We start from the raw sequence: 108887 nt of genomic DNA, 5'->3' as shown, positions 1-108887 counted from the left end.
AAGATGATAGATGAAGATTTGAGACAGAAAGAGAAAAAGAATAAGATTGAGTTAATTAAGTGGGAGAAAGAAAATTTAATGTTTTGTCTCTTACGTTTGAAAATCTTGGAGAGATAATGAAGGTAAAGAACACATGATTTGATACTATTAGTCGGTGGTAATTTCATATTGGATTATAATTAATGTAGAACTTGTGATATACTATAGAATATCTCTATTACTGAAAAGTCTTATATTGTATGATTGAGATTTTGTTTCATATACATTCTTACCTATTACAAACACCAATTAATAGTAGTCTTGTGAAAAAATCAATGCAACATCAAATTGTGCACTGAATCATAAATGCGATGAGATCAGCTGGTACACGTGCCTGAGGTGGACACCAACTGATCATCTTGCCATGATGATATGAGAAGAGATCAGTCGGCAGACCCACGTCCCCACACACTTTCCAAAAGCACTAAAACTTGAGATCATAATCATAGATGGTTGTGGCAGGGACGCTGACTTTGTGTTGCACGGCGATCATGAACCGACTGGTCCTCCCTTGTTTTGGAGCCTTATCTTTGTATTAATTTGCACCAGTCCCGCATGCAAATAAAAAGGTGCAGATGCCAATCTCTTGATGATCATCTTTTTGCTTTTTGGCTTCTTGTTTGAATAGTCTCAGCCACTACTTGCACATTAACATCAGTTATATGTTCTTGAACGAAATTTTTTTGACTGTGATATATTAATAATTTTCCTCATTTATATGCACACACACACACGCACACACTACTCTCCTTTCACACCTTTGAGAATGACCAGAATCATTTGTCTGAACTGGTGCCAACCGGCGATTTGTTCCATTAATTAATGATAAACGATTGCTGTTGAGTGAGCAGATGTGCCTATACTAAAAATCCAGATAGAAGAATATCATTAGTGAACAAGAATCAAACAACTGTACAGCTCTAAGCATATTCGCGGACATGAAAAGTGTTGTTTGAATATATTTTGTGTCTTGAGTATTACAAATTTGAAACGTAAGTAGCGAGATGCGCCTTCACTGTCAAATAATCATCAATCAGATTCATCGTAGCGGGGCCGGCTAGCCAATAAACAATTTGCACATCATTGTCATTGTCTATAGATGCGAAGTTATGTAATTAATTAAGGCACCCTCCCTCTTCTGCCCCTTCTTCTTTGATCTATTACCCACTTTCTTCCTTCATAGTTAATAAAATACCCATATACCCTCCTCAAACACAACTTTTATATGCAATTTCTTTTAAATGAGGAAAAAATTACTTACTTATTGTTTATTCTTTTTTTTTTTTTTTTAGAATATGCTGTTTGAGGGCCAAGATAGTGAAGAAGATAAAAATTATGCTTGAGAGGGTTACATATATATTTTTCAAATATGGGAGGAAAAAGTGGGTAATGGATCAAATATGATCAGTGGGGAAGAGGGAGGTTTCCCATTAATTAACAAGCTTATAGAATTTGAGTTTTCATTCAAATTTTATGCGTGAAAGGAATAGAGACAAGCACATAAGTCACAACCCAAACATAAGTATCTCTTGTAATCAGTTACATTGTCATTGCATCAATTAAGAGTCAGCACTATAGTGACAACTTTTGTTGTTTTTTAAAGAATGCGAATATGTATAATCTCATTCATAATTAGAAATCAATCTCTTTAGTTAGCTAGATAGTTGGGCAATACATATCTTGATCAAAAGTGCCTTTAAAGATAATTTCGATGTATAAACGACAACAAATTAACCAAATCGATCGAAAATCTACATCCAAAACTATAGTGGATAAATGGAACTACTGTTATATGTGTGGGTTTGATTGGATGGAAACCTCGATTTGACTTGGCTCCAAAGTGATGAATGACTAATTACGAACGCCATAAATATTATCTTGACCCGTGATTATTCGTTACATAGATGATAGCTCAGCTTACTAGCAAGATTAACGTGCATATATGGTAATTCAAACAAAATTTCTAGAGGATAGAGGTTGAGATTCTTTTTAAAGGTTTGGAAAAATAAATTATAGGCTTGTCGATACTTGGAAGTTTATGAAAGGGTCTTTATAAGTTACAGTTACCCACTTCTAAAGGTATCCCATCTTGTTATTTATATTTAGACAAATTGTAAATCCATAACTTAAGCTTTGCCTTAAAGAAATTAAAGAAATTAAATTTCTTTCTTGTGGGTAGAGTATTGAAAATAGTGCTGACTCTTAATTCTTAGAACCACTGACTAGAGTATTGAAAAAGAAAGAAAAAAAGACAAGCTATGCCTCTAGTTAGCTCCGCCGAGCATCAAAACAATTATAAGCCTAGCTAGCTATAATGTTTCGTAGACCTGAAAAGAGTCCACTTTTGACTACACAAAATCGCAGGCAACTTCTAAATTACATTTTAACGTAACAAAGGGGTGGCCAAAGGATGGTATATTGTTGCTTATCGCTTTACAATACGCAACTGTGATACCTGTCTTTTAGTTCTAATTTCAAAATCGCGTGGGGCACTTTTAATTATTTTATGTAAGCTTCCAAAACCACAGGCTGAACCATGGCCAGCAAGTAATTGAACATGATCCAAAGATGTAAAGAAGATGTCACGTCGCTGTTAATTTCAACGAACTTAATGCATCATTTGTTGTTACCCGTCACATGCAACGCCACTGAGAGTGAGTAAACGAGTGGAAAACGTCTTTCAAAAGCTGAAGCTAATTTAATGAGAAACGAAGAAGCCCGGCTCTTCTTGTTCCTTTCAGACCACTGGAGCAAAGGGTTTGTTGTAATTGATGAACCTATTCGTAACATATTTTATAAAGTTAATTAGTTCGTTGGATAGGTCCTTTTTTATATGAATCGATTAATATATCGTAACTAAACATGGTTATTTAGCTAGTTTGGGGAAGATTTGCTCTACTAATCATACACACACGCGCGAGCAATGCTCTTAGTTGCGTTTGTTATCTCAATTGATTAGTATTTATGTGACTCTCAAATAATTTATTATAAGATAAATTTTGGATTAACTCACTCCCTCATAAATTTATGGGAATAGGATCCTCTCCTGATATGAGTATTATTGAACTTTTAATGATTTTTTTTCACGTGTCTTTTAGTGGTAGTGTATGAGTAAGATTTAACTTCCTTTACTTTTTTATTTATTAACAATCAATCAGTGATTGAGTTATTTGCTCAGGACATTATCTGATCATGATAGAATTTTGATCCAAATTTATGATCTTCAAACTACTCTTTATTTTTTCAAACTTTAAGTTACTTCAATTTTTTGAAAAAAAAAAAGAAGAAAAAAGTGAAGTTATTATTTAAATATAGTCAAGTCACGGGTGAATAATCCAAACTGAACTCTTTATTATATAATAATGAAATGATAATAATTTAAAACATAACATTTTATAATTAATGTGAACTGGATACAACTTTGTATCCAAATTTTATCAATGTGACATTATTGTTCATATATTCAGGACAAAAAAAATAGTAAGGATAATATTCGTCTTAAAAGAGCACATTTAAACTGTGTCAATTATATGGTCAATACCTGGATCACAAGAAGAGAAGGATGCCAAGTTGATTTTGGACTAATATTAATAGCTTACACTCGCCAATATGGAACTACTCAATATTCTTGTAATCCCACATTTCCCACTTATGATATAGCTCTTATGACCATGAATACAGAATTAGTAATAACGATACAGGTAGAAGCAGTTGGCACCAATAAGTGTATACAGAGCAATATAGCATAAAAAGATCTTGGATAAAAAAAATCGTAGAACCCACACAATTATTTTCATTTGATTAATTCATGACACATCACTTTATACATGCGTTGTATGTATAAAAAGTGTTTTGTGGCTACATAATTTTATTTTTGTAAATATATTTTTTTCCTCAACCTCATACGTCGATGGGAGATCGAAACCCAAATAGAATAATAATTATAATATCCAATTATGAATAGAACTCCCTATACTCTTGCTTACGTGGCACATCGTGGAGGTATTCCAAATACCACATGAACTCTGCAAGTCACTTTAATAAAAGGACTCCTACTCAAAGGATATAATAAAAGTAGAGTAATGCTACACATTCTAAATTTTTTATTTTAAAAAGTTATCCCAAATGATGTATCATTAATTGAGTGGTTGGTGAGATAATACAATTAATTCACTTGGATCTTATAAAGAATTATCAACCACTCAATTAATGACACATCATTTGAGATGTGTAGCACTACTGATAAAAGTATTCTGCCCACAGGACAAGTATTTTGATTCACAAATAAAAAGAAAATGGAAAAATCTCTTTTCATCCCTAAGATTTAATGCAATAGCTCATTTCATCCTTACTTTTCAAACAACAGTCTAAAATATTCTCCCATTAACTCACCATTAGTGTAAAGCCGTTAACTAATAATTTATTGAGAGCAAAATATGATTTTTCATTAAAGTGATACAAACTATTTTAAAATAATTTTGTTTACACAATTAAATAACACTACAAAGTATGCAAAATTCATTAACTTTTTCTTAAATGAAATCAACGATGATATAGTTTGATATAACCATTAAATAATTGTCATAATTCTTTATCTTCAACTTAATTAAAGCAATTTTACAGTGCAATTAGAGAGTATACTTATATGAATAAGCAAATTATAATATTTTTGGTACTTAGATTTAGGGTTTATAGGGCTTTCATGCCGGCAAAATAGAAAAAAAGTGAAAAAAGAATTGATTGAAATAAAAGTTTTTTATCTTTTTCGGTATTTCCTATTTAGTGGGATTAGATAAAATCATTTTTAGTTATATGTCAACTTTTATTTATTTTTCTAATTTTCTCTTTGATAGAAATCCTTTTTTACCCCTAATGAATTACTAACAAACGATATTCAACTAATGGTAAGTTAACGGAAGAATGTTTTAGGCTATTATTTAAAAAAGTAAGGATGAAATAAGTTATTGTATGAAACCTTAGGGATGAGAAGAGCTTTTTCTCAAAAGAAAACTATAACTTTTTATGTCCCTTGACTCTGTTTTCCTTTAATTGTTATCGACAATGCTCTAGATTTATGACTTAATCATCGGAGGGTCTTCGTCAATATTAACACCGTTACCCTTACGATTTTCCTGACTTGCATATTAAAGCACCTAGATTCGAAAGTCATACAGTATTATGCCAAGAAGGTTTCACAGCCCGAACCTCCTAAAACCGGATCGCATCGTCGAGCTAAATTTGGTATATACACATATCACTCATGTACCATCAAATAGTATTTGATTCTCAACAGATTTATTTTTTAATTTGATATTATTTTATCATCACCGAAACATATTTTAAACTGTTAGACATTGTCGAAGGAAAAAGAAAACAACACAACGAAGTACGAATTCAAAACATTGTACGAGAGAGCAGCCGAAACGGTGTAGAACAACAGTAGGAGCATTTTATCACTTGATAAATTGCGGATATTCGTAATTAAGTATTTTCTTATTGAAATGAAAAATTATTTGATTTCAAAATGGACTTCACAATTTCATAGCCCAAATATCTGAAACTGGACCGAACTCTGTCTGGTAGCCTACTTTTCATTTCGTTCATGCAACAGCAACACAAAAGGACATATGTGAAAAAAATGGAACAAATATGTACTCATTGGGAAAATTACATAAAGTAGCAGTCCACATGTTATCACGACGAGGCGCCACCTAATCACTAATCGGATTCGCGTGAATATGACGTCATCATTCCTCATGGTCTCCGAGGCCCAAGGACGAAGGCCAACCCCAGAAGAATGAGCGATTCCACGTGTACAACAGAAAAAGCCGCTAAAAGTACCCTCGACCTTTTGAAAACTGAAAAACGAACCAGGTCACTGTTCACTCCCTCCAATAGAACACTCACGTATAAAATCCCAAACAGAAAGAAGCTAGGGTTTCATTTTCACGCTAATGGCAATGGATCCGTCTTCAACGTCATCTCTACAGCTTGCCATGGCCGCCCTCGTCGGGGCCTCGTTGATGGCCATTTCCGCTTTCTACATTCACAAGCGCGCCGTCGACCAAGTCCTCGATCGCCTCGTCGAGATTCGCCGCAAACTCCCGCAAAAATCTGACACTCACTTCGAGGAAGAAGAAGGAGAAGAAGAGGACGGCGACACTGAAGAAGGGGATTTCGAGGAAGATTTCGGTTCTGATGGCTATGCGATTATGCGGCAGCAGAGCCAGAGTCGTTTGTCGAGGTCGTTGGAGGATAGCACGCTTCGGCGGTACGGGATTTCATCTTCGTTGCCGAATGTTTCTGTGAGAAATGATTGGTTGGAAGAGGATGCGAAATTTGATGAAGCCATTAGGGTTAGGGCGCAGAATTGTTCCGCTTCTTCACTTGATAAGCTCAATTTCATTCCCACTGGACTTCCATCTCTTCAAACGCCACGAAGACTTGGTATTTTACTTGTTGTATGTATTATCACTCTGCGGAGTTATATTTTCTAAAGTTATCTGAAGTTTGTAATTGCATGATGAACTCGGATAACTTAGTCTCTGATTGACTGTTACAAGTTAGTTGTTCATTTTGGGAGTGGAAACACTACAACTCAAGTAACTTCATATTTTTAAAAGGAAAAGGAAGGAAAGAAAAATCTTGTGGAGTTTAATGTCATATGTTTTCCCCTATCAGCTTTCTTGAGATTTCTGGCTGAAAAGTTCCTTTAGGTGAATTGTGATGGCAGTACCTTAGTACTGGGATAATTATGGGCTTTGAGCGCCAGAACTGAATTTCTTGTAGGGATTTGTTACGGAGATTCTTTCATCGATTGAGTGGTGTTCTTTCTTTCCATTATGAAAGTTTTATTGCATTTCGTATGTGGAGGCATTTTGGCGGATAATAATGCTGTTTTCTGTTTTTGCAGAAGAGGGTCAATCCATTAATCGCAGTGGTTCTGGTACAAGACTAGCGTCTCTTGGTAGACTTCCAAGGACCCCTGTTGGCAATGCCTTTGAAAGTGCTGAGGATTCTGATGAGGATGGAACAGAGCATGCAAATGAAGATGACATCACTTATAGCAATGAGAATGTAGATGCTTTTGCTTATATGATAAGTGTATGTTTATACGTAGTTTCAGCTTCTTATTTCAAGATGTGTGTGCTCTCAGTTTGTTCTGGTACATTTGAGATACAGAATGTGTAGGCCTCTGATGTGGTGCAGAGTTTTGGATTCTCTTTTGGTTTTTCTTGTATGAGTGGTGATAATATAGGGAGATATGATGTAGTTTAATTTCTGCTTTAGTATTAAATGAGATAGTAATACCGACGAATTAGTACCACAATAATTATTTTAGTTGTTACATGGCTAACTGGTGCTAATACATCTTACTAGTGTTTAAGAGCATTAGTTTACTGGCTATTTAATACCTTGTGATGGATTTGCAGGGTGCCGACTCTAAAGTTCAATCTTCTTCTGCTCTTCCATTTAGAGGTGATGGTATGAACTATGTTCAAGATAAAAATTATAGGGCTACAATAAATGATGCGAAACCTGCTCTTGATCTGCATGACAATGGAAAGGTGGATAAAACTTCGAGAAATGCAGTGGGGACTGAAACTATTTTGTACAGCACTATATCACAACTGAGAACCACTGTGCATGGTATTCCTATCCTTCTAATCCTGAAGAGTTTCTGTGGAGACCTCTGTCTAGTCTTTATTCCTTTCAAATTTTCTTGACGTTGAGTTGCTGAATTTGAATTGAAGGAAAGAAATTTTACATGATTCTTTTTATATTTTATTTTTTATAAAATATTACTTTCAGAGCCAACAAATATAGAAGAGGAAGAAGTTTGGAAGATGATTCAGGAATGTTTGGATTTGCGAAAAAGATATGTTTTTACTGAAAAGGTTGCCCCATGGATGAAGGAAGCTGAGCCAGAGACTAATATATCAGAGATGAGATCTGATCCTTTTCACTTTGTACCCGTTGAAGCAAGTAAAGTGAGTTATTTCCCAATTATTAATTGTACATAGAAATGAGAAGTGATTTATTCTGTTTTGAACATGATACTGTGGGACCAATGGCTTGTTTCACTTTCATTTCCTAATATACCCTTGGAAACTAATTTTCTTTACATGCAGCACCACTTTAGGATGGAGGATGGAGTTGTACATGTTTATGCAAGTGAAAGTGGTATGCAGTGCCCAGTAATTTGTATTGCTCTATTTTGAAGTTTCTTATTTTTTATAAACTGAGACCAGGTTATGCATTCACTGGCACACAATTTGATATATTATTCACTTTTCATAGGGCCCTATTACATCATTTTTAATTTAATCAACTGAAAATTATAGAAATTCAATATTCATTAATGTTAGGCATGGAGACAATCAGGGATAAAAAATGTTGTTTTGCCTGATTGTATAAAATGGCATTCCCTTTATGTCATTTTAAAAATATCTTAGACTCTCGCTGGAGCTGATTTTATAACAAAGTATTATTGACTTATGTAAAAGATTTGTTTCTCCAGAATTCTAATCTTACTGAAGTGGCATAAGGGTAAGTGCTAGTAAATAGTTTAACATTATTTTATTTGTTTTTATTTTTATATCTTTTGTGCTAAATATACATCATTGATCCTGAGATCAGTAAATCTCTCTGCGTTCCATTCAGACACAACAGAACTTTTTCCTGTTGCCAGTGCAACTGAATTTTTTACCGATATGCATCACATTCTGAGAATTATGTCTATTGGAAATGTTCGTACTGCTTGCCATCACAGACTACGATTCCTTGAGGAGGTATTTCCTCTCTATCTTTTTTTTTTTTTAAACCTTTCCCCATTGGACTGTCTCATAACACATACCTGAAAACCATACAGAAGTTTCGCCTTCATCTGTTAGTAAATGCTGATGGGGAGTTTCTGGCTCAAAAGAGTGCACCTCATCGTGATTTCTACAATATTAGAAAAGTGGATACACATGTGCATCATTCTGCTTGCATGAACCAGAAGCATCTTCTGCGTTTCATCAAGTCAAAACTAAGAAAAGAACCTGATGAGGTATGTTTCAAATTCTTTTAGACTAGTATTCACGTTAAGTTTTTTAGCTCAGAAAATGAAAGGCTCTTCTGTTGGTTGGTACTTCTCCTTGATTGATGAAAAACATATTTGCAGGTTGTTATATTTAGAGATGGAAAGTATATGACACTGAAGGAGGTTTTTGAGAGTTTGGACTTGACTGGGTATGGGTTTTCTTATGCTTATTGATTTCTATTTACAGAAACTGCATAGTTTCTGCTTTCTTATTCTATTAGTTGTTTTAATCTGTTGGGAGTTTTTTAGGTATGATCTGAATGTGGATTTGTTGGATGTTCATGCTGACAAGAGTACCTTTCATCGATTCGACAAATTCAATCTCAAATACAATCCCTGTGGGCAGAGCAGACTCAGGGAAATTTTCTTAAAGCAGGATAATCTTATTCAAGGTTTGACTCAACTGTGATCTTATAACTCTATTTTTCAGTAGATTGTAAACTCATCCCATTATTTTTTTCACTTATTTCTTTGGTTTGTGATCTCTAGCAATTAGTTTCTTCCTACTGTTGTATTTTTGGCTTTTCGAGTGCAGTTCAAAGAGCATACTGAAAAAGTTTTTCAAAATGTTTTATTTAACTGAGTTAGCAAACAATTTACAAATGTTGACTGTTAAGTTTGAATATTATAGGACGGTTTTTGGCGGAACTAACAAAGCAAGTTTTATTGGATCTTGAAGCTAGCAAATACCAGGTACCCAACCACAATGAAGAGAGAGAAATATGGTAGATTTGAATTCTTGGTCATGTTTGTGTCTAAAATTCCAGTAATCTTGAAAGCTATTTTTTAAAAAAAATTTTTGGGTACTAAATGATCTTAATGTACATAGTCCACCAGTTTTTCATTATTAAAGGAAGCATCTCAGATTACATTTTTGATCATTTCAGATGGCAGAATACAGGGTGTCTATATATGGTAGGAAACAAAGTGAATGGGACCAGCTGGCAAGCTGGTTCATCAACAATGAAATTTACAGTGAGAATGCTATTTGGTTAATCCAGGTATCTATAATGCTGATGCTTTCTTCTTTTCAGTGGCCTCCATAGTTTGTGCAGTTAACTTTCTTTCTGACTGATTTTGACAGCATGCTTCTATGAAAGATTGTATAGGGTAATATCTGTACATCTGTTGCACCCCTTTGGTACCTGCTTAATTAGGTTTTTCACTTACATTAACTGGAGGAGCTGCAGGTACAAGAAAGCTCCTTGGTTGAGAGAGAGAGGCATGGAATTCCAATTAGAATCTAAGAATAGCTTCCCTTGGGACGTCAAAAAAAAAAAAAAAAAGTTACCTCCTTTTGCCCATATTTTGTGTGGAATTCTGAGACTACTACGTGTTAATGTTGTGTTTCTAACACATGCCTTTTATTTCGAATTCAATTTGCAGCTACCACGACTATACAATGTATACAAGCAAATGGGCATTGTTAAATCTTTTCAAAATATTATTGATAATGTGTTCATTCCCCTATTTGAAGTCACGATTGATCCAAGCTCCCATCCTCAACTTCATGTGTTCCTGTTGATGGTAAGTATTGTCTGTCTTCTATTCTGCACATATCGTCTAAATAATGAATGTTTGATTGTGTCATTCAGAACTGAGATGATCCGCGTGCTTTGTCACTGTCAATTTTATAGTGGTGTTGTGTTTACTTGTGTAAACTTTCTTTGGTTTCTTCTTCTCCTTTATTTCTATTTGTTGCGTGGTCATGCTTTTGTTTGACAATGTCAATATTGTGTTTGTTTATTGCATGCATGCTTGTCTACAGTGGTCCTGTCCAAATGCCAGATTGTTTGTGTAACTATATAAAGAATTGCAGCTGTAATTATTGCTATTTTCAAATGTTTAATATGTGGCTTTTCATATGGGAATTCTGAGTTTGACTACATTCTGGCAGAAGTGGTTTGCGTTTTTGCCCTTTTTACAATTGACTTGTGAACATTATGGTGTTGACTCTCAGCTTTTCCTACCACATTAGTTATAAAGGTGGTGGCTTTAGAAGACTAAAAGAATGTTCTTATTTTATTTAAATTGGATTTGATCTTTCAACATTTTTGTTGTCGAATAAACAATCTAAGTTTGGTAAGTTAATGTGGTGGCACTTGATAGTGGAATTTTAGCATGTTATTTTAACAATATTGTTAGTGTGAAGTTTACATACTTTTAGCCATGTGATATTTTATTTGCTGAATTTGAGTCATATTACAGCCGAAGGCACTGTGACTATATAACTTGAGTAAAATCAATAATGCTTGAGTTTGAGCACTTGGGGTTGGTTATTTCCTTAATTTTCACCATTCTCTCTGTCTTTCGCTCTAACTTTTGTCATTTCCTCGGCAATGATATCATTTCTCTCTATGTCCACGAACATCTTTTTGCCTTCTTTACTTGTTAATGTCATTAGTCAATGTAGAGTGTACCCTTGTATTGATGCACATTCACGGGCCTTTGTTGACTGCGGGCAAACTATCTTGATAGCTTCCGTCTATTTGATTATCCATTATCTTTGATTACTGCAACCTCTCATTATTGAACCTTTTTCCTTGTACTTTTTTACTCATCCATTCTCGATCTTTTTGTTCCGTGACTGATACTGATAATTGAAATTATGAGCAGAGTCACCTGTCTGTTGTATGTGCAAATCCTTAGTTGCTTATTTTCCCAATTTCTGAACATTGAGCTTCTAGGTTTCTGTTATAGGCTTATATGCTTTGCGAAAGTTGCCTGAAGTGGTTATTTAGTTCCTCTCTTTGACTGCCGAAAGTTAAAACTAAATCAACAATTGAAGCAGCAAGTGATACTATTGTTTCATTGTCAACACAGGTTGTGGGTTTTGACCTTGTAGATGATGAAAGTAAACCAGAAAGACGTCCAACAAAGCACATGCCCAAACCGGCTGAATGGACCAATGAGTTCAATCCGGCTTACTCGTATTATACTTATTACTTCTATGCAAACTTGTATACTCTCAACAAGGTTTGTATCGTATTTGTTTCTTCCATGAAAATGATGCATATAGTTTGACTGGTCGACCAATTGTTTACTATTGTTGGTGTTATGTTGGAAACAGTATAAAAATGATGACTAATGGTAAATCATTTTCGTGACACGAAGATGTTTATCAAGTGTCTCTTGCAGTACATCTGGTTCTTATTAAAATTTGAAATTCTGTCTGATGCTCATTTGAAAATGTGATGAGTTGAAATTAAGTAAAAGAAAGTGATGTTGAAACTGGGCAGCTTTAATCTCTTAAAGACTGAGAATGTAACTTAAAACTTTGATTTGAAACAGTACACAAGGTTTCAACTGTTAATGTGTCTTGAACTTGTGGTTTAGAGTGTGGATTAATTGAAGAAACTATACGTTATTTATTTCTCGAACTCAGGAACTCCTTAAACTAACAGGTTGTAATATAGTGTGGTTACAAGTTTTTGTTTGTAAGTGAAAGATTCGATCAAGCACTTGGAGGAATATGAGAGATACTGTCTTTAATCTGGATCATGTTGGTATTAATTCTTTGCATTTCATTTCTCTTTTTTCAGCTTCGTGAATCAAAGGGAATGCCAACAATTAAACTGCGGCCTCATTGTGGGGAGGTTATTGTCTCTGTCTTAAGTTTTCTCTCTCTTTGTCTCGCTTTCTGTTTTTCCGGTTGTGAAAATGGTTAAGATATTAATGTTATGTGCAGGCTGGTGAAATTGACCATTTGGCTGCTGCATTCCTTTTATGTAATAACATATCACATGGTATTAATTTGCGGAAATCCCCAGTTTTGCAGTACTTGTATTACCTCGCTCAGGTTGGCTACACTTGCATTGGCTTGTTCCTTTTTGAGGATTTGGCTTTGGTTCTGTAGGCTATATAACTCCTAGTGTATCATTCATGACATTGGAAATTAGGCATGTACATAGAAATTGCATTGAGAAATATTTTTATCTTACACTTCTACTTGGAAACTGCTTCTAAGCTTGCATATATTGTAATTTGGTAATTCTTGGTTGATAGGTGGGAACTAATGCTCATGTCCCAAAATTAAATCAACCATGGGCTTTTGGATTATCTTTAATCAAGTGAATTTTGGAATGAGGTCCCATTTTGTTGGAAATTGTAGAGTAGAATCCATTACCCGAATTAGGTTGGCAGTAAGCTTATTTTTCTAAAACTGTTCTATCATCTGTTGGCAGCTGAAAAGTTTTGCAATTTGTTCTCTTATTTATTTATTTATTTGTTTCCTTTTTTGGTGGTATCAGATTGGATTGGCAATGTCACCACTGAGCAATAATTCTCTTTTCCTGGATTATCATCGAAATCCGTTTCCTATGTTCTTCCAGCGCGGCCTGAATGTTTCACTCTCGTCTGATGATCCTTTGCAAATCCACTTAACAAAAGAAGCACTTGTGGAAGAGTATAGTGTTGCGGCAAAGGTATACTTGTTTCTACATATTGCTCTTGGTCATAGCTATATAGCTTATGGAAGTCATAATTTACAGGTGTGGAAGCTCAGTTCTTGTGACCTATGTGAGATAGCAAGAAATTCTGTTTATCAATCAGGATTTTCGCATATGGCAAAGGTAGGGGCTTTGCTTTTAAAAACCATGCACTTATTCTCTTAAAAGGTTGGGGTGAAGGGATTCTATCAGTCATCATTAGGAAATGTAATTTCCATTGAAACAAAAGATTTCTTATGTAGAAAGTTAATGAAATCAATATGTGCCAGGCTGTAAATTTTTTGTTCTTCTAGTTTTGAGTTGATAAGAGTTCAGAATTGGGCCACAGTGCAAAGTCTATATGCTTATTGTGTGTTTTTCTCCCTTTTTTTCCCTTTCCTTGTTTTTCCGGTCCTCCTTACAGTCACACTGGCTTGGTAATAAATACTTCATCAGAGGCCCAGGAGGAAATGATATTCATAAGACGAATGTACCGAATATAAGAATTGAGTTTCGACATGAGGTAAGTTTCAGTTTCTTCCGTGCACTTGCCTTAAATTGTATATTCTTCTGTTGCCATCTAATAGAGAGTTTTTTGGCAGACATGGAAGGAAGAGATGCAGTATGTCTACTTGGGAAGGGCCATTATTCCTGTAGAAATAGACACCTGATGGAATTGAAATGGGAGAATAAAGCATTTTTGAGCTTAGCGGGGACTTACTCCTACTGAATGGTCAGATCTACTAATAACCCTCAATAATTTAGTAACTTCAATCAGTGGGTAGAGCTCATTAGGAACCGGCAGTTTGCTTTTCAGTAGCATATGGGGGAAGAACTAGCCCTTTTAGATTTATTTTGTGTATTTTAATTCCAATTATGGTCGAGCTGAATGGGGGTATTAGTATATTTTCTTTTGGAAATGGAATCTGAAGCGTTAAGTTGCAGCAAGGCGGCCTAGTGAATATAAGCTCTTTGTAGTGCTGCTAGCACTGTGCTAGTATTTATTAATAGTCTAAATTTTTATACAATTAGTACGCGATCTGGCTTGTAACCGTGCTTACCTCCTGCCGTTTTTTTATATTTGTTTGTCAAAGAATGATGAAAGGTGGCAAGGCTCTGTCATGCTTGGCCCTTCTACGCTGGGATAGGGGCGCTAATTCTGCTTTTTCTAATTGTCATTGTCCAGTTCACGAGTTGGGTAATTCATGAAACTGTTAAATTTCACTATGAAAATCTCCAAATTGAACGGTTTGATTGAAATCCTTGAAGTATACGGCAAATGTAGTACATTAGTCAGTCCCTCGTGCTTTCACTGCAGGACTAAATTCTTCAACCGTTTTGTTTTTTTCGACAGCAGATCACATTGTTTTGATTTCAGTGCTGATCAATTGATTTTACAGAAACGGTGTCGTTTAGTTTAGAAAATTATTTTTTTCAAATGAATTATAGAAATAACCTAAGGATTTTAAACGGCTAAACCAACAGATTATTAGGTATCATTATCACATGTGATGGGATAAGAATAATAATAATAATAATACCAGAGACGGAGTTAAGTTGATTTTTTTAATTCGAGCTAACAGCAGGTCAAAACCAACTCCGGAGTCCACCCTTAGTTTATCCCCATTAAAAAATCCTTGTAAAATAATCAAATTATGAATTATGGAATCCATTCATCAGTTTCACACGGTACACAACAAAAATGAAAACAAAAATAGAAAATCCAAAACGGCCCAAATGAAACAAGTGTCTCTAGCTGACAACATAATAAGCACGAGTTATAAAAGCAGAGCTTAAACCCCGAAACGCACCACAAATTTTACGCACAGACGGTCCAGACCTTCTCGAGTGCAGTCTTTTTACTATAATAATACGCAATCCAATCTCCCAAACCCAAAGCCCAGCACAGCGCCCGCCGCACCAAATCCAGTCCCAACCCGCAATCCCGTTACCACCGTCGTATCCGGCGGTGCTTCACTTCTCCAATCAAACCCTAAACCGACATACAATAATGGCGTTCAACACAGCTACTGCTGCTCCTGCATCCGACATGTCGGACGGCCCCGTCCTCAGCGTCATCAACAAACGCCTCCGCGCCCTCCGCAAAAAATACAACCGAATCGTCCAGATGGAAGAGTCAGTCTCTCAGGGAAAAACCCTAAACAAGGAACAAGAAGAGGTCTTCCGCTCTAAGCCCATCGTCACAGCGCTTATCGATGAACTCGACAAGCTCCGCAGCCCCCTCTGCTCCGCTCTCTCCGAGGAACTCTCCCTCCACCAACGCCAATCAGCTCCCCCCACCCCAGACAACCAACCTAATCATGTGGCCAACAGCACCAAAGACGACAACGACGACAACGACGACGACGACTCGTCTTCCGTATCGGATCTGTTGAATTTGTTGTATTTCGGGTCCTTGTTTGACGTCAAGTCTCAGAGTGATTTCACCGCCACCATGCTGACCCGGACCCACGAGAGAGGCTGTTGCCTCACCTACGATTACGTTACCGACGACGCTACTGATCTGCTCGGCGAGAAAGATTTGGATTTGATTTCCATGCTCAGTGGATTGTTGATTTCCCGACCCATTGATTCCAGTTGGTCTCATAAGAGCGCCTTGCACCGATGTATTGAGCATGCCAAGCTCTGGCTTGCAAATTCTGACCAACCTATTGATCCTAATGCTAATGTTACTTGTAAAGTTTTTTAAGCCCCCTCTTTTTTTTTTGTTTAATTTCTTTTCGTCAATTTTGTCGGTTTAACTGATTTTTGTTTTTGTGTTTTCTACTAGATGCTGGATTGAGAGAGAGGCTGGACAAGATTATGAGTTCTGATTATTTTACGACCACACCGGAGATGAAAGCTCCTGTGGAAATGGCTGCCGCAGCCAGTTATGGTTCTTTTCAGGTGCCTGTACACGGTTCTGTTCCGGTGCAGGTGGAAGGTGCAGCAGTACAGTATCAGGAAAAGGTATAACTCAGGCCTTATTTTGTTTACATTTAATAACTCAAGCCTCATTTCATTTTCATCTAATATAATAATTAAAGTTTAGATTTGTTTTTTGCCTTGTGAAAGATAATAACTTTGTTTTGTTCAGTGTTGTGGCTATGCAATGTGTAATTTTTTTTGTTCAGTTCTATATGTTCTTGTGATTGGAAGAGGTGTACTCTTTTTCCGGCGGATTCTGTCCTGTCCTTAGTGGATGAAATTTTTATTCCAAAATTATATTTAGGCCTACAACAGTCATCATTCAAGGCAACGGAGTAAATATGACAAAGTTAATTTTTAAAAGAAATTACTGGTGTTTTAAGCAATTACATTTTCCCATATATTGACGTCTGTTACACATTTGCTACTGCTGGCAATGATCTTAGCTGGATTTTGCTTTGTCACGTTTAACGATGGCATAGAAATGGCTCTGGAAGACTACCCTTTTTGTAAAGACTTAGACATTTTGTCATGATAGATGGCTGCCTAGTAGAGTCATATGAAGTGGTTTGATACTATTTCAAATCTTTCGTTTTGTAATCGGATTTAAGAATTTCAGTAGTTCCTTCAATAGATTGGAGATCTCAGTTTTATGAAACTATAGATGAAGGATCAAAGTTTGGTGTGTGTACTTCTGCTAGGTCTGATTGATCATGCTATATCTATTAACTTCATTGTGACTTTGAATTTTCTTCAAGTGTGTGTGTGGGTTGTTTATTTATTTATTTCTTTGGGTGGGGCGGGGTTTGGGTTGTGGGGGTGGGTACTTGTGTATATGTGCCATTGTAAAATGAACAATTTTGATAATTGATGTCACTTGAAACTATATATTACTTGTAGTTGTGGTAAAAAAGCCTTCTAAAATTTGTCTAACGAGTAATTGGACTAGGAAATTAAATTATGACAACAATTTCAAATTTAGTAACCTGCATATTGTTCTTTCTTGCATCTAGTCCGGCTGTTGTGTACTTTTGGGTCTGGAATTTTCTGCTTTGCTGATGTTGCATGAGGATTCTGTATTGCTGTTGTGCTGCATTGTTAGCACGATGTTCTGGTTCTTTGTAAAATATGGTCAAAGTGTTATCTTCTTGTAAGTGTCTTCACAATTAGATTCAGGTCCCTATGAAAATCTGTAGCTGTGAAAATATTGGAAATCCTGTATCTTTCTCCCAAAATGGTACTTACTGATTTGACTTGAGTAGTTTTTTTTTTTCAAAATTATTGGTCAGCACCCTATTGATATTTTCCTATTCTCAATATATGTGTAGATAGGCTTTTATATATGCGTAGATAGGCTTTTGCCCTTCTGGTAATGGACACTGATAAATTTAGGGCTGTTTGTTCCTTAAACTGAACTTAGTACAGCTAATTAGTTTGTTGATGTATATATATGCTCTCTCTATCTCTCTCTCTTTTAATTTCGCAAGTTAATGTGTACTAACTCGGTCTTAGCGTTCCTGTGGTATAGCAATGTGACAGTACATTCTGGGGGCCTTGTAAATAGAATCCTAAAGAGATTTTATGCCGGTACTTGATGAATACTTACATCACGTCTTATACTAAAAAGTCAGATCAATATGTAATAAAGTGGAGTTGAAGGATGGTGTTAGGCTTTTGGAGTAAATGGCAATTTACTTAACAGATTTTGCAGTAAGAACATGTAGGGATTTAGAGAGAGTGGGCTTGAGAACCTTCAACTATTTAAGAGGGCTTCTTATTCTTGTTTTAGAAACTCCCATCTTTGTTTTGTTGGGGACCATGTAATGAATTGATGTGAAAAGGTAGGCCCATCCTTCTGTTTTCTATGGGAATTGGGACAATAAAGTTGATTATGGGACAATAAATAATTTTCTTTTTCTTGTTCTGTTAGCTTGTTCTTCATTTTGTTACTTCAAGAACCTATTGGTAGAAGTTTCAAAAAGAGAAGAAGGCGGGGGAGGAAGGGGGAGAACACTATTGGTGGGTTGTAATTTGGTTTGCTTGATCCGGTCGGACATTAAGATCATCACTCTCTTCCTTTTAGTGCTCTTGGGGCATTTGTCTAGGTGTTGAAGCTAAGCTAGTTTATAAGTTAGTAGTGACGTCATTCATGGTACTGAAAATTTGAAGTTATTCATGGCATCACATCATTTGGATGCTTTTCTAATAAAACTACAGTATGTAGATACTGATTTTAAAATACTACCACCATTCTTTACTTTCAAAGGATTTTATTTCAATGGATAAATTTTGATTAATGGTTGATAAGTTTTGAGATAGAACAGTTGTTTCTGAATATCTGCTGGATTTTTCCTGGTGGAGACCTTTTTACTCGAGAAGATGTGTGTTTGTCTGTGTGCTAAATAATCTCAGCTGTCACTTGTTTTTACTCAATTGATTAATGTTACTTTTTCCAGGACGAAGATACCGTGAATTTTCAAGAACACGAAACTGGGGATAACCAATTTACTCCTGCACATGAACATCAGCAGGTGCTTCCATTTAGCTCTGACATAACACTTATTCCTTCTGAAATTTTCTTCTACTCTTGTTTTGAATTTGTTTGAATTTGGAGGATTGTGCTTCACAGGATGAATTAGAGACAGAAAATCCCACAGAAGGTGTCTCAGTTCAGGCTGAGCAAGTCAACTCACATGCAGAATTGGAGCATAATCATGGAGATGTGGAGTCCAAGGAACAACAGTACGTTCCCCGAAGACCGTATCAAAATCAAAGAGGTGGTCGCGGTGGTGGTGGAGGCCGCAGGGGTTATTCCAATGGTCGTGGAGGTCGTGGCAGCAGCAGGGGAGGTGGAGCCTACCAGAATGGTCGCAGCCAATACTATGATCAACCTGGGAACTACTACCCAAGGAACTACTATAACAATAGAGGAAGAGGAGGTAGGGGCGGTGGGCACCCTTATAATAATAACAATGGTTCGGCAGTGCAAGGTGGTTATGCCCCAGCTGATGTTGGGGTGAAGTCATAACATTTTATAAGGCATTAATGGGGTGCCTGATTAGTAGCTTTTCTGGTGGGTGGTGAAGTGTTTTTCCGCCTTACATGAAACATGGTTTTAATGTGAGTTGATGTTGTTAAAAGCGCCATCCAGTGGACTCCTTTTGCTTTTTTAATATTTTCTTTAGCTCAGTTAATGAAGGATTTATTTTTTAGATTAAAAAAAAAAATTGGAATGAGTTTAGTAACTTTTAGCATGAAGTTCCTGGAGACACAGACGTGCACCCATAGATAGCCTCCCTTGTTTCGTAGTTCTGTAGCTTGCTAATCATTTTCAGATGGAACTTTCATCTAACACCTCTTGCTGATGATTAAGCATGCGATTGGGGCAGCTGCGATGTTCCCCACCTTTTATTTTAGGGAAATATTCCTTAAAGGGTGCGGAGCAGCTGCGTAGCTGCCCGAAACGCACCGAAGTCAAGTGCTTTTAGAGCGGCATAAGCTATGAGCTGTTTTCATGTTAGCGCAGATTTTTACCTGTTTGGGTATTACCTTTTCTTCCCTTAGTAAGATTCCTGTTGGTTGTGTTAATTGTCAATCATGTCGCAGTCTTAGGTTTGCTTTTAGCTTTGAGAATGAGATGCTTAAATGAGTTTTATAACTTAACTTAAATATTAACTTGGCCACTAGGATGCTGCTTGCTTAGCGTTCAACTCTCTTGTAGAGCAGAATGTCAAAACTACAATTTTGTTGCTGACCTTCAAAAAGGAGAGGGGGGGAAAAAGAAAAATAATAATTTGGCGTCAATAGATTTATTTAATTAGTCATCCCAACTTGAATTTTATGGAGGTTGAAAAGGGAGGGGATACAAAAATGAATTTGATGTTTCCCCATCCTTGTTCTTACCCTGTTGAAAAATAAAATACGAGCCTGGACCATTTTGCTTTCAAGTCACGTTATTAAAAAAAAATGGGTTAATTTCAGCTTATCTCCTCGTGAAGCGATAGTCTTCAAATCGCTCCCTTTACTATTAAAAATATCAAGTTACTTTTTAAAATTTATTATCTCTCTAATATTTTTAACAGCTAAAAGAATAAAATAGTATATGCACGTTTTCCTAACAATCAATTAATAAAAAAAGGTCAAACTTAGGTATATTAATTTTTATGTGTCCAAATCTTTTTAGATTTTTTAAAATACACATAAATATTTCAAATATTTATAGTATGCTCCCTAATTCTTTAAAATATTTTTTATTTTGTGCCTATATGACTAATGTTTTTAATGGATTAAATTTTACGTTTTCGTATTTAAAAAAATTATTTTAAAAAATAAATATAGAAATTAATTAAAAGCTACAAATGGAAAAAGAACAATATTTTACCTTTTCACATTTATTATTATTATTATTATTATTATTCTTTTTACGTTTTGTAAAGGTACTTAGAGAAAATATAGATATAAAAAAAAAAGAAAAATCAAAGAACAAAAGAAAATTATTACTGGAGTTTCACCAAACAAATGAAAGGAGTAAGGATGAAAAAAATGAAAGGAAAGAAAAAAATGCTACTGAAGTCATGTACATAAAAAAAAAATAAAGAAAAAGATGAAGAAGGGGTAAGGATGAGAAAAAAAAAACAAATGAAAGGAAAAGAGGAAGGAGTAAGGATAAGAAAAATGATAGGAAAGAAAAAAAAAGTTACTAGTCATGTACATGAAAGAAAGGAAAAAAAAGATGAAGGAAAAAATGAAGAGAAATGAAAGAAAATGAAAAAAAAAAAGGACAAAGATAACATTATCGTAATTTATATATGATGACGTGTCTTGTAATTTGTTTAACTAACACGTTTAATTTAGGAAAACTATCAATTTATTTAGATTCATTAAGTCATTTCAAACACTTTATATTTTAATTTATTTTTGAATGACTAGTCATATATCAACTATTTTTTTTATTTTCTAATGATTAATCATACATCAACTTTTTTTTTCTAGGCTCACAATGTCGTTACAAAAATATTCTATTAAGGTAATGATGTTTTCATACTTTTTTGAGTTAACGGCAGTCAATATTTAAAGATAACAAATTTTAGAAAAGAACTTAATATTTTCAATAATAAAGAGGACGATTTAAAAATTATCACTTCACGAAGTGGGTAAGCCGAAATTAACCCATAAAAGAACCGTTTGTGTCGGCCATGAAAATTAAAATATAAAAGAACGGTAAGTTTGGCTTTGTTTGGTTGCGGAAAAAGCAGGTGCCTTTTCGGAGAGCATCTCTTTTCTCCAGTAAACTTCTAGAATGAATGTGATATTAGATGACCTTTTTTCCCCCTCACTTTTCAAAATCTCGCCGAAATTCTATTGTTGAAAGAGGGAAAAGAAAAAAAAAATGAAAATGGTCCAATTATGGCCTTTAAAATTTAACATTAACTATTTCAGCAATAAATCCTAGAGAAACCACCAATCAATGTTTTGAAAACATTGTTCTTCATTTTTTTTTTTGAATACTGTTTATATAGGACTGTAGGTATTACAATTAATATTTACACACAGATTCTACAATTGGGACCTTCATCGTGGCATGTACTCCTCTGAAGCGCTGCCCAAATTCTTCAAACCCTCTCAAATATTCGAGGGCTGTCCACTCTACTCACATTTCGTGAGGAATAGACTGGCTCAACTCAATTATGTGATAATTGAGGAAGAATTGTAAATAAGCCCCATAAATGCTTTTATGGAGGCTCGAACCCTTGCACTCATTATTCTAAGTGCAAGGGCTCTTCCACTGAACCAAAGGCCCATTGGTCATTGTTCTTCATTCTTAAATAAATGAATGAATCACCTATAATTTTCACTGTGTATAAGAAAGTATAATATTTAAAGAACGGAGAAATTAGAAACAGAATAGCTAGATCACGTCACTAAGAAGAAGATTATCTTGCCTTTTTTTTATTTTTTATTTTTTTTCCTCCTTTAATATGCAAATGCATTTACTGTAGTAACAATCAATATTCTTCTTCCCGTACTTGAAAGGAATTTAATGGCGCAAGTGGAACTTCATATTTGGATTAAGGACCATTTGGAAAGAAAGATGCTCTCAAACTGAGCCACAATTAAAGGTATGGCTCCAGCATCTCACCATTACAAAATGCTCAAACCAGTTATATAATAATCGTCAACTAGATCATTAGAAATGCTTTCAGAGATTGTTAGTTCCTTTGAAGTATTATTATTTTTTCCTTGTGCTTCTTAAATGCTCAAGAGTTTTGTTACACGACGGCATGTTGCTTTACATTCTATTCCTGAATTTATTTTTATCTTATAGTTCTCCTCCCCCAACCCCTTCCATTACACAGCTATGAGAATCACGAATTAGCTCACTTCTTAATCAATATTAATTTCTAAGACCAATAACAATGCTTTGATTTGCAACGGATGTGATGGGACAGCTAAAACAGAATCCTTTTTTGTTTCTTTTTCATCCCATTTAAATCAAGATAAATTCAAGTTCTGTTGGTTAATTAATTCTGCGGCCTGAAATGTGTGTAGGCCATGTCAAAACAAAGGGAATAGAATCATATACCATTTTATTTATTTATTTCCCCCCCAAAAAAAGAACCCCGTCGTTAATATTGGTACCATATTGTGTCGAACCTTATATAAAGAGGCTAGTAGGTTACCACCGAATGGTGAAATAACAAGGCAAAAAACTTTCCTCTCAAGCCCTTCTATTTTAAGCATTTGTTTCTTCAGATATCTTCAACTTCTTGTGTAACTAGCAAACTCTGAAATATGGGAGCAAACGTGTCCAGTTTAGAAAATCCTCACGGATTCATTCATGCGAAGACGCCTCTGGTCATGGAATTGCAATCCAAGCATCAGTGGAGATCTCAATATGAAGCCTCCAAACAGTCCGACAGATTGGTAATGACTAATGAAACAGGTTTTTGTTTAATATACTGTATAAATGGTTTTGAATATTTACGATGGCGGTAATGTTGTGTTTTGGGTGCTGAAGGTGGTGATCTATTACACGGCTGCATGGTGCGGACCTTGCAAATTTATCGACCCGTATGTTAAAGACTTTGCCGCCATGTACACTGATGTCCAATTCATCAAGATTGATGTTGACTGGTTGCCGGTATTCCCCTGATTCATTCCTGATCTTTCTTCTCTTCTCTCCGAAGCCCGATTCATTCTTGTTTTCTTATGCTTATAACTGAAACATATGAATGAAAACAGGAAGCAGCCAAGGCATTTGATCTGATTGACGTGCTCCCAACGTTCGTTCTGGTTAAAAGAGGCAAAGAAATTGATAGGGTGGTGGGAGCCAAGAAGGATGAACTACAGATGAAGACGGAGAAGCGCCGCAACTGACAGGAATATTGAAGCATCACGGTGTCCCGATCAAGATTCTTGTCATCATTAAGATTTAAGACGCACAATCACCAGTGTGTTGTAAATAAGATTGCGATCTCTATGTCAAGCAATTGTTTGCTTTGTTATGTTATTCCCTCCCCCCCCCCCCCTTTTTTTTCTTAATCATTTCTTTCTGCTTCTTGTTCTTACGCCTTATCTCGGGTGAGGATACTGTATCAGCGCTTTATTTGCAATTTCAATATGGTCAACAGATCACAGTTTACTATTTGCAAGATGAATACAAACAGTTTTTTTTTTCCACCTTAGAACTTGATCAGAGAACTAATACTACACAATTAGTATACATATTAAGAGTTTGAAAGCCAACAAAAACTTGCGTCATATACAGAGATGCAGAAGATTTACCCGTGTCCAGCCGCAAAACACTACAAAGAATGCATTGATTTGAACCGTTAAAGCTTGTCTTTCCCACTAGCAGCGTATGCACAATCTTCCACTCCAACAGCAGAAAATTTAACATATTTACATCTAATTAACTCTGGTATCAGCATCAATCCAGCTTGAATTTTCAAGCTACATATAGACTCCACCCAGTGCTCTCTTCAAATCAGATTTCTGTTCTGCAGTGAGCCTTGATGGAAACATAATATCAAACTTGATAATAAGATTCCCCTTCTTGCTGGGGTCTTTTGAAATGGGCATTCCTTCGTTTGGGATCACCACTTCACTGCCTGGTTGGATTATATCGGTCACTGGGAGTGTAAGACTCCTGCCATCTAAGGCTGTCAAGTTAAGAGACAGCCCTGTGAGGGCCTCCAGCAGTGAGATTTTGTGATTGACCACCAGATCGTTCCCGTCCCTCTGGAAAACAGCATGAGGTTTCTCTTCCACCACAAAGATAAGATCAGCCGCAGGTAGACCAGGTTCCTGGTTTCCTTTCTCGGGGAAAGTGATCTTGGTTCCTTTCTTCCAGCCAGGTTTAATGTCAATTTTCAGGATCTCCTGGACAGTGATTGGCTTGCTGCAACACAATTAAATCGAAGTCATTGAAACATAAACCTACTTCACATTGATGCTGCCTTTGTACAAGATTATTTGTAAAAACCATTTTAAACAAATTTAAAATCCAGCGATCTACATCCATATTATGATAATAAATGTCCCTGTGGAGCAGCAAAACTGTATGAAGAAACAGGTAATCAAGGGGCAAATGTAAGATTTGCCTATCAAATTCAAAATATTTATAATATTAATAATTAGTTGAGCGCCTACATTACAGATATTAACATTATTCATCATCAATGATTTCCACACAGGCAGACAATTATACAAAAAACCAAAAAAATAATAATAATCAAAGACATAAAAAATGAAAAAGGAAATAGATTTTGGGCATGAATAATAATAATGATACAAAGAAAGAAAGAAAAAGAGAGAGAGAGAGAGAGAGAGAAAACAGGGCAATACCCAAAATGATCAGGAAGAACGCGAGAAATCTTCATCTTTTTTCTAGCACCTTTGTAAAGCTCCTCCAAGGTACACAGCAATTGGGTCTCAATGGGCGTCGGGGTGGGCTTGGGCCCAGCACCCCCAGCTCTATGATTGTTGTTATTATTGTTGCGAGTAGCACAGGGCTTGATGTCGTGGGGATGATGATAGGAGGGCGTGCCGAAGTCGGAGGCCTTCAAACCCTCGGGGCCGTAGAGATCATAGATCTGGCGCTTACGGGGATCACTCAAGACGTCATAGGCCTCGGAGATGAGTTTAAACTTGGCTTCGGCCTGTTGATTGGTGGCGGGATTCTTGTCGGGATGCCACTTCATGGCGAGTCTTTTGTAAGACTTCTTCAAGTCATCTTCAGTAGCGCCGCGGCTCACTTTCAGTATGTTATAATAATCCACTCCCATTCTATTCTAAAATTCTATTCGACCGTGTCGGTGTCGGTGTGAATCAGAATTCAATCATGAGATGTACAAACGAGAGACAGAGACCGAGTAATAATAAGGAAGGTGTTTGTTATAAGAACTGGACCATCAAAGTATTATTATTGTATTGTAGGAGGAGTGGAGACTGGAGAGGGAGGTTAGTTAATCGTTATTCGTTACGATGAATGAATGAATATGTAGAGCGCAGAGACGGACGGAGGAAGCTAAAGAGTTGAATTTGACGGTTATTATATTATGAAGAGAAGAGTGAGTAACGGCGAGTCGGCCGTTATTTGTTTGTTTGTTCATCGATTTTGATTTTGCACTCGCACTCGCGGGGCACGCCTCCTATGCTTTTGCCGCATCTGGTTACGTACGGCTACGGCGTTTCTCTCTACTTTTTTTTTTTCTTTTCTTTTAAAAGAAAATTATAATTACAAGAGGTTCTTGCAGCCACAGCTGTCGCTCGTCATAAGGTCGTGAAAGCCAATACGTTTCGTTTTTTTTTTTTTTCTCTTTTTTCTTTTATTAAGCTATCTTTTATTTACTTGGTTAGTTTCAACTAAACTAAACTGCTTTTCAATTTTTAATTAATTTGTTATCTCATTTAATTTACTTTAATATTACGTTAAGTTCCTTTGATGGTTAAAAAATTTAAAAAGAACAAAAAATCCTCTGCTAATATGATTGACTAGATTTTGAGTTTGAATGTATTTCAGAAGCCGCAGCAGCTAAAGTTACATTAACCCTCGAGTAATCTTTTTAGTTGTTTGATTGACCACAATTGTATTGTTGAACCGTTCGATAACTCACTTACACCATTCCTCCACCAAACAAACAAACAAAACAAATCTCTCAGTGTCGATTAGTTTATTCTAATCGAGTCAACTTTATTTTATTTTACTGTAGGATCATGAATTTAGTGAATTTGATTAGAATTAAAGTTGTAATCTATCTATAACATTTTGGGCATGTGACAAGTGTTGTGATTGTGATCAATAGCAGCAAAAACTTGACATTAATTCTTAAATAATAATTAATCATACAGTCTTTCAGAAGTCAACGGTAATAACAAGCACCTTAGGCTAGCAAAAATGACATTAAAAAACGAACGTGCAGTGCAGTAGTAGGAATTGGGAAATGAGAGGAGTGGTAGTAGTAATACATTAAATTTAATTGTTAGCTGGAATGCACCGCGACGCAGTAGTATCTATGAAGTTGGAAGATTGAAGTTCCATTGTTTTCTGATAACAATATCTTACCTATAATTAATAAGATAGCGTTATTCCTTACTCAGTCCTTACCAATAAGAAAATAATAAGAGGATTATCCCCCTAGTCCCACTTCCACTAATGATTTAATCAATGATAATTACAAATAAAGTGATTATTATTTGCTTTTAAAGTGATTATTACTCAGTCCTTACCAAAGGCCGAGTGGTCAGGGCAGTTGGAGGGCAGCAGTTCGAACCCCCACAAATGCATTGTGGGGATATTTTTTTTCTCAATTAAAATTGAGTGAAGGTAATTTTCTTTCTTATCCAAGAGTGAGAAATAGACATTTATCGAATATTTATGAGGGTTAAAATCTGAGCAGAGCTCCATTAATATTGATGTAAGGCATTGATGTAAGTTGGTCCTAGTAACAATCTAATTTGTAAATATCAATTATAATCTTAGGTAATATGAGTTGTAGTTTGAGCAATAGTCTCATGTAATAAAAAAAATAAATAAATAATGAATTCTCAATCATTACGGCTCGGTCGGGGTGGATGTGTGAAATAAAATATAATGTAATATGAGTTATAATTTGAACAATAATCTCATGTAATAAAATAAATAAATAAATAATGGATTCTCAATCGTTACGTCTCGGTCGGGGTGGGTGGTGAAATAAAATGTAATAAAAATAAATAATAAATAATGGATTCTCAATCATTACGGCTCGGTCGGGGTGGGTGTGTGAAATAAATAATAATATAAAAAGCTCAGTAGCAGTCTGGGTGTTTGTAGGGAATGCCCAGCAGCAGCGGCAGTAGGCAGCAGGCAGCAAGGAGCAGGCATAACTAAGAAAATGGCTGTGGCAATTGTACAAGGGGGCCCACCAACTCCTCAAACACACTCGCACTCTATCTTCAACAACAACAGAAATGAGGGTTCATTTAACAATCACAGCAGTCTTCTCTCTTCCTTAACCGAATGTAAAAGCATGTCACAGCTTAAACAAATTCACGCTCAAGCTCTCCGTACCGCGTTGCCTCAGCAACACAAAACGCTGCTTATTTACAGTAGAATCATTCACTTTGCGTCCTTTGCTGACCTTGACTATGCATTTCGTGTTTTTTATCAAATCGAGAACCCCAATTCCTTTACGTGGAACACTCTCATCAGAGCCTGCGCGCGAAGCGTTGATGCCAAGCCACAAGCTATCGTGCTTTTTCAAAGAATGATAGAGCAGGGAAACGTTTTGCCCGATAAACATACCTTCCCTTTTGCTTTAAAAGCTTGTGCTTACTTGTTTGCTTTCTCTCAAGGAAAACAAGCGCATGCCCACATTTTTAAACGTGGGTTGGCCTCGGATGTGTACATAAATAACAGCTTGATTCATTTTTATGCCACCTGTGGGCACTTGGACTTAGCAAACAAAGTGTTCGACAATATGCTTGAGAGAAGCTTGGTTTCGTGGAATGTCATGATTGATGCCTTTGTTCAGTTTGGTGAGTTTGATTCTGCGTTGAAGCTGTTCCGTCGAATGCAGATTTTGTTTGAGCCTGATGGATATACATTTCAGAGTATTACAAGTGCTTGTGCTGGTTTGGCTACTTTGTCTCTTGGTACGTGGGCACATGCTTATATTTTGAGACACTGTGACCACAGTTTAGTTACCGACGTTTTGGTTAACAATTCTTTAATTGATATGTATTGCAAATGTGGGTCGTTAGATATAGCTCGACAGGTCTTTGAGAGCATGCCTAAACGTGATTTAACTTCATGGAATTCGATAATTCTGGGATTTGCCTTGCACGGGCGAGCAGAGGCAGCTTTGAAATATTTTGATCGCTTGGTCGAAGAGGAGAGTTTTTCGCCCAATTCCATCACGTTTGTCGGTGTTTTAAGTGCTTGTAACCATATGGGGATGGTTAGCGAGGGCCGGGATTATTTTGATGTGATGATAAACGAGTACAATATTACACCTGTACTAGAGCACTACGGCTGTCTGGTTGATCTTCTTGCTCGTGCTGGGAACATCGATGAAGCACTTCATCTTGTGTCAAACATGCCAATGAAGCCCGATGCGGTAATATGGAGGAGTCTTCTCGATGCTTGTTGCAAGAAACATGCAAGTGTCGTGCTAAGTGAAGAAGTGGCTAAGCAGATTATCGAATCTGAAGGAGGCATTTGCAGTGGTGTTTATGTGCTTCTGTCAAGAGTCTATGCGTCGGCTCGGAGGTGGAATGATGTTGGGTTGGTTAGGAAATTGATGACGGATAAAGGCGTAACAAAAGAGCCTGGCTGTAGTTCAATAGAGATAGATGGCATTGCTCATGAATTTTTTGCGGGGGATACCTCTCATCCTCAAACTAAACAAATATATGGGGTTCTGGATTTAATTGATGAAAAACTGAAATCTAGAGGGTATACACCAGATTATTCACAGGCAGCCATGGTTGATGAGCTTGACGATGGCAAACAAAGCTCACTCAGGCTGCACAGTGAGAGGCTTGCCATTGCTTTGGGAATCTTAAACTTGAAACCAGGCATGCCAATTCGTGTTTTTAAGAATCTTCGGGTATGCAAGGACTGTCACGAGGTAACAAAATTGATATCCAGAATCTTCAATGTTGAGATTATTGTGAGAGATCGTGCCAGATTTCATCACTTCAAAGATGGTTCATGCTCGTGCATGGATTATTGGTAATTTGGTGATATGACAGTTGGGTAAAAGAATTCATTGTTCATAATCATGCAAGGCAAGGTATCGTAGTGTTAACAGCTTGTCTACCATCACCTCAAAATCCTACCTGTAAATGCTTCCATAAGCAAACTCAAGTAAGCGAAGACAATCTCTATACCTCTATTTGCAAATTGCTCTCACAAATTGGCAGAATGGAAAGGATCTGTTGTAACTAAATAAGATGTCGGCATAAATATTGTCCTATAGAGAAGCTCGAATAATGCTCACTTTACATGCACATCAAGCAACTACTCTTTATCATTATGAGTTGAATGAAACATGGGCTCCAATTTCTGGCCTACAGGCATTAGGTATCCTTGGGATTTTCCTGTGTGCAATGTTTGCTCCTTCCACATGATGAAAAGACCCTGAATTGAATATCAATCCATACATGAACATTAACCGGGCGCCAACCACCATTATTTATAATTTGTTAAGGCTAACAAGTCAATCAAATTGGAATCTTGATCTGCCACACCAGCCTGTAAAGCGTCCAAAGTTCTACATCATTCTCCTTTAATTATTTATGTTGTTTATAAATATTACATTTTCAATCAAATCATTAGCTCCTCTAATTACTCTCACATGATCCCCTGTTCCAACTCATCTTCTCATTTGCAAAATGCATCGTTCCCCACAGCCGCACCGCTATATCACCTAGAGCATTGATTGCTTTTCCTGGTCGTTATGCCTTGTAAATATTCTATTCTGTTTGAGTTCTGTTCTATCTGCATTTCTATTTCCCACAGAATCGACATAACTCAGCAAACTACCATGCCTGTGATCATTGTGATGCAGGTATTCGCTTATTGCATGCCTTCATTCCATTGACGGTTATATGCGTAAGAAGAAGAAAAGCGAGATATGTCCAGCCAACAAATCATTTATTTACAAGACTGCATGCACCCGGCAACATATATTTTCAAACATCAAAAAGGTTTGACAAAAAATATTTTACAACAAAATTGATTAATGAACCAACAAAGACATGAAACAATTCTTCCAAGCAGAATGAAGTTATGGATATCATAAGGGGCAAAATAGTACTGTAGTGATCCTCAGCCGCCGCAAGAAGACTTCATTCACATATACTTCCCTCCACTGGACCACTGAAATTCAGGCTATATAATCACCATTTGCTAAGGTAACTCCTTTATATTTCATCAACTCTTGAATGCTTTCAAATACCAATAGCATGATTTGGAATATACAGAATTGTGACAATGACTCGATGTGTCTTACTAATCACTTGCAGTCCGTTCTTTCAAAAATTCTCTGGCCACTGATACAACAAGGAAAAGAAGGTAAAAGGTAAGGCATAAGGACAGAGGGAAGCCACAATAGACAATGATAAATGGAAGAAATATCGAGGATATGGGAGTTTACTCAGTGAGCTAATGCTTCAAGTAAAATTATCAATGATTGCAGCATTATCTTATTGTCACCAGCAAACTTTTACGAAAAAGGGACAACTATCATATGCTTAGCATGCATTTCATAACAATACACCAGATTTAATAAGCTCAAACCAGAGATATAACATCAATTGCATCCCAGACAAAAAGGGTGAAATACCAAATAAAAAATTATTAATCAACTTTTGCAGAAGTGAATAATGGGGGCAACCTTCCTTACAGGAGGGAAAAATACCAACTAAATATAAAGAATCTTTGACATGCTCATCTAAGTGATATCTTCTATTAAAAAATGTGTCAGATTTTGGCCCGATGCATAAAACATACATTTCCACCATAGCAACAAGAAACTAGATCCTAAAGCTGTTGGAGAGGATTGAAGGAACAAATATTTAGGCCTATTTTTGTTCTTCTAGTTTTGTTCTACGAGCTTTTCCACAATCTTAAATGCTTTCTGAGAATGTAGACCCAGCACTCTATCATGAGTGAATTGCTGGTGCAAACCAACAACTTATAAACTTGATACACAATACTAGTCCCAGGTACCCACAAATGCACAGCATTCCAACTCCTTCCTAGACCAATTACACATCTAAGAGCCCATAGCCACTTACATTCATGGTTTTTGAAACCCCTACATTATCTACACTTACCTGTAAATCAAATATATTGGCTGGAAAAAAGAAGGCTCATCAAATGAATTTTAAATGCTTTTACACGCTTATTACCACAATGAATTGATTATATGATAACTTAAGAACTCTTGCCGTCTTACATGTGTTTCTCTCAAGTTACTGAACCTATATTAGGCCATAGGCATCATTTGAATTAAAGGAGGCGAAAGGAAGAATGAAAATGGCGGCTAACTTAGATGAAGTAAAAATGAAAAAAAAGAAAATTAATGTCTAAAAGCTAGAAACATTTTCAATGAACTACCTCATACACCATAATATAAACAAAGTTTCTCATGATGAAGTACTGAAACAAGCAAATATAGGACAATACAACTAGCATTCCAATAAGAAAGAAACTACTGAAACCTCAAAAGTTTTGTTTTGAGCCAAAACAGAACACAAAATGAACAATCAACAAAAGTTGTTACCATGAGCATCAGAGTAAGTATAGCATGCACCAAGATGGACACATGTAGCGTTGAGAAAATTAAACTATTAAAAACATTCCACAGAGTTTAGAATATGCAATTTGTAAATAAACTGGATTAAAAGAAAGTATCAAAAGACAATCAAATTTGAATGAAAACGGGGAAAAAAATTACCTTTTGAAGATTGTGGAACTACAATAACATGCATATCTGAATTGTTTGGAGGAAGCTGCAGTCGAAGAGGATAAAGTTTTCCATTCAATGGACTACGAGTACACACGACAATATCCTGTATACCCAACTCTTCTCTCAATTTTTGAGTCAACTCATCAACTCCATTTCCTTTAAAGGTCATAGCAAAGCCCTGCAATGAATCATCATCAACCTCTCCAGTCTCGTCTGCCATATGGTAATATATGGTCCTCCCTTCAGACTTTGGAGGCGAACCTACATAAGAATCATTCGACTGAAAAACAAAAAATCACAAACAAATTAAACAAAATGAAAAGAAAAATTAAAAAAAATAGAATTAATTAGACTATAATATATATTTAAAAAAACAAGAAAGAAAAAAATATAAGGTAAAAATAAAGGATGTCAATTCTCAAACCTCTTGTCTTGAAAATTTGCCCGAATTGATTGGAACAGAGGAAGGTGAGGAGGAGTAAGAGTTTAAAGAATCGGAATGGGAAATAGAGGGTGGAGGCGGAGCTTGTTGTTGACCGGTTGGAGATGGAGATGGAGAGTGAACTTGAATCTCAACAACATCGACATCCCACAAAATCCAATCTTGAGTAGCAGTCCTATGAGGGATATCATGAGTGACAGAGTTTCTCCAAGGTGGCAACCCCCCGTTGGCTCTCAAGAAATGACCGTATCTCGTCTTAAGCTTCACTTGATTGGCTTCCCTGACGGGTTCCCACTCAACAGAAGAATCAAGCCTCCCGGGCACTGACTGAATCACTTTCCGACCAGTCATCCCTAGCAGGAACGGCTGGTTCGAAGCCGTTAAGTACTTCCCGTAACAGCTCTTGAGACGGATTATGTTCTGGGATCCGGGAACGGGCTCCACGGTCCATTTAGCGCTCTTGGAAGATCCGTTACGGTCTTGGGTAACGGACTCTTCATCTTCCTCGGCGATGAGAAACTTGTCGTGGTGGCTACGTAGACGCACGGCTTTTGCGTTGTGAAAGAACTCCATCCCGCCTTGGATTCTGTTGGATTTAGGTTTAGGCACTGTCTGAAAAATTATATACCAAAAGATATTAAAAATCCTTTTTAAGACAAAAAGCGTTGAAAACACACTTGAGATTTGAGAAGTGGTCTTCTATCCAAAAATATGAAAACAGATATTATTAATTAATTAAGAAGGATTTAAGATGTGTGTTTATAGTTTTCTCTCTCTTTCACATGTGCAAGCAAGCAGCTGTTGAGGAGTTGTTGTAATTAATATGAAGACATTTTATTTATATGCGCCATGCTAAGACGATTGCTTCTACTTGTAGAGGCGGTCTTGGTCAGAAAGAGCCAGCCAGCCACCAGCCAGCCAGCCATTAGCCCTCTAAAATCTATAGACTTGAAAAACTTGAAAACAGGAGAGGTGGCACGCGGTGAAATGAAAATATGGACACCGGCCAGTCACCACTCACCAGCGCCAGTTACGTGTGGTTACATTGTTGAATTATTTTATTGACTTTCGCGTCGGCGTTAATTAGTTTCGTGTGAGTTGAGTTTCCTCACTTTTGTCACACATGGGTCTAATGCAATGCTCCGGAGATTTCTTTCGTGCAGCTTAAGAGAAGCTGGGGGGTACTTTCGGACATTCAAGGCCAAACTTATTACAACGTTGAACTGGTCAACGTTTCGACGCCTGAAATAAATTTTACAGGCTACAGGGTAAGGACTTCACAGACTTTATGTTCTTCATATATTTACCGCCTACGTTAGCGCGTATCCATTTTACGATTTTTTTTCCATTTTTTATTTTTTTATTACACTAGAAACATGGGTTGGGTAAAAGTTTGGTTACCTTTTCATTATTACGTAAATTAATTACTGAATTCTGGAGATACTTACTCAAAGTGGCAGCAAAACAAATCTAACTTAATTTGGAGATGAGAAAGGCTAGGATTTTACTTACTTTATTAGATAGATATAACCCTTCAACTGGTTAAGGAGATGCCCAATTTAGAAATTTTGAACCTGAGTTAGCAACAACATACTTCACAAGCAAAAGTTTGTACATCTTATTGTTTCTTTTCGTGTTGGTTATATTTTTCCTGGCCTACATAAAGTTAATAGAGAAATATGTGGAGAGGGTGCTGGTGGTTCGTGACAAAGACAAATACCTTCTACTGCTGACAAAGTGATGACATGATTGGCATGACACGCATAATGGGATATACAGGAGTAAAAACTTGGGCAGGTTCATGTGCTTAATTAAAGTTGTTTGAGTAGTGCGGTTTTGTGCTTTCTAATATTTGTTTAGATTCACTTGTAGTGGAGTGTGAATGAGTGATCCACATAACTCAGAAGTGTCATTTTATAAAAATGACACACAGTGTCTACTGGTGAAACATTTTAATTAATCGTGTTAATATATATGATTTATGACATGCTAAATTAAGTTTCATAACAACAAAGGCACGGCCATATATATGCATAAAGTTCGTTTAGTCTCTATATTTTGAAGTTAGTGTCCGTTTAGTCCCTATATTTTTTAAAATACCTCAAACCATCCATACCAATAAATTATTGACACTCTTGCCATTATCTTTTATTCCTTTTAACTTATTTTTACAATATTACCTTATTATTATAATTTTTTTAGGCATTATTAAAAAGAAAAAAAATAAATTACCAGTTTAACACCAAAAAGTAAAAAAATAATAAAAATATATATTAATTTTTGTGGAACACTCTCTTAAGTTAAAATATTAATTTTTCTACAAAAATTGATAATGTAATTTTTTACAATATTAATTTTTTAGACATATGTGAGCTTCCACAAAAATTACTATATACCTTTTTTTTATATTTTATTTTTGAGTTTAATTTGATAATCTAATTTTGTATTAATATACAAAAATTATTATAAAAGTGTAATATTGTAAAAACAAGTTAAAAAGAATAAAAAATAATAGCATGAGTGTCAATATTTAGCAACATGGACATTTTGAGGTGTTTTTAAAAATATAAAAACTAAATGAACACTAACCTCGTAATATAAGGACTAAACAAGCTTTTACCCTAAATTGTCACTCGTATGTCAATGCATCAAACATGCATACATACGTATATATTATTTAGCACTTGTCCTCTTATCGTAAGATATAATTAACCTTAGATTAAAGTGACCAGCTAAACTATTATTATATGTCTGTGTCAATCATATATAGCAATAGCAACAATAATTTAGTCAATTATTGTATCCGACACTGACTATATGATCATCGTCTTCTAGACAAGAAAATAATGAAGTAATAACGCAGAAGATTAAGCAAATTAATAAATTATCTAACAATTTAAGAAAAAGAAATGAAGAACATACCTTGTTTGGAGATAAAAGTGAGAACCTGGAACGCTTAATCGGAGACACAGCTGACAAGGGAGACCCAGGGGCGGAACCCAGAGCCCCGTCGGACAAGACGTCCAAAACATCATCAGAAACCGAGCTAAAGCTCGAAACGGACGACAAATACTCCAAAAAGGAGCCCGTTTCGGGGAGTTCGACGGACTCAACGTCCCACAAAATCCAATTCTTGGTGGACCCAGTATGAGGCTCGTCATGAGTCAACGAGTTCCTCCACGGTGGCGTGCCGCCGTTTGCACGTAAAAACTTACCGCACCAACTTTTGAGCTTGATTTGAAAGCCGTCTCTGATGGGCTCCCACTGAAATATCCAGTCCATGTTCTTTTCTTCAGGAACAGCTTGGACAACTTTGTTGCCAGTCATGCCCAGCAGAAACGGAATATTAGAAGCCGTCAAGTACTTGCCGTAGCAGCTCCTGAGACGAATAACGTTGCCTTTGTTCTCAACTAACTCGACTATCCATGTTGCTTTTTTGCCGGATGATGCTCCGTTTCTGCTCTGACGCACCCTTTCCTGATCGTCGTCCGCGACTAAGTACTTGTCCAGATGGCTACGTAGCTTGACTGCTTTGCTTTTGGCGAAGACCTCCATGCAATCAAAAGTAGTGCTACTTAAAGTTTGGGCGATCGAGGACGAGGAGGAGAAGGAGAGAGTACAAATCTTATAAATTTAATTTATTTTTTCAATTAATATTTCGTAGTGTAAATTTATGAAAAGGCGAATTTGTTTGATATATTTGTTGTTGGCAATTTCTGATTTCTTAATAGACTAGAATACATTATGATATTATATTATGGAAGCTTCAGAAAGCGACGAAGATGCCAATGAAATTACTTTTAATGAGGTGAAGACCCAAGACTTCACCAGGGGACCGGGTTGACCATGAAAGTTCTGGCCTTCTGGGACCTGGGGCTGGGCTGGGTCGTGATTGACGATTTATTGGATTTCCAGGAAGCAAAGTGTTATGTTCACACGCTGAAAGAGCGTTCGCAAGTCGCAACTGTGTCTTCGAAGCTGAGTGCGTGCGAGGAGAAACCCAATTGGTTGGATAGGCGGATTGGTAGTTGCGCACTTGCGCTTGCTGACATGCACCCGCACCTGCACAGCAGTTTTTGGACACGACGCGTGGGTTATTTGTGTTCTTGTTCTTGTTGGTTGTTTGGTTAACAAGTTTCTTATCGTCTTCCTCTAGAAGCAGAGATTTAAGACTGAGTCCGACTCGTGGATACAAATGAAATTTCGAAGCATGGCAGGATAATCGAAGTCGTCATCAAATTATGTGATTCACGCCGGATAATAAAAGTCATCATATTCACTAATATATATATATTTTTCTCATCGATTTTTATTTTATAGTAACTATAACTTTTTTTCTTATGAGAGATTGATGCAATTTAAAAGTCATAATACCTTAATACCAAAAATGCTTTCAAAAAAATAGCTCCATTTCTATTACTATATATTTTCCTTTTTAAAATTTTTTAATTAAATAATTTCTTTATTAAGCTACAGTAAGCTCCGTAAACGGAAGAACTTTTTGCTCAAATATAAGAATTTCTGAACTGAATCAAGAATCAAAAACTTGATAATTTCGTATTGATTATCAAAGATTCTGAGAATTCTGGCTCGCTTCTAAGAGTGAGCATTTACGCACTGAGCTGGCAACTGCAATTGAACTAAAACTATTGGGCCCTGAAAATGACAATAAGCTCACAGTTACAATGGCGTCTCTACTAATGCCCAAAATTATTTGAACCTACAAACGCTCAAGAATAATCATGAACTAATTACTGCTTAACATGAACAGGAAGGACACTGGTTTTTATTTTATTTATTTAAATATACCCCCAATCCTTTTTGACACTAACAATATACCCAACAAAATCCTGCTAAATGAATATTTCTCAAGGAGGTGAAAATAAAAAAAAAGAGTACTTAGGACATTGATCTTCATACGATGAATCCTTATGTGAGAATATAGACATTAATGATATTAAAAATATGGGTGAATTTATGTCAATAAAAGTCAGATTTACTTACTATTTATATTTGAATCAAGTGTAAATAAATTCATATGACGGAAGTGGAGTATGAAAGAAAATATGCACTATTTTGGGGGGAAATTTGGCGTTGATATGGACTAGTGAGCTCATGACACATGATCAAGAGAAATCAATAGCGTCGAATTGATCAGATAGCAGGATAGCTCAAACGAATTGAAAGATAAGCTTCTTAGAGAATGACGGGTTTGATAAATACATGCAACACAAATGGGCATTCTTAAAATCGAAATTTGATGGATAGAGTTAAGACATAAAGATAGAGGCATGCCATCGTGAAAAATGAATAAAATATCATTCTTTTGGGTTGGGAGGAAGAAACGAATGAGAGTATTATTAGATTCCTTAAGCAAAACAATGATGATAAGCTCATTAACTATCGTCTATTGCTTTTTGAAAAGAGCAAGACCACAGATGTTGAGGAGCCTGCTGCGTGGCCAATTATGTAGGTAAAAAGGCCATTCAGAGCTTCCTTGTCTTCCAAGCTTATGGATGTTACCATCAAAGGAGAGACAAACGAAAGTACTAAAATAACCTCACATGAGGGAAGTCAATCAATGAATATTTGCCAAGTGTCTAAATAGACCAAAATGACTATCGCTGACTTCACCTCTAATCTCAACTTGTTTCGTTTATGCGGATTTTAAAAATCTTTAAGAGCTTGTGGATTTCATATGCATTTTTGTCCAATTTTCATCCTCTTTCAAAATCCAAACTTGCCTAATCATCTTTTCTCATCTTGTAAGAGCACGCCTCAAATCTAATAAGGCACCTTCGCTCCCTTTAAAATAAACACATTTGTCTTAATTAGATGCACAAAAAATTGGTTAAAACATGCACAAATAAACACCACTGCCCACAAATGTTATAATGCTTCTCATCATGTTTTATGTTTAAATTTCGCACAACTTGTAAGTTGTGACGAAACGCACACGCTACACACACACACACCAAAAAAAAGAAAAAGAAAGGTTGAGAAAATGTGAACAAAACGTGGATATTATAAATCCCAGTTTCTAGAACCGAAGCCCAGCAAAGCAAAGATGTGAGATAGTGGGCGTGGTGCTCTAGCCCTATTTCTTTATTAAAATTTTAATATTAGTATAGTTTTCTCGAAGCAAAAGCAGCACACTCCACTCCTCCGCAGCAGCAAGACCTGAAGGAATTAAAATACAATTTTCTTTTATTGGTTTCTGGAAAACAGAAACAAACAATCAATTGAAATTAGGACTCTGCAGCCAAGGCCCAACGGCACCATCTTTAATTAAAAAAAAAAAAAAAAAACTCTCTTTGATAAAATTACTTCAAATAGTGATATAAACACAGTTAAGTTAGCTCAAGAATATTTAAAAAAAAAAGGAATATATATAATTCAATAAGAACATGATCTTTGAACTTTAAAATTGAAATTAGTATGCATAAAAAAAAGATATTAAAAGATTCTACTAATATGGACACGTGCAGCGGTAAATAGTAAGCAAAAGAAAATTAATAACAAAAGAAACTAAAATTCCAAAATAAAAGCAGACAAGGCATCATTAAAAGGAGGACCTTAAGAAAGGGAGCTGACATTAATCCGAAAAAGACGGCTGTGGAAGTGGAAGGTCACCTTCACCTACCGGGGCCTTCTCCGCTGCTTTCAGACTCGCAAAGGGGCAGAGCCAGCCGAGGGATGTAAAATTCAAAAGGAAAAGCCAAGCATTTTGAATATTGAAAAGATTAAAAAAAAAAATTAAAAATTAAAAAAAGCAAGCCAATAAGAAGATTTTTCCACACAAACACAAAGTGGGTCTCTCTCCAGCCTCGACAAACACCCACCCTGCGGCTGGCCCCCCCATGATCTGTTTTCGAGTATTTTTCTTTGTCTTCGCTCACTCCACCTCATTTCACGTGACCCCTCCCTCCTCACCTCTCTTTTTCTCCTCTCCGGCCTCTTCATTCCAAGAACCTAGGCGAGGCAACGGAAACAACACTTGACGATTCACATCAGATTTCTCCATAGCTTTATTTTTGATGTCAACTTGTTGTGTCCCATCTCTTTCTCCCCATGCCTTCCTCATCAAGAAACTTGCGTTTTCCTCTTGTTTCATTCACGTTACCAATATTTATCTGTGTTCTAACAGGAGGTCACTCGTGTTCCACTTCAACAACTACATCAGCTAGATCTTCTTCTTCTTCATGTCCGCCCTTCACTACAGCGGTGCCTCCATTTCCTTTCTCATCGTCACCAGGCTGCGGCCACCCTTCTTTTCAAATCAGATGCTCTTCGCCACACTCCGTCATCTCAATCAACCACCTCAATTTCTCTATCCTTCACTTCGAACCCAACTCCACCTCCCTCATTCTCTCTCCCCATTACCCCAACGCCAACCCCAACCCTAACTGCTCCTCCTCCTCCTCTGACCTTTCAACTCTTCCGAATCACTCAATCAACTTCTCCGGCACGCCCTTTCGAGCCTCCGACAGCTCCTGCTCTCGCCTCTCCCTTCTTCGCCCCTGCTCCCCTCCGAATCTCCCTAACTGTAGCCGCTGTCTCTGGGAATGCAGGCTCATCAAGAACCCAGCTCAGCTCGTTCAAGACTGTGAATCTTCTCACGGACTTTTGTCATCCGAGCAAGGCTGCCAAACTGACGTTTTAGGGTTTCTAGACAGTTTCTTGAAGTTGGGTATTCAAGTTGAGTACGATCAAGTTCAGGACTCTTACTTCACTCGCTGCAAAGACTGTGAAGCCAACAACGGTGGTATTTGCGGATTCAACTCATCCCACCCTAACAAGCCTTTCCTTTGTTTCCATTCCAAATCGAGCTTGTCACCTCCCTGGATCCACCCAACCAAACTCAACCGCATTGCAATCTTAAGCACCGTCTTTTCGTTAACATGTTTGCTGCTTGCGTTTTCAATTGGCATAGCTATTTTCAGGTCCAAAAGGTTCAGGTCGTCGTCGGAGACAGAATTAGAAGATCCAACAACTCTGTTTCTTCATCGCCACCGCTCAGCGAGTCTTCTCCCCCCAGTATTCACCTACGAAGAGCTCGAATCTTCCACTAATAAGTTCGACCCGAAGCGCAAAATCGGCGACGGAGGTTTTGGATCCGTTTACTTGGGCCAACTATTTGACGGCCGAATCGTTGCCGTTAAATACCTTCATAGTAAACACCACAGTTGCAACAAATCCTTCTCCACTAAATCCTTCTGCAACGAAATCTTGATTCTGTCCTCTATTGATCACCCAAATCTTGTTAAGCTTCACGGGTACTGCAGCGATCCTAGAGGTTTGCTTTTGGTCTATGATTACATTCCCAACGGCACACTTGCTGACCATCTCCACGGCTCAAAGAGCTTGTACCGCGAAGGGTCGTTGACGTGGCAGGTCAGGCTTGATATCGCTTTGCAAACAGCTTTAGCCATGGAGTACTTGCATTTCTCTGTCGTGCCTCCGATTGTTCACAGAGATATTACTTCGTCTAACATTTTTGTGGAGAAAGATATGAGGATTAAAGTTGGAGATTTTGGATTGTCCAGGCTCTTGGTTCTTCCCGAAACGTCGTCGTCCGGTTCCGAGTATGTGTGCACTGGGCCTCAGGGTACCCCCGGGTACTTAGACCCGGATTATCATCGCTCGTTTCGGTTGACTGAAAAGAGTGACGTGTACAGTTTTGGTGTGGTGTTGTTGGAGTTGATTTCTGGGTTGAAAGCAGTGGACCAAAGCAGGGAGAAGAGAGAGATGGCATTGGCCGATTTGGTTGTGTCTAAAATCCAGATGGGGTTGTTGCATCAAGTTGTGGACCCCGTTTTGGCGCTTCATGAAGAGGCGATGAACGGTGTTGATGCTCTGGCTGAACTGGCGTTCAGATGCGTCGCCGCTGATAAGGATGATCGTCCGGATGCCAAGGAAATCGTCGAGGAGCTGAAAAGGATCGGGAGCTGCGTACGTGGTGGTGGCGGCGGCGACCTCCGTGGCTCCAATTTCAATGTCATTGACGTGGCAGTGCGCTGACTCAGTTTACTTAATTTTCGTGGGGTGAGATCGGGACCCACCTGCACGTGTGTGGGGTTTGACTGGCTGCAACAAGCAATGGGATATTTATTTATTTATTTATCGCGTATGTCAGAGGAGGGTTCGGTAAGAAAAGAATTTGAATGCAACACTGTCGCCCATTGCTGTTCTAGTTTAGCTTCGCCTTCAATCAATTATGTTATTTGAATTTGTACAGCGAATAAGTAATATTACAACCAAATAATATATTGATAATTTGAGGCGCCATCTCCATCTTTCTTATTGGCATTGGTGAACACTTGTTTATGTTATTAAGTTATTGGACATGATGAAAAATGGATAGTAAACACTACATACATTCAAGCTCGCTGTTATCAATTTCTTTAGGGGACTTGGGGGAAGCACATTTCACCCCCTTGTGTTTGTTAAGGCTGGATGATACAGGCTATTTCAATATGCCCTGCCCTTCTCACCTACAACAGCTGCTTCTTTCTTGCCTGCTTGTCATGGGATAAGCTCTCTGCTGATCCCAATTATAATGCATTAGATATTCTTTGTTAAATGGCACGCAAGTCAAGTTTTATATCAAATTGGCAAACCCAAAAAAATGGCAAATTTTGCGAGGCAGAGCTATACCAGCAGGGGTCACATGAAAGGAAGTCTGTCCCTATTCTTGATCGATCCGCTTCCCCATCACTTCAATTGCAGTGCACTGGGTTAAAAATCCTACCTTTGGCAGCTTGTCCAGTATGCAACAACGGATTGCACCGTACTTTATTGAATACATCTAGCTGTTCATCAGACGCCCTGATCATCTAGCAATTTGCCAGTGAAATGCATATTTTTCAGTCTTCCAGTCTTTCAAAATGATTTTGGTTCCAAACCTTGCCACTTCCATGTCTTGTATTGTTAGGTCCTTGAGGCAAAGGGACACAACAACAGAAAGAACCACTTCTGTTACACCAAATTGTGCAGACAAATTTGTTTTATCATATGTTTTTTGTTTGATGGCACCTTTAATCAGTTTTGACGAACCCAATCCAATGAAACACACATAGTTGTTAAACAACTAGCTTTGATTCGTTAAGGTGTGTGGAAATCTTGCACCTGGAACTTTCACCATTACAATCAGAGATTTTTTTTTTTATAACTTTTTTTTTAAACAAAAGAAAGACTGGAAAGGCTAGACTTCAAAGAGTTTTAAGTGGAACGGAGTCAAGGTTCTACAACTCCCACTAACCTTATCAGAGCCTCTTCGGAATCTCACATCCCCATACCTGATAGGCTGATACTAAACTCCACTCATCTAAAATTCACCGGCCATCCTCGTCATGGACTACAACTCACGAGCTTCGATGGCGTTCCCCGACCCTCTTAAACAAATCTTCATTGTTTTTGCTGGATTAGTGAAAATTTTGGCTAAAACGCCAAAGCAGACTATATAAATCTGCCCAAACACTACTGACACTTTAGAATCTAAAAATTTTCAGTACTTGCAAATTTAGTAACTCCTAAAAGTTAAAATTCTCGCTAAGGAAAGTAAATCTGTAACTTAATGTATGCTCCTTATCCCTTGCATTTCACACCTTCACATTCCCCCCCCACCCAAAAACAATTCCAGTCATTCGCCAAAAAGAAAGGGTTGAAATGGCTCGATTACCCTATGCTTCTCGCTTTCAGAGAAGATGAATGGGTCATCTTTGAGCTCGAAAGTGAGACACATTACATTTAGAAAGAAATCATAAAAGATCTTTTGCCTTGAACGTGGCATGGGGACTATCAAGATCACATATACAACCGTGAAATGAGCCAAGCACACTAACAGCTTCATGAATAGAATTATTCATCAACATATTTCAAAATCTCACCTCTCATCACATGCCTATACATACATAGCAAAGAAAATTCCTCAATTACTTCAACCTATAAAGCACATTTTCCCTTTCAAGGAAATAAATCCTGAATATCAAGGATGTCGGCGAGCACACCAGCTGCTGTTGTATCATTTCCTGCTCCAGCTCCTTGAATAACTAAGGGCTGCTCACTATAACATCGACTATATATTTCCAACTGCATGACAGAAGAAAATAGTCATTTTTCTATGTAGTCTATTTCACACCCCCACACTCCCTCCCCCCAACCCCAGGCACAATAAAAAAAGAACTTAAGAGCGGAGGTCATTGGCCATGTTAACAGACAGAAAGATATTGATGAATGTGAACTGTTCATGAACATATAATTATTCACAATATCTATGATGTTTGGAACTGTATTTTTCAAATGTTGCAACAGTTTACATGTTTCACTAATTAGTTAATAACTAGAGGCGTGTGAAATGAAAGGAAATTTCATCACTGTTTGTATGCTCCTGTCACATGAGGTTGAGAGCATAGGTTTATGGCCCTCTATATTGACCAAAAAGGGTCAATACATCAAATAGGCATAGGGTTGCTTGGCATATTATTATTAAGACATCAAAAATTTTACTCATCTGCTCTTTGCATAATCTCAAAAGACACAGCAGGATGCAGATGAGGTGCAAGGCAACCTTTTGATATTTACTACTAAAATGATAATTCTAAAATGAAAGAGGAAAAAATGAAATCTTATCCTCATTTCTTCTTACTAGACTCATTTAATTTTTCAGTCTTTCTAGTTTATATAAGACAATTAAGCCATTACTTCTCACAAACTTCTAGCTTGTGAGAAGTTATATGAGACATCAGAAGCATTCTTTTCAGATCATGTTTTACGAAGCACTTACATGTTACATTTTCAATCTCTTTGAGTAAGAGAAGTGCTTACCACATTGTCGCTTCCCCTCAATCTTCCCAAAGGAGAATTCTTGGGAAGTTCTTGAATGCCAACAGTACACCTGCCAAGAATGCAACAAGTTAATATCCCAGAACAAGAATGAGAGTTCGAAAAATTTAACCCATATTCTTAAGCTATTTAGTGGAGAGTCCAATTACAGGTTTACTAATGACATGAAATTCTATGCATTACCAATGTGGAATACATATAAACTGGCACCCAAGTGGAAGCTTAATGCAGCACTTAACCAAATGGTTCTTGCGCGACATAGAAACGAAACCCAATGGGATTGACTAAGAACTAGATTTAAACACCATCTTAGACGAATCCAACCCCAAAAGCTTGCAGGTATGGAAATAATAAAATTTAGCACAGATCAAAGATAAAGCCATTATATTCTAGTGAAGAAAAATGCACAATGCAAGTGGAGACATTCTTGAACATAAGAGTCCACGTGATCACAGCTGATTAGATCAAATTCTAATCTAAAATAAATTTCTGTTATCATGATAAGGAATAATGAAATTATTTGTAATTATTGCCTTCCATGTTGAATTTTTTATCAACCATCTAAGTGAGAAATAAGATCTCAAGCTAGAACTAGAAAAGAAGTTGTCATATGGACAAATCAAATGACCAACCAATTCAATTACTCCTCTTGAACCTTCAATAGAAAGGAAGTTATCACATAATTACTTGGCGAACTGAAGGGTAAGGCCCTGGTCTATGGAACCAGAGATTCTAGGTTCAAAACCCAGTGAGATTGATTTTCCTCTTCTGCTCTAATAATGCTGCTTCAGTTATCGGTGATTCAAACCCAAAAAAATTTAAATAAAATTTTTAAAATTGCTGTAATATATCAAATCTCAACAGCGCTTAAGACTTCTTGAAAAAAAAGTCAATATGCTTAAGAATTAACAAATTGTTATATAACTTCCTAGTTATTGAAGGAAAAAGAAAGCGGTTAGACGCTCAATTTATTGTACAAGTGTTTGAAGTGGTGCAGTGTTGTTATAGAGATACGTTGCTGACTTTATGAGTGTCTTGATATGTATTTGATAAAACTGTGTAAAGAATGATTAGAATACCTTGAGCCCTCGATCACACAGACATAACGGAGCACATTCCCATTAAGAGAAGCCTTTCTAACTCTTTCCCCAATGTCATTATCTAGCAATGGAAGCCCAGTGCTCAAGAAGTCTTCCACAGACATTATGTTAGGTCCCATTTCTTCAGGGTACAAACTCTCAATCTGTCAAACAGAAATAAGCACTACATAAGAAATTCAAAAGTAGATGCAGGACTTGGTCATGAATAACTTAGCATTTTGTTAGCCCATAAAGAGAAGAAAGGTTGAATTAGGAATAGTTGAATTTGAGCATAAAGCATATTCATTGGTCCATCAAACATTCATTTAATAAAGGAGAATAATTAAACAACCAACTGCACCTACTTTGATACTGTCAATGTTGATTCGCATTCCAAGAAGTCGAGCAAGGATCAAAGCCTGTTTTAACATCAAGAAAAAATGAATAATGGCATGAAAGCATAGTGCATGAATTTATGTTTGGCCAATTTATCTGATATTCTATGTACTGATTAATAAAATGAATAGCTTGACAACCTTGACTCAGTAAATTGATAAGACTATAAGATGACTATCTTGTCACATCAAAATCAGTTATCCATGAATGTTTTTAATCCAACCTATATAATAGTCATAGCTAAAATCAAGTTCTTGATTTGATTACTTGAACTGATTATGCTTATTCTGTGAAATAAACTCTTTTGCTCATTACAATACTACATATATTTATGATATATATGGCATTTAATTTTATTCAAAAGAAAGAAGGATATGAAAAGGGTAGTGGAGCAGTATTCCATGAAAAGGTAATCAGCATGGCATGAAAAACCAAAAAAGAAATAAATAAATAACACTCCTCTACCAACACCTTCCATGTTTCCTCATAAAAAAGAATGGAATATCATTCAACTCAATTGAAACCTCACCTAAAAGGCATGATTCATAAAGGAAATAAAACTAATAGCAGGGATCATATAAGTTGCACATAATATATGACCATGATACACTGGTGATCATAAATTCATCTGACAGTTGGTAAGTATTTAAGAAATAGTAAAATTAGAGCTCAAAGCATGGGGGCTTAAAATAACAGAAACATAACAAATCAATAAAATTGGGAATGCAAAGATCCAAACCTTCCTGGCAACATCCATCCCACTGAGGTCATCGCGTGGATCTGCATTAATAACCTTAATTAGAAAAAAATTATAAAAAATATACTTGTAAAAATAAGAGTAACAAAAAGCTAAAATTAAACCCATTAAATAACAAGATAATGATACTTTCCACTTGTATGACCAATATCTCGTAGAAATGAGCTTACTCATTTTCTCTTATATATGGAAATCTATCATGTGTGACTATAAAAGTGTGAGCAGTATATCAAAGTTCTTGCTTGGGTTCCATTGTCATCAGTCTGTCACTTTAACAAATTCATAAAGTACTATTAATGATAAAAGAATCTTGTTGTGATGTTTATTTTTTCTTTTTCATTATGTTAAGAAACAGAATTTTTCTAATGCATAAAAAGGAAGTACAAAGGCGAAACAAATGTTGACCGGAGGGGCAAAAGCAACTTCAAAGGGTGAAAAAACCTATAAAATATGCTGCAGACTCATCTAAACTAGCCACCAAAAAAAACTCCAGCCCTCAATACTAAAATGGCTTTATAAACCTAACAAAGAAAGTAACCAAAGCAAACCAGGCTATTCCTGTGTTTTAATAATCTACCAAATTGAAGAAACTTTTGCTTTAAGTTTCCACAGCACTGGTCAATGGTAAACAATGCTGAAAAGAACAATGCTTAATGCATGAGTATTTGGAAAAACAATATTAAGATTTTAAATTGTGTAAATATTTGAATATAAATTTGGAAGCATGAATAAACAAAATTAGAAAATGCAACTGAATATACTTAAAAAAAGGCTATGATCTACTGCAATGTAGAAATTTAAAATCGCAATTAAACCTGGTTCAGTGTATCCCAGGCTTTTAGCAGCCTTAACAACTTGACTAAGTGGCTTCCCATCTTCAACCTCGCTCATTACATACCCCAATGTACCTAATACAAAATATATTATGCAAATGATAGCCAATATTCATATATGAAAGATGGTTGCACAAAAATACAAGCAGACACAGGAAAAGCACGAACTTCATATGTAAAGGAAGAATAAATGTCCCAAAAAAATAAAAAACAATACCACTCAGACTTCCAACAATACGATGGACAGGGTCTCCTGAAGAAAGAATACGATTTAAGGACGCTATGACAGGAAGGCCAGCACCAACCTATGGAGAAACAGACATCAAATGAGACACTTCACCCACAATTTCTATTTATATGACAAAAGCAGGAAACTTCACTTACAGTTGACTCATACCGAATACGGCGTGGACGTGAGACCAATTTGTCATAATCCTCCTACGTTACAGAATAGCATGAGGTTGGTAAAAAAATTCACATGCAATAGCAACAACTTGTTAAGCATGAATAGCGGACAAAACAGTATGGAAAATAAAGGGACAACAAAAAGTTATGATTTTCCTTCAATAGAATTTATATATGCTCTTTCAATTCCAAATGGTAGTTACAAGTGATTTGTAGAGGAAAATTTTCATTATTTTCTCTAGATGAAATTCAAAACATTAATATTGCACTAAATTGCTCCATGAAAATTTGTCACTTTTAATTGTAAAAGAATTAAACACCAAATGTAATTCATCTTAAATGTTAAAAATATAGAATGTTTGAACTGGCTGCAAAAGAAATAGCACTGCAGCATTTAATGACAGCAGGAAGTGTCACCATCTCTAGAATTAAGTCTGTTAGTGGTTGATCACGGAATGGCCATAGGATGACTATACATGTCCAACTAAGTCTATTTACTACCAAATAAGGAAGCCTTGTAAAGTTATTACCATTGTAGATGTAAGAGGCTTCTTGTTTGCCAAGACAATGCAACAACCCAAATCAACTGCTTGAGTTAATATTTCAACAGTCTCAGAACTGGCAGAGCAATCAACAAAGGCCAAACCTGTTGCAAGATTAAGCAAAAGACCAAGCTTGAAATGACCTTACTTGAAGTGAATGAATGATAAGAATCACTAAACTCTAAAAGCAAACATGAAACTTCAATTGATTGAACAACTAATCAGTGTTTCAAACGAAGTATAAAGGCCGGTGAGATAGTAATTGTCACGAAGACGAACCTGTTGATATACCCAGAAGAGATGCAATTTCTAATAACTTTCCTCTCAAATCAGAATCGAGAAACACTTGGCATTCACCTTTGATAAAGAATCAAAAGAAAAGCAAAAGCATGAGAAATAAACAGAATGAGTAATCTATTATATCCTCAACAATACAATACAAGAGGATTACCTCCGAAACCACTAATAAGCATTGAGAGAGAAGAGTGGTCCGCCTTGAGGCGACAAATTTCTGATAAGAGGTTATCGTTGAACTCCTTTGTGAAAACATCCGACGCAACAACCAATGACTTGCTGTCACTTACTCCTACCACTCGCAAATGCACTCCCTGCTGTGCCGACCGATCATCAATCATGAAGTGTTACAGTTAAAACAAATTTACCAGTCTTCTATAGAAACAGAATCATCGACGAGCTTATTAGAAGGCAGGCAAGTGCATACCAAAAGAATACATCTCCGATGTCATATAATAATTAAAGAATATGTAGCTACTAAATAATTGATTAATTAGTTAATTTGTGGAGCGCTAATAAACTTCGGAAAGTGGAGAAGAAGTACCAGATTGGCATGAAGTGATCGGCAGGAAACAATGTTCTGGAGGAGCTGGCGTCCGACGCCTCCGCATCCCATCAGAACCAAAGGGATTTTCTTCAGTGTTGCCATTTTTTATCTCTCTTTTTATTTATTTTTCCTTTAAATGCGGACTGGCGCTGCAGTTTCAGACTCTCAGTGGCTTATTGCAGCTTCTTGTTTAAGTTAAGACGAAGTCAGGACGAATTGGGCCTCAAGATAGGCCCGGGCATACAGACCCGGATTTTACCGGCCGTTTCGGTTACTGAAAATAGTGAAATGTATACAGTTTTGGTGTGGTGGTGTTGTCAAGAATTGATTTCTGGGAAAGAGAATGACAGAACGTCAAATTCTGCACTTCTATCAACACAGGTTCGATGGTCATTTTAATCAGTTTTGATATGATTATTTATTAACAACTACTTTCTCCAGCAATGTAAAGGTTGTGAATATATTATAGCCATATGCCAAAACAGATTTCAATATCTAAGTTCTAACTTAAATTTTAATACCACCTATTACTCATGTACGGAATAATAAATGTAAAATTTCTTTTTTCTTTATTATACTATTCAATTGATAAGTGCATTAGAATTCAGATTGCAACTCAAAAATTTAAGATTCCAGTGGCAAACAGAAGTCTTCTGAGTTTGAAAATCGTTAATTCTTGCAAAATGCCATGCGGGAATTTCACCGTTACATAATACGATAACTTTATAACACCATATATGGCACGTAGCCCAGATGGGTACTGTACGTGGGGAAAAATTCCACAGAGAAAAAACAACACAATAACCTTCATACCTTTACTTGGTATTATACATGAGTATAGATAATGAGCTCTTTCCAGCAAATGACTGAAAGGAATTTCAATTTTATAAGACACGAGACAGGCTGCTGCCGAGTCCGATAACAGAACCCAAATGATACAGGCTTTACCGTTCCAAACGAAACCAAAAACAAAACTACTAACTTTATGGTCGCCATTAATTCTTATTCGAATTTATTTCTGAAAACAACTCTTTTTTTTTTTTTTTGGCCCCTTCAAGCACAGAATTAAGCTTCTTAGTTCCATTGCTAGACTAAAGTCCAGTATTTAGCTTAAATCAGCTGGAAGGAGGAGCAGAAGCTTTGAGTTCGGCAAGCTTATCGGTCTCAGGCATAACATCTTTGACAGCAGCGTCAGCACAGAATCTCTCAGCCCATTTGAACAGTCCAGGAGTTTTGACTTCATCAAGGAGCTTCACCTCATTCATTTTCTCTGTCACTCTCAGCCATCCCAAGTAGCTACCAAATGCAATGTCAAGAAACCCAATTTGGTTTCCACCAAAGAAAGCCTTCCCTTTGCTACACTTAACAAAAGCATCCTCCAGCAAAACCAAGACTTCAATCAATTGCTCAATCGCAGCTTTCTTAGCTTCCGCTCCATTTGCACTACCAATGTCTCTCAAGGCAGAGAACCACTGCAAATCATAATAGATATATCATAATTTGATCAATCAAGGCCAGATTTCAATCACTACCTACCAATTGATTCTTATATGCTTTTTGTCAAGTTGAAGATTCGTTCTTGCTTTCTCTCTAATCTCTATCAGTATCATCTCTTAAGATTCATGTATATTTGTTTCCTTAGATATGTGAGTATACGTCACTTCTACAGATTTACTTCTAGATTGTATTGATTGTTTTCCTTTTGGGCTCTGCTTTCTTAATCTTTCTTTAGTTTTCTTTTCAAGTTCATTTTGCCACCGGAAATAATTCCAACCACGCGCTTTACCTCCTTGATTTACCAAGAGAGACTCTATTAATTTCCGAAAACTGTTTTCAAAACTGAAAAAGATTAAAAAAATTTAGATGCACATAATTCGAATAAAAAACATTGACTTAAAACATTTTTTTCAAAACAAAGAAAGGAAAATATACCTTCTCATCAACGTAAGCGGCCCAGAAACGAGCAACGGCACGGTCATAAGGATCAGAAGGAAGAATAGAGGGACCTGAAGAGGACCAAGCCTCATCCACGTACTCGACAATAATGAGAGATTCGCAAACAGGCTTATCATTGTGAATCAGAACGGGGATTTTCTTGTGAACAGGGTTTGATTTAAGCAGAAGCTCGCTTTTGGATCCCAAATTCTCCTCCAGAAACTCATACTCCACAGACTTGATCTTAAGTGCGATTCTTGCCCTCATCAGAAATGGGCTTGGCCAAAAACCCAAAACCTTCACGTCGCTTTTTACCATTTTTTTTTTCTCTCTAAGCTCTGCTCTTGCAACTGAAATGAAATGTCTTTTGCTTCGTGGGCTGTGTATTTTTTATAATTAGTGCCAGATGAATGTAGGGGATGTGAACTACGCCACTAATGTGAACGTTTGACTGTTAAGAGGGGTACGAAATGGGCAGCTCGGAATCATTTATGTTACGGCTTCTGTAAGTAACAGCAGCCAATGGGGAACTTCTACGGGTGCCAGAGGAGAGAGAAAGAGGTCCCAATGCAAGGTGATGGAAATGGGAAGGTTCGAAGCTGTTACTTGCAGCTTCCGCGCCGTAGCCATGTCCCATTTTCATGGATATTTATTGGTCTTTCCGATGTGAGTCAGCGAGTGTTCACACATTGAAATGACCGAAAACAAATAATGACACAGTTTGTCCTTTCGTCCTTTGACCAAGCAAGTTGTTGTTATTATAAGCTGGCGGCTCGTTGGAATTGGATTGGAAGGCTCAAGGGCGGTAACTGGTAAGAATTAAGAAGTGCGTGGGAGATGCGATTTGTCTGGATGGCTGCACCACATCCACAAGATATGCATGCCGTGGATCTGGAGACAGTCCCAGAGTTTTATGAATTAAAAAAGCTGGTGACTTACGAAGGCACGTGGAGATAGTATTTTCTGACAAATGCCCCAAAAGGCAAAAAGGCCACAAAAATACATGCACCAGCCGGGAATCGAACCCGTGGCAGGGTGCTATTCTACCACTAGACCACTGGTGCGTCTCTCCTCCTCTGCAGCTGTGGAAGTTGTCTTCGTAAAAGCTTAATAATGGAGTTTTCATAACCACAAACTCAGGAATTCCACCATAATTACAAGTACCGATGAGTTGCTTGGGTTCAATTGTCATCAGTCAGTCACTTCAACAAATTCATAAAGTGTAATTAATGATAATAGAATCTTTTTGTGATGTTTGTTTCTTCTTTTTCATTATGTTAAGAAACAAAATTTTTCTAATGCATGAAAAGGAAGTACAAAGGTAAAACAAATGTCAACCGGAGAGCAAAAGCAACTTCACAGGGTGAAAAAACCTATAAAATATGCTGTAGACTCATCTAAACTAGCCACCAACAAAAATTCCAGCCCTTACAACTAAAATACCCCACAGGATTAGATAGCTTTATAAACCTGGCAAAGAAAGTAACCAAAGCAAACCAGGCTATTCCTGTGTTTTAATAATCCAAACCAAATTGAAGAAACTTTTGCTTCAAGTTTCCAAAGCACTGGTCAATGGTAAACAATGCTGAAAAGAACAATGCTTAATGCATGAATATTTGGAAAAACAATATTACAGCCAAAAAAAAAAGTCCATAAACGAAAAATAATAAGAATTAAATTGTGTAAATATTTTAATATAAATTTGTAAGCATGCATAAACAAAATTAGAAGATGCAACTGAATATACTTATAGAAAAGATATGATCTACTGCAATATAGAAATTTAAAATCACAATTAAACCTGGTTCAGTGTATCCCAGGCTTTTAGCAGCTTTAACAACTTGACTAAGTGGCTTCCCATCTTCAACCTCGCTCATTACATACCCCAATGTACCTAATACAAAATATATTATGCAAATGACAGCCAATATTCATATATGAAATATGGTTGCAAAAAAATACAAGCAGATACAGGAAAAGCATGAACTTCATATGTGAAGGAAGAATAAATGTCTAACCCAAAAAAGAAAAGAAAAGAAGAAAACCAATACCACTCAGACTTCCAACAATACCATGGACAGGATCTCCTGAAGAAAGAATACGATTTAAGGATGGTATGACAGGAAGGCCAGCACCAACCTATGGAGAAACAGACATCAAATGAGACACTTCACCCACGATTTCCTTTTATATGACAAAAGCAGGAAACTTCACTTACAGTTGACTCATACCGAATACAGCGTGGACGTGAGACCAATTTGTCATAATCCTCCTACATTACAGAATAGCATGAGGTTGGTTAAAAATTCACATGCAATAGAAACAACTTGTTAAGCATGAATAGCAGACAAAACAGTATGGAAAATAAAGGGACAACAAAAAGTTATCATTTTCCTTCAACAGATTTATATATGCTCTTCCAATTAGTGATTTGTAGAGGAATTTTCATTATCTTCTCTAGATGAAATTCAAAAACATTAATATTGCACTAAATTGCTCAATGAAAATTTGTCATTTTTAATTTTAAAAGAATTAAACACCAAACGTAATTCATCTTAAATGGTAAAAATATAGAATGTTCGAACTGGCCACAAAAGAAATGGCATTGCAGCATTTAATGACAGCAGGAAGTGTCGCCATCTCCAGAATTAAGTCTGTTAGTGGTTGATCACAGAATAGCCATAGGATGACTATACATGTCCAACTAAGTCCATTTACTACCAAATAAGGAAGCCTTGTAAAGTTATTACCATTGTAGATGTAAGAGGCTTCTTGTTTGCCAAGACAATGCAACAACCCAAATCAAATGCTTGAGTTAATATTTCAACAGTCTCAGAACTGGCAGAGCAATCAACAAAGGCCAAACCTGTTGCAAGATTAAGCAAAAGACCAAGCTTGAAATGACCTTACTTGAGGTGAATAAATGATAAGAATCACTAAACTCTAAAAGCAAACATGAAACTTCAATTGATTGAACAACTAATCAGTGTTTCAAAAGAAGTATAAAGGTCGGTGAGATAGTAATTGTCACGAAGACGAACCTGTTGATATACCCAGAAGAGATGCAATTTCTGATAACTTTCCTCTCAAATCAGAATCGAGAAACACTTGGCATTCACCTTTGATAAAGAATCAAAAGAAAAGCAAAAGCATGAGAAATAAACAGAATGAGTAATCTATTATATCCTCAACAATACAATACAAGAGGATTACCTCCGAAATCACCAATAAGAGTTGAGAGAGAAGAGTGGCCCGCCTTGAGGCGACAAATTTCTGATAAGAGGTTATCGTTGAACTCCTTTGTGAAAACATCCGACGCAACAACCAATGACTTGCTGTCACTTACTCCTACCACTCGCAAATGCACTCCCTGCCGTGCCGACCGATCATCAATCATGAAATGTTACAGTTAAAACAAATTTACCAGTCTTCTATAGAAACAGAATCATCGACGAGCTTATTAGAAGGCAGGCAAGTGCATATCAAAAGAATACATCTCCGACATGTAATAATTAATGAATATATAGCTACTAAATAATTAATTAATTAGTTAATTTGTGGGGCGCTAATAAACTTCGGAAAGTGGAGAAGGAGTACCAGATTGGCATGAAGTGATCGGCAGGAAACAATGTGCTGGAGGAGCTGGCGTCCAACTTCTCCGCATCCCATCAGAACCAAAGGGCTTTTCTTCAGTGTTGCCATTTTTTCTCTCTTTTTATTTATTTTAAATGGGGACTGGCGCTGCAGTCTCAGACTCTCGGTGGCTTAGCACAGCTTCTTGTTTAATAACTTTGGTTAGGGTCCGACGAAGTCAGGACGAATTGGGCCTCAGGGTAGGGCCGGATATACAGACCGTATTTTACCGGCCATTTCGGTTGACTGAAACTAGTGAAATGTATACAGTTCTGGTGTGGTGGTGGTGTTAAGAATTGATTTCTGGGAAAGAGAATAACAGAATATCAAATTCTGCACACAATTTATTCAATCAACACATGTTTGATGGTCATTTTAATCAGTTTTGATATGATTATTAATAACCACTTTGTCCAGCAGTGTGCTCGTAGCCAAAGTCTCATTTTAGGATGATAAAGATTATGAATTGATTTTAGCCATATGCCCAAACAGATTTTAATATTTAAATTCTAAATTAAATTTGATACCATGTATTACTCATCTATGGAATGATAAATGCAAAATTATTTATTCCTTGATTGTACTATTCAATTGATAAGTGCAATAGAATTCAGATTGCAACTCAAATATTTAAGATTATTGAGTTCGAAAATCGTTAATTCTTGCTAAATGCCATGCGGGAATTCCACCGTTACATAATACGATAACTTTTATAACAACGAATATGGCACGTAGCCCAGATGTGTACCGTATGTGGGAAAAAAATTCTGCGGAGAAAAACAACACAATAACCTTTATACCTTCACTTGGTATACATGAGTCTACGAGAGAGGCTGCAGCCTAGCCCGATAACAGAACCCAAATGATACAGGCTTTACCGTTCCAAACGAAACCAAAAACAAAACTTAATTCTTATTCGAATTTATTTCTGGAAACAACTCTTTTTTTTTTTTTTTTTTTTTTGGTGCCCCTCCAAGCACAGAATTAAGCTTCTTAATTCCATTTGCCAGAAGCTCTGAGTTTGGCAAGAACCTTAGCAAACTCTGCAAGCTTATCAGTCTCAGGCATAACATCTTTGACAGCGGCATCAGCACAGAATCTCTCAGCCCATTTGAACAGTCCAGGAGTTTTGACTTCATCAAGGAGCTTCACCTCAATCATTTTCTCTGTCACTCTCACCCATCCCAAGTAGCAACCAAATGCAATGTCAAGAAACCCAATTTGGCTTCCACCAAAGAAAGGCTTCCCTTTGCTACACTTAACAAAAGCATCCTCCAGCAAAACCAAGCCTTCAATCAATTGCTCAATCGCAGCTTCCTTAGCTTCCGCTCCATCTGCACTACCAATGCTTTTCAAGGCAGGGAACAACTGCAAATCATAATAGACATATCATAATTTGATCAATCAAGGCCAGATTTCAATCACTACCAATTGATTCTTATATGCTTTATGTCAAGTTAAAGATTCGTTCTTGCTGTCTCTCCAATCTCTATCAGTATCATCTCTTAAGATTCATATATATTTATTTCCTTGGATATGTGAGTATACGTCACTTCTCCAGATTTACTTCTAGATTCTATTGATTGTTTTCCTTTTGGGCTCTGCTACTTATTGGAGTGCTACATACTTAGTATGCCCAAACCCTAAAGAGGCCGGAGCCCGTGAAGAGCGTGAGCCCATACTTGGCACAGTTACCTTCAAAGCTTTTCTTTTAAGGGCTTACCTGCTTTCGGTTCGTCTAGCGTTCGATTTGTCGAACGATAATTTTAAGGACAAGGCTTAGGAGGCTCGGGAGTTGAGAGACTTGAAAGTACTGCTTAGCAATTGATGAGAGAATTGGTTATTGGGGGTCTCTAGAAAGCCCGTTTTATGAAAAATCAAACTTCCAGATTCTATTGATTGTTTTCCTCTTGGGCTCTGCTTTCTTAATCTTTCTTTAGTTTTCTTTTCAAGTTCATTTTTCCACCGGAAATAATTCCAATCACGCACTTTACCTCCTTGATTTACCAAGAGAGACTTTATTAATTTCCGAAAACAGTTTTCAAAACTGAAAAAGATTAAAAATTTTTAGATGCACATAATTCGAATAAAAAGAATTGACTTAAAACATTTTTTTCAAAACAAAGAAAGGAAACTGTACCTTCTCATCAACATAAGCGGCCCAGAAACGAGCAACGGCACGGTCATAAGGATCAGAAGGAAGAATAGAGGGACCTGAAGAGGACCAAGCCTCATCCACGTACTCGACAATGATGAGAGATTCGCAAACAGGCTTATCATTGTGAATCAGAACTGGGATTTTCTTGTGAACAGGGTTTGATTTAAGCAGAAGCTCGCTTTTGGATCCCAAATTCTCCTCCAGAAACTCATACTCCACAGACTTGATCTTAAGTGCGATTCTTGCCCTCATCACAAATGGGCTTGGCCACGCACCCAAAACCTTCACGTCGCTTTTTGCCATTTTCTTTTTTTTTTTTTCTCTAAGCTCTGCTCTCGCAACTGAAATGAAATGACTCTTGCTTCGTGGGGTGCGTATTTATAATTAGGTCCAGATGAATGTAGGGGATGTGAACCACGTCCCTAATGTGAACGTTTGACTGTTAGAGGGGTACGAAATGGGCAGTCGGAATCATTTATGTTACGGCTTCTGTACAGCTGCCAATGGGGAACTTCCACGGGTGCTAGAGGAGAGAGAAAGAGGTCCCAATGCAAGATATGGAAATGGGAAGGTTCGAAGCTGTTACTTGCAGCTTCTGCACCGTAGCCATGTCCCATTTTTAGGAGCTGGCTTAGTTACAGGTTCTGTAACTTACAGATCCAACTGTAGCCAACTCCTATTGCCTGCATTTGCACGGTTTTTTTCTCTCCTGAGGACACGTGTGCTGCTTCTCATTGGGTGTCAATGACCGTAACGTAGATTGGTCCCCATTTTTATGGAGCGAGCCCCATATAACATATACATTCCGCAACAACTGCATAAATTATGTGGGCACATAATATATGTGGTCGTCATCGAGTGTGTTTGTTATATGAAATGATTCATGTAACATAACATTTGCTTTTTTATGGATATTTATTGGTCTTTCCAATGTCATCAGTGAGTGTTCACACATTGAAATGACCGAAAACAATTAATGACAGTTTGTCTTTTCGTCCTTTGACCGACTAAGTTGTTGTTATTATAAGCTGGCGGCTCGTTGGAATTGGATGGGAAGGCTCAAGGGCGGTTACTGGTAAGAATTGAGAAGTGCGTGGAAGATGCGATTTGTATGGATGGCTGGACCACATGCACAAGATATGGATCTGGAGACAGTCCCAAGAGTTTTATGAATTAAAAAAGCTGGTGACTTACGAAGGCACGTGGAGATAGCATTTTCTGACAAATGCCCCAAAAGGCAAAAAGGCAACAAAAATACATGCACCAGCCGGGAATCGAACCCGGGTCTGTACCGTGGCAGGGTGCTCTTCTACCACTAGACCACTGGTTCTTCTCCTCTTCTCTGCAGCTGTGGAAGTTGTCTTCGTAAAAGCTTAATAATGGAGTTTTCATAACTACAAACTCAGGAATTCCACCACAATTACACGTACCGATGAGTTGCACAACATTTTATCTTACCCCTAGCTAAAGTAAGTTTCTAATTCTAGTCGTGGTTTCAAGGAAATAATATTCTTTTGTACTGGGAATAGGGTCTTACTGAGCCGCTGTATCTTTTAACCTTTGTCATAGATAGTAATGTACAATGAAAAAACCATTATAACTAAACCATATGTTCATACCCAATAATTACCCATCATCTTGTTGCAATTATTATATCTGTTTATGCCTTTATGGTTATCTTACATGATGCATGATGAACACTAAATGTCAAAAGCTCCCAGTGTTTATTTCCCACCCCTCATGCTAATTTTTGCAGGGATCTTGGTTGAACCACGATTCAACCTGTTTCTTAAAGGCCAGATGAAGGGAGAATACTAGTGTCTATCTGGTTTCGTGCTGGATGCAGGCTTATTTGAAATATGCAGCTTCTAATGTCCTGGCCTTTTCACTTACAGCTGCCGCTTCTTGCCTGCCCACCATGGAATAAGCTCTCTCCTGAACCAAATAGAGTAAGAAATATTGTCACCTGGCATCCAAGCTGTACAAACAAAAACTGGCATATGCAAGGCAGAGCTATACCAGCAGGCGCCACAAGAAAGGAGCTCCTTCCCTCTTCTTGATCCGCTTGTCAATTACTTCAATTGCTGCAGTTCAAACAAAAATCAGAAAAAGAACCACTTTGAAGATAGAATTTCATGTTTATGAATCATACCCTTGGCAGCTCGTCCAGTATTCAGCAACAAACTGTACCAAACTTCATTGAATACATCTAACTGCTCATCAGATGCCCCTATCATCTGGCATTAAGAAGTAAAAAGTTATATTTTTCTGTCTTAAAAATTCGAAAATGAAGCCAGAATACAAAGGCTAATTATTGCTCATCATTATTACCTTACAAGAATTGGCATCAAAATCTGGACCAAGCAATTCCAATGCTTTCTCATCATTACCCCTTCCGTACGCATAGAGAGCTTCTGCAAGCTGAAAATGACAACAAAACAACATAAGAGAATGCACAGATTTTTCAAGTAAAGAATCCAACTTTTCAAGGACAAAGCAAAATGCAAATGTAGTTTATGAAAATTTAAGGCACAAACATTGGCAATACTCAAAATAAGAGAGGCATGATATTGTGAAAGTTTAAATACAGAGCCTCGGGATGTTTTGCAGCATAAACATTAACAACAAAGGCCCTAGTAGCTTCACCAATAATGCGAATGGTCTCAACCTCTCTACCCCATGTTAAGAGGAACAAGTATCTACTGACCAAGGTGTCTCCCAAGGTGGCTTTATAAATAGGAAAATTTATCACTGAATCGGTAAGACAAGTTCATTATAAATGGCAAATCAAGCAGATATCAGAAGAAACCTGTACTCCTGTCTGCATAAGTTCCTGCTTCTTCTTGATCATCTTGGAGTGTCTAGAAAAGAAAAATAATTGCAATGAACTAAATGCCATTCCCTAGAAATATGCAAGAGAAGATAATTCTTCATACCTTGACTTCAGGCCCTTAAGTAGATCTTCTGCTTTAGAAACTTCTCCGGTATTCGCTAGTGCCCATAATATCAACAAATCAAGATGGCATTCTAAATACCAGTTGGCCTGAACATTGTCGTGCACGCATAGATAACCCGGAACAGTAAGAAAATGCCAACCATAGATAGGAAAAGGCATATACAGATGATTGAGTTTGTGAAAACATGTGATAAACATTACTTCAACAGGTCCACATAGGAAGTAAGTGCCTTCAGATTATCGAAAGTTATATGAATATTGTTTCACATGTCACTACCATGTGAAATTTTGGTTGACAGGAACAGACATAAAAAGCTTTAATTTTCCAAATTGTTTGGTCTATATAAGAAGGCAACTCTAACAAGAAAAAATCAACACACAAGCAGCTGGATGACAAAACAAGCTGACGGATTAATGTCACCACGTCTGCAAACTTCTTGACTAGGTGAACTCCAGCAAGTCATACACTGACTGAAAACAGAGAATTTCACACACTTTGAAGCCACATTAAAAATGTGAATCAAGCTACGTGTACCTTGATTTTAAATGCAAATTAACAATGTAACATGCATTAATATTCATGCCTTCACACTGTTTCTCAGAATGTGAGTTCTGTTCATGCTGTCATTACCTACTTCCCAGAGCAAATGAAATCTGAAACTCGCACACGCTTAACAATAAGGTTTCATAGTAAACTAACCAAGCGGGGAAACAAACAGTAGAGGTCTAAACACAACAATTCTTCGAAAGAAACACCTGCCATTCTCCATTAATACATAAAAAACATGTAGATTTCAGAAAGATCTCATGGCGCCCATTAGGGTGACAGTCTACTAATGTAGACAGAAACAAATCCAAAACATATGTTCTAAAACCAGCATCCTACAAGATCTGTGACTGAAGATTTCAAATTCTTACCAAAAACAGCTTACTGAAATTTTTGAGGGGAAAGAATATGGATGGTATACTCACCTGATCTGCAACACAATCTGCTAAGACCTTCAGACGGTTACCAAAGACGTCAAGTTCACCCCGTACATAAACTCGCAACAACAAGCCCAGAGCATTCAGGTACACCTAAATGCAAGAGGACTTAAGACATGCAATTTGAAAAAAAAAAAATTCAGTCATCCGAAAAGTTTACAAATGGCACACCTCTGGATGCACAGCATCAGGCTTCTCTAACTCCTTCCAGATATGATTATCGTAAATCTCCAGGACTTTTCTCATTGGAGAATGACCTTCCATGTAACAGAGCGCCACGTGCCACCAATTGTGTGTATACCTGGACATTTAAAGTCATGCTCATCTAAAAAATAATAAAAGAAAAGAAAATGAAATTAGAAACCTCTTGAATAGCTTAATATGCATACATGAATGATGAACAAGAACTCCATGTGGACGAGCATTCTTCCATGAACTGTACTGCTTCTTTAAAACAACAATCATGCTGGAGAACATGGCACAGCTGCATAAAGATCCAAACACTAAGAATATCCCTCAAGTTCACGGGGTTTAGATGAAAAAATTCAGGGTATGCTGAAATTATCTTTTGACAAAAAAATGTGATTTGTACTAAATAACTGGGCTAGGTCCATAATTGAATTTGAGCATATTCATGTTCTTTCCATGTTTATTTTCAAACTGACATGACCAGAAATACTAAGATAGCTAACACCAACTTCAAACATTCTAAGAGAAAAGGGATGATGGGTTCAAAATCTAGATATACAGAGAAACAAAATTTACAAATAATTCCATCAAGTATAGACATAAGGTGGATAATGTTTCTTAAAGCAGACCAAAATAGCTGCAACTCACAGCATGTTGAGACCAGCAGTCATGTTTGTTGATTTTAAGTCCCTTTTTAGCAGCTTCCTCAGCATCTGACATCTGTCCAAGCTCTAGCAACGAAAACGCAAGAATGCCAAATATGAAATCTTCTTGTTGATTATAGGGCAGAACCTATAAAATTTTCAAATCATTATAGCACCCAGGAGAGACAGCACCACTGAAGGTCATTCTCATGAAAAACTGAAGTTTCTGAGCTACATATATGAAAAATGTCATATCACTGTGTCTCTGTTCCTTAATCAGTACTTACACAAAACAAGCATGCCAGAAGCTTTCTAATTTATTTAAAGAACCATAAGTGACAATTCATTGAATGGATGACGTCAAACCTGATGAATAATATCGAAACACAGATCAGGGCGGCCCATGTAGAAGCAGAGTATTTGGGTCCTTTTCAGAGAAAGCAGATCTCTTGGAAACTCTTTCAGAAGCTGGAAAAGAAACAAATGTCATATGCAATTAACAAAACTTGTATAAATGCTAAGAACTAAACTGAAAGCAAAATAAAGATCGATGTTAAAGATTAAATGAAATTTTCCCACAACACATGCAATATTCACAATTCAGATATAAAATAAATAGAACGTTAACACCGGACATAGCAGTCAAATTTATAAGCCTTCAAGAACAGACATGATCCGTATTGTTTAAAGTTTATAGGTCACTTTGTTGAGACACAAGCACGATAGCTCTTAACTCCAGAAACATTACATAGTTTGGAAAAGTTATGGTCGCAAGACCTGATCAGATGGATGTTTTGAGGAAAAACAAATTTACAGCATGGGCTTGTAACAAGAAATACAAGCTGAACAGTTACTAGTAGATACAAGGAAATTAAACTAAAATTCAACTAGTTTCTAAAATTACATTTAGAAATGGGAACTTCCTGTGGTCCAGTGCAACCTCAACATGAAAGACAATCAACAAACAGCATGATAGGCTTAAATTCATAGTAAATCCATTAGATTAAGATAAAGGGAAACTTTAATCAAAGTATTGACTGTCTTGGTAATGTATTTCAGGGCCGGGAATTAAGATGAACGATGAACTAATGAATTCAAAAGAAGATATGATTTTAAGTCTTAACAAGAAACTGAATTTAAAACTTTGCCATCCTGGAGTGTGACTCAACGAAATATGTTTTCAAGTCTTAATAAGAAAGTCAATTAAAAAATTTCCCACCTTAGAGTGCGACTCAACGGCCACTTCATCGTCTCTGTCATCAGAAATCAAATAACAGACAGCGTAGAAAACTGCCTTCTCGTATGTGGTAGCTTCATCCTATTTCAAACAAAATTCTATCTTCATTGATTAATCTTTTATGGTAATTTTGGAAGTTTTCCAAAATGGACCCAAAAAAAAAATTACCAGACGAGACTTAGCTGCCCGAATATGCAAAGAAGCTTTAAAAGAATCACTGGACGATAGGAAATGAGCAGCCAAAATATTAGCCAAAACACAATCTTTGTCATGCTCAGCCGCTTCTAATATCACACGCCTCTCTCTCCCATAACTAAGCACCTTCATTCATTCATTGTAAAACAAACCTTATTTACTCATATGAATCAAGTTTCAGATACCCAATAATTTTTTTTTGAAAAAAAAGGAAAAATACCTGGTGATAGTAGGCGTTGATGGCACAGATGCAAGAATCAGAGGAGGTCTTAACTTCGTAACCCCATCTCTCTAATTTCACTCCTTCCATTTTTCTCTGAGTTTTTGCCTCTCCCTCGCTCTATGTAAATGTAACACTAGTCGGTCGCGGCTTCGGCAGGAGATAGTACCATCTGAGTTACGGGGTTTCCGTTAAACTCACAAACAAGGACACTATTTCTAATCTTCTTCACTCGAGTACGCTGCTATTTGGTTTTGTTTTTTTTTTTTTTTTTTGGTTAGAAATCTGAATTTAACTCTTTTTTTCAAATATTTATTTATTTTAAGTTGTTTAGTTTTTTAGCTTATCACTTATTTTCAGATAATTTTATCTAAATAAAAAAAATAAAATTATTTTTATTTGAAGTTTAAATAGAAAATTTTAATTTCAAATCTTAAAAATATCCTTCACAATTCATGTATTTTTAATATTATGTATAAACATAATATTTTTATATTATTCTTGAAATTATTTTTTTAATTAATTTAAATTTTTATTCACATGATAATATTAGCTAAACTGAAATATTAAAAAATCAAATTATGTTCATTGTAATAAATCAAAAATCAAATAGCAATTTTAACTTTATAATAAAATTTGATGTTATAATTACAACTTTTATTAAAAAATTAAATTAAGATCAACAATTATAGTATTTTTTTAATGCTACCAAACTAATCAACATGCGAAAATTATAAATTATGAAAAATAAATATATACATCACTTAAAAAGATATTTATATCAAACTATTAATTTTTAAGTTTTTCTCTTCAAATGTTGAAAAAGAAAAAACAAACATGTCATTCATAGATTTTCATTCAAATATATTCAAATTTATTCATATTTTAAATAAATAAAAAAACAAACGCAACCTACATCTATTAAATTTATTGGGTTCAGAGCAAACGACACACTGCCAAAATAGCTCTTGTGTTTTACTAATAAAAGTTCCATTTAAAAAAATTAACATAAACAACAATATTTTGAAGAATTATTTTTAATTATTATTACACTATCTCTCTTTTGTTTTATGTTCATCTAACTACCACAAAATTCTAACATGATGAAAAAATAATTTTACCTCTAAATAAATTAAAAGACCATTTTTATTTTATAAAAACTTTGAAAATAAAAATTACAATTATAAAAATACCCCTAAATTTAATAAAAATAAATTCTAAAATAAAATTTTTATTTTTTAATAAAAAAGTATAATTATAAAAATAATTACAAAATTTTGGGATTTAATAAAAATCCCCTAAATTATTAAAATTTTGGGATTTATTTTTTAATAAATAAATTCAATTATTTTTATTAAAATTTTGCAAAATTATATTTTTAATGAAAATAATTATTAAAATTTTGTAAAATCTAAATTTAATAAAAATCAACTAAACACCTCTATTTGAGATTTATTTTTAATTAAATTTAGGTGTATTTTTATAATTATAATTTTTTTATTTTTTAAAATTTTTATAAAATAAAATGATATTTTAATTTATTTAGGTGTAAAATTATCATTTTGTTTAAATTATTTAACGATGTAATGCAAAAATGACTAATTAATATAAATTTAAAAGAAAATGTAGTGCATTAAGTTTAATTTTCTTACACAAATTATTAAAATATCTTTATTTAAAACTTTTATTTCTTAAATGTTAATATTATTTATTTATTTGCCTAAGTTAAGCTTACATTCTTAAACTCTCACTATCTAATTAGGAGAATATTACTTTTCTTGGGAAAAAGAATTAAAAAAAAAACGTGAATAGAGGTTGCAATGGCAGTATGGCACTATGAAAAATGAATATTGTAAATGCAAATAATTCCGTTAACGATAACGCCTATTGATAAACAAAATATTACGGCGCTACGATGAGGACGCGTATGAAATTGTTTATCAAATTATACCTATTTATATAATTTTAAAAAAATTAAAGGAGCTGAGTGTTAGGTGGTGTAAAAAGTTCAATCAAATGCGGGAATGATAGGACGGTGTTGATGACACTCAAACATTTGTCGGCTACAATGTGGTCCCTGTCAAATCGTACATCAATTTTCGTCAAGTTATTGTCATACTCCCATCATTAAAGATCGCTCTCGCACCAGATCAATGCTTGATGGTCACGTTGCATAAAGCTTTCGGAAGTATGAACCGGGTTTTATTGTTGCCACCTTCTCGTTAGTTCCTACATCTGAGGGATCAACAGAGACTTAATTAAGCTCCTTTTTTCTATCTTCATCTTTACTTGTTTATGCTTTTAGATTACTATGTTTATTTTCCGCGGTACAGACCGACCTTTCACCCCGGAGAAGCCTATAGCCTTTTGCTCTCATTACAATGGGAGTGGCTATTGCGACCGCCAAAGATTTGCAGCTGCATCAACAGTTTCAAGCCATGCACGAATCTGATCCTGTCTGTGCTTCTCTTTTGAAGTTAATCCTCTATGCGGTGAAACCTTGTCGACTTGCCATAGCACTGAAAAAATTGCTGTTTTATTCATACAATAAGAAATTCTGCGCGTAAAGAAGGGTAGCAACAATTGAATCTCATACTAATAGATATTTGTTATTGCTATTAATAAAAGTGTTTCATATTTCTCTCTGCTATAACACATTAACATCTCTGTATTTGGGTGTATGTGTCCACCGTGTTCATTGCAATATGACTCATGAATAAGCCAGGTAAATATCCAAAACTGGAGAACCCATATGATTAAGATGAAACTGAGGCAACACCTGTATTACAAAGTAAAAAATACTCGGATGCTAATCTGATATTTGATGCACTTGAATAAAAAATCGGTAATTGTTCATCTAAGGTGGTTTTCACTGTCAATGCAGTCCAGATCAACTTTCAATATAATATTCATTCTTGCCATGGCTGGACAGCAATTTTACCCTAGCAGTAACCCAAATATAACCCAAATTTCCTTTTGCAAGGCTTCTACCTGAAATTTTGTTACAAGTGTGCCAATATTGTATCTTCATCTTGCTTGGCACCAAGCTCTTCCAACTTTACCAGAAAATTTGACACCTAGCACCTAAATTGCTACGTCAGTTCAAGTTACTCCATGGTTGAGATTTAGAAACAATTTCAAATTCTTTTTCAATAGCAGCAAATTTTCTTAATATATGAGATACCTATGTCTTTACTTTTGACGGCGATGAGCATACTAGGATACCAATAAAGAAACCACAGTGTCAGCTAGTTCTGTCAGCCTCATATGTCCGGCAAAGCATCCACAAATGCCGACAGCTGAGTATCACTTCCATGTTGGTGACCTGGATATTTGTAGGCATTAATAGCCATAGAAAAAAGCAAGCAATAGATACACTATTTTTGTACGCTTTCAGATACATCACCTGGCTGATGTCTATCCATGCATCTGTGCATTGTTAGTCAAACTTCACTTCGGGATCCATTTCCCATTTCCTAGCATATGAGGCTTGAGTCAACTCAAGTGCAGGTTTTGGTCTTCTGGCCCATGCATTTGTAAAAACAAATTATTCCCTTTATGAAGACATTAGTAGCTCAAGAAAATCATAGGAATCACATCCTCAAGTTCACAAATTAACCACAATATTCAGAAAGCTCCCTCACAAAGATAACTTGCACATCATAAATTCTATACAAAACAATTGATAAACCCATCGCAGACGATAGAAGGTAAAAAGAAACATTACCATGATTCTGAGAAGATGTTGCAAATGTTATAGTAGCCAACGACCAGAAGCCTTTTTGAATTCACGAGACACAAAATCTCCACTGTAATCCTCATCATGGAGGAAATATCCCAGCTATTTGTTCTCGTCTGTTGCCTTTCCCACTAGATAACACTCTATTGCTGCATCACAAAGCTCAAGAGTAATTTCTGTGTTCCCTTCTTCAAAATTGATATCAACAAAAAAGTAGTAAATTTCTCTGTCAGCAACCAGACCCCCTCTTCTCATTTCTTCAAATAGTTCCCTTGCCTCCAAATATTTTTTTCTTTTAAGGAAGCCCTTGATTAAAGCATTGTAGGAAGAAGTTGTGAGGTTAAATCCCTTCTGGACCATTTCTTTATGCAAAAACCAGGCTTCTTTCATATTCCTTGCTTTACAATGCCCTTGTAGTAAAATGTTATAGGTGTTACCATCAGGTGTGATTCCTTGAGCACACATGCCCTTATAAATTTTAGCTGTGGTACGCATATCATTTCTAAGGCAGTGCTGTTTTATCAGAGGATTATAGGTGGCAGCATTGGGCTTTAGACCTTTCTCTAACATCCATTTTAGAAGCTTCTCACCATCTTCAATCATTCCAGACATACAAAACCCGTTCATTAGCACGTTGAATGTGACAACTGAGGGTTGAAGCCCTTTATCCAGCATATCCCTCAGGAGTTCATGAGCCTTAACCATCTCCCCAGATTTACAATAAGCATCCATTATGGTGGTATAAGTAAAAGTATCAGGATGAAACCCTGCCACCTCCATATCTTCCATTAGTTTTACAGCTTGCAGAATATTTCCTGCTTTACAAAGACCATTGACAATTGAGTTGTAAGTGTAAATGTTACAATATGGTTCAGATGAGGCTTACTCCAAATGTTGTCACATACACTGCACTGGCTGATGGACTTTGTAAAAGTGGGGAGATTGTATGTGACAACATTTGGAGTAAGCCTCATCTGAACCATATTGTTGTGTAGAGAAAATGCCTTTTTCATCTCACCTGCCTTGCAATAACCATCAATAAGTGCTGTATAAACAATTTCATCTGGCTCCAACCCTCTACCAAGCATTTCATGGAAGAGTTTTTTGGCTTCCACCATCTTTCCAGTTAGACAAAACCCACAGATAATAGCAGTATATGTTAGCAAATCAGGAATAATATTAAGATCCCGCATTTCATCAAACAATCTATAGGCAGCTGCAACATTGCCCATCTTACAAAACCCATCAATGAGAGTCGTGTAAATCACATTATCAGGAACTATTCCCTGGTTCATCATCTCTCTCAAGATAGTCTCAGCTTCCACAACTTTACTAGTCTTACAAAGAAGGCGTACTATGCTATTGTATGTATATGGGTTTGGTTTCAATCCTTTTATTTGCATCTCTTCTATGAGCTTCAAAACCCTCTGTAGTTCCCCAAGATAACAGTACCCATTGATCATAGTACTAAAACTTACAACATCAGGAGAACAGCCCCGCAACTCCATTTGAAGGAGTAAAAGATGTGCTTCTTTTATTTTTCCGAAATGGCAAAGACAGTGAATCATAATATTGTAAGATGCAGTATTCCAACAGATACCCAGTTCAGGAAATTCAGTAAAACTCTTCACTACCATTCGAAGCCCATCACAGGTGTTTGATAGACGACTAAGATATAAGTTACAAGAATCAACGGAGATAACCAACCCATAATTCAACAATTTTTCGAAAAGTTTTCTGGCTTCATTGAGCTTTCTAGCTTCAACAAGAACCTGGAAGAAAATGTCAAATACATGGGGATCTGAACTCCAGTCCTTGTAAGTATAAATTAGCCGCTCAACAAAATGAGTAAACGCAATGCTGGCATCCAAATTTGGTTTTGCCCAAAAGTCATGAATAAGCCCGTGAGCCGTTTTTAGATCTTTTGCAGCGACAGAGATTTGAACTACAATACAACGGGCTTCCAGATTTGGCTCCCTGCGCAAGCATGCCCAGTCAAAGAAATCCAAAACCAGCCTGTAGTCACTCCTAATGTCCATAAGAACCCAAATTAGATGGTCTGGTCTGAATTTGGATTCAAACGGCTTCAAAGTGTGTCGAAGAGGCTCAGAGCAGCGTAACTTTATCGCAGTTGAAATTTGATGGACGATTTCCGAGTCTCTAATGGTAGGTCTCTTAGGAGAATAATCAGGGAAAGGCCTGGTATTTGTTGAACCCAAGGCAAATGATCTTTGGCTCAAATATCCTCTGAAGAAGAAGAACCGCAAACAATGTGGAAAAATACCCACATTGGAATGATGAGTATTTGGTTGTAAACAATGGTAAAAAGTAAAGATGGTACACCTCTTCATGTTTGTGAGAGAAATCCATCATAAGAGATTGTAAGACCCTGCACTCAGAGATGCAGTGGCTCCCCTCCAAGTGGAAGAGCTGAAGGAAAGAGACTTCTCCATCACTCCATCACCTGTGAAGTAGTACTAATTGTGTCATATCCCAAATCTGCTAGTGTGAAAAGGCAATAGCTTGTATCTTGACACAGCAGACATGATGGATGAGTTAACTGCCTCTCCATCTTATTTTCATTTCCTGTTTCATTGAAACAACCTAATGTTGTTAACAGAAGATATGCTTGCTACATTTCAATCCACCAGTAAGAGATCAAAATGTTTCAGTTCATAAAATAATTCAATACATTCTAGAATAATTATCAAAGCATTAAAAGAATTATGATTTTTTACAGGGGTCACACAAGTTCTATGAGAATCAAAGTTTCATCCTCAAGTTTGGTTTCAAAAACAAGAAATAGAACTTCAACCTAAAGAGAAATTTCAATAAGTTTTCGAGGTTTTGTATGGAGAATCCATGATCTCTATAGGATCATTATCACTCTTGGGTTTATCACATATGAAAAGCAATTAAAAACTTCCTTACAAGCTTTTTGTCAAACACCTGCCACTCCAATATTATTTCTCAGAGGCAACTTATCAAAAAGTAGAGAAAGAGACTTAAGCATTTACACTATGCATTTCACTTTACAGAAGAAAAATGGACACGCAATATCATGACAAGCGAAACAATCTTTCTGTTATTTATTCTACGTATAAATCAATAGAGAAACTAAATTTTTCATTTTTCAGTGACCAGTTTATTATTTTTAAACGGAAACCAAACTTAATGTGCCAGAATCAGATGAGAGAAAACAGAAAACAAACCATTGACATTTGACAAAAAAATAATGGCACCTTTAGCTAGATAGTGATTGGAAGTCCCTTTATTTTACTTCTTCTACTTAGAACAAACTGATACGCGATAGCGAGGCCAAATTACCAAAATCAAGCTGAAACCTCTTTCTCAGGTCTAAACTCAACTGTTTGATAAATTGTATCTGAGAAATAATAGCGAGAGTTGTTAATTGCTCAACGTGTACCGTGTGTACGTTGTCCCGGTGGTCTACTCGACCCAACTTCAACTTCAGCCCATTTTGACCTATCAATGGGTAACAGAGTCTTGGCCCATGGAATTTGGATCATGGGCTATCTTATCTATAATGGGCTTTGACTGCCGAAATTCGGATAAAAAGGGACTAATATTTAACATTAATATTTTTTATTTTTAAAAATTTTTTGAGGGCCTGGGAGGGGATTGCTCATTTCCCATTGCTATCAATTAAAGATGCTTCCTAGTTTTTTTTTCTTTTTTTTAACTGATTACATATCAAATTATTGTATTACACATATATTTACAACTATTATAACAGCATATCATTACATTAATATTTACAATCAAATATATAACTGAAACTTACATTATTATATTAAATTTTATTAAGTAGATGCCCAGACAAATAACTCTCACAGACGGAGGATGTCTCTACTCCACTCGCATTTTACAAGGGAGAAAAACTTATAAATAAACTCTACACAATCATACTTAATTGAGGAAGGTTGAGTTCATGGGAATTCGAACCACTACCCTCATAGTCATGCTTAACTCTAAGGATAATGGTTCACCACTTATCCAAAGGCTAAGTGGCAGTTGCTTCCTAGTTACTGGTGTGTGTGTGTGGGTGGAAAAAAAGGGATTAGTGGTAAAAGTGTGATTCCTTGAATTAATAATCCCCTTAACAATTAAGGGGTCCTTCAGTATTAGTGCCCAATCTTAAAAACCATTTTCCGTGAATCGATGGTACTGAAGCCGTTTCGATCGAAGCAAAGTAAAGTTGAAAAAGGAGCTAACAGCGGCCACATAGAGCTGTCCTACAACAGCAAAAAATACGAATCACTAGTGAATTTTATTTGGAAAGATTGTCTCCACTACAAGAAAAGATTATATTTTCTATTGATGGTAATGCAAGATGCCTCCAGCTGTACTTAATTAAACACACAGACACAGCCGGCCCCTGCTAAACCACCATATGAATCCCAGCTTCCTTAAATTTGCTGAAATGTTGGTAGAATATGAATTGATTCTCTTAAAATTAAGAAGACCTGGAAAAGCAGCACATATATTTAGATATGTGCACTTTGATCTTATATTGATCCAACTCTCTTTTGCCTTTCTTGAGGCCCTTGGGAATAATGATGCACTCATTATCGCTCAAATGATGAACCTTCAATGGCTACCCTTGTTTCCAGGGTGGAGGAGTAGACGTGTACCATATGTTATATTTCGAATACAATGTAATAAACAAGTCCATTTAAAAGACATTGTTTTCAATTTGTTAATTCATACACTGACACTTGGTATATCCACTGTCTAGTAATAATACTTTCTAAAAATTAACTCAAGTAAATGAAACACTTGGTATGCTACCAGTGTCAGATCAACCCTCGACATTCAAGCTTGTTAATGGAACGCGAAGACATAAAAATAAAACCAGGATTAATTAGATCATCAGTCCAACATGCATTCATGAATAAGTCATTCATATCTAAATCAAATAACGCGAAGAACCGAACTGCGATGCACATGTACGTAGCATATTGAAGCATGTCATATGAACTTACTAGAAACCAAACGAACATTAATGTTGAGATTCTCGTATCGTTTATTTAGTTTAATCGTTAATTGTTCTCTCTTTATATTAAATAATTTGACTGCTGTCGATCAATCTTACTTGTTCAGTATTATGTGTATTGTTCTTATTTTGTTTCTTCAAGGCGGCGAAAGAGAGAGAGTGTGTGTGTATGTTCTGTTTACAAGTTGGATTTTGAGATTTGAGCTATTTTGTGCATTCAATTCATATACTAAAGTTTTAATTGATCTTACCAACAGTTGTCTCAGAACTTACAAGGGACTAATTTCTTTCTTGTTAAATTTTTTCTATAGATTATTTTATTTTTTAAATCACTATAGATTATTTTTCTTGATAGTTAAAAAGAAATAGATTTGATCTATTTAATTATACACGAATTAAGAAGTGAAACTGAAACACCGGAGTTCATTCCTCTACCTTTTCATCACTTTTTTTTTTTAATTTTAGTGCGGAAGTCATATGCTTCACAAGTTAGCCAAAAAAAAAAAAAAAAAAACCAAGGCATCTAGTAATGGAGAAATTTAAAGCATCAAAATAAAAGCTAGCCACCTCAACACCGAAAGTAATAAAGTCAATCCCCTATAACACTTGTTTGGTAAGGAGGAAAACAAGAGGGGAAAAAAAAAAAAAAAAAGAGAGAGGATACAATATATTCTAATTCATCATTCAACCAAATGAATTCTTTTAAAAAAGTATACAAATTGAAATTATGAGTAATTTGTATAAACTTATCATACATATGTAGATATTAAAAGAATGCTGTTCTATATAATCAATCTTTTCAAAAGACATCAGTTTGTACAAGACGATCGTTATTCTATCTTTACTCTTTAAAAAAAAAAGAGAGAAAAGAAAAAGGAGCTTACACATCTATCATCTAATTAAAGAGTTTGAGTGTTTGACTAATTGATTTCCAAATAATTTTATTTGGTTTGACACTTGAATATTAGAAATCTCTGGCTAACCTCCTACATAAAAAAAAAAAAAAAAGTGTTATGAGGGGGAAACAACTTCAACTTCACACAATAACAAATAAAAAGTTAAAATATTTTGATAAATATCCTTAAAATTTGAATAAATAATAAAGTTGATAAAAAAATTTACCCAAATAAGAATGAGTTGGGTTAATTAATTAATAGGGTGCATATCATTTTTTTTTTCTAAATAAATGACTGAATACTAGTAATAGCGAAAAACTTTCTCCATTCACTTCTATTTTCTTTTTTTCTACAATATTACTTCCCCGCTTACTCCTGCTTAATTTCTTACTAATTTCCTTTCATCTTAAACAACAAGCTTAGCTATCTTCTTTCACAATGTAATGTATATAAATATACAAACACCCATACACACAAAAGAGTGGCAGTTAGTACACACGCACCACTGATCATCAATCTCTCTTCGCATCTCAATTCTGTCTCCATCTCTCCATATCCACAACATGAAGCCAACACGTTATTGTATAACTCTCTTCCTCTGCATCTCTTCAATCTCTGTTCCCCTTTTAGTGTCATCTCAAGCTTGCCAAAGAACCTGTGGCAAAATACCCCTCAAGTACCCATTTGGCTCCGGCTCCGGCTGTGGAGATGCCCGTTTCCAAAAATACATAACATGCAACGACCAAAAGCTCACCTTCACCACGCACACCGGTTGCTATCCTGTCACCAACATAGACTATTCAAATCAAGTGATGTACGTTACAGATGCTTCCATGTCAACATGTGCGTGCACTCAGCCAAGCAAAGGCTTCGGCCTTGACTGGGACGGCCCCTTCTCTTTTCACGACGATGATGTCTTCACGCTACTCGACTGTTCAATCGACTCGTCGCCTATTTATAAATCAAACAATAATGCTTATGACACCAACACCAGTGCAGTCCCTTTATGTGACAAAAAAGGTGCATCCATATGCAGCTTTTTGTATTCATGCAGAGCAATTAGTATGTTGAACCTCCCGATTTCTACGTGCTGTGTTTACACTCCCGTGGATCTAGGGCCATCGTTTGAGATGGATTTGCAGAAGCTGCAATGCTCCTCGTACTCTGCGTTCTATAGCTTCGATGGGCAGGATTATAATCCTGAAAATTGGAAGTATGGGATAGCGCTTAAATACAAGTTTAATGTGTATAACGACTATCCAGGCTCCTGTGCCCACTGTGAGGAGAGTAACGGAGCTTGTGGGTATTCAGCTGTAGCTTACAATTCCTTTATTTGTAACTGTCCCAGTGGAATCAACACAACAACAGATTGTTACTTTGAAGCAGCTTTCAATAATGCTCTCCCACGGCAGACGGGTACGTGCCTCAATTCATTCTGTATCTTTGATTATTTCTTTCCATGGTTTGTATTATTAATGCTTTTAACTTTTATGGATCAATTTGATCTTGCAGTGACATGGTCGGTCTATCCGTTGGCTTCGATTCTGGCTTTGTTCTTGTTCTTGTTGTAGATTGTAATTTGCGACAGACGGCAAAGGTAAAAATTACATAATGGAAGAACCGTATTAAAAATGTTCCAAAGTTTTTAGTTTATTTTTCTTTTTCGCCTCTTTCATTAAAAAAGAAAAGAAATGGTTTGCTTTGTCTTAGTTTATTATACACAATTTTATTTTTTTTATTTGTTTTTAATATTACAATTAAAAATTTGTCTAAATTCTATTTTATAAATATAAATTAAGATTCAGTATTGAACATTTGAGATAAATAAATTAATGGTCAAAATCATATTAGAAAAAAAGGAGAGGGGGGAGGGGCGGGGCTCCATCCACATTAACCGGGAATATGGCTGTCCACCGATCCCTGCCAAATTTAAAAAGAAATACAAAATCTGGGGGCTGAATTGCTGCTGATGACCTAACTTTCTCGTAAATTATATACACGACACAGAAGAATTAATTTAAGGTGAAGGTGATGCGGGGCGCAACTTGTAAAGAAGGCATCTACAGCCTGCGTGCGCGTGGGAAATAATGAAAGTAATAGAAACGGGATCAAGGAATTGGGTTCCTTCACCATGCCACAGAGAGAATCATTTGTTCTTTCATCACTAATAAAGGTTGCATCTTTATTCCTACTTTCCTCGGCGAGCGACGTAGAATAAACGCTTTATATATATATATATATATATATATATATATATTTATTTATTTATTTATTTATTTATTTATTTATTGGGTTTTATTCTCTTATCTTCAAATATACCCAGCGCACTTCGATGCAGCAGACTCTACCTTTATCCCCGATTCTTCCTAAAAATTGACATGACAAGCTTGGAAGTAGTGATCACGGATAGTGACCGTCGCTAAAAATATATTACGGTTAGAGCTGCTAGAAAAGACAAACCAAAGAGGTCAGCAGAATAACCCAAGTAGGCAAACGAGCTGTAAATTAATCTAGGATTTGGATTCAAGAAATGGTAATGCAAAAGCAAAACGTCTTGGAGACCAGAACTAGTGGTGGCGGTACCCCTTGCCGAGAGAAATCCGGCATTGACCAGACTGAACGACTGAATGACTGGACTCTCTTCTCCCCCACGCATACGCACAAATTTCTAGTTCGAATATCAGAGAGAGACGACTGATTTCATTATTCTCTATTCTTTTCGATTACAATCCACGAGTCATCTACAAATGCACCTTGTATAAAAGTCCAATTCATCTGGGTAAATACATCTTGCTCCTGTGCTTCACTACTCTTTTGATTACAGTCCATATGTTCTCTGTAATCAATCTAACCCACATCCCTCTGGCAGCCCTGTTCTTTTGGCATTATGAAGCCATTTGAGTAACAAGAAGAGAACTACATAGCAAAATTGCCAAATAATGAAATGAATTCCAAAAGAGGGCATAACCAGCCCCCATAAAACTAGTTTGAACGGCCCACTAAATATATACAGAGATATACTATTGACTGCAAAATTGTTTCTCTGTACTTTCTCGAGTTTAACATACTTGATTGAAACTGGATAATATCTTCATTATCATCTCATGTTGCAGCACTGGGGCTTTCCTTGATTTTGCAATTTGTCCCACATACACACCATCTGTCTCGGAGATTGGTAATGAGCAGTGTAATAATCTTCAATGCACCCAAACTGGCAAAACTTCAAGCTATGTACATACTCCACTGGTTTTGAATTGTTGAACTTTTCCACCCACATTCCCATGCTCACATCTTCCATCTTGAACAACTGTACAGACACATTTGTTTAAATGAATCAATAATCCTACACAGACATCTGCTTCAAAAATAATGCACAGAAAGAAAAGGCAGATTCTAATCATCGCCATAAGTTGATCAATGACTTACTCTCAACTTGTGTTTTTCAAAGTCAGCTACTATAAACTGTGCAATGTCAGAAGACACAATGTATCCTGGACCATTGGCGTATGGTGGATATTCTTCCTCCGGCCACTCCTGCAATGCAGCAGAAAAGAATGATGTAAGCATATGTTCATGTCATGGGCAAAATAACGTTCCAGAAGTCAGAGTGAATAAGAGATCATAGTTTGATAATGGTCATGCACGATGAAAATTCACTGGTGTTTTGTTTCCATTCTCCAGTACATATCAAGACAAAAACAGGACAGCAGCATGAAGCATTCCTGAAAGACAGAATTCCTTTCAATTCTACAAGCTATAGGCAAGGGAAAAATCTAAAAATAACAGCAAAAATATTCCAACTTTCCACAGGTAAAATGTGTTTGTCACACCTTTATATGCTACATTCTAAAAGCGCAATAGTAGATGGGTGAGTAATAAAACCAAGAGGAGAGCATTTTCCTTGAGGCTTGAATTCAGGAAGAGAATCCTAAGAATCAAATCAGTATTGTAAGCAGACAGAGGTCAACATGTAATGGCAATAGTTATTCCCTCATCTTAACACGAACTAAATGTACTGTCCACGCATGAGAAGGAGGCCTCGATACTGTGTCAATCTAAAGCATGGATATTCAGTTTGACGGAGATGCATTTTTTTTTTTTGTTGGGTGGGTGGGTGGGTGGGTGGGGGGGGGGGGGGGAGAAGAGAATTTAGATTTTTCGGTATGATTCCCCCCACCACCCATATATTATCAAATACTCACCCTAAGTTTCCCGACATGTCAATTCACTACCAAGGTTTTTTGGTAACCACATTTTATCTTTTCGGCTACTATCATTTTACCACAAAAACCTTAATACTATATCAAAATTGCATAGGTCACAAGGGTATTTAAGGAATTTCAAGCTGAAGTTATTTTCTTATTTTCTTTTTTTTTTACGGTTTTTTATCTTTTTCCCTAGACATCTGATTTATGAGGTTTTTTTTTTCATTTTCTTTATTTCAATTATTAAATTTTTATTATATTAAAATATCCCCAAATTTTTCACGCATCCATAACAAACTAATTCGTGATATTATTTACACATATACATACAAATTTCACCATATTAAGCTCAATTATAATTAAAGCAATTAAGAGTGTGTTTGGAAGTGAGGTACTGTAACTTTTAAACTACAGCTGTTCTGAAGTAAAAGTCATAACTGTGGAGTAGAACTAAGAAAAAATAATTGTTGAGCTATAAAAAATCCAACTGTAAGGTGTTACCAAACACCTTGACAGCTAGGTTTTGGTAGCCTATCTGCTATACATCACTCCCATACGTACCCTAAATATAATAATATAAAATTCTATTATGGGAATATTTTAATACAATAAAATTCTAAGAACAGAAATAAAGATAACAAAAAAAAGGGGGGTTGTAAATCAGATGTCCAAAGAAAATGATAAAAATCGGCAAAATAACTAGAAAAATTACTTCAGCTTAAAGTTCCTCAAATAGCCTTGTGACCTCAGCAATTTTTAACAAAGTTAAGGGTTTGGTGGTAAAATATAACAGCCAGAAATTAGGTGGTAAAATGTAGTTTTTAGGAAACCTTGGTGGTTAATTGATACGTCAGGAAACTTTTGGTGGGTATTTGATAATATACCCCAAAAAAATCAAATAATTCAATATAGAGAATATCAAAATTAATTTATGTAGAAGCAAGTAAACTTAAATCAAGTCAATGCACAAAAATGAAAGCTATATAGAGCAAGAAAAAGTAAATTAAGAAAATGGAACATCTCAAATTTGCAAAACTTAACAAGAATTAGTACCTCGTACGTCACTGCCCATTTACCATGGCGGAGGGGCCTGTGGTAGTAGTTCATGTTCCCAATATATAGGCTCTTGTCTTCACGGACTTTCCTTGCTTCCTTCATTACAGCATCCACCCTAATAAATGTATCATCGTCACACTTCATGATATAATTTGCAGCCACTGTACGAACCTGTAAGCAGAAATAAACATTGGGGAAATTAGGACTTCTATTTTTTCCTTAGGGCAACAAAGAAAACCACTCAAGGAAAAATATTCACAGTTGATAAATACAGCGGCCATGTGTTATATGTACCACAAAAAAAAAAAAAAAGAGTTTGGTTTTGTGCTACCACTCACCCCATATTCACAGATTGCAACAGTCTTTAGTACAACAAGGTCATAAGCATCCATGTAAGGAACTATGACAATATCACCAAAATACTCTGCTTCTTTCTTTAGATCCAAATTTACTTCCTTTCTTCCATGCTGAAAAAATTTTTAAAAAAATGCAAGTGCTTTCAGCTTATACCATATATGGAAAAGATCAATTTGGATGCAAGATATGTATCTAGTATCGACCCTTACCAGTGCAACGAAAAACCGAGCCACTACTTTGGAAGATGTTATTAACTTGTGTTGCATCCACGACTTCCTGACAGCCATCCGCTCAGCAAAATGGTTGCCAGCAGAAAGGATGCCAATGAAAAGCTCCACATGTCCATCAGGAAGAGGTGGCGCACGCCACTTAGTTAACATCTCAAGATGCTTTTGCGGAGCAAAACTTGGATGTGAAGTTGGTAGAGAAGCAGCAAACAAAAAGTGCAAATCAACATTCCCATTCACAGACAGCCCAGTAGCATCCTCAAGAGCAAATCCCTATAAGCACGCATTAACAATTATAAAATGTCCCACATTCATCATAGAAAAAGGAGATATGATAAGGATGCTCACAGTCCGATAGGGAAATGATGTAACATGTCTCCCATCAACAGTGATATGGTAGCCTTCCAGGCCAGCTGCTATGGTAAGAACAAACAAATTGCCCTCTGAAAATGGGTATGGCCACTCTACTGTAACCTTCTTTGTTCGCCCTATGAGCCTGTTCAACCACCACGCTGCCTTTGATTCCTCTGAATGTTCATCATCATCACGTATCCATTTCTCACATTTCACCTTCCCATCAACTGCACAGAGCACAACATCATTAATGAAAATAAATAGAAAAATTTAGAATCATTTAACAAACACTCCAAATTATCAAAATTGAGCTAAGCTAGCATCCAACAAGAAGTTAGATAAATGACAATACTGAAAAAGAATAAACACAGACTACTTTGTACCTCCAGACCATCTACATTAGGACATGTTCTCCAAAGCCCTTGATAAATTCTGATTTCAATTTAAATATTACCACAATTCAGCACAGATATCAGGGAGCCTTATACACACATATTCCACACAAGCAAATGCTAGCTTAATCCATTTCTTAACCACAGCCTCTATTCACTTAAACTACATTCAGTTCAATTCAGTCACATTAATCAACAAGAACAACAACAAATAACAAGAAAAGAACATGCATTAGGAGAAACCAATTTACCAGTTTCTTCATCAGCTCTAGACCTCCAACCTTCACACCTAAGAGCAGAACCCCACTGCATCCTGTAACACGTGTTCATCTCAATCACAGGCCTCCCGCTCCAATCACCCTTCAATCTAGGATTAAAATGCAGAATCCTTGGTGGGTCCTCCCCATCAACGGTCTTTAAACCTTGCAACTCCATCATAAACTGCGACACCAACACAGCCTCCTCCCCTTCTTTCAACGAAGCAATCTTCGGATCATCCTCCGGGTGGGCCCAGTGCGGCTTACCAACGACAGTAACATGTGACCCCAGTGTCAATCCACACGGCAAAACCATGAGATGGCTCCGGTTCACAAAATCGGACCCGGATAATGAAATCGAATGTGGGCAAGATTCGGACTTCGTCTTGTTGGGTTCGATTTGGGTTTTGCTTATAGTCTCCGCCGATTCGAGCTCATCCCAGACTTTCTTGCCGACAGACCACGCGTCCTTCGCGATCTTGTGAAGAACCGAGAACTCATCTATGTTACTTTCGCTGTCATCGAGCGCACTCTCGTTGAAGAACAAACCTGAGACTCTCTTGAACTCGCGCATTCGCCGCTCAGGCGCACGAGAAAATGTCTGATAGGTGGAGGCTGACGTGTCCTTTGAAGGTCGACTCGCTGTGTACAGCTCTTCCGCTTCGTTTTCGAGCAGCACATGCTTGGGCAAAGTGTCGGCGAAGAACCCAACAGACCCGGTGTCGGATTTAAATACAAAAGGGATTTCAAAGCTCATGAAGAGAAGGTAAAGAAACAGGATACCCATCAAGAATTGAATCAGTCTGAGTCGACTCAGTGGCAACACCGACTCCAGCTTCGCTCGCTTCATTGTAAAACCAAATAACAGAAAACAAAAGTCTAACTTGATCTTTGTATTTGGTTTATTTTGAGAAGCTAGCACTCAGAACCAAGGCGCGTTCACAATCACACAATAGCAGCAAGAGACACTAACTTAACTCAGAGAAAGGGGAGAAGATGTTTTGAATTAATTACGATCAAATTCTATAAAATTATTAGAACAAAAACTTTAAAGGGTCAAGCAAAGCAAAATCTCATACTGAATGAGAAACAATTTCTCTTCTCGATCTTCGGCTGTCACGTAGCTGGTGGTTGCCTGAAGAGGAAAAGTTGTTTATGCTTGGAAGTTGAAAACGGCAACGTTTCCTCGTTTGTCGGTGATTGATTAATTAGTTTCCAACATTGCATTGCATGGAAGATTCCAAATAGGCGTGATCAATAAAATGAAACAAACTACAAATTTAATTAATTGAGTTCGGGGGAGAGATTTGGGTTTAGGAAAGGGTAATTTTTAAAAACCTTCCATGAGGTTTAGACTTATTGTAAGTAGATGACGAGAATTCGTTTATTTATAAAAAAATCCTACGTTTTTGTTCCATTTGATTGCCATTTGGGTAGTTGTGGGCATTGTTGACATTTCGCAATAAAACAAATCTTTTGTAACTTTCGTTGTCTTGAGAACAGTAGTTAGTTATTTCAGTTACTAATGTTCTGACACAAATAAAAATCAAACTTGTAAAAAGAAGTTTCGTTTTGTTTCAAACAATGCATCTCTTTGCTATCATTTTTTTAATAATCTTAAAAACTAAAAACTAAAAACTAAAAACAAAAGCAAAAACAAACATGACCACCACCATCATCGTATAAAACCCTGGATACAAAGACGATTTCTGATCATCACAGAGGATTACCGAATTGACGAGCAATAGCTTACAGTGGCAACGAGCAGCAACACCTGCAACGGTGGTGGTAGATAGCTCCAGAAATTATGCTCACTTGATTAATGTAAGAAATTATACTCAAAACTGAACAGTCTGCATTTAACTGATCATAACTTACTGTAGATAGCTCCAAATTTAGATTAGTAAAATTCATTGGAAAGCTAACATAAATATATTTCCAATGATGTATGGCCCGAAAATTAATTCGATCTCATGTAGTACAGTTTAATTCCCAAAGATACCCCTTTTGCACAGAAATTTTGCTCACTTGATTAATGTAAGAACTGTGATGTGATGATGATGAGAAATACTGTGTGTTATCTGTGATGATGATGAGAAATGTTGTGAAGAATGACAACATTTAGAGTATAAGGGAAGAAAAATGACATGTTGAGAAACATAAATTGTTTATGTGTGCTGTGCATAAGACTTTAAATTGCTTTACAATCTTATATATAGCAGGAGACTTGCAATATGACTGTTGGTTTGTAACGGTCATAATGCAACACCCTCTTTATTTTTTTTCAAGTTTTTAATTTTATCTTTCTTGTAGGAACTTTAAGGAAATATCAATAATTTAAAGAGGGTAAAATAATCATAATCCTTACCTATGATATTGTAAATCTTTGGAATTGACAGGGATAAAATTGTCAAAAAATAGGGTTTGTGCTTTTCGCGCCAATAATTTCAGCTTTTTTTTAGTTATGTCAATCTACAAACTGTTGTTAAGGGCAATATTATCTTTGCACAGTCAACTAACGGTCAATGTAAAAATTAACTGACAATAGAAAATTTTTTACAAATAAAAAAATTCTCACTATTTATTTACAATAAATCCAAACCTCGGGGGAGGTTTTTAAAAATTACCCGTTTAGGAAATAAAATTAGTCACCACTTTCCACAACGGTGGTCGCTGGTCAACTTTAAATTCCTTCCTCACGACTCAGGCCGTCATGCGTTTATATTTGTTGACATTTGTCATCTGATTATTATTATTTATTTCTTTTGTTTATACGGAAGCTCCTAGTTCTAGAAATGATTATAGATTTAGAAAATCTTTTATATTTATAAATTTACAAAAAAATGTACCCTACGGCTCTGCACCAGTCTCCTTAAGGCCAATTTGATAGCACTATAGATTCTAAATTAATCATAGTAAGATGTATTGTAAAAATAATTAGTTGTAAAGAGAATTAATTAATTTTTTTATAAAATTTATTTTTAAAAATATTGTAAGTTCATATTGTTTAATAAATTTTATTGTTAAACTGATGTAAAAATGTAAATAATTGAATTAAACATAATATTGAATATAATTTATTTACACGTTTATAAATATGTATATAAAATATATTTTTATTGTGTAAATATAAGAATTGATAACTAAAATAAATATTTTATATTATTAATTTTTTATTTCGATATCCCAATATAATTAGTAGTAATAACAATCGCTTTAAAGCTAATGATTTTATTTCCTAATTGATAAGGACAATATATATATATATATTCTCAAAATCAGATTTTGAAAATTATTTTTTTATACTTTTGCAAAATTTTCTTATATGGTGAGGAGATTTTGCCAAAAGTGACTTTTAAAATAAATTACCAAATATCATTACTGTTGAATCTTCTAACAGCAACCCCAAACAGGCTCTTAATTTATTATAAATCTTCAAAACAGTTAGCGGAGTATTAGAATATCATTCACTCTATTTTGGAGAACAATAGTTTAATTTTAAAAAATTATTAGCCATCTACTTAAAATTTAATACATTTTTTAAGTATTATAAACATTTAATTTTATTCATTTTACACATATTTTATGTAATTTACATCAATCATCCACCAAAAAAATAAAGTTATCCTTACAAAATGACAAAATAAAGGCAATCATAAATTATAATTGTGGTTATTTTATAAGAAAGATTTTATCTTTTTTTTTTTGTGGACAATTGATACACATTGTAAATAATGGGCAAAAAATTAAATAAATTCAAAATTTTTTAATATTTTTATAACACGGAAAATTTTGGGTAAATAACCTTTAATTTTCTGTGAAAAATTCATTTTTCGTGTGAAATATTTTTTTTTTAAGCGTAAACTAGATTAAAAAAATATGACTTTAATAATGAGTATTCATTTTTTAAAAATATTTATCAGTGTAAAACAAATTAAAATCTCCGTATCACTACGTATGAGTAGTTTTGTTTTATATTAGTAGTCGAGTTCGAAAAATGGACGATATGAATGATGTGATAATAATAATTATTATTATTATTTGAATTTTGCACCAACAATTGACGGCATTATATGAAGGGCCCTGGGTGGGGACTCGGACGAAAAGGCTCTTGCTTCTTGGTTGGTGGAGTTTTTAATGGACGAAGTTGTCAGTTTCTGTGGTTTTTGAATTTTAAAGTGCTGGTTTTGCATAACATTTTTTTTTTTAATTTTTTTTTTGGTGATAAATTGCATAACGTGCTCGGGAGAATGTGACTTGTAACAATGAATTTGAAAGGGACTGGGCACCAATTGGAATTTTCTAAAATGCCTAATGATTGGCCACTCACTCAGCCTATTGTGTTTTTGTTGCCACGAACTTTTATAATCCCTTCTGGCGAGATCGTGACTGTGTGAGTAGGATTTGCAAGTTCGTTGTCACATGAGAATATAGGAAGGTCTGGAAAAATTTTATGTGAAGCGGGTCACCACCTCAACAACATTTGAGTAATGATATCGAAATCACAATGTTTTGATATGAAAATGGAAGAATAATAAGAGTTGGAACGATTGGGATTTGGTTTGTAAAATTATGGCTCAGTTTAACATTTAAGTATCGCAGCTTTAAGTCACAATTTTTGTAAAAGATATTGTTAAAAATTGATAATGTATAATAAATATAATTTGTAAATAATATATTTGACAAAATTTATAAAAATATTATTTTTTTTTTTATGAAAAAAATATAGAAACAAATCAACTTAATTTTAAACTCATACAATGATACCGTTGCTATCCTTAATTCCTAACTGTGCTTAAAATGCTGTAGTTACGGAAGTGGTGGGGCACTATTTTCCCCTTCAAATTTCAAATAATCCACAACTCATATTTTAAAATTTTGTGGGCTTACACTACTGATTTGTTGATCTCATTTTTGGGCCCACCAAAACCGCCGAACGACAGGTCTGGATTCTTGATTTGGGAGTTTTAATGATGCAGGAGAGCGGGTGATAAACGAAAAGCTTTTTTTTTTTTTTTTTTTTTTTGTGGACCAAATATTATTATATTATTAACCACGGATTTTTACACCAGGTTGAAATTAGCCGTGTGATATTAATGCATATTGAATTGATTAATACTGCTTTCAAGCGTCGAATTTATCATAAAAACACATATTTAAAATATTACAGAATAAAATGCATTGCTTTAAAATATGTTTTTCTTTTCATTTTTTTTTGTTCATCTCTGATTTTTTTTATGAATGGTTATTCCCGTTATAAAATTATTGTTATTATCATCATCATTACCATCATTATTATTATTATTATTATTATTATTGAAAAAAATTAGTTGATTCATTTAAAAAAAATTAATGAACACAAACACAATATTGCATATTCTTTAGTGTTATATTTGTTTCAATGAGTTGTCCATAAATTTTAAATTTATGCAAAAAAAAAGATGTGATTTAATTGTTCTTGAGAGTTTTATTTTAAAATGTTTTGCATTTATTTAATTGAAAATCTAAGTTTGCCTTTAATAAAATTATACATGAATTATACAATAAACTAACAGTAAATTCACATAAGGATATTTTGAGTTATTATTTGACAAGTATAGATGAAATGAGATGTTGCATTAAACCCTAAAGGTGAAAGAGGCTTTTTATATATTTTAAGTGCAGATTTGTGGATCAAATTCTAATTGAGTGATATAGACATAACATATTTTTGTACAAATAATGTTGCAAACTGATGTGGCAAATTATTAATAGTTGAATTAAAAATATGGTAGGATCCATATGATTTACGTTTATCAACCAATTATATTTATAATATTAGTTTGTACAATCTTTTGAGCGGCTCTTTATATTATTTATAAGAATATTTTAATTGAAAATTAAAATTTTGGTAGTCTTCAATATTAAAATATAAATATTCTTGTAGTGTTTTTTTTTTACTTTAAATACCAAATGTTTTATGTTATTAGAGACGTGGCAATGATAATATATTAATAAACTATCACATTAGTTTGTACGAAAAAAGTTTGATACATATGTTGATATACTCAATATATGTGAAATTAATTTGAGATTAAAGAAACCATTCCTTATATTAGAAAAATCTTGGGTGAAATTGTTGCATATACTCGTTATGAGTATATTTAGTCTCATAATTGGTTGGTTGAAAGATACGTACAGTAAAAATCTAACCAATAAAATGAAAATACATTACTCAAAAATTTTATAAGCGTACATTGGTTCTGCTTCTCGATCATAGCAACAATAACGTTACCAATTTGAAAATATATACTAATGAATAATCATTTGATTTCTGGGCTACTATTCATTATTCAGCATCAACATTCAGTTCCGAGAGATCACTTAAAAGCATTACCACATATCACAAGAGATAAGACAAAGACTAAAGTTAAATTATAAAGAAGTTTTGCCTAATTAGTTGGCGCTTTCCTCCCTCTCTTTCCACCCCTCCAATGTGTGTCATGTCATTCGATTCCAAAATATAAATTGTAATGAATTATTTCCGTGTATCGTTGTGATCTTGGCGTATTTGAATTACGTACCTATCAAGTTTCACACAGCATGCATGCAGGTGTGATTATTACGCCTTAGCAGGAGTTACCATATAGATATAAGCAGCTTAATTTTGCAAAGAGAGAATGCTGCATATTTCATTGCTGAGAGATATCATATTTACTATTTATATTCCTATTAAATTTTTAATTACTTATTTCATTTACTATTTTATTTGTCTTTAAAAGATTTTATGACATTTCTAAGTAAGTCGGTGTCAAAATTAAAGAGAAGATAAAAAGGATTAGTGTTATATAATTATCAAAAGAGCACTTATATTTTTTATTTTTTTTTCTTAGACCCAATGTTACAATGAATTACCCATGTTGTAATTTAAATTTTAAAATATCACACTTTGAATGATTAATTGTTTTGCCTTTATTTTCACAATTACTAATATTATCTCTTAGCAGGGAGGAATAAACCAGATAATTGAAAGTTTAATAGGGATGTAAGTTATAAACATGACATCTATTAAGGATGAAAAATACGTTCTCTCTTTTTGAAACAACAGAATGTTCAGTTGTAAGTATGCTGGTGCAGAGTGAGACTAGGAGAGAAAGACAAAGCAAACATGACAAGCTACGGGCGATGTAAACAAAGCCACTAAATTGTGTACACCAAACATTATCTTACATTTTCCTCTAATAACGAGGGCCCCCAGCCCTCGGTTATACCATATATCTGCATCGATCCCATAGTTCTTCTCATAATTCATTTATAAACCAAACATTAATCTTGTCCCTTAATCCTCTCTTTTGTTACGTAGCTCACCATGCAATTTTGTCTGGCCTTATTACTTATACAGAGCAACAAACATTAATACTTATTTCGAGTCAACTCTATATATAGAGCAATAAACACTAACGCTCATTTCAAATCAACAAATAGGCACATTAATTTTCCTCTCTCAAGCTAGCTAGAATAGTATAAGAAATATATTAAGGCATAGGCCTAGGCGCCTAGCTAATATTAGCCACCCACCATGGCCGTAAGTGGATTCCCAAGTAGTGTTGAGAAATGCTCATCGATAGGCCGGGAAAAACACACGGTGGTTGCTGACATGGATGGAACTTTGCTTAGAGGCCGTAGCTCTTTCCCGTACTTTGCCCTAGTTGCCTTCGAAGCTGGTGGCATTTTGAGGCTGCTGTTCTTGCTCTTAGCCTCGCCAATCGCGGGGCTTTTGTATTACTTGGTCTCGGAATCAGCTGGAATCCAAGTGCTTATCTTTGCATCATTTGTTGGTTTGCGAGTGACTGATATTGAATCAGTGGCCCGCGCCGTGCTGCCAAAATTTTACGCAAGTGATCTCCACCCAGAGTCGTGGCGCGTGTTTTCTTCGTGTGGGAAGCGATGTGTTCTCACTGCGAATCCCAGGATTATGGTAGAAGCATTTTTGAAAGATTTTTTGGCAGCTGATTTGGTTCTGGGCACCGAGATTGCGACTTACAAAGGTAGAGCAACTGGGTTAGTACGTGACCCTGGAGTGCTCGTAGGCAATAAAAAGGCAGATGCCCTTCTTAAGGCTTTCGGTGAGACACAACCAGAGATTGGACTTGGTGATCGCCAAACTGATATTCCTTTCATGGCTCTGTGCAAGGTACGTAATTAACAGTTAGTTAACTAATTATTATATGTTATTGAACTAATTAACTGCATTTCATCTAATTCGCATTCATCATCATCAGGAGGGTTACTTGGTTCCATCAAAGCCAGAAGTAAAGGCAGTAACATGTGACAAGCTCCCAAAACCCATTATTTTCCACGACGGAAGGCTTGTTCGAAAGCCAGCACCTCTCATGGCACTGCTCATCATTCTCTGGACTCCCATCGGCTTTTTCTTGGCTTGCTTACGCATTGCTGCCGGCGCCCTGCTCCCAATGTCGACGGTCTATTACGCTTTCTGGGCACTCGGCGTTCGTGTTATAGTTAAAGGCACTCCACCGCCCGCAGCCAAAAAGTCAACTGGTCAAACTGGGGTCCTCTTTGTTTGCTCACACAGAACTCTACTCGACCCAATTTTCCTCTCAGTCGCTCTTGGCCGTCCGATTCCTACAGTAACCTACTCCGTCTCTCGACTCTCAGAAATCATCTCACCCATCAAAGCTGTTAGACTCAGCCGAGACCGAGCCACTGATGCATCCACGATCAAGAAGCTGCTCGAAGAAGGTGACTTAGCTATGTGCCCTGAGGGGACTACTTGCAGGGAACCATTTCTTTTGAGATTTTCAGCATTGTTCGCTGAATTAACGGACGAGCTTGTGCCAGTAGCAATGGTGAATCGCATGAGCATGTTTCATGGAACGACGGCCAGAGGATGGAAAGGGATGGACCCATTTTACTTCTTCATGAACCCTTGCCCAGCATATGAGGTTACTTTCTTGAACAAGTTGCCAATGGAGCTGACATGCGGTTCAGGGAAGTCTAGCCACGAGGTGGCAAATTACATACAAAGAGTGATCGCCGCAACTCTTTCCTATGAGTCCACCCGCTTTACCAGGAAAGACAAGTACCGGGCTCTTGCTGGAAATGACGGCACTGTGGTTGAGAAGCCTTTTATCAAACCAAACAAAGTTATGGGATGCTAATTTTTTTTTCTTCCAAAATTAACTGCTATACATATCTCAGTTTTATCAAAAAATAGAAATTAGGGATCATTTGGCTAAAGTGTGCCAAGTTTCTGCACTTCTGAAAACAGGAAAGTGAACGACATTTTCTTGTAATCCATGTTTTATTTGCTAGAATTTATTGAATTAATGAAGGGAAACAACCAATATTTATGTTTTGAAAATGAGAGAGTTACACTCACTTTAATATGTACAAGCATATGCATATACAAAATCATGTGACACAAAAAAATTAATTAGAAGGTGTTACCATTTACAAATCCCATATAATTACTTTCACTAGTTGCATTGTTTTCTCATTCAATATTACATGGCATACATGCATGTTGCCATGTTTATTTGTACTTCTATAATTAATCTCATGTTTTACCCATTTTTATGTTTTACTTAAATGGGTAAAGCATTACATCTTTAATTATATCCCTTTTATGTTATATTAATAAATAAAAAACAAAATGAAGGGAATTCTTAAAATATCCCAAATATTACATACGAAGGTTTTAGATTTTGTTGTCTAATAAAATATTTTAAAAAAAGAACATAATGCAATAAAGTGAGAAGTTAATATGAGTTTTCTATCCCAAATTTTTTTATCGCACATTTCATCTCAAATGATGTGTCATCTATTAAATAGTTGATAATTCTTTGTAATATCTAAGTGAATTAATTGTATTATTTCATCAAATAATTGATAAATACAACATCATTTGTAATAGTTTTTTAAAATGAAAATTTTAGGTTGCATAACACTACTCTTCTACACAATATATATAAAATAAACAAGTTCCCCATCCCTCCCACAAAAATTCTTATGGTGTTTTGGGCGTATATATAGTTGTATAAGAATGTAGCATGTAATACACACATTTTAAAACTTATTATAAATTTATAGGGTCAGGCTACAGTGCAACTGTGGTACCGTGTCACAGTTGCACCAACTGTTGGATCCACTCAAATGAGTGGGGTTCACTTGAATAAGTGGGAATCCAACAGTTGGGTGGAATTGTAGCACGGTACCACAGTTGCACCACAGTTTTATCTAAATTTATAACAATAATCTATTGAAATTTTGATATAAAAGCGAAGCTAATAAGAATAAGAGTGGCTCTATTTGCACTCTAAATATTACTCTAAACACCCTATTATTTTGTACACTCATCTTTAATTTAAATAATTGAGTTTTACTCTATACACTCTTTAATTAAAATACCAAAAATGGCTCCATTTGATCTTTAATTGAACTATCTTAATTTACTCTACACACAAATAAAAATATTCAATACATCTATAAATCTACTTTGAAATGACTCAAATTTGAATCATATTTTGCTTATCTAATTGTACATCAATGATGTTCTGTCTTTTATTTATTTATTTTCCTACAACTGTTTTTTCCCCCACTATTCTTTTTGCACTACAAAAATTGAACCAATTTTTTTTTTCAATCATAAATGCAACCTGAATAATTTCCAGTCCAAGCAAATGATTTTTTTTTTTAATACACATGAAGAAGCAAGTTTTAGGATTTAAAATAAAGAAAAATCATAAATAAATGAGTGTATTTGATGGGTGTCCAAAATAATAATCTCATATTTGTCCTTAAATGTAATATACATTATATAAGTATTTTTATAATTAAGAAATTTTTATAATATGAGTGCAAAAGCCCTAAGAATAAATTGAAAAAGCATTTTTTTTTTTTAAAACAACGTGAAAACATGAAAGAACGGAAGATATGTTGAAATAATCATTTACGTGGTATGCTGAGAGGCATGTCGTGTTTGATGATGATTCGAGCTTAACAGAACGTAAAACGAAACAAACCAAGCGAGTCGTACTCGTACGCGTTGTTCATTGCGATCGAGCAAGAAGCAGATCAATTATCAATCGAATCTGTCCCTGAACCGGCTCCATTAATTCCTTCTTTCGTTTTCTTGTCATCTGTAATAGTTATACCAAATACTACTAAAGCTAATACGTACAGTTCTTTGCGATTGATTTGTTGTTAATTCGTAATAGTTCATATAATCAATTTGCTAATAGAAGAAGAAACGCAGCTCGTAGAAAATGTCTATCACGTCAATCGTGACAACTGCACAGCCGAGGACGTCAGTTTCATCAAGTATAGGAGACTCCGCAGAACTCGAAGGCAATCTAACGCTTAGTGATCGCTTGAAGGCTTTCAAAAGCTCTCAATTTGATCCTGACGCCTACGTCACCTCCAAATCCCAGCACATGAATGAGAAGGTCTCTCTTTTCACTTTATATTTCATAAATTAAATTTTTCTATTTGTTTGTTTGCAAGAACATTCTCCATCAATCAAGAACAAATGATAATCATTTTTTTCAAGGTTAATTAAAAAATGAAAGTTTGGATCAACGGCCATGAATGATGCTGTGGCAAAACGTAAAGCCGTCTTGTGTGTGATTGTGATTGACAGGAGATAAGGCACTTGTGCTCTTACCTTGTTGAATTGAAGAAGGCTTCAGCTGAGGAAATGCGTAGATGTGTTTATGCCAATTATGCGGCTTTCATTCGGTGAGCGAATATACTACTTTTAATTTAATAATGTCATCAAGAACAGAAAGATTATGCTATGCTAGTTTAGATATTTGAGTAGAATGTACACCAAATTTGTTCCGTAATTTCAGTTACTAGGAGAATGTTTGTACTAAACAATTAAGAGTCATCATGCCTGTGGAAATTTATTCAACAATCCTGATAAACAAATATATCAAGAATATTTTGTTTGCAGCACGTCGAAAGAGATTTCAGTTCTTGAGGGTCAGCTTCTTTCCATGAGAAATCTCCTGGCCACGCAGTCGGCTCTAGTTCAAGGTCTAGCTGAAGGTGCTCGAATTGATTCCTTGTTTGCCGTTACCGAAGATTCAGATGATGAGGACATTTCTAGCTTAAAAAATGAGGGGCTTTCCAATATGGAAAATTGGTCGGTTGAGTTCTTAGAGACACTAGAAGTTTTGTTGGCCGAGAGGAGAGTAGATGAAGCCCTCGCAGCACTCGAAGAAGGACAAAATACGGTGAGAGAAGCTAAGCACAGGTGTACATTGAGCCGAAGCGCAATCTTCTCCTTGCAGAGTGCTATCTCCGAGCAGAGGCAAAAACTAGCTGATCAACTTGCAGGGACTATTTGCCAACCGTCTACTCGTGGTGTTGAGCTTCGTTCAGCTGTTTTAGCTCTGAAAAAACTTGGAGACGGTCCAAGATCCCATACATTGTTGCTTAAATCTCATCACCAGCGGCTTCAGAGCTATGTGCAGAGTCTTCGCTCATCAAGCAGTTTGAGTGGAGGGGCATTAACCGCTACCGTCTCACAGCTTGTCTTCTCAACAATTGCACAAGCAGCAAGGGATTCCTTGGCAGTTTTTGGTGAGGAGCCTGCATATTCATCTGAGCTTGTCACTTGGGCTGTCAAAGAGACTGAGGATTTTGCTCTTCTCCTCGAGAGGCATATTTTGGCCTCGGCAGCGGCTGCGGGTGGCCTCAGAGTAGTCACTGAAACCATTCAGATATGCTTGGGTCACTGTTCTTTGTTAGAAGCTCGCGGATTGGCTCTTTCTCCTGTCATATTGAGATCCTTTAGGCCTAGTGTTGAACATGCCTTAAGTGCTTACTTAAAAAGAATTGAAAAAAGCAGTGCTGCACTAGCCGCTGCAGATGACTGGTTGCTCGCTTATCCTCCATCCGGTGCACGACCTTTTTCTTCTACTAATTCGCTTAATACTGCAGTCGGATCGCAGCCTAAGCTTTCAACCAGTGCTTACAAATTTAATGCGCTAGTTCAGGTGATTAGATTTTGTTCTCAGATTCCTTTCTTCACAAAAGTGATGCCAATTTTGTCTTTTCTCTATTAAGCAAAGTGCTGTAAGATTTTGAAATTTGAGGCTTTTTTTTTTTGGCTTCTTTGTCTAATAAAATCATTACACCTTCGTTCAGGAGTTACTGGAGGATATTGGGCCCCTTGAAAACCTGAAGTTGGATGGTCCTGCACTAGATGGTGTTTTTCAAGCATTTAACTCTTATGTCAGTTTGTTGATAAATGCACTGCCAGGTTCAACTGAGAATGAAGAAAACTTGGAGGGTTTTACTAACAAAATTGTAAGCATGGCAGAGACTGAATCCCAACAGGTAGCTTTGCTAGCTAATGCTTCGCTGTTAGCAGATGAGCTGCTACCACGTGCTGCATTAAAGCTTTTGCCATTAAGCTCAAATAGAATGGAAATGACTCCAAGAAGAGCTTCAGACAGGCAAAATCGTTTTCCGGAGCAAAGGGAATGGAAGAGGAAGCTTCAACGCTTGGTTGATCGCTTGCGAGATAGCTTCTGCAGAACACACGCCCTTGATATCATCTTCACGGAAGATGGTGAAATCCGTCTAAATGCAGAGATCTACACATGTATGGATGAGAGCATGGAAGAGCCTGAATGGTTTCCATCTCCAATTTTCCAGGTAACTGGCGTCTATTTTTCCCAATATGGGCTGAACTTAGAACATGCAATTCCATCATCATTGATAAGATGCTTTTGTCACAGCATACATATGCTATACTGTGGAATCTTGTGTTTGTCAAAATCCTTTGATTGTTGACCACTTACTAAATTCCATTCAGGAACTTTTTATCAAATTGACCCGTATGGCAAGCATTGCATCTGATATGTTTGTGGGTAGGGAAAGGTTTGCAACTATTCTACTAATGAGACTGACGGAGACAGTGATCCTGTGGCTTGCTGATGATCAAAGCTTTTGGGCTGAGATAGAGGAGGGGCCAAAGCCTTTGGGTCCTCTTGGACTGCAACAGGTACATTTTGAAATAAAAAATGTCCATTTTCGCGTTTACTCTGCTTTTTAACTAATTTATTGAAAATTACTGAAATTTTGCACAATAATTTTGTTGATCATGCAGTTTTATTTGGATATGGAGTTTGTGATGCTTTTCTCATCCCAAGGCCGTTATTTATCTCGCAACTTGCAACAAGTTATTAAAAATATCATTGCTAGAGCTATTGAAGTTGTAGCTGCAACTGGAATTGATCCATACAGGTAAATCCTGTAACAATAAAAGATTATAAACTAAAAAATGTAAAGTTGGTTTTCTTGCTTAGTTATCTTTATTTATTTTTTTAAATGGACCATTGGCAGTGTATTGCCAGAGGATGACTGGTTTGCAGAAATTGCTCAAATAGCAATAAAGATGTTAAGTGGGAAAGCCACCTTTGGAGATGATGAAGAAGATGTTATCAGCCCAACTGCATCTGTATAAGCAAAATCTCTGTCATCGCTCGTATCCCATAGGAGTTAATGAAACACAGCCCTTTGTTACATAGAAGAATGAATAGCTTGACTAACCAGCTGGCTCTAATCGCTTACTAGACTTCTTCTGAGGCTGTGTCATAGAAGTTACCTTTTGTCAATTGAGATAGGGGAGCTTCCAGTCTCTAACGTCCCATGTCAACTGTTAAAAAAAAAAAAAAATTGGCTGTCAATTGAGACGAATTGATTGTGTTTCTTCTTTACAACATGTAAATGGGCGGTCCTTTTTTCTTTCTTTCTTTTCATTTTAATCCTTCTAGACTTCTTGCTCTTGGTTGAGATGGAAACTTTACCTGTTACACAGTTTCATTACATATTTAATTTATTTGATTTGTTCGTTTTGTTTGCTGACATGGTAGTTTTATTTTTTTCGTTACATAGAATCTGTTTCTATTGGTTTTCTAATCAAGATATGTGCTGTAAATTCAACTTCGCACGACCAATTTTCTTCAATTGATTGGTTAGAAACTTATTTTCTGTTTGCTTAACACCGGTAGAAATAACTCAGTAAGAGACTAGATCAACGCGTATAATGTGCTTATAAATCAACGTGTTACAAAAGCAAAAGATGTCAGACTTAAGTGAATAGCAATTCTCAGGTTCCTAGGGCTAAGAAGCATCTTCGACAGTTCAAGTTTCTCGCCTATCACGCCGTTAGTATCTTAATCATTTTGTCTTAAACAATTCTTCGGACAGTTAGACCCTTCTTGAAGTACCAAATTGTAGATTACGGTCGGTTCTTGGATTGCATAAACAAGGGCAGGAACATGGAAGTTCTAAAAATATACTAGGACCATATAGGAATCCAAGAACATGGAAGTTGTCAAACTTTACCTGCTGACATGAGAGAAGCATCTCTAGGTAAGATGTCAGCAAATAGTCACCACTATCAAAGAGAGTATCAAGACACATGATTTTCTATTCGTTTCTGCCACAGGATCAACCAAAAGCGGCAAGTGGATTAGTTACCCCCAGTTTGCCACTACAGCAATATCATTGAACCTTCTCAGGGAAGCTGTCTTGTATCTTTTGAACAACAACTGAAAGTGCAGGGGATTCGTATAGTTTAATCATTTTGAAACTATTGGGTGAAGAGATATTTTCATTTACCTGCAATATTGTAGTGCGAAAAAGTTGTTCTTCATTGACTTGTTTAACCAAGACCCTGGGACATCATGATTTGGACACGCTAATGCTTTTCAGCAAGACATGCTGTAAAGGGAAAAGAAGACCTAAAAAAGAAAAAGCAAAAACAATGTCTTTAACCAAATTCCAGTTTATCTTCATTTCAGCCCGCAAAACTCGTTGTTAATTTGACACCACCACCACATTTCAATTTCAATTTCCTAATTTCGTATTGCCATCTCAGCACACAGCAATACTAGTTTATGGGTTGTCAGTTGCTGTTAATTGTTGCAGTCCTCACCATCATAACGGTTGTGAAGGGAAATGTAAGTGTTGTTGAAGCATGCAACTCCAATGATCTGAAAGCTCTAAAAAGCTTCAAGGCTGGAATTCACATTGACACATCTGGCCGGTTAGCGAATTGGGTTGGGCAGAGTTGTTGCAGATGGGAAGGCATTTCCTGCCATAGCACAACTGGCAGGGTGACGGAAATTCATCTCCCAGGATTCATCTCCACGGAAGATTCGGTGTTTCAGTCGCGGATGAAAGGATCGCTGTCTCCTTCTATATCACTTCTGACCTCCCTTGAAGTTCTTGATCTTGGTGGACTCGTTGATCTCACTGGAATAATCCCACCATCGATTGGTTGCCTTCAAAATCTCAAGAAGCTCTATCTTTATGGCAACAAGCTAAGTGGCCCGGTACCAGAAAGCATCAGTAAGCTGTTGAAGCTTGAAGAACTTCACTTGCATGAGAACAGATTATCTGGGACTCTCTCTTCAAGTCTTGGCAATCTCAAAAATATCAATCAACTGCTGATGCACACAAATCAGTTCACTGGTGTGATACCTGACTCATTCACAAACTTGACAAATGTGGTACGTTTGGATCTCCATTGCAATTATCTGAATGGTTACATTCCAGAAAAGATTGGTGAATTACAGCTATTGGAACAACTTGATTTCTCAAACAATCTCTTAAGAGGAAAACTCCCACCTTCATTGTGTAATTTAACTGTCATTTCAGTCCTATACTTGGATAATAACAAGCTTGAAGGGGCAATACCATTTCCATCTAGTCCTGGTCAAATGCCTTCCCTTGGCTTCCTAAGATTGCAGGATAACAATCTCACTGGAAAGATACCTCCAACATTTGGGTATCTGGCGTCCCTTCGAAGAGTCTCCTTAGCAAACAACAAGCTTGAGGGAGCAATTCCTACAAGCTTAGGCAATCTGCAAGATTTGACAGAGCTATATCTTAATGGCAACCAGTTATCTGGCCAAATACCTAAATCAATTAGTCAACTTTCTCAACTTATTTTCCTAAGCATTTCCCGAAACCAGATTGAAGGACCGTTGCCTTCTGGGATGTTTTCCCTTCAAAATCTTCAAACTCTTGATCTATCATTTAACCTGTTAAATCTGTCCTCCATACCAATGTGGATGGCAGAATTGCCATCTCTTTCTCGAGTATACTTGGCAGGATGTGGAATCAAAGGCAAAATTCCAGAATTCTTTCGTACAACTCCAAGTCCATTACAGGAACTGGACTTATCAGTCAATCATCTCTCTGGAAGCATACCGGCATGGATAGGAAGCCTCACTCAGCTCTACTCTTTGAATCTCTCAAGGAATTCACTAGTTTCCAGCATCCCTGAGACAATAACAAACTTACAGGACTTGGGTCTGCTTGATCTTCACTCAAATAAGCTAACAGGCTCCATAAGCCAGGTTTTCAAGATAGGGCAAAGGTTTCCTGATGGTTCACTCACATATATTGATCTTTCAGACAATGGCTTCTCCAGTGGAATAGAGCTAACAGGTGGAGGAGGACAAACTGGGATCCGGTTTCTCAACTTATCACGTAACGTTCTTGAAGGCCAAATACCGGTTTCTGTGGGAAGACTGAGATCACTAAGAAGTCTAGATTTGAGCTACAATAAGCTAGGTTACGTCTTGCCAGGCTCTCTTGCAAATGAAAGCTCGTTGGAAACACTGAAGCTGCAGAACAACCGATTTACTGGTAGAATACCAAGTGAATATTTGAAATTGAAGAAGCTGAAGGAATTGGATCTATCACATAATCTCCTAGTTGGGGAGATTCCTGCAGGAAAGCCTCTGAGCGACTTCCCCGAGAGCTCTTTCTCCGGAAACAGAGGTTTATGCGGCAAACCTCTCACTGCTTGTAGGGCTTAGCAGTCCGGCAAATTGATGTAATAGCTTCCCATATTATGTATGAGTTACACTATTTCTAATTATTTTTTGCATGCATGTCCTATTATCATCTACAAAACCATCGGTGCCGTATAGAAAAATGCATTCATCCTGAATCATGATATAAGGACTGGGCTTAATACTCTGAGAACACAAAACCAATACAAGAAAGAAGAAACCCAGTACAGTAGAAATATTACCAGCAACAGATTAATTAATCTTTTTGTTAATAACCCCAATTTACAAGCAACGAAAGCCATATAAAAATACAAGAAAATGAAAATAGCATTCATTTACCGAGACAGACGACAAGTATTAGGCCTTTACATTATTCATGACTGCTGCATAAAACTGCCAAAATTTGAAACCGTTTTCTTTCAAAACCGTTTTCTCTCTTGGAGACGTACAATTTCATTACACCGGCATTTATGTTGCCGCAATCCAGGACTATCTTGGTCACCGTAATGTAACAAACTTTTGGAAAATAGTAAATCCCCCAAACAGTAATTTAACAATTTGATTAGGCAAAAGTTGTTTATTGCTGTGAGCATGTGGCTGGTGCACTCATACTCGTCTCTGGTTACAGCAAGGAAACGACCAGAACCATACAACACGGGAAATAAATTTCTTTTAAACATTAGCCTTTTACTAAAACACCGACTTTTGGGCCTTTTACATTGTTTTGAAAACTTATAATCAAAGGGTCTCCTCCTTGTGACCCAGTTGATGATAATTCATGTAGTCAATACCATTTATCCGTATACAACACAATATCTGCTCTGGTAACTCGTCAACTTTGTTTCCCTGGTTTAAAATTCAAATATCAGGTAACATCTACAAACCAGAAAATAGAAATAAATCAAGCTCAAGTATAAAATGTGTAAATCTTGCCTGAATTGTGAGGCCAACATCCAAGATGCAGATCTTCAGTCTGTCCAGGAACGCTTCAAAACCTTTTCTAGAAATGTAACTAAATCTGTGCATATCTATGTCAATCTCCAAGTAGTTTTCTCCCTGTACAAATGCATGGAGGTAAGTTAAGCCTAAGAAGGAATACGTCATCAAACAATTGATTCACTCTGAACAGGTAAATTGAGCTAGAGATAAACTTACCAAGTAAAATTCATGCTGCGGACGCGAAAGAACAGGCTTTTCATTGTAAGCCTGCAAAAGTTTTCTCTCTGCAGCACTCAAATGAAGATCTTCTACATTTACGACACGACCCAATATTTTCAACCTTTCCCGAAAGGGTACAATCGTATCTACAGGAAACCCTTTGACCTTTTCAACTTCATCATCAATTATCCTCTGTTCCAGAACAAGTTGGATTCACAATAATTAGATACCTTGTAAAATCAGCTAAATTGAGAGACATAAATATGAAAGGATCTTTAATAATTAACAATCAAGAACAATTAACCATAGCAAGACTACGTCAGAGTGATATTCTTATTGGTGACTAATGGGATCAGTATCCAGCAGCAGCATTGCAGAAGATTACGTTGGCGCTTAATAGCAATATGAAGCAATGAGACAGAAAAGTTCAACTAGAGAGATTCCAACTTACTCTGATGCTTTCTTGAAAATGAAGGGGAAGTTCTTTAGCGTAACTCTCATTAAGCTTAAAGTACAAAACAATACTAATTCCTTCACCATCAGTTTCGCTCTGAAATATTGCCGTAGGATACAAAGGAATCTGTGGAACCCACAAATATATTTTATATCAAAATACATTATGGTTAAAATAAACTCATGACAAAGAGAAAAGGGGAAAAGGAGGAGGAGAAATCTTTAGTTTGAAATCATCGTGAGGCTCACCGCTGCTGTGGCTGAAGAGAAATTTCATGATACAGCTACAGTAAGAGGTCAACCTCAAAATAAAATAGACAGGCACAAACCAAATTTATGTATGCATTAAGCAAAATGCAAACATGAAAAGGGCATCATTTTTTGCTACAAGATGATGGGAAAGTCAAGGATGATTTAAGATGGTTAGATCAAATTGTATGAGAACTTTTGGTTGTACCAATTAAAACAAGAAAAAGCTCAAATTCAAGGCAATTTAAGGACTCCCCCAGCACTCCCTTCTACAAAAAATCAATAAAAAGAAGAGAAAAAGCTCCAACAAGGATACCTGAACATTTACAACAAGCATTGGTGGAAGCTTTGCATGAGAACTAATAGCAGGAAGTTCCACAAACCGAGCTATGTGATCTATTTTTCGCTGACTTAAGAATACATCGACACCGAAAGGATAATATGCAGCACAATTATGTGCAAACTCCTTCTTCTTGTCCCTGCAATATAGAAATTTATCACCACGTAACGAGAAAACGACTATCGTGATAGGAGAAATCCGCCTATGTAATGATTCAAATAAAAATTTCCAAAAAATTCCCATAAGCTCATGCTAATGCATCAATATGATCATTAGTCTGGCATAAATGGCAGATGCATGTACATCAGCAGAAAGTATATACCAATCCATTTACATTGGGAAATCAATTGAGTACTCTTCTCTTACAGTCTCACCTCAAGTAATTTACCCCTCGAACTTTGAAAGTATTTGGCTCAATTTGTGACCAACTATCAAGCATCTTCTTTTCAATCGGGCAAAAGGGTACTTGAGCACCTGCTATTGGCCTTGACAGAAGCATCTTAGAAGAAACTGAAAAACAGTAGGATTAAGTTAAAAGCAAAATACAGGAAATCATATAATCATATCTCAAGCAATGTAAACATTATCAATACTCACCCAGAGTAGCATTAGCATGTCCTTCCTTCCATTTAAAGGAAAGTTTTGAGGCAGTCTTTTTAAACGGCCTTGGTGGACTAGAGCTCCCCGATCTTCTCTTTTCCACTGAGGGGACAGTAGAAGCAAGACAGGGCAAACAGTTGCTAGGAATAATCCCACAATTGTCCAACAATCCTTCATCCTTGCCAGAGCCTTCATCCACAGAGGAGGAGATCTCGTCAAGGAACACAGGTTGCTTTCCTTCGTAAGAAGGCCCATCAGATTTTGATTGGGAATGAACATTCTCTGAATTTGCAACTCGACTACTTGAATTTTTGCCAACATCACTGACAGAATTGTGAGCAGAATTTCCAGCAGATAAACCCCCTGGTCTCTGCAACTGATCGGTCAAGGAGGTACATTGGATATTGACATTGTGGCCTCGATGATTAGCATCTCTTAGAGATACATTACTAGTTCTGGACACTCCATCAGAGCCATTTAGAGATACCACATCTGCAGATCTCAAAAGTAAAACAAATTTTGAAGAAATATGTGATGCAGTTATCAGTGAGGCAGGAAACTAAAATCATCTACTCAGAAGGCGCCATCTATCTGCAAATTTCTTACCATCCTGAACGCTCACGAAATCGTCATCATCTTCACCATCAGACTCAAATATTGCAACTGAATCAAACCATGAGTCATCAACGCTTCCTGCTGAAGCCATCAAACAGTAACAGAATAAGTCATACAGCCATAAGTAAAACAAAAGAAATGAGCTGAACAAGCAGTAGTGTTCGTGTTGTGAGCAGTGTCAAAAACAAGAATAATAATCAAGACAGCATCAAATAAGTTAAACAACTATATCAAGCAGAACTGTTACGAAAAACATATGTTTCACTAGAACCAAGAACCTAGAAAAAATAATATAACAGTTCATAGACAAAGAGTTATTTCTAATTGAAGATTGTAAGGGGAAAAATTAAGAAAAAAGGACAGAGTAAAATAATTCACAGAAAAGCAAATCATAAGATACTTCCAAAATTGTAGGATAACAGAATTTTCTGTGGTGCCACAGTAGCAGTTCCAACAAGTTAAAAATAAACTGAAGCAAAAAACTCAAAGCAGCAGTGGATAATTCCTGATGATGGTTACCCATCAATAATCTAAAGGAGGTAATTTCATGAGGCAGGACAATGCAATAACATAACAAACTAAAAGTTCTAATAAGTGATTCCCCCATAAGTATCCAATATAAACATATTTATGGTCCTACCAATGACTCATCACTAGAGAAGCCATCACCATAATATAGTTACAATACATTTCTAAAGCCAGGCTAGCCATTTCTCTTTGAAAATGGAAAAAAAATCAATAGTAGAAATACAGTTTCTCATGGCTAAACTATGACTAAACATAATGAAGACATACAATAATGCCAATCAAGGACATTTGAAATGAACTTCCGCAATTAGGAAAACAGCTTGGTTTCAGTCACCAACATGTAACAACAACTCATCTAAGCAGCTGTATCCCAAAACAAACTGCAAACTGACTAATTTCCATCTGCTAAAGATCTGTCCCCATTCTTTAATCATCCCACAAATAAAAATTATATACAAATTATTAAAGACTCTTTAAAATGTCCTGAAAAGAAACAGCGGAAAAGTCCTCTGGTGATTATACTGAAATACAGTCCACCCTCCTTTCATCAACTACATTCTCTTTCCATCACCAGCAAAAATGAAAAATTCAATTTTCAGCTCATATTATCTACACTATAAAAAATTTAACCACACAGAAAAACCCCACATAAACAAAAACTTGCTTTGCACACGGATCAGCTAGAATATTCCAATCAACAAATAAAAGATATCAACCACGTTACTTCAAATGAAGAGTTCCCCTTTATGATCACATTCACCAAAGACAGACTCATTTAAAATATATGTATGTATAATATGAAAGCGCAGTTTCCCAAACACTCCTCATTTCTATGCCACAAGCTTATATTTTCACAAAACCTCTACAACCCAGAATCCAAATCGAAATGACGCACACAAAAAATAAATAAGCTAAGAACAAAGAATCACCAACACCCACCAAACAAATCAATCAAACAATACAACTGCATAATCACATTTCAAACCCAAAAGGTGGGATTGAGGGGGTGGGGTGGTGAGGGGTAGAAGAACTTTCATTTGAAAACCAATAAACATAGAAGGAAAAAGATAAAAATAAATGACCTTGAAGAGCAGGATTTGTGAAAGATGAATGACGATCAACCGGTGGAGGCCTATCAACTTTATCCAATGATCCATCGGTGGGCAAACGAGATGCTACTCTTTTGAAGCTTTTCTTCTTCTTCTTCTTTGAAGAGCTCGATCTCCCACCAACGCACCCCCTTGGCGTTGACACACAAGCTCCCATAATTGTCCCCTCTCTCTCTCTCTCTCTTTCTGTTTTTAAAGATCAATCATCAAATCACCATCTTCTTCTTCTTCGTAAAAGATGTTTTTCGTTTCTTCTTTTGTTTTTTCAAAAGACAGAAAGTGAACAAGAATAAGAACTCTGTAGACACAGATAAAAATTGAGATAGATTTAACGCCAACAAACTACCATTCCTTCACTTCCCTAGTTGTTCCAATAGTTTTTATACTTTATTATTATTTTTATTAACAACTCTTCAAGCAAAATTTTTTTTTTTTTTCAAATTTAATTCTATTATTGTATGCGATGTGCGTATTATTAGTTTTTTTTTTTCCCAGAAGTATAAAAAAACAACAATGAAGAAAGACACAAAGTGACGGCAGTTTGGTCGTTTATTGCCCGCGTAGGGACACGGCTATGATACAGGGACTCAAAGTCCCTGTATCATAGAGGGGGTCAATTTATTGACCCCTTTGTTGTTTGGCTGCCATCTGGCAGCCAAACAACTTTTTTGACTGGCAGCAACCGGTTTTACAGCCGGTTGCTGCCATTAATATATTTTTTTTATTTAAATAAATTAAAATAAAAAATATTTAAAACGAATAATATTTAAAAAATAATAATAATAATAAGTAAAAAATGACAAGTAAAGTAAAAATGAAAAAAATATTTTTTATTATAAATATTTTAAAAAATAAAATAAAATGTGTGTTAACAAAAAGACAAAAATTTTATTCATTTTCTATGAAATTTATCTCATGTTTAACATTTTAAGTTTCATATTTTATGTTTTATGTTTCATGTACTGATTTTTCAAATACCCCAAAATTTTTTTTTTTGCACCCGTTTCATGTTTACGTTCTATATTTCATGTTTGATGTTCTATGTTTCATGTTTTATGTTTCATGTTCACTGTTATGGAGGGACTCATATTTTATGTTTGTTGTTGCATATTTTAAGTGATATGTTTCATGTTGGTTGTGCAATGTTTCATGTACTGATTTTTCAAATACCCCGCAATTTTTTTTTTTGCACCCGTTTCATGTTTACGTTCTATGTTTCATGTTTGATGTTCTATGTTTCATGTTTTATGTTTCATGTTCACTGTTACGGAGGGACTCATATTTTATGTTCGTTGTTGCATATTTTAAGTGATATGTTTCATGTTGGTTGTGCAATGTTTCATGTACTGATTTTTCAAATACCCCGGAATTTTTTTTTTTTCACCCGTTTCACGTTTACGTTCTATGTTTCATGTTTGATGTTCTATGTTTCATGTTTTATGTTTCATGTTCACTGTTACGGAGGGACTCATATTTTATGTTCGTTGTTGCATATTTTAAGTGATATGTTTCATGTTGGTTGTGCAATGTTTCATGTACTGATTTTTTAAATACCCCGAAATTTTTCTTTTTTGCCCCTGTTTCATGTTTACGTTCTCTGTTTCATGTTTGTTGTTCTACGTTTCATGTTTTATGTTTCATGTTCCATGTTACGGAGGGACTCATATTTTATGTTTGTTGTTGCATATTTTAAGTGATATGTTTCATGTTGGTTGTGCAATGTTTCATGTACTGATTTTTCAAATACCCCGAAATTTTTCTTTTTTGCCCCCGTTTCATGTTTACGTTCCACGTTTCATGTTTGCTGTTCTACGTTTCATGTTTGACGTTGTATGTTCACTGTTATGGAGGTACTCATATTTTATGTTCGCTGTTGCATATTTTAAGTAAAATGTTTAATGTTTGTTGTTTAATGTTTGTTGGAATGATGAATGTTGCATCTTGATTTATGTTTTACTACATGGCTTGATATGTTTGTTATTATATGAATTTATGCTTCATGAATTAGATAGCTTGATATACTTGTAATTTTATGATTTTATATTTCATGCATTAAGGGCGCGTTTAGTGCATGGGATTGTGTGGTATTATACCACTATTCACATTAATTTATTACCAAGAAGTTGTTTGGTAAAATTTGAGACCTCACTATACTGCATTATAATACAGCATAATAAGGCATGGGGTCGCATTACGCAAACCCAAGGGAACCTCGGGTTTGCGTAATGCGGAAGCTTTTTGCCTCAATTGAGGCAAATTTATTTTATTAAAATATTATAAAAATAAATTATTTTATTATTAAATACTAATATAATGAATAAAATATAAAAATAAATTATATGATAATATTATTTTATTTATTAATGATTCATATAAAAATAATATATTAATATTATAATATTATTTACATTAATATTAATTTTAAAATTAATATTATTTAAATTTATGCAAATTTCAATATTTATAATTATTTATATTAAATTAAAAATTTATTAATATATTAAAATGTAAAAATAATAATATATTGTAAATTAAAATATAATTTAATATTATTGAATAATAATTTATTAATTTATATTAACAGTTATAATATTAATTATAATCTAAATTTATTATTTACATATAATATTAAATTTTATAAAATTTTTTATCATAATTATAATACAAATTTTAAGATTTCTATATTTATTATTTTTCTAAGTATTAATATATATTATTTTTTAATTATTTAATTTAATTAATCAAACATTCTACAATATTGTTATAATACAATGCTAACGCAATACAACATAATACAATATACCAGCATTAAAATAATACAATACAGCATAATACAATATAGTGTGCCAAACGCACCCTAAATGGCTTATTGAAAGGTTTTAAATCTCAAAATGATTTAAAATTAAGCAATTTTAAAAGGCCAAAAATAAAATGGTGTGTGTAATACAAGTATAAGAGCTTACCCAATTAGAGACAAAAAGATTTCCCAAGTCTAAACCGGTATACCACTTCTTCTCATCCGGAAAACCGTTTTTCTTATTGATTTCTCTCGGGACAAATTCCGGATAACCGGATTGTTCAAATCGGTGAGCCGCATTTTCTTTGGTTGCTCTCGGGTCAATATTCGGATAACCGGATTATCAATCCGGAAAACCGGATTCGCGTATGGCCTTCACTGGATTTAACCGGATAGCCGGTTCTGTAAATCTGGAAATCCGGATTCGAGCTGCACTTTGGCAGCATTCTGGATTCATTCGGCCAACCGGTTAAGGAAACCGGTAAGCCGGTTTTAACGTGCTATCTTCTGGATCCAACCGGCAAGCCGGTTTGTGATATCCGGAAAACCGGATTCGAGTGAAGGACTTGCTGGAACATAACCGGATTTCCGGTTCAAGTCAAACCGGCAAGCCGTTTACGGCTTGTAAGCTTCTGGTCACTTTAATTTCGTGCACTGATTTTAATCTTTCAATAGTCATACCTTATACTACAAGTGTTCGTTTTAAACATTCAATAATATTATTTTGTAAACATTTTTCATCTAATTTTTTATAAATATAATCACTTTCGAAGTATTTGTATTATGAATAAAGGTAACCAACAAAATAATAATATTCCAATCCGAATTTGCTTTTAAGTGTTTTAAATCTTTCGTTTGGTCGGAGAACTATCAAAGCCTCTTAGTGTCTTATATTTAATTTTAATCTTTGAAATATAGCACTCGCTTTTTATTAAAGAAAAGTACAATTGAATATATAAATATTTAATTTTTGGTTGTTAATTATTATATCAATAATCCTAATTGTTTTAATTTTTTGTAATTATGATTGAAATTCTAGTTAAGCAATGTATGCCTTCAATTTGTTGATTAAGGCTTGAAAAAGTAGTAAACCCAATGAATGACTTTCAACTAAGTTATAGTGGAAATTAAAATTTTTCACATTTGAGTGAAATTTGTGAAAGTGAACCATTAAAGTGAAGAAATAAGTGTGCTAAAGCAAAATATGACTTAACTATTAAGTTTGATTAAAAAAAAAACTAAAATGAGTAAAATACTAGTGGTTGCAATAAGTGGCCTCACAAATAAATTCGGAAGAGCTCTTATATTCCACTGGCGCTTTTTATAGCCGAAATCTCCACTATAAATAACCTTGCAACCATTTTTAATTCTATTAATTCCCACACAAATTTATAGGCTTATTTTCCCATCCGCTAAATCAATTTAATCAATTTATTTTATTTTATTTTAACTAATTATAGGAAACACAATTTAATGAAAATAAATCAAATTAACTATTCCTATGTCAAACATAATATTTTCTACATATCATCCTAAAAATCCACCAAAATCTAGTACATTACACCAAGTGCATCATCCAACCTTATTACAAGTACCATCTCCGAAAAAAAAGTGGATTGATATATTGCATAAATTTACGGCAAATAAAAAAAGGAAGAAAGGTAAATAGTTTTAAAGTAAAAGCTCAACACAGCTTATTAACAACGTATTTATTTTTTAGCAATATAACATTTTTTTTTGACATTTTTCAAATAAGTATCTTGTGAAATAAACATCCATGCAAATGAAATATTAAAATAAATAACAGGATAAATAAATAATTAAAACATATGGTTTCATTCAAAAGTCATCAATTGTGATCACCATACCAATTGCAATCATTTTACCATTGAGGGGTAATAACACAACAATTTTCCAGTATCCTGCCTCATGGTCAATACTTATAATTGTTGTATAAAATTGAATGTGTTCTCTCACTTGCTCAGCAACTACAACGAAACCCAGCAATGTAAATGGAAAAAGAAAAATTTTACATAAGCCATATAAAAGTTGCCTTGCAAATATCAACCTATATTTACTGAAGCCAAGCCTAAAATTCTGCAGCCAACAAAATTGCAACAAAGCCGCAGCAAAGTTCATCATCCAACAGATTCTGCCCCCTCCGAATAATTTCCAGGTACGACAAGGTAACTTGATTGGTCTATTCTTCCAGGAAGCAATGACAATCTATTGTTCGGCATTGACATCATTTGAAAATTCTTTCAAAAGCTATATTCATCAAAACAACCTATTGTTCAAAATGAACTTAATATTACTTTCATACCTACACAAATGCTCAAACTTTCACTAAAATAACTAATTATTACTTAAATCCAGCAAGTCAGTTTCAGAGTTGAATACAGAAAATTCCAATCAAAATAATATAACTACAGATATACATACAAGAAACTTACCACCAAAGCATTAATATAGCAAATGAGTTTTCAAAGCAATAAAGTGTTCACACTAGTAGGCAAGCAACCAAGCAAAATCTGGGTAAAAACACTGCCCATGATAATATATTGTTGAACTGCTCATTTTAGGACAAAATTAAACTTTACAACTAGTCAATTGAAATCGTTGTTCATTTCACTATTTCACTCCAAGGAAAGCCCTTTATTCAGATGAGAACCCAACACTTAATATTTACAGAGCTACAAGATTCAACTCAAACAATTAAAAAAAGAAGATTTAAGTCACCATTAACTGATAAACCAGATTGAAAGTGACTAAATATGCGTAAAAGCACGAATTAGGATATAAGAGAGAATTTGCCAGTGAGACAATAGCAATGGAAGTGAGGAATACACCGAGTATAGCAGATAAATCGCCAGGTTGAGGCTAAGGCTGAAGCCGAGGCTGTGCCTGTGTAGCCCTTGCTCTTTGTTGCTGTTGATCCATGCACTGTTGCCCAAAAGCTTGAGAAGGGAAAGACATAAACCA

General features: G+C 35.9%; 18 protein-coding genes and 1 long non-coding RNA gene across 25 annotated transcripts in view; 9 read left to right on the top strand and 10 right to left on the bottom strand.

Moving 5' to 3' along the window:
• The first annotated feature begins 5882 nt into the window (after positions 1-5882).
• On the top strand, positions 5883-14753 carry LOC18044464 (AMP deaminase). Of its 3 annotated transcripts, none has more exons than XM_024185889.1 (19): positions 5883-6486; positions 6953-7116; positions 7473-7689; positions 7852-8030; positions 8172-8223; positions 8680-8831; positions 8912-9091; positions 9206-9273; positions 9374-9516; positions 9756-9817; positions 10012-10125; positions 10511-10651; positions 11948-12100; positions 12667-12720; positions 12813-12923; positions 13375-13548; positions 13615-13695; positions 13976-14074; positions 14154-14753. In XM_024185889.1, the coding sequence occupies exons 1-19, from the start codon at positions 5994-5996 to the stop codon at positions 14220-14222; spliced, it is 2706 nt and encodes a 901-aa protein (XP_024041657.1). In that variant the 5' UTR covers positions 5883-5993; the 3' UTR covers positions 14223-14753. The 3 variants fall into 3 exon arrangements, with proteins under 3 accessions (XP_024041657.1, XP_006438560.1, XP_024041656.1); XM_006438497.2 differs by having other exon boundaries at positions 6953-7143; positions 8704-8831; XM_024185888.1 differs by having other exon boundaries at positions 6953-7143.
• A 547-nt stretch (positions 14754-15300) lies between these two features.
• On the top strand, positions 15301-19671 carry LOC18043632. Its single transcript, XM_006438494.2, has 4 exons — positions 15301-16247; positions 16343-16521; positions 18936-19010; positions 19109-19671. The coding sequence occupies exons 1-4, from the start codon at positions 15563-15565 to the stop codon at positions 19505-19507; spliced, it is 1338 nt and encodes a 445-aa protein (XP_006438557.1). The 5' UTR covers positions 15301-15562; the 3' UTR covers positions 19508-19671.
• A 3480-nt stretch (positions 19672-23151) lies between these two features.
• On the top strand, positions 23152-24010 carry LOC18044463 (thioredoxin H7). Its single transcript, XM_006438492.2, has 3 exons — positions 23152-23403; positions 23498-23620; positions 23722-24010. Exons 1-3 carry the CDS (start codon positions 23272-23274, stop codon positions 23854-23856), a joined length of 390 nt encoding a protein of 129 aa, XP_006438555.1. The 5' UTR covers positions 23152-23271; the 3' UTR covers positions 23857-24010.
• LOC18043631 (dnaJ homolog subfamily B member 1) lies at positions 24009-26272 on the bottom strand. The gene is made up of 2 exons (XM_006438493.2): positions 25327-26272; positions 24009-24880 (listed from the first exon to the last, which is right to left on the bottom strand). The coding sequence occupies exons 1-2, from the start codon at positions 25764-25766 to the stop codon at positions 24433-24435; spliced, it is 888 nt and encodes a 295-aa protein (XP_006438556.1). The 5' UTR covers positions 25767-26272; the 3' UTR covers positions 24009-24432.
• Positions 26273-27748: 1476 nt separating this feature from the next.
• Positions 27749-30505, top strand: LOC18043630 (pentatricopeptide repeat-containing protein At1g59720, chloroplastic/mitochondrial). The gene has a single exon (XM_024185461.1). The coding sequence runs from the start codon at positions 27858-27860 to the stop codon at positions 29700-29702; it is 1845 nt and encodes a 614-aa protein (XP_024041229.1). The 5' UTR covers positions 27749-27857; the 3' UTR covers positions 29703-30505.
• A 100-nt stretch (positions 30506-30605) lies between these two features.
• LOC18043629 lies at positions 30606-37050 on the bottom strand. The gene is made up of 4 exons (XM_006438490.2): positions 35806-37050; positions 32866-33495; positions 32430-32721; positions 30606-31020 (listed from the first exon to the last, which is right to left on the bottom strand). Exons 1-4 carry the CDS (start codon positions 36436-36438, stop codon positions 30980-30982), a joined length of 1596 nt encoding a protein of 531 aa, XP_006438553.1. The 5' UTR covers positions 36439-37050; the 3' UTR covers positions 30606-30979.
• A 2633-nt stretch (positions 37051-39683) lies between these two features.
• LOC18043628 (LEAF RUST 10 DISEASE-RESISTANCE LOCUS RECEPTOR-LIKE PROTEIN KINASE-like 1.5) lies at positions 39684-42186 on the top strand. Its single transcript, XM_006438489.2, has one exon. It carries the CDS (start codon positions 39955-39957, stop codon positions 41902-41904), a length of 1950 nt encoding a protein of 649 aa, XP_006438552.1. The 5' UTR covers positions 39684-39954; the 3' UTR covers positions 41905-42186.
• A 1365-nt stretch (positions 42187-43551) lies between these two features.
• On the bottom strand, positions 43552-49994 carry LOC18043627 (bifunctional aspartokinase/homoserine dehydrogenase 1). 2 transcript variants are annotated; one of them, XM_006438488.2, is made up of 12 exons: positions 49578-49994; positions 49191-49347; positions 49019-49096; positions 48728-48843; positions 48177-48230; positions 48010-48097; positions 47775-47867; positions 46942-46982; positions 46172-46225; positions 45807-45970; positions 44710-44779; positions 43552-43974 (listed from the first exon to the last, which is right to left on the bottom strand). In XM_006438488.2, the coding sequence occupies exons 1-12, from the start codon at positions 49680-49682 to the stop codon at positions 43849-43851; spliced, it is 1146 nt and encodes a 381-aa protein (XP_006438551.1). In that variant the 5' UTR covers positions 49683-49994; the 3' UTR covers positions 43552-43848. The 2 variants fall into 2 exon arrangements, with proteins under 2 accessions (XP_006438551.1, XP_024042541.1); XM_024186773.1 differs by having other exon boundaries at positions 43904-43974; positions 44669-44779.
• Positions 49995-52179: 2185 nt separating this feature from the next.
• On the bottom strand, positions 52180-55598 carry LOC18043944 (bifunctional aspartokinase/homoserine dehydrogenase 1). Of its 3 annotated transcripts, XM_024186775.1 has the most exons (8): positions 55113-55598; positions 54729-54885; positions 54557-54634; positions 54266-54381; positions 53734-53787; positions 53567-53654; positions 53317-53409; positions 52180-52717 (listed from the first exon to the last, which is right to left on the bottom strand). In XM_024186775.1, the coding sequence occupies exons 1-8, from the start codon at positions 55215-55217 to the stop codon at positions 52707-52709; spliced, it is 702 nt and encodes a 233-aa protein (XP_024042543.1). In that variant the 5' UTR covers positions 55218-55598; the 3' UTR covers positions 52180-52706. The 3 variants fall into 3 exon arrangements, with proteins under 3 accessions (XP_024042543.1, XP_006438549.2, XP_024042542.1); XM_006438486.2 differs by lacking the exon at positions 52180-52717 and having other exon boundaries at positions 52797-53409; XM_024186774.1 differs by lacking the exon at positions 52180-52717 and having other exon boundaries at positions 52797-53409; positions 53588-53654.
• A 194-nt stretch (positions 55599-55792) lies between these two features.
• LOC112099320 (glutathione S-transferase U17-like) lies at positions 55793-57667 on the bottom strand. The gene is made up of 2 exons (XM_024186776.1): positions 57289-57667; positions 55793-56516 (listed from the first exon to the last, which is right to left on the bottom strand). Exons 1-2 carry the CDS (start codon positions 57607-57609, stop codon positions 56142-56144), a joined length of 696 nt encoding a protein of 231 aa, XP_024042544.1. The 5' UTR covers positions 57610-57667; the 3' UTR covers positions 55793-56141.
• A 1188-nt stretch (positions 57668-58855) lies between these two features.
• On the bottom strand, positions 58856-63988 carry LOC18043943 (tetratricopeptide repeat protein 38). The gene is made up of 14 exons (XM_006438483.2): positions 63732-63988; positions 63485-63637; positions 63299-63397; positions 62446-62547; positions 62084-62227; positions 61636-61730; positions 61418-61547; positions 61235-61339; positions 60243-60349; positions 60116-60167; positions 59638-59727; positions 59459-59543; positions 59326-59390; positions 58856-59241 (listed from the first exon to the last, which is right to left on the bottom strand). Exons 1-14 carry the CDS (start codon positions 63819-63821, stop codon positions 59155-59157), a joined length of 1404 nt encoding a protein of 467 aa, XP_006438546.1. The 5' UTR covers positions 63822-63988; the 3' UTR covers positions 58856-59154.
• A 2460-nt stretch (positions 63989-66448) lies between these two features.
• Positions 66449-70845, bottom strand: LOC18043942 (pentatricopeptide repeat-containing protein At1g05670, mitochondrial). Its single transcript, XM_024186772.1, is given in 6 exon segments — positions 66449-66815; positions 66916-67056; positions 67138-67249; positions 67459-68345; positions 68348-70056; positions 70713-70845. Coding segments are annotated over 2 exon segments (2247 nt in total). The 5' UTR covers positions 69822-70056; positions 70713-70845; the 3' UTR covers positions 66449-66815; positions 66916-67056; positions 67138-67249; positions 67459-67572.
• Positions 70846-73832: 2987 nt separating this feature from the next.
• On the top strand, positions 73833-75001 carry LOC18043941 (wall-associated receptor kinase 5). The gene is made up of 2 exons (XM_006438481.2): positions 73833-74799; positions 74896-75001. Exons 1-2 carry the CDS (start codon positions 73947-73949, stop codon positions 74952-74954), a joined length of 912 nt encoding a protein of 303 aa, XP_006438544.1. The 5' UTR covers positions 73833-73946; the 3' UTR covers positions 74955-75001.
• A 1037-nt stretch (positions 75002-76038) lies between these two features.
• Positions 76039-81466, bottom strand: LOC18043940 (hydroxyproline O-galactosyltransferase GALT4). The gene is made up of 7 exons (XM_006438480.2): positions 80226-81466; positions 79577-79809; positions 79211-79501; positions 78983-79111; positions 78642-78815; positions 76810-76917; positions 76039-76690 (listed from the first exon to the last, which is right to left on the bottom strand). Exons 1-7 carry the CDS (start codon positions 81079-81081, stop codon positions 76481-76483), a joined length of 2001 nt encoding a protein of 666 aa, XP_006438543.1. The 5' UTR covers positions 81082-81466; the 3' UTR covers positions 76039-76480.
• Positions 81467-87784: 6318 nt separating this feature from the next.
• On the top strand, positions 87785-89392 carry LOC18043939 (glycerol-3-phosphate 2-O-acyltransferase 6). The gene is made up of 2 exons (XM_006438479.2): positions 87785-88404; positions 88493-89392. Exons 1-2 carry the CDS (start codon positions 87790-87792, stop codon positions 89390-89392), a joined length of 1515 nt encoding a protein of 504 aa, XP_006438542.1. The 5' UTR covers positions 87785-87789.
• A 1841-nt stretch (positions 89393-91233) lies between these two features.
• On the top strand, positions 91234-95054 carry LOC18043938 (exocyst complex component EXO84A). Its single transcript, XM_006438478.2, has 7 exons — positions 91234-91678; positions 91873-91970; positions 92188-93235; positions 93387-93899; positions 94060-94248; positions 94354-94490; positions 94590-95054. Exons 1-7 carry the CDS (start codon positions 91499-91501, stop codon positions 94708-94710), a joined length of 2286 nt encoding a protein of 761 aa, XP_006438541.2. The 5' UTR covers positions 91234-91498; the 3' UTR covers positions 94711-95054.
• A 961-nt stretch (positions 95055-96015) lies between these two features.
• LOC18043937 (probable leucine-rich repeat receptor-like protein kinase At1g35710) lies at positions 96016-98106 on the top strand. Its single transcript, XM_006438477.2, has one exon. The coding sequence runs from the start codon at positions 96149-96151 to the stop codon at positions 98078-98080; it is 1932 nt and encodes a 643-aa protein (XP_006438540.1). The 5' UTR covers positions 96016-96148; the 3' UTR covers positions 98081-98106.
• Positions 98107-98371: 265 nt separating this feature from the next.
• LOC18043936 lies at positions 98372-103549 on the bottom strand. Of its 2 annotated transcripts, none has more exons than XM_006438476.2 (9): positions 103082-103549; positions 101463-101552; positions 100854-101348; positions 100631-100766; positions 100233-100395; positions 99666-99794; positions 99212-99406; positions 98990-99112; positions 98372-98902 (listed from the first exon to the last, which is right to left on the bottom strand). In XM_006438476.2, the coding sequence occupies exons 1-9, from the start codon at positions 103263-103265 to the stop codon at positions 98795-98797; spliced, it is 1623 nt and encodes a 540-aa protein (XP_006438539.1). In that variant the 5' UTR covers positions 103266-103549; the 3' UTR covers positions 98372-98794. The 2 variants fall into 2 exon arrangements, with proteins under 2 accessions (XP_006438539.1, XP_024042005.1); XM_024186237.1 differs by having other exon boundaries at positions 101463-101549.
• A 4878-nt stretch (positions 103550-108427) lies between these two features.
• The window catches only part of LOC112099275, a 2444-nt gene continuing 1984 nt past the window's right edge, over positions 108428-108887 (bottom strand). The window contains exon 5 of the long non-coding RNA XR_002906066.1: positions 108428-108862. This is a non-coding gene — a long non-coding RNA (uncharacterized LOC112099275). The remainder of the gene's footprint in view (positions 108863-108887) is intronic.

The sequence above is a fragment of the Citrus clementina genome, unplaced genomic scaffold (genome assembly GCF_000493195.1).
Source record: "Citrus clementina cultivar Clemenules unplaced genomic scaffold, Citrus_clementina_v1.0 scaffold_4, whole genome shotgun sequence".
Classification (NCBI taxonomy): Eukaryota; Viridiplantae; Streptophyta; class Magnoliopsida; order Sapindales; family Rutaceae; genus Citrus; species Citrus x clementina.
The sequence above is the reverse complement of the archived record's forward strand: the minus strand, read 5'-3'. Positions and strand labels throughout refer to the sequence as shown.

Bases quoted from the DNA above. Each gene is read 5' to 3' on its own strand.
- LOC18043944 (XM_006438486.2), bottom strand. From the start codon at position 55,217: ATGGCAACACTGAAGAAAAGCCCTTTGGTTCTGATGGGATGCGGAGAA. The intron at 54,635-54,728 runs GTAATCCTCTTG...TCTTTATCAAAG, and splicing joins TCTTATTGGTGATTTCGGAG to GTGAATGCCAAGTGTTTCTC. The intron at 53,655-53,733 runs GTAAGTGAAGTT...GTTTCTCCATAG, and splicing joins GTATTCGGTATGAGTCAACT to GTTGGTGCTGGCCTTCCTGT.
- LOC18043628 (XM_006438489.2), top strand. From the start codon at position 39,955: ATGCCTTCCTCATCAAGAAACTTGCGTTTTCCTCTTGTTTCATTCACG.
- LOC18044464 (XM_024185888.1), top strand. From the start codon at position 5,994: ATGGCAATGGATCCGTCTTCAACGTCATCTCTACAGCTTGCCATGGCC. The intron at 9,818-10,011 runs GTACCCAACCAC...TGATCATTTCAG, and splicing joins TTGAAGCTAGCAAATACCAG to ATGGCAGAATACAGGGTGTC. The intron at 12,924-13,374 runs GTTGGCTACACT...TGGTGGTATCAG, and splicing joins ACTTGTATTACCTCGCTCAG to ATTGGATTGGCAATGTCACC.
- LOC18043936 (XM_006438476.2), bottom strand. From the start codon at position 103,265: ATGGGAGCTTGTGTGTCAACGCCAAGGGGGTGCGTTGGTGGGAGATCG. The intron at 101,349-101,462 runs GTAAGAAATTTG...TGAGATCTGCAG, and splicing joins TTTCGTGAGCGTTCAGGATG to ATGTGGTATCTCTAAATGGC. The intron at 98,903-98,989 runs GCAAGATTTACA...ATTTTAAACCAG, and splicing joins ATGTTGGCCTCACAATTCAG to GGAAACAAAGTTGACGAGTT.
- LOC18043627 (XM_006438488.2), bottom strand. From the start codon at position 49,682: ATGGCAACACTGAAGAAAATCCCTTTGGTTCTGATGGGATGCGGAGGC. The intron at 48,231-48,727 runs GTAATAACTTTA...TCTGTAACGTAG, and splicing joins AGCCTCTTACATCTACAATG to GAGGATTATGACAAATTGGT. The intron at 43,975-44,709 runs GTAAGCACTTCT...TCTGTCATGCAG, and splicing joins TGAGGGGAAGCGACAATGTG to TTGGAAATATATAGTCGATG.
- LOC112099320 (XM_024186776.1), bottom strand. From the start codon at position 57,609: ATGGCAAAAAGCGACGTGAAGGTTTTGGGTGCGTGGCCAAGCCCATTT. The intron at 56,517-57,288 runs GTACAGTTTCCT...TATGATTTGCAG, and splicing joins CCGCTTATGTTGATGAGAAG to TTGTTCCCTGCCTTGAAAAG.
- LOC18043939 (XM_006438479.2), top strand. From the start codon at position 87,790: ATGGCCGTAAGTGGATTCCCAAGTAGTGTTGAGAAATGCTCATCGATA. The intron at 88,405-88,492 runs GTACGTAATTAA...CATCATCATCAG, and splicing joins CTTTCATGGCTCTGTGCAAG to GAGGGTTACTTGGTTCCATC.
- LOC18043632 (XM_006438494.2), top strand. From the start codon at position 15,563: ATGGCGTTCAACACAGCTACTGCTGCTCCTGCATCCGACATGTCGGAC. The intron at 16,248-16,342 runs GTAAAGTTTTTT...GTTTTCTACTAG, and splicing joins TCCTAATGCTAATGTTACTT to ATGCTGGATTGAGAGAGAGG. The intron at 19,011-19,108 runs GTGCTTCCATTT...TGTGCTTCACAG, and splicing joins CTGCACATGAACATCAGCAG to GATGAATTAGAGACAGAAAA.
- LOC18043631 (XM_006438493.2), bottom strand. From the start codon at position 25,766: ATGGGAGTGGATTATTATAACATACTGAAAGTGAGCCGCGGCGCTACT. The intron at 24,881-25,326 runs GTATTGCCCTGT...ATTGTGTTGCAG, and splicing joins GTTCTTCCTGATCATTTTGG to CAAGCCAATCACTGTCCAGG.
- LOC18043937 (XM_006438477.2), top strand. From the start codon at position 96,149: ATGGGTTGTCAGTTGCTGTTAATTGTTGCAGTCCTCACCATCATAACG.
- LOC18044463 (XM_006438492.2), top strand. From the start codon at position 23,272: ATGGGAGCAAACGTGTCCAGTTTAGAAAATCCTCACGGATTCATTCAT. The intron at 23,404-23,497 runs GTAATGACTAAT...TGGGTGCTGAAG, and splicing joins CCAAACAGTCCGACAGATTG to GTGGTGATCTATTACACGGC. The intron at 23,621-23,721 runs GTATTCCCCTGA...GAATGAAAACAG, and splicing joins TTGATGTTGACTGGTTGCCG to GAAGCAGCCAAGGCATTTGA.
- LOC18043941 (XM_006438481.2), top strand. From the start codon at position 73,947: ATGAAGCCAACACGTTATTGTATAACTCTCTTCCTCTGCATCTCTTCA. The intron at 74,800-74,895 runs GTACGTGCCTCA...TTGATCTTGCAG, and splicing joins TGCTCTCCCACGGCAGACGG to TGACATGGTCGGTCTATCCG.
- LOC18043943 (XM_006438483.2), bottom strand. From the start codon at position 63,821: ATGGAAGGAGTGAAATTAGAGAGATGGGGTTACGAAGTTAAGACCTCC. The intron at 60,350-61,234 runs GTGAGTATACCA...GACAATGTTCAG, and splicing joins CAGATTGTGTTGCAGATCAG to GCCAACTGGTATTTAGAATG. The intron at 60,168-60,242 runs GTATGAAGAATT...TTTCTTTTCTAG, and splicing joins CTTAAGGGCCTGAAGTCAAG to ACACTCCAAGATGATCAAGA.
- LOC18043940 (XM_006438480.2), bottom strand. From the start codon at position 81,081: ATGAAGCGAGCGAAGCTGGAGTCGGTGTTGCCACTGAGTCGACTCAGA. The intron at 79,810-80,225 runs GTAAATTGGTTT...TGCTCTGTGCAG, and splicing joins TAGAGCTGATGAAGAAACTG to TTGATGGGAAGGTGAAATGT. The intron at 79,112-79,210 runs GTAAGGGTCGAT...AAATTTTTTCAG, and splicing joins CTCGGTTTTTCGTTGCACTG to CATGGAAGAAAGGAAGTAAA.
- LOC18043938 (XM_006438478.2), top strand. From the start codon at position 91,499: ATGTCTATCACGTCAATCGTGACAACTGCACAGCCGAGGACGTCAGTT. The intron at 91,971-92,187 runs GTGAGCGAATAT...TTTTGTTTGCAG, and splicing joins AATTATGCGGCTTTCATTCG to CACGTCGAAAGAGATTTCAG. The intron at 94,249-94,353 runs GTACATTTTGAA...TTGATCATGCAG, and splicing joins GTCCTCTTGGACTGCAACAG to TTTTATTTGGATATGGAGTT.
- LOC18043630 (XM_024185461.1), top strand. From the start codon at position 27,858: ATGGCTGTGGCAATTGTACAAGGGGGCCCACCAACTCCTCAAACACAC.
- LOC18043629 (XM_006438490.2), bottom strand. From the start codon at position 36,438: ATGGAGGTCTTCGCCAAAAGCAAAGCAGTCAAGCTACGTAGCCATCTG. The intron at 32,722-32,865 runs GTTTGAGAATTG...TTTGTTTTTCAG, and splicing joins GCAAATTTTCAAGACAAGAG to TCGAATGATTCTTATGTAGG. The intron at 31,021-32,429 runs GTAATTTTTTTC...TTGTTGTATCAG, and splicing joins AGTTCCACAATCTTCAAAAG to TGGCCAGAGAATTTTTGAAA.